The sequence below is a fragment of the Amblyomma americanum genome, chromosome 10, assembly GCF_052857255.1.
Source record: "Amblyomma americanum isolate KBUSLIRL-KWMA chromosome 10, ASM5285725v1, whole genome shotgun sequence".
Taxonomy (NCBI): domain Eukaryota; kingdom Metazoa; phylum Arthropoda; class Arachnida; order Ixodida; family Ixodidae; genus Amblyomma; species Amblyomma americanum.
Window position 1 is genome coordinate 33,572,716 of NC_135506.1, and position 143,847 is coordinate 33,716,562.

Genomic DNA, 143,847 nt, shown 5'->3' on the forward strand with positions numbered 1-143,847 from the left:
GGCCTAACTACGCAAATCGACCATCATTTTTTGTTTTAGTTTTCATGGCGCGCAATCTTTTCGCGCTCAAATGGTGCAACACCAACGGGCATTGCGCCCGCAACTCGGAGCTAGCAGACGACGCTCACGGCGCGTCCATCACACCGCGCATGCGCAGCGATGGCGCTCCTTTCTGCTTCGCACCGCGCATGCGCCGGCTCCATCTGAGAAAGAGTGAGAGAAGGAGGAGAGAAATCTTGAAAGAATACGCTGGTCGACGAGCGCTCCGCAAAAACTCGTTTGCCCTCGCTTTCGGCGCGCCAGTAGCGAAGCAGCGGCGCTTGGCCGTTGGCGATCCGCGCGCGCTTCTCCTGCTGCCAGTGATGTTGTGGTTTCGGTGACAGCGGAACGCGCGCTCGGCGCCACGCTTCGGCCATGGGATTTTTACGAACAACGGCGAATGTCTTCTTCTTCCTCCTATCCTTCGTCACTTTCGTGAGTACCGCACATGTGCAACGGCACCACTTCCACCCAGGAACTGTCATGTTTTTCCTTCTTGGAACTCGAAAGTGCCGCAACTCTTCTGTGCAATGCTGTGCCGCTCGAACATCGTAAACGACGTTGCGGATTCAGAAAGTTTCGGTCTAAGCAAGTTCCCGCGCCATTTAATCTGCAATCCGTGGTTGGTTTAGGAAAGACAGCCGTTTCACCGAGAATACTATTGGTCGGGCTATGCCGGCAATGATGCAAATAGCAGATTACCATCAAATATCAAAGGAAAAAAATTTTTTTTTACGACAAGAGTTCAGTGCAGTCAAGAAGCTACAGCTAAACGCGAAGTCACGCCGACAACGCACCGGTATGCTGGCATACCCATGCCAGTTTCATATAAAGGAAGATTGCCATACCTGTGCCCGGAGTAATCTTCGCATTGTCGGATAAGCATGAAGCCGTGTCAGTAATTTCCATGTATAAGCGAACTTCATAAACCATGGTTTGGATACTCAGCATTGGAGTACGCACAAGACGCTCTCTTTCATGATACGTCGTTTTGGTTGTAATTATTGTACGCCGTCTTCCTCCTGTTTTTCTTCTTGGCCACCATTTGCGCACTATACACATTGTTAATCTGGAGTTTTCAGGGCTGATTGGGGATGCGCTCTAGCCTTGCTTCAGCCTCGGGAACGCCTCGGGCACGAAAGTCAATGCGTGCCGCAAATTCGCCGTCTGCAGTTCGTAGAGTCCAATGTCAAAGAGGCCGGCTCTTATTCAAATTTCTCATTTACGCGGCCTTAATTTATGCCTTAATTAGTATTAACATTATTTCTCCTCAGTGTGCCGGGAAATCTGCGTGGGTTCTAACATTCATTTCAAGAGCGGAAGGAAAGTTATAGGAAACGCTGCTGTAAAATTGTAAGGATTCCGTATGAAAATCAGTCAGCTGCAATAGATTTACATTGAAAAAAGGAAAAAAAAAACCTGATTATTGCATGAAGGCTAATTGCAGTAAAAATTTATACTTCTTTTTTCCATACTTGTAAGCGTTCGTTGTCTCATAACTTACTGTGATAACGAGACTTCTGATCTTTCCTCAGATTTCATGGTATGCATTTTTTGTTTCTGTAGATGTACAATTCCTGGACAAATCCACGGTGGGCGATGTCTGTTTTCGAAGGTTAGGTCGGAAACGAACTTCGCGCTTTCTTCCTGTATCACGTTGCCCAAAGATGGTTAGCTTTGGTTAGCTTCGAAATTTTGGGAAAATGATTCGTGCTTTTTTTTTCTCCATTCACGCAGCCTGCGCAGCGTCTCTGAACTGAAAGCCGGTAGTTTAACCGTTTTGTTGTTTGCGTCTCGAGCAGAAGCATCCGCCCGAACAGATTATAGATTTCGAAATGGCGGGAAAACAACGTACCAGATTGCTTTGTTTGGTTTCGTCGGAAATATCTGTAGATTTTTTTTTTTCGCCGCAATAGCAGTCCGACATGTGATGCTGCCATGTTATTATATTCAGCGTTGAGCCTCCACATATAGCATACTTCGCGATATCTTTAACATAGTTTTATGCGGCCATCTTACTTTCCAACCAATATGCGGTGGATAGGTGAAGTATGTCGCCAGACAATTAGGCGTAACCTTGTTTTCCAACTCTACTAATGCCCCCCCCCCCCTTTTTTTTTTGCTGAGTTTTGCCGTCGAGCTGACGACATCCGCCAGCACGTCAGCAACGACAGCCACGCATTACCGCTGAATGCCAGTCACGAGACTACCGTGTAGCGGAACGGCGTCCAAATTTTGTAGATGAATGCGATGCCTTCCTTCAGGTTTTATATACAGGACTACTGTGAGAGTCAAAACGAGATTTTCATTTTTAAGTAAACCGTTGTCACACTCGCCCCGCCGCAGTGGCTCAGTCTTTCACTCCCTCCTTTACCCTTCCCTTACGGCGCGGTTCAGGTGTCCAACGATATATGAGACAGATACTGCGCCATTTCCTTTCCCCCAAAAACCAATTATTATTATTGTCACACTCGTTACATCGGGAACAAAAGGCGACCTAGGAATTCGAGCGACCTGCAGAACTCCAGCAGATCGACGTCTGCTGGAAGACACTTATCGCTTAGCATTTCCTAAGACTGACCGTAAGATAGCGCTTAATATGACTGTACATTCGCAGTGACAATCTGTCCCCCTGTGGCAGCGGATCGGCAAAGACAACGAAATACAGTACGCCCGTGCTTTTCTGCTGAAACTGTCCATCTTCGCATGCGCAAAAATTATGCCATTTATTCCAGGATCTTGTAGCAATGTTCCGTTCTTCGGAAGAAGGATTTCAAGGTGTGGGCTATAGTTCACTGGCGTGCACCTTGCAAACGTACAGAATGACAAAGCACCATACAAGTGTCTGCGCTGCTGGTCCCGAAGTTTCTGCCGCGTCGAAAGTTCCTTCTGCGTGTTTGGTATTCCATCGTGACCTACGCATCAGTTAGCATCATGATCAGAATCACTGACTTTTTCACTAGTCGCTACTGAGCGTTTTTGTCGTAGCCTGGATGTACTTAATGTTATTTTTTTTACAAAGCAGCGATTAGCTGGCGAAGTTCCCCAAGTAGTTGATCTCTGACCTCTTGCACGAAGTGAATAAAGAAGGTAAACAGCTGGTGATATAACAGGACAGCAAAGCACAACAAATAAGAATGAGGTGGAGCGCGTGTGGCAGGTTCTCTCGGATCATGAATGGCAGTTTACCAATATCCCTCAAGAGAAAAGTGTACAACAGCTTTATCTTACCGGTACTCACCTACGGGGCAGAAACGTGGAGGCTAACGAAAAGGGTTCAGCTTAACTTAAGGACAAGAAAAATGATTGGTGTAACGTTAAGGGACCGGAAGCGGAAAGCGTGGGTGAGGGAACAAACGCGGGCTAATGACATCCTAGTCGAAATCAAGAGAAAGAAATCGGCTTGGGCAGGGCATGTAATGCGAAGGCAAGATAACCGTTGGTCCTTAAGGGCAACGGAGTGGATTCCAAGAGAAGGCAAGCGTAGCAGGGGGCGGCATAAGGTTAGGTTGGCTGATGAGATTAAGAAATTCGCAGGCATAGGTTGGGCGCAGCTGGCAAAGGACAGGGTTTTAATTGGAGAGACATGGGAGAGGCATTTGCCCTGCAGTGAGTGTAGTCAGGCTGATGATGATGATGGGGATGAAAATTGCCAAGTATATCTAGACCACGATGAAATCACATTGTAAGTTCTGCGGTGAAAGAATTAGTCGCGTGCTTGAAATTGTATATGCAAAGCAACTGCCCCTGTTCCACACGATACCGCAGCAGTGATGGGCACGTTCCCACGCGCATGCCTTTCACCCTGTCGGCGGCCGTGTTCCCATCATCATCAGCCAGCCTACGTCCACAGCTGGACAAAAGCATCTCCTTTCCCTCGTGCCAGCAGTGAAATAAAAAGGACATAAGAAGGGGTCAATTACGGCTCCGGCGCCAGTCACACTGCAGCCTTTCCCATACGAATCGGCAGAGCGAGTCGCAGCTGCAGATGCTTCACGCCACGTGTCTTGCAGATCCTTATGAAAGAAAGCCCGCCAAGACTCGGCGTCCAGCGCTCGCATATAGGAGGACAGCCATTGTACTTCGAGCCGTGGCAGTGGTGACGGTGACTGTGCGCAACAATAGGTTTATAAATACCGCCCCGACGATTGCTATTGGCCTTTTCGCGTCGCCCGCCAGGACTGCGGTCGACGACAGCGCGTTTCGTAATGGCTGGAGTCACACACACACATAACCGTGAGTGCTTGCTGCCCCTTGGGGTGGTGGAGGTGATGACCCTCCGCTGACCTTTCGCCTCGCTCGACGCGAAAGCCGTGCTCTTGGAGTCGCATTTGAGAAGGCTGCTGTTGTTTGCCGCCACGTGCAACGTGGGGCCATCTTACGGGGAATGGAGAAAACGTTCGTTGTTGCGAGATCGAGTTGAGCGTTACGGCATCACTCGCAGACAACGCTGGCATTTTTTAGTCTGCAGCATGCGCGTTCGAAAGTGTAATGTATCTTTCAGGAGCAAGGCCAGTTCATTAAGGACAACAAAGAAAGAAAAGTCTGTGTATAGTTCCGTGTATATATAGCCTCTGGTGGAAGGGTAGTCTGGGTTGGTATCGACGCCCTAGTAAGAAAAATGCGCATTGTGTCTCTCGTGGCTTTGACCATACGATGTCTGCGTAGAATGGCCGTGGTACTTGAAGAAAACGTTGTTTCAATGTCGTCCCGCTGTTTCTCACGCGACCTGATTGCGAGACGCCATATTGGCCCGTTGCTTAAGCGACTGGTGTCCCACACCATGTGGCCAATGAGGAGGCTTGTTCGTCTCTGCGCTGTGACAAGTAGGTTTTCGGAATAAAAAAACAGTCTTTGTTCGCGAGCACAGACCGGCGGCATCTTTGAGAAAGCTCGATTCTGCATTGCGAGTATGTACAGAGTGTAGCAGAATGATTCTGTTCATATTTTGGCTGGCTAAATATTTCCTCCACGAGTCTCGGACGACAAGGGCGATTTGCTGTGCACTCCATCGGGCGTCTCTTTCGAGCAGCGCGTTTTCTCACTTAAGTACAACAGACAGTCCTTGTCAGAAGTCTTCGACCCCCAGGGTTTGGTTTTGAGTCGTACATAGAAATGCTTAAAGCGCCGTCTGCAGCTCGAAAAGTCCAAAAAGGTTAGGAAAAGAGTCTTCCTTCTCCTCAGAAGGTTTGCAACTCTTGACGTACCATAACTGCCCAATTACGCTGCTAGAACACAAACCCTGTGGCCCTATAGACTTTTTCTAAGGCTGTATATGCATATACACCTTTGCACAAACAACCCGAGGGCCGCCGCCATGTTTGACATTAGGCGGTGGGAGCCACACGTTAGCAGCACTGACAAAAACCTGACAAAAACTCTGCAGTTACAACTGTCGTTTTCAGATCGACGCATCTGCACTACGAATAATATGATGACGTATAGAATAGTTAAAATAATCAGTCCACTGTGTACTGCTCATTTAGAATAAAATGCTACCTTGTCTGATGTAGCTTCACTGCATACTTCATGATATTTTCTTCTGCGATGCACTTATTCTACAGATGACTCGCTCCTGGGCATTGGACCACTTAACAAAAAGAAACTATGCAATTGTACCGGAATGAGCTATTTATTAGATGCGTCACTACCGGGATGTACACGGGCATGGACGCTTTCTGCAAGCCGGTTTCCAGAATGCAGAGTACCAGAACCATTTCTTCAGTCGAAGCTGTTTTATTTTTGATGACGCTGCAGTTGAACAAGTAATCTCATCAACTAGAAGCAGTTTACGTATGTCGCTTGGATTCAGCATACAACGGCACTAGGCTGATTTATTTGTTCAGCAATCTGCAGGCCTTTCCAATAGAGCCGTATTGTTCTAATTCGCTGCGTAGCGTACTACTGCTTGTCCGGATATACTGCTTATCACCGGGTGAGATTTAGGCCAGTGAGCAATAAACAGACATTCGTTAATGTACTATTGTGCTCACTAAAAGTTCCTTGCTGCTGTGCTAAGTGAAAAACAATTTAAGAATAAACAAGTCAGTGATGTACAGAACCGTACAGTGCGTTCATCCAGACAACTACAAAGGTTTGGCTTGGTTTATGGGGGTTTAACGTCCCAAAGCGACTCAGGCTATGAGGGACGCCGTAGTGAAGGGCTCCGGAAATTTCGACCACCTGGGGTTCGTTAACGTGCACTGACAGCGCACAGTACACGGGCCTCTAGAATTTCGCCTCCATCGAAATTCGACCGCCGCGGCCGGGATCGAACCCGCGTCTTTCAGACGAGTCTTTCGGACCAGCAGCCGAGAGCCGTAACCACTCAGCCACCGCGGCGGCTCAACTACAAAGGATCTCCCTGGGTCATTTGCTGGTCAGTGTCTCCTTCCATTGCGTATTCCTTACAGAGACTGGCTCACTGCGAAAAGAATGCACGCAAGTACCAAGTTGTGTGCCAACACGTACACGCTCAGCCTATCTCTGGCTTCCCTCGAAGGTCGTGTCATCGAAGAAACACTATACGCATGCACTCGTGCGGCGTTTCACTACGCATGCGCTGGGCCTCCGGACAAAGACCGGAAGCGAAGCTTTAGGTTAATCACGCCCGGTTTCGTCACGTGGCCACGTCTCGTTCCTTTTATTCTCTTCGGCCACCTTCAAAGTAAGAAGCAAAGAAAAGTCCTTTAGTCTTTTTTTTTTTTCACGGAAGGCACACGGCGTTGTCGTCCGTGCACGCTTCCCCGCTTGCGCACAATGGCGGCTTGACCCGCCCGTCGCCTCCAGAAGTTCGGTGCAGCAGGGTGTAAGCTGCAACGCCGGTTCCTTCAGATCAAGGGAAATCGAAAACATACGTGGTTAGTGCATCACTGCATTGGATCTTGTTTAAAGCACTCACCTCGCGCCAAGGCGCCATACGCTGTAGTTATTTCTCAATTATGCAAATCCCAGTTCCAGAAGACTCAAACCGTCACTGATTAGTATGCGCCGCTCAGCTGTTGACGCCGGCTTAATTTGCTGAGCGCAGAGGTGAGCCCGTATCTGCGTACCGCTGCACAGAACTGGGGCAGTTAGTTTGAACCACTTGCAGTCAACCAGTTCCGTACAATGCGTATGTAGCAGCGGCCACAATTGTCGCGCCTGGTCTGATCAGGCGCCACAGATCCCACCCACGTGTCTATAGCATACCACCACCCTGTTTTTACGACTCGGTCTTGGCCCTCCGTACATTTCCTGCCCAAAGGCTTTTGGAAAAGACAAAAGTTTGCGAAAGATACGGGCCACGTCTTTCAACGACCGCTCCGAGTACTGCTCGCATGTCCACGTTCGAACAAACTAGAAACGTTTTAATGCTGGGCTTTAGAATTCGAAACTACATTTTGGCGTCACCAATGCTTCTGCCGTGAAGAGAAGTGCGTGCTCTTTTCATCATCCCGAGCGTTCATAGCGGGCTGCGTGTATTTTCTTTAAGTCGTTGAAAAAAGAAATGTCCCTGCAATTAAAATGAAATCTTATACTAGCACGGTCAGCCCTTACAAAAATTTAATTATGCAGCCTATAGACTGTCCACAGACTTCTATCTATAAAGTCTATAGACTCTCTATAGACAAACTCTAAATAACAGTCTATAGGCAATACAAATCTTATAGACAGTCTATAGACAATCTATAGATTTATAGCCGTGCACTTTTAGTATACTTCCGTCTATAGACACAGTATATAGACTATGAATAGACACAAAAAGAAAAATCTATAGGAAAGCAATAGAGTCTATAAGAGATCTGTAGACTGTCTATAGACTATTTATGTAGGGGAGAAGAGCGTCTGTGAAGGAGTCGGACGTGCGCGGGCTTCTTCCAGTGGCCGTACAGGAGGCAGGCGCGGTCCTTTTGAACGTTTCGTCGTCGTATAGTGCTGCACGGAACTACAGATACGTATCGGGTGCTGGTAGAATGGCTTCCCGGCCCTTTCTTTTCCCTCTCCGAGGTCCTTGTTGCCTTTTCCGCCGAAGAAACACGTAATGGTTCGGTACCATTGCAGCGGCGGCGCGGCTTGCAGTTCCGCTCGAAGCATGCGATCCAGATTCCTCCTATAGACTTTTTACGCATAATCTTTGTTGAAGTCGGCCGCCGGCGCCTCTAGGAAGAGGCGCCTTTATGCACGCAAGACAATGGCCGTCGGCTGTGTCCATCGGCAGACGGTCATCTTCCTTCGGTGGGGAATCAGCGGACTATTTGTGTTTGAAGGACGAAGGCTTGGAAGAAATCGTCTAATGGGATTTGTAGGCGTCCGCTTACAGCCTTAGAAGGGTTACGCTTACAGCCCGTATTACTTCCCGACAAATGAAGACCAAATCAGAGCGAAACGTACTTAAAAAAGTATGAGCAAGAAAGGAAGCGCCCTTACAAAAATTTCTTTAGGTAGTCCATAGACTTCTGTCTATAGAGTCTATAGACTCTCCATAGGCAAACCGAGAGAACAGTCTATAGGCAATACAAATCCTATAGACAATCTATATATTTATGGCCGTACACTTTTAGTAGACTTTTCTCTATATACAGTATATAGACTATGAATAGACAAAAATAAATATCTCTAGGAAGGCATTAGAGGCTGTAAGAAGTCTATAGACTGCCTATAGACCATTTTTGTAAGGGCGGACCTTAGAAAACGATCGCCGCTTTTGACTGAACGGGCGAAGGGGCTGGCCCGAAGACAAACTATTAGTTATACGTTTTGTTCCAACATCTGAGGTAACTACAACATCGCAGGGGCAGAGGATGTATGGTACAGTCCCAGTCTGAGTGTGTTGTGAGCTTATGCTGAAATGACTCTTTCCTCGATGCCGCACCTCCTGAGCAGTATGCAAAAGGGGAAGTTGGACTCTTTGAGTCGTCACATTTTGTGTCAGTTTGGTACCCGACAAACATTGTATTGTCCTCAAAAACCTTTACCGTCGTTGATTTGAACTTTCTGTAAACACATAATACTTAAATTCAGCCTACTTTATCTATTCACACCTTGCCTAGGGTTGCGAACTTCCAGGTGAATTTTTTAGTTAATTTTGTGGCGTATCTCTGGGACTGCGGGCTTATCCTTAATTTCTTTAGCTACTGTGTACCCACAGCTTGCAAGGTGCGATCCTGTACTTTAGAATGTATACCGCTCCCGAGACTGCACGCATTCCTGACCAAAACTCTCTCCCTTTCTCTCTCTCCCCCTAACTTATGGCCCGTCTTTTGATGAAGTTGCGACTTTAGTATCTACCGCTGGCCAGCCTTAACCAGACATATCAAAACTACATTGCAAGTCCATAAAAACGTGGGATAAAGAACCTGGACGCAGGGTTTTCTCATAATTCTAAAACTGTCAAGCAGCGTTTTCTTCCAATTGTTGAACAAAAGCTGAGCTTGCTGTACCATAACGAACTTCACAGCTGTTGCGGGCATCGACGTAGGCCGGTTGCGAAGACATTGTTCACCTGCACAACCGCCACAAAAACAGGACGACGGCAGGCACAACATAACCGGATTTCCGGTGCGCTCGCGCTCCATGTATAAAAACTGCGGCGATGTTCTGTAGTCGCCCAGCTATCAGTAGCGCATTGCTGTGCCTCGTTCTGTCTTCCTGTGCTGTTGCTGTTCTTCGGGTCAATAAGAACTTCAGAAGCTCTTGATTTCTGTCGTACCCGCTTTTTTTTTTCTTTCACTGAAGGCGCTTTTCTTGAAAATTCGACAAGGTTTTGGACAACTTCAGCTCTCGAAAAACTCTACCAACTACAGATCAGCAGATCGCAGTACTGATTTAATAATAATTGGTTTTTCGGGAAAGGAAATGGCGCAGTATCTGTCTGACATATAGTTGGACACCTGAACCGCGCCGTAAGGGAAGGGATAAAGGAGGGAGTGAGAGATGAAAGGAAGGAAGAGGTGCCGTAGTGGAGGGCTCCGGAATACTTTCGCCCACCTGGGGATCTTTAACGTGCACTGACATCGCACAGCACAAGGGCGCCTTAGCGTTTCGCCTCCATCGAACCGCAGCCGCCGCGGTCGGGTTCGAACCCGGGAAATCCGGATCAGTAGCCGAGCGCCCTAACCACTGAGCCACCGCGGCGGGTATCGCAGTACTGCTGATGCCAGATTCATTAAAGTGAGCTCTTCGACAGGAATTCAGTGCGCGGTTGCCGGACTTAATACTTCACAACTGGATATTACTGTACAACCAGTTTATGAAGATAAACGTCGTTAGACCGGTTACCCTTAAACATGAATCATGCTAGTTTTGCGCAGCAGCTGAAATTATGCTGCTACGATATTTTATTTCGTTGACAGGCGCCGTTCGCGTTTCATTCCGGCCTGACGGTACAGAGCCATAGCTTTATTATCAGGGAGTTTTAGAACGGCGGCATACGCTATCCCCTATTCTAAAACACCCTATTTCCTTCCCTAAAGAAGATGCGCACGTTCTTCCGTGGTCGTGGCGTCGTGTGGCAGATATCAAGCGGAACCGTGTTTAGCAGGCTGACGGAGCTGTGTGTACGCTGTAGCACTACATGGGGAAGGGGTAGATAGATCCTCGTTGTACAAATGGGCGCCGCTTGAGCGAGCGGGCGCCCCGGGACCTTGGCGGCCGCTCTATATAATCAGTGGCGGGCCACTCGGCAGAGGAGGGCCCTCACGACAATCAACTCGTTCGCATGCTGTACGCGCCGCGCCGGGCCCGGCTGACCCCGACGCTGCTGCGCACGCTGATGGGAAGCGGCTGCGCTTTCGCACACGTACCGGCATGTCGGACGCGTACCGGAGTCGTGTCTGACGGCGGCTTCCCTGTGATGCGCGTAGCCCGGGCGGCGGCGGCCGGCTTTGTATACGGGAAACGCGCGTTTGATGGTGTCCATGTTCATTTGCTGTGGGCTGAGAAACTGCTAGAAAAGTCGCTACACGTCTCGTGTCCCGATGAACGGGTGAAGTCGAGTTTATTAAACGTTATGCATAATATTCCACGAGGTCCGGTTGGCCGCCGCGGTGGCTGAGTGGCTATGACGCTCGGCTGATGAACCGAAAGACGCGGGTTGGATCCCGGCCGAAGCAGCAGAATTTCGATGGAGGCGAAATTCTAGAGGCCTGTGTGCTGTGCGATGTCAGTGCACGTTAAAGGACCCCAGGTGGTCGAAATTTCCGGAGCCCTCCACTACGGCGTCTCTCATAGCCTGAGTCGCTTTGGGACGTTAAACCACCATAAACCATAAACGAGGTCCGGTGGTTAAAAAAACTGTCATGGGGGCCGCCTAATGCAAAATAGCATAGTTTCAACAAATACTGAGGTGCTGGCTGCTATAGTTGCTGTTACATGAATTGCATAACCACGTTAATTATAATGATACCACAGCCGCTGCTGTGGCTCAGTGGCTATGACGCTCGGCTGCTGAACCGAAATACGCGGCTTGGATCCCGGCCGAAGCAGCCGACTCTCGATGGAGGTGAAATTCAAGAGACCCGTGTACTGTGTGCGATGTCAGTGCACGTTAAGGAACCCCAGGTGGCTTAAATTCCCGGAGCCCTTCACTACGGTGTCTCTCATAGCCTGAGTCACTTTCGAACGTTAAACCCCCATAAACCAAACCGTAATGAAACCATGAAGTAATAAATAAGCACAGTTCCACATGCACAAAGCATAGAGAAGGGCTATAACAGCAAAGCGTAGCAAAAATAACAGAAAATGACAACAAATAACATTATGATGCATCTAAGTTAAACCATAAAGTAGGATGTTAAGTAATTTTTAACATGATTACGAGAAAGACACCTGCTGCGTAATTATTTCATTTTGTGATGTGCACTTGCAGACCTATGTACCAGTGACTATTGCGGAAAACTTTCTATAATTTGTTCGTATTTTAGGTAGGAGTCAGAAATTCAGTTTCATAGGTGCGTGCTAATACTAATGCCCCTGTTTTGTTATTTTTCTTTATTAAACACGGGTATGCGGCTGTCGGATTAAAACCAGAAAGTATGAGCATATATGCGAGCATGTTCTGAGTACTAAATAAGAAAGCGCGGAAAAATAAATGCAAGCATTCATACGCGCACGTACACGTACCCGTCGTTCCAATATAAAGTCGATGAACTCCGAAAAAAAAGAAACGAAGAAAAAGCAAGCTTTTCCCAATGACACAAAATTGGGCACATGCCACTACGGCTCTCATTTCCATGCGAGTTATCTGTTCCGTCCGTTATGCAGCGTACTGACAATAACGGCTAAGAGTTCTCAGGGCTGCGACCCTGTAATACGTTCCGTTTCAATGACAATCGATGTCTCCTGTTCCAGAGTCGGGCGGGGTCGCATACAGGCATTCCTGTAGGCATTATAGTATATAAGCTCCGCGCGCCGGATTGTGAACTCTGTGTACAGAAAAGGAACTCTTCTCAACTTCTCGTACGCACCACCCTGTCAGGCACTGTCGCACGTGTTTGAGAGTCCGCGCGTATGCTTTCGCGGGGCGTTCTAGCGTGGACGATGTGGTGCGTTCCCTGCGTGCGCGTCCTTGGCAGCGGTCCCTCTCACGGTCGCGCCTCTGGAGACGCCCGGCCGGCTGCACCTCGTCCAGATAAAACCGTGCTGCACCGTCGAAGGTATATATGTGGCTGGTGTCACTCCGTCAGGATTCGAATTCACGAGGCTCAGCTGGCGCGTATGAGGAGGGCTGGTGATCGCCCTTGCAAAAACGGTCTATAGACAGTGTATAGACTTCTTATAGAACCTATTGCCTTCCTATAGATATTTCATTTTGTCAAGTCAGAGTCTATAGACTATCCATATACAGAAGTCTACTAATAATGTATGGCCATAAATCTGTAGACTGTCTATGGACTATCTATAGGATTTGTATTGTCGGTAGACAATCTATAGACTTCTTATAGAATCTATTACCTTCCTATAGATATTTCATTTTGTCAAGTCAGAGTCTATAGACTATCTATATACAGAAGTCTACTAAAATTGTATAGGCATAAACCTGTAGTTTGTCTATAGACTGTCTATAGGATTTGTATTGTCTATAGACAATCTATAGACTTCTTATAGAATCTATTACCTTCCTATAGATATTTCCTTTTGTCTAGTCAGAGTCTATGAACTATCTATAGACAAATATCTACTAAAAGTGTATGGCCATAAATCTGTAGATTGTCTATAGACTGTCTATAGGATTTGTATTGTCTACATACTGTTCTCTAGGGTATATAGACAGGAGTCTATGGACAGTCTATAGACTGTCTAGAGCAATTTTTGTAAGGGCGGCCATAAGTTTAAATCATTCGTACCGCTCCTCAGCTATTTGAATCGTCCTGAGAAGTCCGGAATATAGCCATTCACGAGGCGTTGCTCATGCGAGAACGGGTTTGATGGATGTAAAAGAAAAAAAAAATTCTGGAAAGCACCGTGAGGGACGAGAGATCCAACGACGTTGAAAATAAAACCACTAACCGGTTTTATTTGACAAGTGCTGCAAGCTTATACGCCTTACTTATCAAGCAACACTCTTTGACGTTCTTGGGTGTATAAGCTTGCTTGGCATCTCAAATCAAATCAATTATTGCTCAGCGCCGGTTCGTGTCCGGCGTTCTTCTGGGTCTCTTTCCCTGCCAGCTCAAACCCAAGATTATTTCTTCGTGAATTTTGTCAGCCCAATGATTAAGTGGCCCCAGCTTCACGCATGTGTGTCTCACCAAAACCGTTAAGGGTTGTGTACGCTACAGCTATACTGTCGACCAATATGCTGAAATAGCTAGTGCATTAACGTATGAGTTTTAACTCTCTTTTTCTCGCGTGCATAAACCCTCAGAAACGTCTTCTAATGTGCAAATGAGAAGTGAACGATTCGCCGTACACCACACCACGTGAGACTGCGCGGACTGTGTACTATACAAACCGTACTAATGAAAGATTGCCTCAGCAAGCCCAGCATGTAGCCTGAACAGCAGTGCACGCTTTTAATGCTACAGAATACAGCTGCACCCAGCACCGCCTGTATGGAGTGTATACCGCAGTAGCCTGCAGCAGCTGCTTTACGTTTCCGCTGCCAGGCGTCAGCGAAGGCGACGCTCGAGCGTGGAAAAAGTAACAACGCGCAAAGCGCCTTCAAATCTGCGAGGCCGCTTTGTGTGCCTAGACACCAAAATAGCGCCGCCGCTGCTAAGAGCACGGTCACGCCCTTGTGCGTCTAGAGGTGCGTTCTTTCTGTTTTCTTTTTTTTTCTTCCAGCGCAACGTTTGAACGAAGTATTGCTAGAGCGCATGCTATCCCGGGGAACCATCTTCCGACGGCCTGTTTACTTTAAGACCCGGCTGGAAGGGTCGGCATGTGCTCTCGCAACGGCCCCTTGTCAAAAGCGTTGACAGGTCCGGTCTTGCATGGTTGTGTAGGGAGATGAGATAACGAGGGCGGTTGTGTAATGTTACGGCTTTTCCCGTTGAGGCAATGCAACAGTGCAGTCGCCGTGCGCATTGCGTGGCCTGATTTTTCGATAAATCTCCGTTCATCCTGGAGGGTGACCAAGACGATCTTTCGATCATTACCATAATAGCTTCCCGCGCAGGGGCCGAAATTAAGCTGGTAAGATCGGCCAGAAGAGGCAAGGCGCCGAGGGCTGTTTTTTGTAACTTGTATATTGATTCAACTCCATTTTATTGGAATCATTCAGCGCTCCGATGGGACGGTGCTCGAGATAAGATGGCAAAGCGATGCTCGAAGCAGTTCAGATGGCTGAAAAAAAACACAATGAAAACAAAGCAAGAAACGCTATTTTACGGTTTAATTCAGTAGAGATAACGGAATTAGGTGGCTTTATGGGCCGATGTGTTGCCCCGCTGTTCTTGAGTCTATTAACAAAATGCAACTCAAGAACGCAACGGCTTTTCCCCGTCAAAGGACCCCTCCTTCCAGCCAATGGCGTCGGCCGATTATCACGAACCTGCTAGCCTGACAAGGCAGGAAGTGGACCGTCCCCTTTCATCTGCCACTCCCTGCATTGTTACGCTAAGCAGGCTCATGAGAATCGGCCGACGCCATTGGCTGGAAGGAGGTCGCCGTTTTTGGACTCCCTGTTTTTATTGATGCTTGCAAGAGAGTTCGAATTCTAACATGACCTAACTAACCTAACTGACCTAACTTGCGAAGACTGTGAGTACAACTCCGTGGCGTTGAAAAACTAGCTTATCTTTGTATTTTTTCCCCTTAAACAACATGAAATTGCTTTGTTCAAATGCTGAGTGTCTCGATGACCTATCCTTGTTCCCTAGGCACGGCCGATTTGCAATTCTGCGCTCAGGCATTAAAGGTCTCGCGTGAAGAACCCGTTTTGCGGACAATCGGGTCGTGCACCGGGCCGTAAAGATCGCGTCAATGTGCGGCAATGCAGGTCACTCGGGGCGCCCGTCCTCAAGCGACGGGCGAGGTGTCAGAGCGCACAAAGTCCATTGTTGCCGCAATCGCTAGCTGCTTGTCCGATACGCGGCCTTGACTACGGTGACCGCTGGACAACCACCCACCCTCTACAGAAACGTACAACACCGTTGGCCTGCCGTATGATTCCTTGCTGTCCACTGCGGTTTGGAAAGCGGTGGTGTGGCTGAATGACAGGTTGCCCACCTGAGCCCTTTATATGTATCTGCGCTATGCCCTTTCTCGAAGCGTGGGACGAAGGTCCGCAGGTGTCTTTGATGTGGGCTTCCGGGCTGATTCTGGTGCTACCTCATGGAGGGAAAACACTTATGAACAGCAGATACCAAGATGCGATTGAGTCGTCCGGAGAATGCGCTGAAAAAGGAGTTATTGTCGCAATACCCGGGAGGTGCTTTCCTGCACACGACCGCACTGCTGTTTCCCGCGTATGCCTGAAATTTGGTGAGGTGCAGTGCTCGGCCTTTGGTTGTCAGGTGGAGCGTGTACGTACAGTCGTGAGCAATAATAAAGGGAACTAAGTCTGAGCATTCATTTATTGATTACTCTATAATTACGTGTTACAAGCACGCAGCCGCGGTGGCTCACTGGTTACGGCGCTCGGCTGCTGACCCCAAAGAAGCGGGTTCGATCCCTGCCGCAGCGGTCGAATTTCGATGGAGGCGAAATTCTAGAGGCCCGTGTGCTGTGCGATGTCAGTGCACGTTAAAGAACCCCAGGTGGTAGAAATTATCCGGAGCAGGCCTTCACTACGGCGACCCTCATAGCCTGAGTCGCTTTGGGATGTTAAACCTCCATAAAACGCGTGACAAGCACAGTTTTTTTTCTGTTCTTTATCTAGTTTACGTCTTTGCGCGTACTGTCTAAAAGTCATTCTGAAATTAGTGAAAAAATAACCAGAGCATTCGCAACCTTGCGGGAAAAGTTTCTTCCCTTTTATATTGCTCACGACAGTGCTCCTTATTCTTGGGTTTTGAGACAGGGCGAAAAACTTCAACTCCTCTTGAGAAGCACAAATTGAGGAGGGTCTGCGCAGCTCAACGCCACAGCATGGTATACTCAGCACTAACTGATGGATGCCACACACGTAGATAATTCGGTCAGCTGATTCGCGTGCAGGCCAAGAAGAAACGAGGGCCACAGCTCTGTTTCGCGCCTCTTTCTTTTTGTGGCACAGTTCTTTTGCACTGCCTTGAGTCTGTGCCTAGAGACCCTCATCTTTCGCCGCTTTTTTCTTTATTTCGAGTTGCCCTTGCTGCACAGTAATAACAAGGACCGTACCGCGCCTTTTCGTGTCATGAACTTCGTGTCATATCTCACCCGGAGCTTCAAGACCACGTGACGACCGGCAAGCCGAATATACTCGAGTAGAAAGCGAGAAATCATGTTCGTTGCTGGCGGAGGGAGGGGGGGGGGGGGGTTGTTCTAGCCTAAACGAGGACGAGACGTTAACACAAGCGGGCCTGTGCGGTCCGCGTAACTAATTCCCGACGGATGCATCTCTCAGAGTGCACGCAACATACACGCAGAACCAGGGCTGCTCCGCGACCTACTTTATTCCTTTGCTTTTATACGAAACGGCCCATTCGCGCAATTCTTTGCGCTTGTTACACGCAACACAGTGGTGGCGAGCTTCAGTCATGAAGGTCGCCCTGGGCGCGATGAAGACGTCAGGTAAACGCTGACCCAAGGGTTTTTTTTTCTTTTATTTTCCTGTTTAGCGGAGCGGGGGAGGTGGTTGAGAAGGTTACCTAAGCGACTGCACATATACAGCTGGGTCGCGTCGAAACGTGCCGAATCCATTGTTTCGGATTGCGAGGTGTTTCGTAGAATACTGCGCTAGTCTCTGGCCTTGAATATGCCGTGACAAGAGGAGAAGAAACCCCAAGAAGAAACAGAGACGATGCTTTGAAAAGGCCGCGCCGGAATTTTCAAGTCCCATGTAGCAGCCTTGCATGGTTGACCGTGACGTGTCTCTATTACCGCTTCCTTCGCCTCGTGGTGCCTTTGAAGAAGTGGGGCACCGTATAACGACTTCGTGATGGAAGCAGTCCGCGGTAGCGCACGTTTCGTGCTATAACCTACTGCGCAAGTGGTCTAAGGCGGCCTCTCCCTGAAGGAAAAAAAAATGAATAAACTGTTTCAGATTCTCTCCGCTTCGAACCAAGGCTTCCGCATTCAATCACGCAGTGCTGTATGTGAGGCGCGTTTTATTTTTTTTTCTAATTTGACTTTGAAATTATACGGGTGAGAGGTGTGAGTGAGGCTGAGGGAAGGCGCGAATATACGTTCTGTGCCGTGCTGCGGTCGTGACAAGAACTGTCCGCACCGTGCGGCGTTGATTGAGCTCGCTTGTTTGGCACAAAGATGAATGACGCTCTCGAACAACGGGTCGGTATAATTCTCTCAGCGACGGCTCTTGGTTCGGATTTCTCAGCCTCGAAAGTGGGGTGATTTATGGCTGAAATCAGCCGGACTCTTAGACTGCATGCTCGCAGAGTACAAGTGAAAATAGCTTGTGCAATTTAATTTTGAAGGACGAAGAAAACAACCTTGAGCTTTGGAACTTAAGCGCGCCCGTGTGCTGTGCGATGTCAGTGCACGTTAAAGATCCCCAGGTGGTCGAAATTATTCCGGAGCCCTCCACTACGGCACCTCTTTCTTCCTTTCTTCTTTCGCTCCCTTCTTTATCCCTTCCTTTACGGCGCGGTTCGGGTGTCCAACGATATATGAGAGACAGATACTGCGCCATTTCCTTTCCCCCAAAACCTGTTGTTGTTATTATTATTATTATTATTATTATTATTATTATTATTATTATTATTATTATTATTATTATTACATAGCTCCAGCAAATTGCATTCAGCGTTCAAGTGCCATTGGCTGCCAATAGAAATGTACACGCGCTTTGCGTAACTCAGAATAAGAACCAAGGAAAAAAATGTGCAGTTTAACTTGCCGAGATTTAAACAGAGGTAGCGTTCTTGTGGATGCTTGAAGCGCGTGCGCATTTTTCATTTTTAATCACCCAGCCGTTTAGTTAAAATTGGTTAATATGAACTTTGGCGATGCAGACATGGGTGAAGTTACAATTCGGAATATGTAAACCGTGAATTGAAGCGCAGAACAGCGAAATTTTAGAAGTTGGCGCCGCTGCGCCAACTGTCATCAATGGGTCTAACGCGTTGTAAACAAACCTGCTGTTGCAGATTATATTGAGAGCCTTCTGTGAAAATCTACGACTTCAAAATGCAAGCTTCCCGCCTATCTCCAGCGCCTAAACATGTACTAACAACCTGGACTAAATACATAATTAATTAAATGTAAACATGTTCTTCAGTACGCTTGCCGACCGCCAACAATAATGCTACCTTTTTCATTATCATCATCATCATCATCATTAGCCTGACTACGCCCACTGTGGGGCGTAGTCAGCGTGTAGCTCGGTAGGTTCTTGGAGATGGGGACTTACAAATGTTTACTTGGCAGGCACGTAGCCGGAAATGGAACTTGGAGGGCAGGGCCAGTGTCTCAGCTCTTGCTCTAAAACCGTCTATGCATAAAGGAACCTACCTGTTGGATCATCGGTGCTTGCTGAGAAGCGGGGGAATGAAGAGAATAAACTAAGAATAAACTGCAGCTCTCAGGGTTACACTCTGTTGGCTGCCCGTAGATGCCCATCAGTGTGTTTGTTGCGTGTGAGAGCCTGAAGATGTCTTAAAGTTGCAAATTCGTTTGCAAAAAAAAAAGAGAGCAAAATCAAGACAGCCGCTCAGGAGACGTGATGATTGCCTGTGCAACTTCAAGGGGATACAGACAAAAAATTTTGGGGGTTTGTTTTTTTTTGCCTTGAAAGAAGCCGTAGTAATCATGTATAAGAGAGCAAACGCCAGTGCGCAGAGTTAATTATAAATTACAATCAATTTTGTACCGGAAGTTTCGGTCTCGGTCAGCGCTTGCTCTGAAGTGCACCTTGACGTCATTGGCCAACCTGCAGTACCACAATACTGATGACGTCAGTGTCGCTGGCAAGCACTGGAACAGCCACTGGGTTCGGTGACGTCACAATAATTTTGGCAAGTGCACCTTGACATTACTTGATGCAGGTGGAAATTCCAAGAGGCTCGTCGGACAACATTCACATCGAACTGTGTCCCACTTAACGCCCGCAACTGCAACTAAGGCACCTCTTCACGCCCATGAAAAAAAAAAAGAAATTATATCGACCACCTGGGGATCTTTAAAGTGTCAGTGCACGTTAAAGATCCCCAGGTGGTCGAAATTATTCCGGAGCCCTCCACTACGGCACCTCTTTCTTCCTTTCTTCTTTCACTCCCTCCTTTATCCCTTCCCTTACGGCGCGGTTCAGGTGTCTAACGATATATGAGACAGATTCTGCGGCATTTCTTTTCCCCCAAAACCAATTATTATTATTATTATTATTATTATTATTATTATTATTATTATTATTATTATTATTATTATTATTATTATTATTATTATTATATCGTTTGTTAGCGTTCGAAATTTTGTGTCTGTACCCATTAAAGAGTGTTGAGACCCACAAGCAGCCGCTGCAATGCGCCCGACGAAGAACCAAAAATTAAAAGTGAGATAGCTATACGCTAGAGAAAACAAGCATCGCAGGAATGTCGCATCCGAAAGGGCAAAACGATTCTTCCTTCCTGTCCCGGCGCATCTGTGCCGACTCCCCGTCGCATCCAACGACGTCAGGTTGAACGGCACACGCCGCAAAAGAGAGGTGGCGCCGCTCTCAAAGGTCCTTTTCAGAGGATGCTGCCCCGCTCCCCTTTCCACCGCCGTTAAACTCCCCCATCGCCCTCTTCCTCTTGTCTCCGTCACCACGCACACTCTCTCTCACTCACTCCCAGATAGTCGCTGAGATAGGGGGAGATAAGGAGAGGGGGAAAGCGGCGCTGGTCGCGAGCCGTTGGATCCAATTAGACTGCTCACACGGAGGCGAGGCGCCGCCGTCGGCTGGCCTATATCGAGCGGGACGGACGTCCTTTTTGCGACGCTGCCCCCTCCCGCGGCCTTTCACTGTTCCTTTCACTCGTGCCCGGTTCCCTTTCCCTCGTTCCCTTTGTGCGACGCCTATTAAGGGTGCGCGAGGTGGGGAAGAGGCGCTGCGCAGGAGCCAAATTCGTCCCGCCAAGCCCCGTGCATCTGTGTATACGTTTCCGTTGATGGAGCGCGGTTGTTATACATCCGTATAAACTAGAGAGCGAAAGTTGTGCGCGGCTTTGTGAGTGCCGGTTCTCATTCCTATCCACCCGCCGCGGTGGCTCAGTGGTTAGGGCGCTCGACTACTGATCCGGAGTTCCCGGGTTCGAACCCGACCGTGGCGGCTGCGTTTTTATGGAGGAAAAACGCTAAGGCGCCCGTGTGCTGTGCGATGTCAGTGCACGTCAAAGATCCCCAGGTGGTCGAAATTATTCCGGAGCCCTCCACTACGGGCACCTCTATCTTTCTTCTTTCACTCCCTCCTTTATCCCTTCCCATACGGTGCGGTTCAGGTGTCCAACGATATATGAGACAGATACCGCGCCATTTCCTTTCCCAAAAAACCAATTATTATTATTATTATTATTATTATTATTATTATTATTATTATTATTATTATTATTATTATTATTCCTATCCGATTCTTTGACTTTCGAATTTGTCTTGGCATAGAGCACAGAATTTCGGTGCACTATCGTCCGTACCTTTCCGGCTCGGTTTTATCTTTTTGAAATATTTGAATGGACCAGTGAACGGACCAGTGAATGAATTTCCATAAAATACAGTTTTAAGGTGGATTTTCTTTTAAAAAGTAGCTAGAGGCAAAATGAAAACAAATAGTTACTAGTGACACAACCGTAACCAATGCAGTAGAAGAAAGACTAAAAAAAATACTAACAAACAGACTTCTGGTTCAGAAGAAAAATATCCCACTGTTAGTATAAAATGAAAACGAAACATCCTTAACACGCATGCGCAAACAAGAGTTTGCAACGCTACGGGTGTGCGAATATTCCAAATGTTCGAATAGCGAATCGAATATCATTGCATTTGATTCGCTGAACGAATTTAATAGTGCATGTTCAAAATTACTTTAAAAAATAGAATCCGTTCTGGCGTTTTCGAATAGCTTTTAAGCAATAGGCGTGAAGTACGCCGTAGGGTACGCCGCAGATTTTTTTGACGACTGCTTCAGAAATACGACCCACTCCGGTGCCGTACAGTGCGCTGCCACGATTGGTCTGCGTGGGAGCGAGGGTTCAGCGTCGTGAAGTGGTCCATTCATGTGGCAACGTTCGTAATGATCTTGTATATAGCTTTCAAGATTGGTTTAGCAAACCCTGCCGAATGCCCGATCTCGGAGTCCATGTCTACACTCGCTCCTTTGTAGGCTGTCGTCATCAGCGGGAAAAGGTAGTTTTCCTATGCTTCCCCGCCGCGGTGGCTCAGTGGTTAGGGCGCTCGACTACTGATCCGGAGCTCCCGGGTTCGAACCCGACCGCGGCGGCTGCGTTTTTATGGAGGAAAAACGCTAAGGCTCCCGTGTGCTGTGCGATGTCAGTGCACGTTAAAGATCCCCCGGTGGTCGAAATTATTCCGGAGCCCTCCACTACGGACTTATTCGTTCCTATCTTCCTTCACTCCTTCCTTTATCCCTTCCCTTACGGCGCGGTTCAGGTGTCCAACGATATATGAGACAGATACTGCGCCATTTCCATTCCACCAAAAACCAATTATTATTATTATTATGCTTATGCTTATGTACCCGCCGCGGTGGCTCAGTGGTTCCCGAGTTCGAACCCGACCGCGGCGGCTGCGTTTTCATGGAGGCAAAACGCTAAGGCGCCCGTGTGCTGTGCGATGTCAGTGCAGGTTAAAGATCCACAGGTGGTAGAAATTTTTCCGGAGCCCTCCACTACGGCACCTCTTCCTTTCTTCTTTCACTCCCTCCTTTATCCCTTCCCTTACGGCGTGGTTCAGGCGTCCAACGATATATGAGACAGATACTGCGCCATTTCCTTTTCCCCAAAACCAATTATTATTATTATTATTGTTATGCTTATGACATGGCGATCACAGAGTTAATATGCGCACTTATGGTGTCTCGATGCCAGCGCGCGCTACATCGAGGCACCTATACACTCTAAACAGAAAGGATTAAATAGGGAGTAAGCTGCCCTCTAGCACACTGTGCTGACTTGTTCGCCGATTTTTGGGCCGACTTGAATATTAGGTTGCTTTAGTTCTAAAATTTCTCTCTCTGTCTGTCTGTGGGTGTGCTTACTAAGGAAAGCGCTGTAGACGAGGCAGTCGTCGAAAAAATGAGATAAAAAGTTGCTGAGAGTGCGTCGGGCTGCGATACGCGCAAACGCTTAAACTTTTTGAAATCCTTATCCGACGAGGGCTCGTCGACGGTGCATTCAGGCGACCCCCGCTCGCTGCACAAACTGCACGCTTAGTGACAGAACCGGAACGCCGTTCATACCGCAATGAGCGACCTGATAAGGTGTTAACCCCCCTCTCCCCTCCGCCTTCTGATGACCTTTGTTTAGGCATGAAGGCAAGACAGCGAAGAGAAAAAAAAAAGGTTAATTTCTTTGCACTCGTTACATACAGAGTTGGCTGAATGCGCTCGTTCACCCATCCTCGGCACGCGTCACGAGCGACCCAGAATTTCCGACCCCCGCCGCTCTTGCCCCGAGGCGCTTCAGGCGCTTAGTCCCGTTGGTTTCATCGCGCCTCGAGCATTTGCTGCCTTTATACGATTCGTAGTGCTTACGAGGAGGGGAGCACGCAGGGTCGGCTGGTTGGTCCAATTCGGATTCAGCGGTCGTTAGCGCGGTTTATCTTTATTCATGGCACGGCTGTGGTTAACGCTGACGCGATGCGTTGTGGCGCGCCTTAGTGCACAAAGGTCGGCACTGCTGCAGTTTGAGACGGCGCGTTTCATGGAGGCGCCTATTTGTACGAAGAGGGCTCAGGAAAATTTCCATGTGTGCCGGGGCATTCTATATAACAGCCACGTGCTCTCATAGCAGCTTGCACCGTTTCAGCGTAATGGTCATTGCAAATAGAATGCGGCTTTCTTCCAATTCTGTTGCGAGGAGTTGTTACTTCAGTTGAGAGGTTAACTACAGCGGTAGTTAATCAACGTACCGCAGGTGCTTCCCGAAGGCCCCAAAAGTAGGTCCCATTTGTTCTCGCCGTATAGATCTGACAATTTCATGTGAGGCACTAATGTCTTAGTCCTTAGTCCTTCCTTAGTCGGATTTGCCGTCATTACCCCCTATTCAGAAGCATCTGCAGGCAGGGGTGGATATAGGGCCCCTCTCAAAGGAGGTGGGGATGGTGCTATTAGACTTTTTAAAAAAAATGGGGTTCAGTTGCTTTCATGCCTAAATTTCTCGCTTGATAGGGCAGGGGAAAGAAAACACCATCCCTGTAAGTCTGCCCCTGCATGTCTGCAGGGTGTCCTGACATGAAGGTATACCCTGAGTGCGTGTCAGTTCAAAAATGGTGTCCTATCAGCAGCCTCCGATTCAGCTGCCATAATCTGGGAATTCATGAGAGGCCTCACTAAGGTCAGCGGCAACCCGATAGACAGTTTACGCACTCGAAGATGAGGTTGCGCTTTCGAAATGGAGGCAGCCTTCAGAAGCTGAAATACCTTCGTGTGCGCTGAACACAGCGCAAAAAGAAGCCTCCCCTGCCTGCAAGGGGTCAACCGCCATTGGAGCCAAACACTGCCGAAGTCTACAACGCTCAGTGAAACGTAACATTTTTTTTTTCACAGCTTCATGAATGCTTGAGCACAGTTTCCTTGAAATATTTCTGCATCTCACGTTCTACATCAATCTCCAAGTTATTGCCTCTGTATCACGAGACCTTTATCATAAATGTAGCCGAGTATTGTACTCGTAATGGACAGAATTTGATGCCTGCCTTGTAGTCAACAGAGCGGCGACGCTTTCGTAATATTGTAGAAGTTTCGGCATCGGTAGAAAACAATCATATCTTCATTCGTTCTTGAACTGAAAGCCAGCGTAAGCCTACACATCAAAATGCGCTTATCAAGCGGGTCCCATTTTTTTAGAAGAAATTATGCAAAACATTTCTGATATTTCTGTGCATTCCTCGAACACACGGGCTTGACGTCCCGTCTGTTCTCCGTCAGGTAGTTACACGCAGTGACCGAACGCTCCGCGAGTTCTACCTTGAACGATTAATAACTGGACGCCCCACTCCAGTTGTAACCTACACAGTGCTGTGCGCGTGTGTGATTTAATTCCTCTAAAATGAACTAATCACGCGCACAACCTGGACACATTTCTTATTGTGTAAATACCTTGTGCATATTACTTCTCCCCCTATCCTCTCTTCCTGTCCCCTCACCTCTTTCATTTCATTTCTCCATTCTGCCTGCTATGCTTTATTTCCGCTGCCCCAGCTCAGGTGCTTTAGTATCGATGGCAGATGCCGGGGCTAGCAAAAATCTTTTCCTTCCTTTTTACTATTATTTTTAATAAAACCACTACCACCACCACCATCCACGCCCCTCACCCAGGAAAAAAAATTAAAATCGCTTTTTGAGGAAAAGAAATGGCGCAGTAATTGTCTCACATCTCGGTAGACACCTGAACCACGCCGTAAGAGAAGGCAAGTAATGCAGAAAGTTGGGCGTGTTGGTGATTCGTTATTAAACTTGGCACCAGCGTAAGTGGAAGACAAGACGCTGAAGAGGCACACGGGACAACCGCTCCGGACATCAGCAGTAAAGCGACAAGCTTAATAAAGAGAAGGCAGGAAGGTGGGAGTGAAAGAAGAAAGAGAGAAAGAGGTGCCGTAGTGGAGGGCTCCGGAATAATTTCGACCACCTGGGGATCTTTAACGTGCACTGAAATCGCACACCACAAGGGTGCCTTTCACGTTTCGCCTCCACCGAAACGTGGCCGCCGCGGTCGGGTTCAAACCCGGATGCTCCGGATCAGTAGCCGAGCGCCGTAACCACTTTTTCAATTTTCATCTTTTTTTCCTAGTGACGTCCCTGGAGAGAGGACGCGTCATTCTCGCGCCGAATGTACTTCCGGCATGCAGTCCTCAATCACACCCACCGATAATGGATGCTTTTCCGCAAGGCCTTTGAAAGATGCGTGCGTGCGCATGCTGGAGAATCGGTGCGAGAACACACGGAGCAAGACATCGAAGCGGTGTCGACTGAGGTCCCAAATGCCCCTATCGTAAATATGCAGTGCCCGGTTCAGTTGTGTGTGTACGGCCGTCGAGTCCGGTCTCAGGACCCGCGGTGATCGCAGCCCGTTTCTCATGAACGGTGCCTCACTTAACGGTGCCTCGCTTCGGACCTGACTCTCTTCTACAGTGGTGTATCCACAAGGAACTTTCTCCGGGCCGTCGTATAATACGGGCTACCCGAAAACTGCCTACGTTCACTCTCTGTGCAAAGCGAGGGTTATAATAACCTGCTGAGACTAAGCCACAAGGGACGGGCGGTCCACGGAAGTGTGATGCCTTTAGATTGCGCCAGCTGTGGTCACATGGTCCAGGTGGGCCTAGGGGAGGAAGTACCCACGAGAGAGGGGGGGCGGCGTTGTACACCTATCACTATATCTTCTTGGGCCCGGGAGAGAGCGAATAATAATAATAATAATAATAATAATAATAATAATAATAATAATAATAATAATAATAATAATAATAATAATAATAATAATAGGTTTTTGGGGAAAGGAAATGGCGCTGTATCTGTCTCGCATATCTCGGTGGACACCCGAACCGCGCCGTAAAGGAAAGGATAAAGGAGGGAGTGAAAGAAGAATGGAAGAAAGAAGGGACGTAGTGGAGGGCTCCGGAATAATTTCGACCACCTGGGGATCTTTAACGTGCACTGGCATCGCACAGCACACGGTCGCCTCTGCGTTTCGCATAAGTCGAAACGCGACCGCCGCGGTCGGGTTCGGACCCGGGAACTCCGATTGCGAAAGATCTCGGTTCTTTTTGTGTGTTGCATAAATGTCTTCGGTGTTACCTTGGAGGTATGCCCTCTCGAATTTTTTTGGTGATGCGCGTTATGCATCGCTATATAACGTAATCAAGAGTCGGCGTATCACCGCTCCAAGAACAGGTGTCCCTGTATATATGCTGACGGGCGCATTTAGTTGTAAATAAACAGGCAAGGGTGCGAATGCGTCTGCAGCTGCCGCCAAGATACTGACTGCTCCCTGTCTAGTTTGTTATGTGGTGGTGGGTACTTTCGCCCGCCTTCTCTGCATTATTCCAATATATCTCCGTACTTCCGAAGCGCGACTGACTTGTCCTCAACGCCTTGTCCTGGTCGGTCGGTGTGTCTTCGAGCTATGCGGTCGGCCAGAAGATTGCCTTTCACGTCTTCGTGTCCGGGTGTGTTCATATTATGCGATGTTTTGTTTGCTATGGGTGCCCCGTTATGAGGATATCGGCGGTCCTTTTGCCCTATAGTCTTCCGTTCAAAATAGCACTCCATAACCATACAGCTATGAATTCGCTCTCATATTCTCTACCTCGACACATCGTTAAATATGGATATATTGAAAGCTGAATCTTGCGTTACGCAGCGGTGACCATCCTGTCACTTTATTTTTACTGTTGTTTTGCTGGGATAGTAACTCGTTTGAAGGAACTTAAGCGCTGGTTCGCTCGCAGGAACTATTTTATCGTGGCCTAGTATATAATCTTAAAGAGATACTAAAGTGCATTTCGATCATGGCTGTGGTTTCATTGTCGCACCGACTGTGTTAACGCATTTTATTGATCATTGCGACTTTGGCAGCGTTCGCATCTTCCTTTCATTGACGCACTGAACGACATTCAGTTCCACGTGGGATGGGAAGTTTCGAAAGGAACCTGCCAACGCTTATTTAAGTCCCCGTTGAGTAGACGCGGCTGGCGGGAGGAACTTAATTAGTTCCTCGCGTTCAAATAGACAAGCACGAGGTGTGAAAAAGGCGAGTGCGTGCAGCCATCTGGCGGAGTGCCACAAACAACAAACGCTGTAGAAAGTTCATCACCAGCGAGGCAACGCAATAAATTCCTGAGGGACTCAAGCCGAGTTGCCTTCATGGGACTTGCAACAATGTATTGGTGCGCGATAGATTTATTTTGGTCCCGCCAGATGGCAAACTGCGCATAGGGTGCACTTGGGATGGTTGTGGTAATATTCTCACTTCGTTTCATTTTCAACATCATCACCACCACCACAATCATCATCATTGTTAAGACCACCATCATCCTCATACAAGTCGAGTCCGCTAGCAGAACAAGCAAACACCTCTCTCCCGATGAGCTTCGACTATTCCAGTTTGCCTCTGCCTCACCAGACAGGAATACAAAACACTGGAACTGACTTTTTGTGGTTGTAGACGGTTGGTACAGCAGATTGATTGATTGATTGATTGATCAACTTTTATTTCCATCAGAAAAGACGTTTCTTCCGCCCCCGGCACGCAGGCCTGGGAGGGCCAACTGGAGGTCACTGGGACAAGCGTCCGCTCTGCAGTGAACGCAATCCGGATGATTATTAATATTATGAACATGATGACTCAGACGCCGCTCTACCATCGCATAAGAAAGGGTATATAGGCACGGTATCGATAAGGGGATCGGTGCTTCTTCTATTATCGCTTCATCATCATCATCATCATCAGCAGCAGCAGGTTTATTAAACCCACTGCAGGGCAAAGGCCTCTCCCATGTCTCTCCAATTAGCACTGTCTTTTGCCAGCGTCATCCACCCTTTGCCTGCAAACTTCTTAATCTCATCCACCCACATAACCTTCTGCCGCCCCCTGCTACGCTTACTTTCCCTTGGAATACACTCCGTTACCCTGAAGGAACAGCGGTTATCTTGCCTTCAGATTACATGCCCTGCCCAAGCCCGTTTCTTCTTCTTGATTTCGACTAGGACGTCATTAACACGCATTTGTTCCCTCACCCACTCTGCCCGCTTCCGATCTCTTAACGTTACACCTATCATTTTTCTTCCCATGGCTCGCTGCGTTGTCCTTAACTTAAGCTGAACTCGCTTAAACCTGCGGTTCTTAATGTGGCACCATTAGAAGCCCCATGGGGCCAAATTCCTCGTCGGCCATAAAATTTGCCTATTGGCCGTAGGAAAGTGACGCCACCAGACCGGAGCATCCCCACTGGCTGGATGAAAGCTACGCCACCAGACCGGAAGTGATAAACAGCTGCTAATGCTGCCGCACTGCCAACACATGATGGAATTAGGTGTTCCTGTAAATTTTCTGGATTGCATAATGCACGCTCTCAATCAGCTTCCGTGCCGACTTTCGTCATCTTGCACTCTCCGAATCGCCGCTTTTGGCTCTCCTAAGCATCGGCGAAAAAGCAAGGAGTGTGACGATACATTGCACTTTTTACTCTTCGTAGAAGAGCACGCACGAATAGCGTATACGACGAGCCCACGTAATCTAGAACGGGGTCATCGAGTGTAGGCGCTGACATAAGAAAATCGCAGACGTAACAGAAGCCACTCGTGTATACCGTGGGACACAACAACGGCGGGGATCGTTTAAAGAACGTTTCCTCAAGACGCGCAGAACCTTCCACGGCCCGCTCCGTGGGCGTAGAGCTGCCGCGGCTAAGATCTCACGACGTACGTGGAGGTATACGGATTCCGGGCGTCCCGTCGCCGGCCTTTTGTTTATTGTTTATTTTTGACGCCGGGTAGGTCCTGTGCAGAAAAAGACGCACGCGCCATTCACGACACGCGAGCTCCACTGGAGCTATTTCTTTTTCTTTTTTTTTTCATACGCGACGCTGTGAGAGGGAATGCCGGTGCTCTCGAGTAGAGGTTTTTTTTTTTGTTTCTAACCTTCTTTGAACGAGAGACGCACGGTCGGGGAAAGGAGGACACTCTTCCGTCTCGCCTGGCGAGGTTTGGCTTGGGTGACGGACGAAGATGCAGCCTCATCGTGGAATCGGGGGTCACGACACCCATTTTTTGCAGAAAAAAAAATAGTCACGAGGGACCGCTCCAGAAACTCGGCGGACATCTTTGAAACGCTTATTCCTTTTCAGCGCTGTTTTCCATCCCTTCATATTGCTGGGGTCTTTCCTTTGCATTGTGATATGGAAGAAGAAAAAAAAATGGAGTAAAAGGCATCCTGACGTCTTTATTTTCGTTTCTCGAGTTCCTTTGTATCGTGAGTGAAACGCTCGAAAGCGGCGGCCGCACAGCGTATAGAAAAATGGAGGCGAAAGCGAAGTTCGCTGGTCGGCCTCCGCCGACAGGCATCGACGTGATGGAAGTCGATGCGTGAAGCCGTCACGGCGGCGTTGGGTTTTGTAGGCTCTCACTGTCGTAGACCGTATCTTGTGTTTTACTTCGTGGGTTTTGGATTCCCATTTGTTTCTTATATCTTTAACGCTTTCTGAACGGCTTTCCCGAACGCTCGTGCTCGTACAGCTGTAGTTTTGTCTCTTCTCAAACGCCCTTTGCTGTCCCCTGCATCGGCGCTTTCCTTTTCTCTGCGTTGAGTGCAGGGTGATGGGCTCAGACTGATGCGCCCTTGCTTGCATATACGGTTTGAAGAGCATGCAGTGATTAGCGTAACTCATGAGAGTTGATTACTTTTGGTGGGCCCAAATTAAACGCTGTGAACATTTTTTTTAAGGAAAACACTCACTCACTCACTGACCACTCACTCACACTCACTGAACACTCACTCACACATCACTCATTTACGTTCACTATCCACTCACTCACACTCACTCACACACCACTCATTGACGTTCACTCTCACACCACTCATTCGCGTTCACTGACCACTCACACACCACTCATTCACGTTCACTGACCACTCACACACCACTCATTCATGTTCACTGACCACTCACACACCACTCATTTGCGTTCACTCACACACTACTCATCGACGTTCACTGACCTTTCACTCAACACTCACTCTAACTCCACTCATTTACATTGACTCACACACCACTCATTCACGTTCGCTGACCACTACTCATACACCATTCATTCGCACTCACACACTAGCACTCACTTACCACTCACTCACTAATTCAGTCTGACTCACTCACGAATTCAGTCTGACCCACTCGGCCACCTCACTTCCTGCATCTCAGCTCATTCATTTGCTCTATTTGTCGCACAGGCATTCAGTAATTTCGTTTATAAACTCGCACTACTCTTGACACGTATTTGTTTCACAGCACTTGCAATCAGAGACGTCGGGCCTTTGCCACGACGCAGCATAGCGGGAGAAAACTGTGCCAGCAAAGCTGTTACCTCTCTGCTTGTTCCACGTAGGATCCGCGAAGAGGAAGTCGTCACATTTTTCTCAGAACAACGCTTACGGTGACGCGTCTCAGCGCATTGTCTGTTATCATATCTTCAAATCACTCTGCGTACGTGGTGCGTCTCACTCGTTGTCATTTTTTCTCTTGCCATTCATTCAGAAGCGCCATCCTTCTTCGCTGTTGGACCGTGGACGTCAGTTCTTGGGGCGTTTTACTGCGTGAAATGAGGCGTGAAACGTTTACTGCGCCGACTGCCGCCACCGCCTAATGGGATGGCACGGCGATGACTGAAGCTATTCGACTGGTGGTGGTGGTTGTTGCTATGAAGGGGGGAGGGGGATACTGGTCCCGACGTATGTTGGCCCTTTGGGCATCACTGTTGGGGAAATAGGACTGCGCGCTGCGCTGCGCACATTGTCTTCGTATTAACGAGTCGTTCGTAAAAAAGAAAGAAGGTCGCACAGAAAGAAGGAAACGGGCCGCCGCGGTGGCTGAGTGGTTATGGCTCTCGGCTACTGGCCCGAAAGACGCGGGTTCGATCCCGACCGCGGCGGTCGAATTTCGATGGAGGCGAAATTCTAGAGGCCCGTGTACTGTGCGATGTCAGTGAACGTTAAAGAACCCCAGGTGGTCGAAATCTCCGGAGCCCTTCACTACGGGTGTCTCTCATAGCCTGAGTCGCTTTGGGACGTTAAACCCCCATAAACCATAGAAAGAAGGAAACACTAAAGTTAATGAAAAAGACTTCGGCTGAGGAGTGTTTGTATTAGGTCGAATGGTGGCAAGGACAGCGGTTGCGTCATGTTGCTCATGACGGTGAGGTATGCGGAAGTTTTATTTGTTATTGCGAAAAATGAAGTGGGCTGAACGGGGAGAACCCTTTGTACAGCTTTAGCCAAAAGTAACCAGGCTGCATGGTTTGCTTCTCATTCGAATAGCAGAGCCCTTACGGCTTCCCCAAAGATCAAAAAGTTCTCGGAAGGCGAGGACAGTGGTTCCCCTTACCATACAGAGATTTAGAGCTTGAGGGCTGGCATAATAGCTTCAATATATGACTGGGAAGCAAACCACGCAGGCTGGTTACTTTTGACAAAGACTGCGCATCCCGAGGCGTTGTCTCCGCTGCCCTATATGTAACTCAAGAAGTCATGTTTTTAATTTCACGCTGTAGCAAAAGCAAATGCTTTCCGCATGTTGCCGGTGATCCGTCTGCACGAATAACCTCTGTCCTAATTAACCCCTTTATCAATTAAGTATCCATCCTGTATACTCAGAATGCGCTGCTTGTGTACAGGCAAAGAGCTTGACGAGCACCAGACAACTTCGTGCGCAAACTGAGGAAATGTGTTTGTACGTGATGGAACAACTTGGAAAATTCCGGTGTGTGGTGAATCCTCTGAAGTTAGTCACGTGATGCGGGAAATGGCACGAAATAAACGAGACTTTCAATGAAAGTAACCTTGGCCACCTTGTAGAAATAAAATAAATATTGCCGCGACTGGGTTTCCAACCCGGGGCGGCGCGAACAGACCAGCTGCGCTGGCCACTGGCGGGAGAGCACTGTGATATCGCCGCAGCCTATCACACCTCGTGTTAAACTTCAACACACTATCGCACTGTGCTTGGCACATGGCCATCTTCATCAACCTCCATCTGTGCGCAAGTCACGAAGGGAAAGGAAACGCGCTTTCAGTCGCACTTTCAGGCGCGTGACGTTGGTGTCCGCCTCCAGAAACCTGCTATGCAATCCAGCGCAATCCAGCCCTGTTGCATCCCTTCACGGTTATGATTATTTTTTGGTTTACGTAGCCCTTAGTGCATGCCTGATCCAAACATTAAAATAGCTGAGAAGAACCACCAGAGGAACTTTTGGCGCGCGTGACTATTTTTTCGTGATACACGCCGCTAAGCTCTATACGAAAGCTTGGGAAAACGTGGGTTTGCATTGCAGCCAGAACCCCTTTTAGCCCGTCTAGAACAATGTAAGAGAGAGAGAGAGATAATGCAAGCGCGTCAAAACCGATGCGAGGGACATCAAAATTCTGGGTGATCAGAAGTGCATATGCACCGTTACGCACTTTGCCACACTTGATTGTCATCCTCTAGGGTGAAAAAAATAGTCAGGTGCGTCTTAGTAGCTTAGGAAGAAAAACAAACAAACAAACAAGGATGCATATGGTATGTGAGTGCTACGAACCACATATTGAAGTTCCCGATACCCACACTAGAGGGGGGCCAGAAACCGTCGTGTGAACACCCTGCTTCTGCAAGAATGCGGAGCGCATGCATTACGGGCAGCCGCCAATTGTTCGCCGTTTGGTACACGCCCCTCCACCGCCATAACACCCCCCCCCCTTCCAACCTTTCGAACCGTTAACCTCCTGCGGAGAGAAAAAGACCACTGAGACGGCCGCGGCATGCGAACGCAAAAAAAAAAAAAAATCTGGAGCAGCGCTCGAGAACACAGGGGGTGGTGGCGCTGCTGTGCGCCTGAGTGGGCTTCTCAGTGATCAGTGTCCACGGAGGGACGACCACAACAGGTTTCGCCAACGGCTGCGGGTGGGCTATATTTTTCGCGCAGCGACATCTCGCGGGGATAAGTGGGGTGGGATTAACTGGGCTCCGTGAGGACGGAGCTTGGCGGAGAGATGCTATTTACTTACCTCTTCGTCGACGGGCGCTGTTTTCCTACGGGAAATAGCCGCTGGCCCAGATTCTGTTCCCACTGCGATTCCAAGTGAGAGGATATCCCTAGAGGTGCTCTGAAGTAGTTCATTTGCTTTATGGGACAGCTCGAGAACAACACGTCGTAATAAATATGGAAGCCAGAGGGGCTTTTGAGAGCGATGACTGTTCAGACAATCGTGAATGTCGATAATTTATCTTTTTCTGCTTGCCCGTGGCAGCCTGCTGCGTACCGAGCTATGGCCACTTCGTGGTTTGAATGCCGCACTGTACCGTATTTACTCGCCGTAATAGACGCACCCTCCACTGCTGTCAAAAAGTAAACTTCTTTTTTTTTTAGCGTAACGAAGACACGCCATTCTTTTTGCGCGCAGTCCGCTGATGATGACAGTTTAAACTAGCAAGCGCTTTTTTGTGAACGCCGGAAAAACTATGGTATACTGTGAAGATTCATCTGTTGAATGTCAAAACTGCGATGTATAATATCCCTACAGTATGAACGCCCAGTAAAAATGTTGCGCGAATAACCCGTTTTAACGCAGGTATGAGGGTGCACCCGAATGAAGATTAGTCTGGACTCAAGTTCAGACACAATACAGCCCCTGTCGGTAATTGCAACTTCACCGAAAATTTTCTAATTGGGCTGATTTCTAATTGTGAGGACACCTGATCTGGACGCGTGGTCAAATCGTCCGTTCGAATAAACCGAATGTTCGAATTGAGCGGGTTCCAATAAACGAGAATTCACCGTTCAAGCCAGCCCTTCTGGAACATCCTTAACAATAGAGCACGCGATCGCTTCTCCAGTTACAGCGCAGGGAGATAGGCAGTGCAAGCGAACTTTCATCCTCGAGTGCACCTCCTCATCCGCATGCCGTGGGTGGGCCGGCAACATCACCGCGTGCGTGCGTGTACGCACGCTGTCATTTTCTTCTGCGGGCACACCGGCGTATATGCGCGCACGCTGCATGCCCCCAGCCCTGGCTGCTGGGCGGCCTGCGATCATCGCACGGCCGGCCCCGAAAGTGGGCCATCGCCCAGCGCACACCCGTCCCTTTGTTTCCACCAGCCTGTAGTACGCCGCAGACGCCGGTCGGCGACAGGTTCGCGGAGTCTGGAAGACGGCGATCGGTCGACTGTGCAGGATGCGCTGCGCGCGAGACGGATGCGTGCCGTCCGCAATACGCATACAGCACAATACGTGGGTGTGATACGTGCCACTGTGCGTACAATGATACCGGAATGCAGCTTTGGAACAAAGACGCCGAGAGTGAATCTTCCTGCGCTCGGGAAGCGGGGAAAGTGTGAAGATCAGCGAGGGGAGAGGACAGAGGGAGAGAGAGAGAGAGAGATGGAAAAGGCAGTAGTTTTTATTGCTACACCAATGAAGCGGAGGAGGAGGTCCCGAACTCTAAAAGCACAGGAAAAAAAGGGTATTCCCTGTAGCGTACTCCGTTCAATAAAAGGAAGTGCGTTAGAGGACAGTTTACTCCCTTCTTACTCCTATATAGACGTATCTGTGTCTGGAGTGCGGGGTATCCCATAGTTTCTTACTATTAACTAGAAGCTGGCGGCGCTGCACCTCGGCCACCATGGGCGCTCAAAGCATCATGGGGCGATGAGCTACTTGGTGCGGGACAGTAGGTTTTTTTCAGGAACTTAAGAGTGCCGTTACTGAGGTGTCCCATTCCGTCCTCGGCGCAGACGACTTTGGCGCGAACGTAGTGCGCGCAAAAGCTATAGTATCGAAAGCGCAACAGCACACGACGCCAATGAAAGTTTTTTGGTTTCCGAAGTGTCATTAAAAAAACCGCCTATAGTGTTGAAGCGACAAAATTTTTTTCATAAACATATTTCTTTTTAAAGAAGCGCCTGTTAAGCACGAAACGTTGGCTCTTGTTGTCTGCAATGCTTGGCCAATAGGAGAGCAAGCCATCGCTTATTTTGGGCAAACTTTACATTTACATGCTTTTCTGCTCGTTTGTTGCAGTTTATAGACAGGATATTGAATGATAGGACACTCTTGATTATCGAACAACGTTTGTTTTTTTCGTTATTTCTTGGCCAAAAGTTGTGGTTCTGCAGCCGGTAGCTCTCTGCCCCATGATGCTTAGAGCGCCCATGGTGACTCAGGTGGTCTGGAGGAGGCTCCATGCAAACTCCCATAGGCGGGGTGCCAGCTTTCTCTCTAGTTGATAGTAAGAAACTCTAAGGGGTATCCCAAACCTCCAGAAGGATCGCTCTACACTTCGCGGATGTTTTCATCATGGAGCTGCTAACAGCTGGCAAATCTGGACCTGGGAGATGACAACGATGAAACGTTGAGGCTGCACAGCTGAGCACTGCGCGGATATGGTGGCGAACTCGAAAACTATGTTGAAGTATGTCAACCTGCTTCCAGATTTCTTTTTTTCCTGGCGACCTTTATTTTCTTCAAATAATCGGATGTCGCGCGCTTGCGTGCATATTTCCTGTGGGACTCGGGGCTCGAAGCATTCGTCAGTCGCGGCGCCCACCTCACAACAATCCTAGGATATATTCATATCCATTTGGGCCACTCGCTGCCTGCGCTCAACATACAACAAACATATTGTACTACTGCTGACCTCTTATACTTGCCTTCTTTTTAGTTTCTTTACGCTTAGTCCTGCTTCTCGCAATGTCAACAGCGTCCTTTGTGGAAAAAACATGAAGTAGTGGTGCAGAGTCACAAAGAGCAAAAGAATAAAAATAAACACGGACATCCAGCAAGGTAGACATGACAGAAAGCGATGTTTCCACTTTACTTCACTTGGTCATTTTGATACAAATTTGCAACATAGATGCTGACACAGAAATCAAAATGAAGCTTCTCTAGAATGGGCGCATCCGTCTGAATTTTTGTCTTAATATATGGTGAGTAACTGTGTCCATGAAAAGAAAAACAGCGATACAGGTTACACGCTTTTATTGTTTTTCGAAAGCCTTCCGTCTCTCTATATTTTTTACTCTTTCCACATACAGTAGCCGAGCTTCCTGAAAACTCAGGCCAGGTCTTCTTGCATCCTGTTTCTTCATTGAGAACGCTTATAGACGCTACATGTCCAGCTTTCTTGGACAAAAATTTTGAATACTTTGATTATTGTAAGGTGTTATGGAAATATTAAAGGTAATAGTTCATTCTTCCTATGCGCCGGAAAATCTCAATCTTTCTTTTAAAGTTTTTCTATTGCTTGCATCGAGTACTTAAGACTGCCACAAAAAAGCAGCGGGGAACGGTATTGACGATATCCAATACGTTATTCGCAAAAAAAAAATGCAAGCCTGCCGAGGGATTATCAGCGGACATATTGATTGTTATAGTGAATTCTTAAATATATATACACAAGTTGCGTTCATAACCTCTTTCTCGTTGAAAAATGCTTCTGTCCAGAATTGTTAGGTATGCTTTACTAAAAAAATTAAAAAATTTGGTAGATCGGCTCATAAGCTTAGATAAAACGCGAGATTGAACTCGCCTTTCCGACACTATGGAGCTGACCCCGGGGCTCATATAGAACATTCCAAGTGCCAACGTGGGACCACCCAGACGGGATGAAAGGTGACGGATACTTATTCTGGAGAGGAGAAAGATGCTGCACTGTGTAACGCAGAGTTATAAACTGTGTCCCCCCCCCCCTTACCCCAGGGTGATCTTTCTTGTTTTTGTTAGATTTCCCCCGCTTTTTTGCAAAAAAAAAAACAGCCGAGAGCGATGACACATGGAGGAGCTAAGCATCACGGAAGGGCGGTCCATTCTCGGGGCGAGGAAATAAAGGCGGCGTTTTTATGCATAAACAAACGAAGAAAAAAACTAGAACAGGAACGATGCCTCTATCTTCCTCGGTGCACGGAAGGGGTCGTCTATTGTCATCACCGTCTACGGGGGGCCATCTTGTGACGCTTCTCAGCTTTATTATGATTACTACCTTTTTCTTTCACTTGGCTGTCGTGTACGTCCCTTCGGCGACGTCAACGTCGTTATGTGCCAGCAGGTCAGGTCGTGACCGTCCCGCGGAGATGCATCCCCGCAGCCGCGAGTTCCTCCTGCGAGCTCTTTGCGCGTTTGGCGTCCATATAGAATGTTTCATCTTTTTGGATTGTCGTTGTTGTTGCCTTGGTTTGGATTGTTTCAGCTCTTTTGCCTCTTCTTCCTTTTTCCTCTTTGTCTTGGCTCTCAGCGATTTCGTCAACAGTTCTTCCAGCTTTTGAACGAAGCCGCATGGCGCCGCTCACCTTGCGAAACTTCTCTGGAATGCCGGGAATGTATACGGGGTGCGGACTGTCCGCGACTGTTTACAAAAGCGGTCGCGGTCTTTGAACGGAGAGAAGCTGGCTTCCGCTGCGCATTGTTTTTTCTTTTGTTTTGTTTTTTTGGGACTCACACCCAACAATTGTGGACGAAACCATTTTTTCAATGGGAAAGCATTTATGAACACAATTTTTTCGTATATTGTAAGATTTCTCTATAGCGATCAATATATCGGAATGTCTTCCGTCGGCGCGCTTGAATTTTTTGGCATTACCGGTTGTCCTATCGTCGCAAACGTTCTTCATTGGTTTTCTTCTGCAGTTTTAACTGCTTGATTAGGGCGACGGGAAAGCAAAAAAAAGTTCAGCTGCGAATTGTAAGAATTGATTGTTACCTTCAATATTTCCATAACAGTACCTTGTAAAATTCCTTTATTGTAAGGTAAGGTAAGCAAACTTTATTGGATGTTTTAAGGAATTCGCGGCTGCAGGACCCGCGTCGTCCTCGTCTCAGGCGGTCCCGGGTCCTGTCCTCGCAAGGTCGGGCCCCTATTCCAGGGCTCCGCTGAGCCGCGCTGCCTCACAAGCGTGCTGCACCAGGGTCCTTTGGACTGTGAGCTCGCTGCTGACGAGCCTACATTGAAAAATTTTTGTCCGAAAACGTTGGACATGACGTCGGAAACCGACTCGGGCCATGAGGGACGCCGTAGTGAAGTGCTCCGGAAATTTCGACCACCTGGGGTCCTTTTAACGTGCACTGACATCGCACAGTACACGGGCCTCTAGCATTTGGCCTCCGTTAAAATTGGACCGCCGCGGCCAGGATCGAATCCGCGTCCTTAAGGTCAGCAGCCAAGAACCATAACCACTGGGCCACCGCGGCGGCTACTTTCCGGAAGAGGCGTAACATGTGTTCGATGCATTGTTGCAGGTATATATAATATAACCGACAACTTGAGTTTTTTATTTTTTTTTCTTTAGGGCACGTTCACAACATCGAATAGCCAGCAGCGCTAAAGAGCATCGCTTAGCAGCGTCAGCATGTCTTGATAGCCAGAGGCAAAACCGTGTAAGGAGTTCCTGTTGCCGAACGTCCCCGTCCGTCTGCCAACAGTCCCTTTCGTAATACACGTTTTATTTCGAGGCGCACAGTGTTTCCAGACAGCGCCACAGTCATTTGCCAGAACACGTTAAGCGTAGAATGCGGGTGGAATAGTTATTCGTCCATCGCGCCCACCCAACTCTCGTGAGAACCCAAGACAGACACTCGAGAATAGGCGCGTGCCGCGATTCGCATTTCGACAACAGCCGTATACCGCTTCAGCTCCGCTTCAGCTCCGCGTCGACCCAAATGCCTTCGGGATATTTAGAGACCCCCGGCGGCTGCAGTCAGAACGCGAGCGCCATCGAATTCCCATTACGGAGAATTCCGAAACGCGTTCCTGCCTCTCCGCTGCTCGTGCCGTAATGCAGCGTCGTCGAATTGTTTCCAACGTTGGTGGGAGCGCCAACAGCCCGCTTCCTGTTTTCCACCCGGCACTGACCGTCTAAGTGAAGACATGGAAAAGGGACAATGCGTCGAGAATGAAGGTACTACTACTTTCCGGCCCGTGCCCATGCACATCGGGACCCAGCACGGCGGGTCATAACCGTAGTTGTTTCCGCGTAGTATAACAACTTGTACTACGTCAGGGCGCGCGCCTCGTCTCGTCGCTAGCGGCGCTAGTTTCGAGAGCGATGTTTGTCCGTTCACGGTTTCCCCTACCTGCACTTCCGGCGTGACCCCGAGCGGTGTAACAGGAACCGGAGCGCTGCTCGCAGTACACCAAGGTGCACCGACTTCCCCTTCCTTCTTTCGATGGGAAGTAGCACGCCGTGACGACCTCGAGGAGTCAGTTTAGAAGGACAGCTTTCCGTGTCTGGCATCCTTATGCGTAACTTGTGGCGTCTTTATAAGTTTCGTGCGAAGCCGAGCAGTCCCTGTGTTTATTTATTTTATTTATTTATTTATTTAGGACATACTGCAGGCCCAGTGAAGGGCCCTGGCAGGAGGGGCACAATAAACACAATACAAAAAAGCACAAAACAAAAATCAATGAACGGCCTGTTCAATGGCATCAACGTCAACTGTTGATGATGGTGGTAACTGATTCCACTCGGTAATGGTGCGGGGAAAAAAAGAGAATTTGAATATGTTAGTTCTGGCAAAGTAAGGTTTTAACGATTCAGTGTGCCTGTTTCTTGTTGACCTGGACGTTATCGGTTGGAGATACAAATCGGGGGCCATTGACAGTTTGTTAGTTTTCAATAGAAAGATAAATCTTAACCTTAGTATTCTACGCCGAGTTTCAAGGGACTGTATATTATGTATATCATGAACTAATCACGCGCGCGCAACCTGTACATATTTATTATTGTGTAAATAGTCTTTGTGTATATTACCTCTCCCACCTATCCTCTCTTCCTGTCCCCTCACCTCTTTCGTTTCATTTCTCCATTCTGCCTGCTATCCTTTACTTCCGCTGCCCCAGCTCAGGTGCTTCAGTATCGATGAGCAGACGCCGGGGCTAGCACAAATATTTTCCTTCCCTTTTATTATTATTTTTTAATAAAACCACCTACTACTACTACTACTACTACTACTACTACTACTACTACTACTACTACTACTACTACTACTACTACTACTACTACTACTACTACTACTACTACTACTACTACTACTACTACTATTACAGTTCCTGTGGTTCAAAAAAGAAGAGCACTATAGACACCCCTTTTTTTAACCACAGGAACTGTGGTTAAAAAAGAAGAGCTCTATAGACCCTACCCGCCACGGTGGCTCAGTTATTAGGGCGCTCGGCTACTGATCCGGAGTTCCTGGGTTCGAACCAGACCGCGGTGGCTGCGTTTTTATGGAGGCCAAACGCTAAGGCGCCCGTGTGCTGTACGATGTCAGTGCACGTTAAAGATCCCCAAGTGGTCGAAATTATTCGGGAGCCCTCCATACGGCACCTCTTTATTCCTTTCTGCTATCACTTCCTCGTTTATCCCTTCCCTTACGGCGCAGTTCAGGTGTCCAACGATATATGAGACAGATACTGCGCCATTTCCTTTCCCCAAAACCCAATTATTAATTAATGATATAGACCCTCCGGGAGGAGGAATTAAGTCGCTTGTGCGCAGCCGCATTTATCCAGCTGAGTTGCGAACTGATCCTCGTAGTCAGCGCTTATGTAGCAGCGCGTGGAAAAAGACGAGGGCGACATGTGTTGGCGCTGAGTTTTATTTCTGGAAATTGCGGAACCGCTGCATAAATTCCGGCGAAAGCGTCTGCCAGGATCGTGTCACCGAACCAATGTTTGCAAGACTGGGGCCTACTTATAAATACCCGTCGCCAGTCGTGGTCGGAAGAGTAAAATTTAACCGCTCACCAACATTTAAGTACTGAAGTACTGTAACCTTATAAAAATGGTCTGTAGATTGTCTGTAGACTTCCTATATACTACATTGATTTCCTGTAGACACTTCCTTTTGTCTATTCACAGGCTGTAGACTATCTATAAAGAAACTCTACTGAAAGTGCATGGCCATGAATCTATAGGTTGTCTATAGACTGTCTATGGGATTTGTATTGGCATAGCTTAGATTATAGGATTTGTCTATAGAATGCCTCTAGAGTTTATAGACAAAGGTCTATGGACAGTCTATAGACTGTCTAAAGAAGTCTTTGTTAAGGTATACAGCACCTCCTATCTTGTTATTGCACGTCTTCTCATTGCAGCGTTCCGTTTGTGCATTGCTTTCCATTTTTGATTTCTCGCCATAGCATTACTTATTTTGCTGTTTGGACGAGAAAGCGACAAATCATAAAACTATTTTTCAATTACTTCGACAAGCATAGTGAAATGGCGTTTTTCTTTAGCTGCAGCTAAGTATACTAACGAAACACGGTGTTGCGAGCAAAAAAAAAAGATATGGTCGTGTTTAGGTTTCTGCTTGGGAACTCCAAGGCCTGAGCTTTTTTCTACAGAGCTCCCATAACTGACCTTCGACGGTCATCAGAATGACAGGAAACATTTTCTCGCTTTCTGCTGTTTTTTTCTCTTGAAATGAACGAAAAATCACGCATAGAGCGTGCTCTCAACAGGCAGCGATGGCCGAAAAGGAGAGGAAAATGACGTTTCTGTCCTTAATAGTGTCGGGAATACAATGCTGACAAGCATACAATACGATGCTGATTCTGGCAACGAGACAGTAAAAAGTGTCAAATTACTCAGCTAGAATTCCGACAATAAACCAACAATTAGCTGATTTATGAGAGTAAAAAGAGAGTAAGCTGTCCTCTAGCGCATGCTCTTTTAGAGGCTGGTTTGGCAGCCCAAGTCGCAGAGTAGATTTTGATCACTAAATATACGGGATGGCTACTCTTGATAACGAAGACATATTCCCACTGCAAAACATCGTTACTTGATGCCGTTAACAATGGGTGAGGGGGGGATTTTAAACGCCGCACCGAAGGTATTGAGATTAGCGAATAGAAGAGGTTGAAACCCCGGAGATAGTCTTCGTATTTGCTTGAATTTCGCGTGTTTTGACGAGGGCATTTGATACCTTTGCCAAACGTAAGTATTCCATATTTTTAAGGATGAAAATCTACCCAAAGACTTGGGCAGCGTATACCCTGCTTGTTAAAGGGAGTGCTCTAAAGGACGCCTTATTCCGTTTTTACTCCTATATAGGCTCAATCGTGTTTAGAGTGTAAACTTAAGAACTTAAGAGTTAAACTTTGAAGACAAGATACCTTACTAAAGCGAGAACAACTCCGTCGGAACTGCCCTTTCGAACATCCTGATCCCACCTCACCCTGAAAGAACTTCAAAAGATGGGTCCGTCAGAGTGTCATTTTTCCTTGTTGTTGTTGTTATTGTCGCACATTCGGTCGTAATCATCGTTTGCTCTCTTGCATGACTCACCGACCCAAGGCGCTAATCAGCCACTGCCCTAACTAACCATCTTCCTGGGCAAATGCCGGTTATTAGGCTTTGACGACGGCGGCACTTGATCCATATTGCCTCCAGGGAGCATAACGGCTGGAGGATCTTGGGCGTAGTCACGCCCCCCCCCCCCCCCCCCCCCCCCTTCTTGTGTAGCAAATGCCACTCATCACGTCTTTCGACCCGCTGGTAACTGCCCTAAGTGGCACCTGTTACGCACGATGGCTGGGCCTGATGATAAGCAACGTCAGTGCCTGAACATACCATAAAAAGAACGCGATAAAAACAGCACACACGAAAGGGAGCAACACGAAATCAGCAGAGGAATAAACAGCACCGCATTCAACAGCACTGTCAAAAAAGAGCGCGGAGGCAGAACGGCCCATTCGGAAGCTGCAAGATGACAGGGCAGAGCAGTGACAACGCAGAACTACGGCAAAACAGGTCAGCACAGAGCAACAGTGAAAAAAAAAAACACCGTTACGTGACAAGTCTACGGGTGTGTATTAAGGCGGTGAGGCGCCAAAATAACGGGTAGCTCTAGTGCAAATGGGCCACAAGACGACGAGGCTGGCTTTTGAAATCTGCAAACATCCTTAGCAGTTTGCTGAGCGCATGCAAGTTTATTTCAATGACTCCGTTTATTGCGTCACTATCAGACACCGCAAGATGTCTGCGCAGACAGCAGAGAGTATACTCATGAGCTTTTCGGTTATTGCAAAGTTGTCTGATCACTTCATGTTATTACTGCTCCCGATGATAATAATAATAATTGGTTTTTTGGGGAAAGGAAATGGCGCAGTATCTGTCTCATATATCGTTGGACACCTGAACCGCGACGTAAAGGAAGGGATAAAGGAGGGAGTGAAAGAATAAAGGAAGGAAGAGGTGCCGTAGTGGAGGGCTCCGGAATAATTTCGACCACCTGGGGATATTTAACGTGCACTGACATCGCACAGCACACGGGCGCCTTAGCGTTTTTCCTCCATATAAACGCAGCCGCCGCGGTCGCGTTCGAACCCGGGAACTCCGGATCAGTAGCCGAGCGCCCTAACCACTGAGCCACCGCGGCGGGGCATTGCTCCCGATGGAAGCCGACAACGAGCAACAGCTGCTCTTTTTTTTTCCTTCCATGGCAGAGGTTGAGTGCGGTCGTCTATTTCCACCTATTCTAGAACAGTTTGTACAATGTTCAAGCGTATTCTGTGATTCGTCTCTTTGGATCTTCCGATTAGCCGCGAGTTCAACGCGTTTTCTTTATTTGTATGTCTGTAGTGGGTTGACTTCTGCGTAGAGGTTCCTATAACTGGAGCGATGGTGGCGCGCGCGCTCTTCCCTTCCATACAAGTTATAACTGACGGAAATATATTTTTTAATTGGTTTTTGGGGAAAGGAAATGGCGTAGCATCTGACTCATATACCGTTGGACACCTGAACCGCGCCGTAAGAGAAGGGATAAAGGAGGGAGTGAAAGAAGAAAGGAAGAAAGAGGTGGCGTAGGTGAGGGTTCCGGAATAATTTCGACCACCTGGTCTTCACTAGTGTACTTCACTGGCGAAAGACAAGACCACTGGTTAAGGTCGCGCATATTTGGCAACGACAGTACATGTGAATATGTGAATTTATCAATGTACTTTTAATTTCGGCGATTATTTGGACGAAGTGTGCCCTATAGACCGCTGTATATCGCCAGTAAAAAAGGTTAAATCATCTGCCGGGTGATCTTTTTCATTACGCCTGATTAATACAGGCTAGCATACACTCAGCAACGAAAAAGAGTTGCGCAAAATTAACAAAAACAAAGAACATTGTGCATTGTGCAAAAAAGAATTGTGCGATTTAATATTTTACACGTTTTTCGCCTTCCTTTTACGTTCTGCTAACCTCTCCCAAGGGCACCGCTCTCCCTGGTCCGCCTCTCTAGTATAGGAACTATAGCATGTGGGTGGCTTTATTCCCACCGCTTAAATTTCATATAATTCACTAGAGAGCTTTCTCTCGTTTCTGTCTCCAACCAGCCAAGCGAGGAATTGTAGAAGGGGCATGCATCCTACAAGCCTCATCATTTCCTCCTCGTACAGAGAACAGTAGGTTGACCTTGTTAAGTATTTCCTAACACGCACTTGCAAATTAACAGGCACCCGTTTATTTATAGTTCATATTGCCGTCTTCATTCAGTCAATAGACTTGCACTTCAGAGCTGTGCTGGTTGCAGCGGTGATGTTTAGGCGATATATCCTCGCCTTACAGCAATATATGCCGGCAGTTTCTCCACGTGTGCTGTCAAAAATAATTTGACGTCCTATCACTGTCTGAGAAGGGCAATTTCCTCTGAAAAGAGATAGCACCAACAGCTTGGCTACATAGCGCGCCGCTAAGTTCTTGGCCTCTCTTTGAATACCATCCGAACGATGCTGTCCAAAGGCACACCCCACCTTCTCAGGCTGCGCACCAATGTTTGGCTCTCGTCACGAGAGCATAGACACACTAAGAGGTGAATGCGACACAGCTCCCACGAAGGCAGAAATCGTGCACAGATGTGAACGGGCACGGCGGGCCTTGTTCAACTTCGCTGGCGGGTAGGCAGGCAGAGTTGGCCCACAGGCGATACAGATAAGTTGCTGCCTTGTCTCTCCGGCAGACGTTGGGTGACCCAAGGAACGCGAGTTGCGGCCGAAGAGAAGTGTTCGCATCTTCTGGAATGTCTCGCGCATTCTTACTTTTCTCAACGATTGATTGATTGATTGATTGATTCTTGTGTATCAAAATCAACATTGCGAGATATAAACCGTGTCACATTGGAGGTGTCGGGATTAATTTCCAGTTACTCGGATGGATACAATTCAAGACGAAGCGGCACATGTCCCTCAACGGAGCCCCTCCAGCCAATGGCGTCGACCGATTCTCCACTTCTCTCCCTTAGCAGATTCCCCTGCACATGCTAGTTTGAAATCTCAGGGTGTGGCAGATGACTGGAGATACCCACGGTCTAATAGGATTAACCCCGGCGTCATGAAGATAGGCCGATGCCATTGGCTGGAGGGCCTCCTTTGAGGGACATGTGCCGCTTCGTTCTTGAGTTGCACCCGACTACAGCAACGGCGGACAGAACTGTCCGTAAAGCACACAGCTCAGCTGCTTGACGGGGCAATGTAGGAGGTAATAGAAGGGTATCCAGAACTCCGGCATTATTTCGGTCGACTCACATTGGGCATAGCAGCCCCTCTGCGCTTTGCATCGCAATCAAAATTCGCAGCTAGGCGCGTGACGGCTCCGTATGTAGCTTGATAAACAAAACAAAAATTCCTCAGACACTTAAGACTGCTTACGTGCGGGAATACGAATGCATTACTGTCCCTGGGTGCATTGACAGCCACCCAAACACACACACCAACCACACGCACAATGGTGTCATACGCATGTATGACACCACCCGGAACGCTGTACGACGAACGGTCGCATCAAAATTTTGCTACGAATGTTGTCTGGAAAACTGGGGTCAAATGGAGGTCGGCCAGTGGCGAGTGTGTGTGTATATATATATATATATATATATATATATATATATATATATATATATATATATATATATATATATATATATATATATATATCAAAAGTGATTTCTGGCAGCTGATTTGGTCAATATAATATAAAATCACCAAAAATTGAAGAAACATAACAAGATTTGATTCACGACGTTTCGGCTGGAGGACCAGCCTTTTTCGAAAAAGGCTGGTCCTCCAGCCGAAACGTCGTGAATTAAATCCTGTTATGTTTTGTTCAATTTTTGGTGATTATATATATATATATATATATATATATATATATATATATATATATATATATATATATATATATATATATATATATATATATATATATATATATATATATATCCACGAATGACACGTATATGATTGTATGAAGTGGCGCTGCTCGGCTTGCTGTGTGCATTATACGGCCGCTTGATGACTCCTCCCTATTTTTTTTTTGCCATCACTGTGATTTTCCCTACCATCTGCGAATACACACACGCGCTGCCGGCTTTTCTCGTAACGACACCAATAATGGTTTCGTATTAATAGCTTGCTACGTTACAGCATTGACGTCAGGAAAGCGCAGAGGTGTCTGTGCCAGAGACAGCGCACACATTAAAAACCCATTCAGTCCCGTTGTACGACAGGCAGCATCCGTCACCTGAACCCCCTAACTCATGTAAGTTTGTCCGCCGCGGTGGCTGAGTGGTTATGGCGCTGGGCTGCCGGCCCGAAAGAAGCGGGTTCGATCCCGGCCGCGGCGGTCGAATTTCGATGGAGGCGAAGTTCTAGAGGCCCTTGTACTGTGCGATGTCAGTGCACGTTAAAGAACCCCAGGTGGTCGAAATTTCCGGAGCCCTTCACCACGGCGTCCCTCATAGCCCGAGTCGCTTTGGGACGTTAAACCCCCATAAACCCATAAACCATCAAGTGAGTTTGACAGGCCTGTAAAGACCGAACATGGTAGGTGAATATGCAGAGACCGCGTACAAGACAAATAGCGAGTCATTTGGCCTCTTTTGTACTCTTTTTTTCCCGTTCCTGGCGAGAGCCGCCATCCAGCCACACCCGCCTCATTATGCCGCGCAGGAGAGCCCATCGCCACCCTCGGCAACGTTCGGTGAGCGTAACGGCGCTTCTAACTGAAGGCGTCACGCGGTATTGTAATGGAGGGAAATGCGCGACCTTGGAGCCTCCCTTTCTGCCGCCGGACAGGAGAACAACGGAAGGGCCCAACGCACGGATGCCGATGTTGCTGTTTCAGCGCCACTCTTCGATCATGGTCCTGGAGCTGGCGGTAGCCGCGCGGTCCCAAGCCTGTCAGGAAAGCAACGCGCGTTGCGACATAGTAACGAGTTTCAGGCGGGTTATTACGGCCGCACAAACGCTTTCCGGTCGGCTTCTTGGAATTTTAAAAGGAGGTTCCTGTAGCTGGCTGGTAATGCTCATGTGCTTGAAAAACAAGTACGCGACAGATGCAACGTCTCGAGTGCTACGAGTGAGGTCGCCTGCTACCAGAGGAATTATTACCGTTAAAATTCCCCTGACGGTAACGTTAGAGCTAAGTAAGAAAGCTATACATGTTTGTAAATATTGTTGTTGGAGGAGAAATTCACTCTGGTTCGGTATTCGAACCCAGGAAGACTGTCCATCCGTGACTTTCGTTCCCTATAAACAAAACAAACACGGACGACTAGCAGTTAGCACGGCCAGGTCAAGCTGATCGACAACTCGAAGCGGAGAACCCTGTTTGTATATAATTGGTTTTTGGGTAAAGGAAATGGCGCAGTATCTGTCTCATATATCGTTGGACACCTGAACCGCGCCGTAAGGGAAGGGATAAAGGAGGGAGTGAAAGAAGAAAGGAAGAATAGGTGCCGTAGTGGAGGGCTCCGGAATAATTTCGACCACCTGGGGATCTTTAACGTGCAGTGACATCGCACAGCACACGGGCGCCTTAGCGTTTTTCCTCCATAAAAACGCAGCCGCCGCGGTCTGGTTCGAACCCGGGAACTCCGGTTCAGTAGTCGAGCGCCCTAACCACTGAGCCACCGCGGCGGGTTAGAACCCTGTTTGTCAAATACATTTTGAGGGAAACCTCCTGTTGAGAGTGGAGCTCAGGTAAAGGAGAAATTATCGTTGACACCCACCTCAGCGCAAGGTCACGGTCGCAAACGAGATCACTGCAGCTTTCCAACTCTTTGTAGGTGTTCAACGAAAATACCCGAACCAGGATTAGTTTGTCTTCAACGGCAAAGTTAAGACACAGGACAGAAGCAAAGTGCGTTGAAGAAGAAACGCGAGTTAATGTCGTTCCTTAGCTGAAATCAAGATGAAGAAGTGGGCATGGGCAGGCCATGAAATACGAAGTCAAGATAACCGATGATCTCTGAAGGCATTGGGGTGGATTCCCACTGAATACAAGCTCAGCAGGAAGCGGCATAGAGTCGCGTAGGCAGATGAAATCGGGAAGTTGGTCTATGGGTGTTTAACATCCCAAATCGACTCAGGCTATGAGGGACGCCGTAGTGAAGGGCTCCGAAAATTTCGATCACCTGGGGTTCTTTAGCGTGCACTGACATCGCACATGGGCCTGCAGAATTTCGCCTCCATCGAAATTCGACCGCAGTCGCCGGGATAGAACCCGCGTCTTTCGGGCCAGTAGCCGAGTGCCATAGCCACTGAGCCACCGCGGCGGCTAAATCAGGAAGTATGCGGTTATAGGGTGGCAGCAGCTGGCACAGGGCAGGGTGATTTGGAGGGATATGGGATAAGCTTTTGTGTAAATCCAGTATTAAGTTGGGATAAGGGACAGCTATATACTAAGTTTCAAAGTCTTCGTTTCGTGTTGTAATCATTAGTGTTCTTAACTAGTAATTTTTATTGTTCACGTGTCGTCTTGTAACAGAATTTGTTCTTAGACCTTCGTTTTCGCGTAACTAGGATGCCTGCTCACAACTGGTTCACAACTTTGTGTACTGCCACTGTACAACTGATCCGCCTTCTTTTGAAAAAAAACTTTATGCAACTTGTTTGTGCCCGCTACTTTGCACGCAAGAGGATCTTGGGCGCGAGTTTGATTATTGCAAGCGGCAAAGAAATGAGCGCGACACGCTGCCCCTTGTCCTTGTCAAATTCGCGCAGTTTGATTTTTTTCTGTCGAAATAAACCAACTAATTCGCAAGGATGTTCTACTGAAGCATTGTCTTAAGACTATTTAGCCTTGCAACCATTTCATGACGTTTTCCTTTAAATTTAATCGAATCGGATTTATTTTAACAACGTCGCCTATGAGACAACCTTAAAGTAGAGGGCTTCGGAACTGTCAGAAAGAAAGCCGGCACCCAATATTTTTTTGCAGTACTTCGTACCGTTCTACGTGTTGCGCAAGCTTCATTCTCGTCAAGAATAGCATCGAATGACACTAGTCTTTATAAAAGAATCTACTTTCTTACGAATTACAGAACCCTTAAAGTTTCATGCCAAAGTTGTTTTTCTTTTTCTTTTGTTCGGAGGGAAGATCCGGTTAAAGCACTCGGAATGGGCACATACCCAAGGACAAGGGGGGGGGGGGGGGGGTGTCGAGAACCTTCCCCCCTTTCCGAAAAAAAAATTCTGGCTACGTGCCTGACTCAGGATGCATAGGAACTTCAATAACCTGCGTCCCCATCTCAGTGGCAAGAGCTGAAAACCGCACTCTCAGGTATATTAAAAAATGTACAGCTTCCATGACCGTTGTGGAAAGGAAAGGGAAATGCAGCGAAATAGGCAGCGCGCGTACGACGTCCGCACGATAGGAGCTGAGCGATTCCAAGGGGATGCTTGCTTTATTTTTTTTTTCACTTCACTTAAATTTGGAGGCTTTACTCTCTCGCACTGAGTCAGGCGCTTGGATGTCCGAGTGGAGTAAATTAATACACCACGCCAGCTACGAATCGGAATTAATTTGCTCATGCCCAAGTGCTCTCTTAAGACGTATCGCAACACGGTTGTCCTACATTATAAGTGGAGTGCGGCGGGGATATGAAGACTGGAAATAAATAGTGGGTTACTGAATGGATTAAGACTGGGATAAACACTCGGGTAAAGAGTGGAAATGAGGATTCTATTACTCACTGCATCAAAGCTGTAATCAGGATTAGAATATCTTTTTTTCTTGTTTTTGTGAAAACCGCAGGTTCTTTCAAGGGATTCTTTTTATCTATGTTTAGCCTGTTGTCTCTTCTGGGCAGGTACGCAATGAGAAAGAAGTGGTGTCAGTCGGTTAATAAATAAATACATAAAACCCTTAGGTGGTCCTCAGCGGGTCATTTTGATTGCGTTAGCAGTGTAACGTTCGTTATATCCAAGGTGGCACACTTTAGTTCGTTATATACGAGGTGTTATACGTACGGCTGATAGGCATTTCTGCTTGCACAGACTATTCTAATGCTAACGCATTAATAATAATAATAATAATAATAATAATAATAATAATAATAATAATAATAATAATAATAATAATAATAATAATAATAATAATAATAATAATAATAATAATAATAGTAATAATAATAATAACTAGTTTTTGGGGAAAGGAAACAGCGCAGTATCTGTTCCATATATCGTTGGACACCTCAACCGCGCCGTAAGGGAAGGGATAAAGGAGGGAGTGAAATAAGAAAGGAAGAAAGAGGTGCGTAGTGGAGGGCTCCGGAATAATTTCGACCACCTGAGGATTTTTAACGTGCACTTACATCGCACAGTACACGGGATCCTTAGCGTTTTTCCTCCATAAAAACGCAGCCACCACGATCGGGTTCAAACCCGGCAACTCCGGATCAGTAGTCGAGCGCCCTAATCACTGAGCCACAGCGGCGGGTTGAGAAAGCTGGATTATGAGCTTATATCGTGCCGTGTGCTAGCATTTCAATCTCACATCTGCGCGCAAACATACAGCGGCTCCTACCCCTGGCACCACTGCAGTTGCACCACGGAAGCGCGTTCCGTTAATTTTCTTTCCACCTTGCTCTTGGCGCATGGCGTTTATGTTTACGGAGACGCGAAGGCTCGTCCACTATTTCCATTGCTAATCAGGCTTCGCGCAATTAGGGCAAGCGTGCCATACGCTTTCCGTGGCTTGACGGGGCGCCCCCTCTTGCGCATTGATGCCATAGGCGAGTTCCATGAGCGGCCAGCACGATCGCTACGCGCCGGGAGAGCAAAAAAAAAAAATTGCACGATGTCCGCTAGCGCCGTTTATGCCCGGTGTAGAACGCAACACCACCATCACCACTGGCGTCCTTGGTCGGTGCTCGTCGCTCGCTGAGCGCCGTCGATGAGGATGTGGCGAGGAGGAGGAGGAGGAGGAGGAGGAGGGAAAGGGAAAGTGTCATGGCGTCGCGGAACGCCAGTTGCGCGCGCTTGCACTGAGCAGACGACGCGAAAACGACGTGCTGCGCGCTCACGGAAAGAGAAGCCTCCCGGGAAGAAGCGGTGGGGGTGTGCGGCGCGCTTTTGAAGAATCGTTCGCTCTGTTTGGCGTACGCGTTTGTGGCTTTCCTCAGTTTTCTGTGTTTTTTTTTTATTCCGCTCTATACTTCTTCACCCATGCGCACCCTTCGCCGCGGCTCGGGTGAGCTGCTCTTCGAGACTCTCTCAACTATATCGCGCTGTCTCTTCCTCCTGCGACTTTCTCTTCTATTCGGCTGCTTCCCGAGTCTCCTCGCAATTTTTGCAATTTTTTTTTAAATAGAGGCACCTAGGTAGAGAACGTGAAGGAGCAGATGTGTATAACGTGTGCTCAAAGATAGGCACACGTATAAAAATAAAAGATAAACGTTTTTTTTTTTTATAAGCGAAGCGGCAGGAGACGGTCCAGGACGAAAGTTGTGCGTGGCCCCTTCTGCCTCCGGTAAGAGGATGTTTCGGCTCTCTAAAGACTGCGGCACAATGAGGTCTCTTTATGACGGCTGGGGACTGCGCCCCGCCCGGTTTGGATCGTCATGCATGTGTGCCCCGTTGTGAGATGCAGCCAGATAGCAGAGCTCTGCTCCGTCCAACCGTTCGCGCTCTGTGCTGCGCAAGTCCAGGCCGCTGCTCAACCCATCAAATAAGATCACAGTTTGCGCGCTTAACGCCGCCACCTCTGCGCGTGGCCCTTACTTATTCGAGAAGCTCGCACTGTTTCTTCGTTTATGTACGCGAACTCTGGCGACTAAAAGCAGCATCCGGTATTGGCTGCACTAGAACTCAGAAAAGGTTAATGAATACCAGTAACAAGCGGAATTCAAGTGTAGTGCGTGAGTTCGCATAGGTATACTGTCTATCATTGTACTGTGTATAGCCTAACCCTACAAAAGCACGCATGGGTTCACACGATTTCGATGTGCACTCGGGTTCACGCGTTGGAGTACAGATGCTGGCGTGGTTTCTCCCTTTGCGGCCCTAATAGCGATTGTGGTCACCTGAGGTACAGTCTTGGTGAAAAGTCTGAAGGCCAATGGCTGATCGCTTCAGCCGCACAACAGAGCCATTGCGGCCCCCCGCTGCGGTGGCTGAATGGTTAGAGCGCTCGGCTACTGATGCGGAGTTCCCGGGTTCGAACCCGACCGCGGCGGCTGCGTTTTTATGGAGGAAAAACGCTAAGGCGCCCGTGTGCTGTGCGATGTCAGTGCACGTTAGAGATCCCCAGGTGGTCGAAATTATTCCGGAGCCCTCCACTACGGCACCTCTTTCTTCCTTTCTTCTTTCACTCCCTCCTTTATCCCTTCCCTTACGGCGCGGTTAAGGTGTCCAACGATATATGAGACAGATACTGCGCCATTTCGTTTCCCCAAAAACCAATTTTATTATTATTATTATTATTATTATTATTATTATTATTATTATTATTATTATTATTATTATTATTATTATTATTATTGCACTATTACAGACCGAATGACCTTGAACTGCTAGAATAAGGTTTCTTCTTGCGGTCGAGAAGCTTCCTGCATGACTTGTGTTTTGAATGATCCGCTGCACGGATAATTCATAGCTATCAAGGCGGAAAGCTGGGCTAGTTGGTGTTTCATCATGAATTAAAAGACTAGCGCATATAACAGAGACACAGACAAAGAAGTAGACAGGACGAGCGCTAAACATCAACTGAGTTGTTTACTGAACATAAAGGAACATATAAGCAATTCGGTGGTGCATGCGCACACTGGGTTAACAATACATAGACAATCTAATCAAGGTGTGGCAAACTGTTCTTTAGGTACATTTTTTCTTTTTTGGTCAAGGTAAGTGAACTAGTGCTTACACAGTTATCACCTTCTCTGTCAATGTGATAGGCCTCACAAATCTCGCGACCTAACTTTGTGCCTCCCCTACCAAGCACACACGTGGCACCAAACGCCGGCACGCACCCGCACCGCTTACAATGATTGGCCAAATGACCGCCCCCCGCCAATGAATCTACCAGCGTGCTGTGCTCTCGTAGCCGCTCGTTCAGGCACCGTCCAGACTGCCCCACGTAGCATCTACCGCAGGAGAGGGGTATGCGGTAGACGATGCCAGTAGTGCAAGGCACAAACTTGCATACGTGTTTTGTGGTGCAGACCGGTTTCCTTTCTTCATTGACCGCTTTGCACATGCGCACCAGCTTTTCGGGGGCAGTGAACATCACGTCCACACCGCACCTCTCTCCAACTTTCTTCAGCCGGTGCGATAACTGGTGCACGTACGGAATAGCGGTACGCCTCAGCCTCCTGCAGCTAGTTTCCGCTGCCACGCCAGGGCGGCCACCTGCCCTGATTTCTTTCAGGAGGCACTGCGCTACAGCCGTCACGGTATCCATAGGAAAACCGGCGTTCTGCAACCGGTGCACTTGCGTCTGCAAACTGATTTCAATTTTATGCTGGCAAGACTTCTCGAGAGCACCACGCAGGCAATTTTTTGCAATGCCCCGTTTTACCAATTTCGAATGAGCCGAATTGTACGCTAAAATTTCCTTTTTTGTGCGTGGCTGGTACGACCAGCAGATGTGCCCCGTGCCAAAGAACAAACAAATCTCGAGGAATTGGAGACACCCGTTGATCGGAACTTCATGCGTGAATCTCAGCTTGACAGAACATTCACCGAAAATATCTAAAACACTTTTTACAACCTGTGGTTTGTCACTCTCGTTCTCAACATTCACAAACACAATAAAATCATCCACATATCTAAAACACCTCACTACACCTTTTTCCTTTTTCATGCACGCTGCAACGCGTTTGTCAAATTGACCTAAAAATATTTCGCTAAGTATTGGAGCTATGCATGAGCCTATGCAAATACCGTCTTTTTGCACGAACAACTTGTCGTTAAAACAAATGAAGGTGGATGAGAGGTAACACTTAACTAACGCTACAAAGTCATTTACAGAAACCCCGCTGCTATTTTGGAACTTAACAGCCCCCCAGCTTTCAATTCGCTCTTTTACTGCGTCTAGTAACTCTATTTGGGGAATGGAATAAAAGAGCTCCTCAATATCTACTGAAAAGGCGAAATTAGCTCCTGAAGCACCACCTTGCTCACCCAAAAATTCAATTACATCCTTTGAGTTACTCACACGAAAAGGGTCTTCTACATCTAGCTGGCTAAGGTGCTTTTGAAGGTATTTTGATACCAGGCCTTGCCATGCTTCATTCTCGGATACAATCGCTCTGAGTGGCATGCCTTCTTTGTGGGTTTTGGCGGAAAAAAATACGTTCAGACCCAGCGTCTTCGCTGTTTTTACAGACTGATATAGTCCTGTCAAATTGAGCCGTTCACAACATTTTTAATGCCTCTGCTTTTACTTTTCTGCCAGATATTTTCAGGGGAATAAAATTCTTGTCAATAGCTTGCTTAGCCTTTTCAAGATACATCGTTTTGGGCAACACGACGAATCCACCCTCTTTATCAGCGGTCAGCAAAGAAAGGTTATTATTCTTGAGGTAATGGATTGTATTGCTCACCGCTAGCGTTGCCCCACGCGAACACGGCTTTCTACTCGACAAGCAGTCAACACCTTCGGAAATACATCTAGCCTTGTCTTCCACGTCTGCACATTGCCCTACTTTTCTAACCATAGTAATGAGTCCGAGAGGTGTTTCGTTAACCTCATTACAAAATTTAGGCCCGCAGCTCAAAACCTTTTGAACTTTATCTGGGAGACCACATTCTGCTAAACACAACACTTTTTTCTTAGGGACATCTTGGGAATCCTCTTTTGCTTTTTTCCAAGCACACAATGATGGCAGGCCACAAGACCAAAGAAACTCGGTAACATTCGCTGCCTCTCTGGCCCAAGTCCTGATAAAGGCATCACAGGTTACCTGGCAGCTTGTCCTGGTCGCAGCATGCACACGTAAGCACAACTGCAAATACCGAATGCTTCTCCAGAGTTCGGCACGGAAGATCTTGGTGATTCTTCTGGTATGTCGTACAGATGCTTGGTAGGGATGGAACAAAGCTTGCACGTCAGGCGGTACCAGTCCATTCTTCAGGGCGAAGGATAGCACTCTTGCACGATAGGTAGTGACTGCTATTAGGTTCACATAAGTAACTGAAGGATCACGACACATAAAAGAAGGAAGCACAGGGCCCGATGTACGAGAAATCAATGCAATCAAGGCGGAAAGCTGGGCTAGTTGGTGTTTCATCATGAATTAAAAGACTAGCGCATATAACAGAGACACAGACAAAGAAGTAGACAGGACGAGCGCTAAACATCAACTGAGTTGTTTACTGAACATAAAGGAACATATAAGCAATTCGGTGGTGCATGCGCACACTGGGTTAACAATACATAGACAATCTAATCAAGGTGTGGCAAACTGTTCTTTAGGTACATTTTTTCTCTGTGAACATCGCTCTGTGAACATTCTCTGTGAACATTCGCTGTGAACATCCATTTCACTGCAGCTGAGTGCTGTGGCCTTAAGACTTTTGACCAAGTCTGTACGTTGATAGTTACGAGCGGTTGCTTCTTCATAAGCACTTGTTGCACATAGGCATTATTTCAAGACGAGTGATTGGCAGTAAGGCCCTTTAGGTCGCAGCTCAGGTCGCAGTCTTCTGTTCTCCTTTCTGTAGACACCGTACACTGTGATGCGACGAACATTTTTACTCATAGTTACAGCGAGGACTATCAGCGCAGCCAGTTCTTTAGGAAGTGTTTTCGCGTGTGACTCCAATGTGCTCAGCCAGGACAGTGCTTCAAACATCGTACTTCGCATCGGGAGACCAGGATGAAAATTTCTGGGCACCCTTGCGTCCCCTCTTTAATTCCTATGCCTTTCTCACAAAGGGCGAAATGTTCATAGTTAAACGTCCATGTAAGAAATATGAGAATAATTAGGACGCTTGCAGAAAGGCACGGGCGTTTTTAAAGGAGCAGCTGCTCGGACACGGTATGGGCATTTGATTCTCACGTGCTTTGCTCTGTCGTTAGCGAGCAATTTGCACTGCATCGGCTTGCTTGCTATACTGAACACAAATCGGGCGTTCGATAAGACCGTCGTCTTTCCGTCGCTCAACTCTAATAATAATAATAATAATAATAATAATAATAATAATAATAATAATAATAATAATAATAATAATAATAATAAAGCCGCGGTGGTTATGGCGCTCGGCTACCGGCCCGAAAGACACGGGTTCGATCCCGGCCGCGGCGGTCGAATTTCAATGGAGGCGAAATTCTTGAGGCCCGTGTGCTGTGCGATGTCAGTGCACGTTAAAGAACCCCAGGTGGTCGAAATTTCCGGAGCCCTTCACTACGGCGTCTCTCATAGCCTGAGTCGCTTTGGGACGTTAAACCCCCCCAAACCAAACCAATAATAATAATAATAATAATAACAATAATTGGTTTTGGGGAAAGGAAATGGCGCAGTATCTGTCTCATATATCGTTGGACACCTGAACCGCGCCGTAAGGGAATGGATAAGGGAGGGAGTGAAAGAAGAAAGGAAGAAGAGGTGCCGTAGTGGAGGGCTCCGGAATAATTTCGACCACCTGGGGATTTTTAACGTGCAGTGACATCGCACAGCACACGGGCGCCTTAGCGTTTTGCCTCCATAAAAACGCAGCCGCCGCGGTCGGGTTCGAACCCGGGAACTCCGGATCATTAGCCGAGCGCCCTAACCACTGAGCCGCCGCGGCGGGTAACTAAACTCTACATGGACATACTAATAATGGGATTATCTATGGAAATGGCTCAGTAGTGGAACAGAGAGCATTTTACCGCTCAAGAGAAGACCGAATCAGATATTTCTGCCGTTGTTGCTGAAGAAAGGCACGCCGGAGTGAAATTTATTCTGCTATTAGTAGCGTTCTCTTTGTTTATACTTTAGAACGGCGTTCATGGTGGTATCAACATACTTTTACCGGTCGCGGGCACGTGAGATCCACAGGTTGGCGCAGAGAGACGCACGCAGCTTCCGCTCGAAAACTTTCTCGCCGTACAAACTGCGCAGAAATAAGGCTTACAGCACTATGCTGATCAATGCAGCAAAACAAAATGCAACAATAGCGATATGTTGCTGCCTTTACTCTCTTTCTTTTTGTTAGTATTCGTGTCTTTCTGCGCAGTTCTTTTTCATTGAACATGGACCCCCCCAACTATGCCGAGACTTATTTCTCGCTGTCCAACGAAGTTACTGCCCTAAGAAGCAACTTGGAGGCGCCCGAGAGATATCCGAAACTGGCTTCGCGATGCCTGCGGAGGCACCTTTTTCAGTTCTCGTTAAAATCGCATAAAAGCAGCATTTGTGCTCCTTGCCACTGCGCATAGTGGGGAAGCGGGCCGTGTGCAGTACGGGACGTGCTCGGCACATCATCTTTATTCCTCCTCCGCCCCCGTTTATTGTGTTGGGCCACAGGGTTGGTAAGTGCGCCACATGAAAGTGCTCTGCTCGCGTTTCTTGCCTATTTCAGCTCTATTTTTCGTTTGGAGTGCACGCAATTAAGTTTTTCCTACTTCTCTGCGGAAACTTCCGCGAGTGTTTTGGAGCGTCCGTGCGGGTTTTTATTTAGCGCAGTTTTTTTTCCTTTTTGCCTGGCTACTCCTAACGAACTCTATATTTGGATTGAGTCTGTGTGCTGCATCTCCCTTAAAAAATTTCTTTAGAGTCTATAGACTGTTCATAGATCTCTGTCTGTAAAGTCTGTAGACTCTCTATAGACAAATCCTATAAAGCATTTTATAGGCAATACAAATCCCAGAGACAGTCTATAGACAATCGATAGAGTTATGGCCACACACTTTTTGTGGAATTTTGTCTATAGACAGTCTACAGACTATGAATAGACAAGAAGAAATATCTATAGGAATGCAATAGTCTCTACAAGAAATCTATAGACTCGCTATGGACCATTTTTGTAAGGGTCTTGATTACTCTCTTTATGTTTTCTTTCGTAAGAAAACACGCAAACGGGGTAGCTTCATTGTCGTTGTTTGTGTAGTCAAACGCGTATGCTATCTCGTCACATGTTCTCAACATTTTTCCGCAAAGGCAATTGCCGTGCTCACGTGACTATTGTTCTTGTTCTTGTCTTTTGTGTAGTTCATGGGCGTCGTCGTGCTGGGATACATGCTTTGGGTCCTGGCCACAACGGAGAACAAGAGGTTCCTGGACGGCGTCCTGGTGAGTTGATGTGTGATCGCTTTGCGATTTAATTATTGAATTCTCCTCTTTTTTTTTCTTTCAGATATTCACCTATGTTCATTTGGGAGTTGGAGGAGCGTGGTTCCTGACAGGTGCGTAAGCTCTGCGCTAATGACTAAATCATCAACCGTTAAACAAAATGTGCCGCGTAGTGTGTGTTAAACGCAACATAGGCATCAGGTGCGCAACGAGATGTAATGAAACCAATGGATTGTTGTCGCTAGCCTAGCGATAACTGCTTTTGTCTGAAATGATTAACACGAAGCTTTAACAGCAGCACATCAGCGAACTTCCATCGCAGAGGAACGGATATTAGAATTTTACACCTTATCGGGAAGAAATATTACAGTAACATTTTTCTTTCATTAAAATTTTCTTCGATCTTGAACACGGACAGAACTAGGGTTCAATAACCTTTTGTGCTGTGTAGAATGTGTCAAAGAAACGAAATACCTGCACAAGGCTTCTAAGCAGCAGAAATAAGGCCTTGAGAATTAACTCGAATACTTACATTTTTGCTTGCTTTTGTAAGAGGACTGCGCTAGTTTGTTTAATCTGCATGAGTGGAATGTGTATGGACAAGTACGCTTGAATGTTCGGAATGCTTTTTCCTGCAGACGTCGTTCCTACTTGTTCTATACGAAAAGCTGCCGACATTACCAAAAAAAAAAAACAAGCATTTTATTCTACTTTTGCTATTGACTAAGATAAGTCCTGTTTATTCTGGGATATTTCTTTCGGCATTCACAATGTTTGAAAGTATTTATCATAGCCTCGCTCTAAAGCATCTGCTCAGTGTAATAAGCATAGCCTCCGCTTTTACATGCAGGAATGTGTGGATGGATAGGCTCTTACAAGAAGGGAGGTCTCGGCATGAAACTGGTGAGTACATACGCGCTGATGCTGTGCAGCGCGAATTCACTAGTATAATAATGGAGGCGAAAGAAAATTGTGATCTTTTTTTGCTTCCTTCCTTGCGATCGCTTTCCAGTTCCTCTTCCTGGCCGTCTTCATGGTGGCGGCAGAAATAGGCGGCATCGTGGCGCTCAGCATACTCAAGATAAAGGTGACGCAATGCGCAATTCTTCATTTCTGTTTTTACCCGCCGCGGTGGCTCAGTGGTTAGGGCGCTCGGCTACTGATCCGGATTTCCCGGGTTCGAACCCGACCGCGGCGGCTGCGTTTTTATGGAGGAAAAACGCTAAGGCGCCCGTGTGCTGTGCGATGTCGGTGCACGTTAAAGATCCCCAGGTGGTCGAAATTATTCCGGAGCCATCCACTACGGCATCTCTTTCTTCCTCTCTTCTTTCACTCCCTCCTTTATCCCTTCCCTTACGGCGCGGTTCAGGTGTCCAACGATATGTGAGACAGATACTGCGCCATTTCTTTCCCCCCCCCCCAAAAAAAAAAACAATTATTGTTATTATCATTTCTGTTGCCTCAATGAGTTTCATCGACTCACAAAACGCGGTTACCCTCTAAAAATATATGCATAGTGCGCATTGTGTTGTTTTGTTGCATGACTGCGAAAACAGCTGGATTCAATTAGCTTGCTAATTCAGTGAATAGATATCCATGTCAAAGAGCTTCTCCGGTCTGTCGTTTATTGGACAGATTAACAGTTTCTTGCCATATTCACGTACAGTCTCTACCGCATATATTCTTGCCGCTCCCTGAGGTAAACAGAGTTCTTGCCAACGGTTGCATCATCGGACCGCGATGGAATTCATCAAGCTCATAAGAATTCAATCATACTAAATGGGAAGCTATCCGTGAAAACCTGTGCATAATACTGATAAACCTGTTGAACGAGAAATTATATTTTGCTGCCTCCCATCACTTCTAGGAACTATCGTAAGTTTTTAGAAGCAGCTAAGAAGGTATCTTGTGTCGACAGCAGTTTCTAGAACCAATAAGGAGCACATGTATTGTATATGCTAGCTTCCAAAGGTAGCCACATGTGGCAGCATAATGTCGAAGTAGCTACTTGCAGATGATTTGATCAAACAGTTGTGACCCTAAAAGTCTTTTAGAGTGATGAAAGCTTTGCTCCTTACTCTACCGTCTGACACGTCAGAAATGCAACGGCCATTCCACGATTATCTTTCGTGAGAGCTCCGGCTTTCGACGAAGACCGGCCAGTGCATCAAGCGTAGAAATGTTCGTCGAATCACTATGGTTGTTTTGCTTTCACCCGACAGATGGTGGACATCTTAAAATCGGGCTGGATAGAAGTGAACGAGCCAACAAAAAACTTCATCCAGGATAGGGTAAGAGGGACCTCCTTTATTGTAATTTTAGATACTTGGCTGCGTTTTCTGCTTCTTAGACTATTTTAAGGTTAGAGAAAGAGACAGAAACAACTCTATTATGACACAGCACTAAGCCTCGAGAATATCCTGTTCCAGGGTCACCAAAGCCAACTGGGTACCGCAGCGGTGACCGAGTGGTTGAGCATCCGCCTCGTATGCGGGAGGTGCGGGGTTCGATCCCCAGTGCCGCCGGGTAACCACCGGTGGTACAATGGGTACAAGCTTTCCCCAGCCTGGTGCTCGGCTTCTTTAGGGTGAAATGCTTGGGAAATGGGTCTTTGACCCCACCTTGGGTAATCGAAAATACCTTTTACCACGGCGCTCTTTGGCCACAGTTGCCCTTGCGCCATAAAAATCCATCACCATCAAAGCCAGCTGGTTCTTTAGCTAGTCCATGGTTAGCCAGGTCCGCCACATTGAGGTTTGCTGATGTCGGGACCAATAGTATCATTGGTAAGGGCTCCTGCAAGCTTCGGCTTATTTTATTGCCTGCGCTGTCGAAGACATGCAGAATCGACTGTGTAGTAACACTTACAAGCGCGTTTCAGTTTTAAGAGAATGTTGTGAGAGAATAGAAATGATTTTTCTTTTGTGTTTCCAGCTGGACTGCTGTGGCTTTAGCGGCCCAAAGGAGTTCGCTTCCACAAACAGCCACATAGACGAAACCTGCTACCGGTTAGTAGGAGAGACGGAGGATGTCTCCATCAAGGAAATTCGCCGGATCAAAAGGGTAAGCGTTTGAACGTTCTATTTATTTTTCTTCGTCGTCATAACCTGCCGCTTGTTTAAAACCTTTTTGTTGAAGAAGCATCGCTCTGTTTAAGTAGAGAAATCTCAGCGTAACAGGCACGGGACAGAGCGCAACAAGTGAAGACGTTCACGTGCGCTCCTACCAACCGTTTATTGAGGAGTACGAGAAGAAAAAGTCTGCGCATGCGCTGTGCAAGCACTTGGCAGCAGTGAGCCAAATGCGTGTCACGCAAGCCCGCTATCGACTCAGCGCATTTAAAAAAATTAATTTTGCCGAAGGCAAGTTTACAAGTGGGCAGCTTATGAAGTGAGATGGTTGTTTTTTTTTTTACGTAGTAAACTTCTTCTATAAAGACCTGGACCTTATAGTTAGCGTTCCTGCCAAGTAAGTTAATTATCTAAAGCCAAACAAAAGTGCCTGCTTGTACTAACAACGAAGTTACCATCGATTTAAATAACCTAGAGGTTCTGCTGATTCAAACTCAACGAACACTTGTCATAGCAACGACAATTCATTCGAACAACCGCTCAATGCGAAGCCTCCATTCGTAACTCGCACATGGCTTCACCGCTTGCATAGAGCACGTATTATGCATCACATATAACCATCAATTCAATTCATTTTTATTTTACCAGAAGTTTGGAAGGATATCGGGGCTAAAAGCTGTGAATTACAGCTTGACATAGCCCAGAAAACCTCTACAAGACAGTGCCGACATAGTTATTAACAATTGGTAAGAGAAACAATGGATAGATCTAGAATAGCAGATCTATACAATAATAAATTTGAGTAGTATTCAAAACACAAACAAGCTTAATTTCCAAATATCAGAAATAACCCAATAATATATCATACATACATATTTGAGTAAAACTGTAGATTTGTGCAATCATAACTGAAATCAAGATAGCATACAAGTACGAGAAATAATAGGTCAGCGAAGCAAACATGTATCAAAAACGCGACTACTTATAGTTTGGAAAAGGATTCTTGAAGCTGTTTAAATGAAATTATCTTGGAATATTGAGGCTGATTTAGTATTTGTGGGAGGTTGTGCTGCAATGACTGAAATTTGTAGATTGTGCGGAATATGCCATAATTCAGTACTACGAGTAGGTATAACTGTCTTTTTTGTTATCCTTTGTTATCGCTTAATCGAATGCTTTGTTTGATATCCTTTCCAACATTTACGACAGATGCCAACTGTACACGTGGGTCTACACCCAGACGAAGCGTTTTGAACTAGCTGCTGAACAAAAACTTAGAAAACAGTTGAAATGCCCCACACAGATTATCTTCGTCTCTGGCTAAGCTTTTCATGGCCCATCTTGAATTGAGACTTTCGAAGACCATACGAAAATGCCAGGCATTTCCCACGGCGACCAGACTTCTACAGGGACGAAACGGCCTTCTCAAAACGGTGCCCACGATAGAATCTGCTTGAGACGCGTCCTCCTTTCGTTCAATTTGCTTTTTTTTTTTCAAACCCACAGGCAACCGGTCAGAGCCAGCGAAAAGACCGTCGGGTCTCTGGGAGACACGGCGATGCAGAAAAAAACAACAACAAAACTAGTGACACCAGTGGGCAGTCAAGCAGACAGGAGCGTGCGCGTGGAAAAAGAAAAACTAGAACAATGAAACGCCGCCACCCTTTGCAATGGAGCGCTCGGGCGAAGCCTCCCACACAGAGCCATTAGAGGCTTGTCTTGTGTGCCCTTCTACAGACTAGCCAGCTCCCAGGATGGTATGCTCCAGATGTCCACCGCTTTGGAAAGGACAAATGCTCTACTACGATGACCGCCTCGGGATCACTACCAGTTCTGCTTCGCTGGCCAAGGTTTCGATTTGCAGTTCGAAAGGGCTATTTTTTGCATAGCGGAGCTTCTCGGTGAACGACAGGCGGTGTCAACGGTCAGTGCTGTCTGTGCTTCTTCAGCAAGGTTCATTCAGCAACCAGTGCCGCTTGACTGCTCAGATTGAAAGCGAGCAAGTTTAAAATAAATGTGACAGCTATGAGAGTTTATATTGCGCCACGGACGGTGACACTGGAATTACACAATGAACATTATTATGACGCCGGTGCGATATATTAAACACGACGCATAAAACAACTCACTCTGCAACAAACTCAGAAAGTAAAGAATAAGGGGGAAAAACGCACCTCTTTAAGGTTAAAATATTCGTTAAAACATTTTGGACTATGTTGGTGTTCGCTTGCTAAAATCATTTTCTTAGCGGTTTAAAAACATATATACAGGAACGTCTACGACAGACACCGACAAACAAGGTTAATAATATTAATAATTGGCTTTTGGGGAAAGGAATTGGCGCAGTATCTGTCTCATATATCGTTGGACACCTGAACCGCGCCGTATGGGAAGGGATAAGGGAGGGAGTGAAAGAAGAAAGGAAGAAATAGGTGCCGTAGTGGAGAGCTCCGGAATAATTTCGACCACCTGGGGATCTTTAACGTGCACTGACATCGCACAGCACACGGGCGCCTTAGCGTTTTTCCTCCATAAAAACGCGGCCGCCGCGGTCGGGTTCGAACCCGGGAACTCCGGCTCAGTAGTCGAGCGCCCTAACCACTGAGCCACCGCGGCGAGTAACAAGGTTACCGCTGCAGTGCGTTTCACCAGTGTCTAATGCATCGTCTTTTTCAGCTTTGGAAACCGTGATGCCAGACACGGCACACAGTTGGCGGCCATTGTTTTCGTAACTTCTATCGTATAAGTGGCCTGCGTTAACCGTTCGTCAACGATGTACGCAAGTTAGGTTGTACACAAAGGTACCTACGCAGAGGTAGTTCACATAGATAGGTAGAAATCACGCCTGCCCCGTGAGAGAACTAAAAGTTTATGGGAGTCACTTCGTTTTACCTCACAACTTTGGCATCTTTAGACAATGACGCAGCATATATCCTTTATATCACGCTGAAACTCTGTTGCAGAAAGAACGGCAGAGGATTTTTAGTGCGAAAGCTCTACCTCACGAGGTCAAGCCTAACCAAGAGTTTTGTGGCGTCCCTGACCTTGAAGGTGCAGAAATAAAAATTTGAGGGGACACTTAAAGCTCCGCCTTAAGGATATGAAGCGATAACGTTAATGAGTTAACGCACATTCACGCGGAAATGATCATTCTCTACTTTACATTTATACGTCCCTGGGAGTCCTCACACCGTACTCCTTGCGCAATGGCGCAGCGGTTAAGAGATGCGCCACTGCTCTGCGATGGCAGCTGCTGCCATCGCTTTCGAAGAGCAGTTTGAGGTCGCCGAATGTTGGCCGTGTGAATTTGTTTACTGCATGCAGGGGCTGCATATGCTGTGGTTTTCGGCTCATAGTGGAATTTCAGATGCCGGCGCGCTGACCCTAAAAGAAATGCACAGTATTTGTAGATACTCAAGGCCACGTTCAGGTGGACTCTTTTTGGTGCCTTGTGAAATGCATGTTTTCTTCATCTGGTCGTCCGTATTGCTAAATGGCTAGTCTCACATTGTACCTAATTCAGCACTAAGAACAACAGGCCAGATAAACAACCAAGATATATTTTCAGGGGTCATTGAAATATCTACTCCGTTTCGCGATTTCTTCTTGTTGTCCGTTAATTATCGCTTCAACGTTTTGCGTTACCCTGATTGATATACTAGTGTGTTCTGTAAAGATGGCAGAGTACGACTTACTTTCGCTTGTCATTGCACTTGATGGCTTTCCTTTTCTTTCAATTATCACAGGCCGGCTGCAAGGAGAAGCTGGTCGACTTCTTCTACAAGCACAAAATCATTTGGATATCGTCACTCGGGGTCGTCTTATTGCTGCAGGTAACTAGTATGCGCAGTTTGATGCCTGCAGGGGGGCTACATGGCATTGAAGTATTTGACTAGCCCACGATTCTTGGACATTAGTTTTAATCGTGAGGCAACTGTGCAAGCATTGCAAGGTACTCTTGTGGAAATATTGAAGGTAATGGTCCATTGTTCCGATGCGCAGCAAAATCTTTCTTTTAAATTTGTTTTTCCATCGTTTGTATCGATTAGTTAAGACTGCGATAGAAAGCCAATGGGGAACGTTTTTGATGGTAGACGTTAACAGCACGAAACTACAAGCCTGGCGAGGGGAGATCTGCGCATATATTGATTATTATAGTGGGTTCTTACGATGCATGAAAAAAAATTGCCTTCATAAACAACTTCTCGTCGAAAAATGTGGTTGTCGTGAATTTCTGGGTATGGAGATTCGTTGTTCCTTCTCAGATCTACCATAGTTCCTTGCGAATCTTAACGACAACAGCTGACAGCCAGGTCGCCCATGACAGCTTCTTTGGTGTCATTTTTGTGGTCTGCGCCTTCCAGATGCAACGCCTACAACAGAGACTTATACATGGGTCACTCCTGGAGGGGGCGGTTGGAGGGCGTGATCTCGTTTGAACGATGTATTTCTTAAGCTTTTTTTTTTCTTCGAAAATAATGGCGTTCAGCGTGTTTTCGCTATCTCAAGCAAATTCGCCTAGATGGGGGACACGGTTTAGTCAGCCCTCCACCCGTGGTTCCTTGTTGGTAGCCCTACTCTGCTACCGTAGCAGTGTTTGTTTCGATCCCTCGGGTGTACCATAACCGCATCGCTCGCTCTGCGTCTTCTCCTTCTGCCCACAGGTGACAGCCATCCTCCTGTCGGTGTACCTAATCAACGCCAAGAAGCGGGAGCTGCGCGAGAACTCCTTCAGTTCGCTCACCCACCGGTCCTACACCACGGGCTACTGACAGAGGCCCTCGGCGCCGGCGCAGGAGCAAGAGCTGCTCGTCTGGCTCTGAGCAGGCACGTCCTCCGAGGGCTCATCTGGACGCCGGTCGGGCCCCAGTCAAGTCGCGTCAAAAGTCGGGACTCCAACCCACACGCCGTCTCCAAATGGACTTTGGTAAAAAGGTGGAGGAGACGGGACAGTTCTTCGAAATGGTCCGACTTGCAGGCCCTGACACCGGGAAGGTGTAGACTTTTTCCGCAACAACTAAAGGGTGTGCGTTATGTACACTCTAATTTTTTTTACACCCTTAAAGTTGCACGCTCTTTTCCCAGTGCTGACGACCTTTTAGGGTATTCACAATAGAGCTGTGCACGGGCCGCAATTCTGAGCCCGCGCCCGGCCCGGGCCCTACACTACCACGGGCGGCCCGGCCCGGCCCGACGCTATAGAAGCCTGAGTTCATCCGGCCCGGCAGGGCTCGGCCTTAGGCCGGGTCAAGGCCCGGCCCGGGCCCGGCCCGACCTGCAATAAAGCGACGCCGACACATAAACACAGAAACAATATCAGGAAAATCAGTTTATTTAAATGACCTTATAATGTTGAACTCTTGCATTCAGTATGACAAAATCGGGAATATATACAGATGCAGCGCAATATATATACAGCATACTTTCGCATAAGGTACGCAGTCGAGATCGGGGAGCCCAACCGGCCCGTCCGAGATATAGAAAGCCTGGCCCGGGCCCGGCACAAGCCCGAGTGAGAGGATCTCCAAATGGCCCGAGCCCGGCCCGCGGGCCGGGCCGGGTCCGGGCTTTTGGGCCGGCCTGAGCACAGCTGATTCACAGTCACGTGAAAGGGTGCAATAAGAGAGTAATACTCATCGGCATCTACCCAATCGCAGCCACACGGCTACAAAGGAAAGCTACACAGATTTCCCAGAAACTTCGTAGTTAAAAAAATCGTCCTGGTTCGAGGTTCGAACCCGAGGCCACCGCTGCACCGGAGCAGTCGCTCTACCAACTGAGCTAACCGTGACGGCAAGCTTATGGAAGGACGAGAGCGAATTGATCACTAACCCGAAGTGGGAACAGCGTTGGTCAAATGTTTAGGGGAATCTCCCAACATCCGTTCGTAAGCATCCTTATAGTGTTAGTGTGTTCACGGGGCGCCTTAAAGGTGTTTATGAACACTTAAAAGGTGTTAGCCGTGGGACATTCTTTTACGCCATTTTATACTCTTTAAGAGCGTAAAAAATTTCGCAGTGTACATGAACTCGTGCTCGACGGTTAAAAGTGCCGGCGTTTTCCCAACGGTCTCGGAGAAGCCGTCGTCAATGCCACAGTTTTCAGTGCAATATTAGCGTAGGTAGCGCCCCTCATGCTACGAGTGTCAGCATGTGTTTACATATCTTGAACTGGGATGTTTAGCATGGTTTAGAATCGACGTGTAGCGAGGCCTCCAAGGCGAAATCTATTCAACACTTTGATACCCAGCACATTGCTCACCCAGCCGACCAGGGATCATGAACTAAAGTTTTAGTAGTGAGATCACAAAGATCTCGGGTTCTCTCACAATAATTTTTAACCACTTCTTACATAAAGTATAAGCTGGTTCATAGTCGTATTTCAAAGTATTACTCTCGTGGATGTGTTCTATCTTTTTGTATTAAGCTGTTTCGTTATTAATGGCAATCTCTCCTTTGCACACAGCAGTTACGTCGTGCAAACTACTCAGTATCGAATTTAGCGCCAGTGAACAAAGCAGTATTTCTGTAACTCTCCCAAACAAAGACAGAACACGAGCCTTTCTTTTTGTTTTGCGCACCCCGGCAACTACAGCCAGCAGTAGGGACGCAAACAACACGAGAAACTACAACTTACGTGCCCTGCAGAAACGCTTGCTTCATATGAGTTAGTAGTTCTAGAGTTTTTGTTCACACGTGTTGTCTTTCACGTCGCTAACATGACATTTACCTCATGCATGCATACCTTATAAACAACGAGGTGCATCAGTGTCGTGTTTCATCACGTACATTCGGCTCATCAATTCTGCGGGATTCAGCTACTCCTTTCTTCAGCGCGTGGAAGCGCACCAAAATATTTTAGTGACTTGTGGTTGGTGTAATTTGTGTTAGCGCTAAGAATGAAAAACATCTTGTGAGGAGGCTTGTAAACTCAGCTGTTCAACAGGCAGCAAAAGTTAAGCGTCCGTTCTTGTGAAAGACGTCCCATCGCTGTCTTGCCCATTAACGAAGACCACATCGTGTGCAGTTTGGTGATGGCGGCGAAGGCAGAGTTCCTTTTGTTGCTGCTAGTCAAACTACAGATGGACGCTGAAAGTGAAGGTGCACGCAGGATGTAGTTTTTCTTTTGTCATTGCCTCCTCAATTTTTTGTAGCTTTCATACCTCGGAATGCAGACACGCTGCTACTTCTGGCATGCGTCTTAGCAATATTACATAACAGTGTGCATGCATCCTTTCATCCATCATGTTACTCATTAAACTACTCTGTCGCATTTTTGTTTCATCGGTAAAGATTTAACAACAATACCTCAGACACTTAACTCAGGACAGCCTGACTCTCTAGTGCTGGAGCACAGACGCGTATGCACTTGACGATGGCTGTCATCATTTCGCCATTGTTTCTTCCAGCTTACTATTAATACTAGCTTATATATAGCGCATTAATGTCCCACTAGATGCGCGTACATGCAGTGCTTGTAATAATCTGAGTATTAAGTTACGCGCCTCAGTGTCACGAGTTTTCGATTGCCACACCCTATGTTTGGAAGTTCTCATCATGTGCTCACGGCATAGTCGACCAGAGTGCGCCGACAAGCTCGGCATCTCACTTCATCATTGTGCTGCTCACCAAAGATGCAACCCTGCTCGGCTGACAACTATATGACTCTATAAAGTCTATGGCGTTGTTGTGTATGTGTAGAGTAACATAAAGAGCGCGGGGTCACATGTTGAATGGTTATTCTCCAGAAATATTTCCGCATAGCCTTATGCAGAATCCTTATTGTTAACCTCTGAGCCTCGCGGCAAGGCTGTTTTCAGTGTTGTTCGGTGACAAATCTTTACTGACGCCCGTTGGACCATAGGCAAATGTTAACTATCGTGGTTTGGTTTTGTAATGTAAACAAATTTGACTATACTTAAGCGCGCAATCATCGTCGTATAGTTTTCTTCGTTATCACCTCGATCACAACACCAAGTAACAGGTAGTAGTTTTTATAGGCAGCTTAGCAGTACTTCTTGCCGGGCTAGTTGGTCCATGCCTTTGAATAGGATCAAACTGTGCGAATATATGAGACAAACACAGGACACGAGGCTGACCGGACATGCAGCTTTCATAGGCACGCTGTTCCATTGCCCTGAAATGACGAATTCATACTGCCCAATATATTTACTACGTTTAGGTAATAGCTTCTGAAATCATCATCATTCTCATCTTTTATATCATGCTTGAAAGCAAGGCAGCACAGGATTAGTAGCTGCATGAAGTCAGTGTCTAGCGGCGTGTCATGACAGCTACACCTGGAATGGTTTCGTGCTCTATTCATTAAAGTTTACTTGGTCGGACGTGTATACGTAAATAAAGTTCGTCCGACGTCTGTTTTACCCGTGTTCTTGTCTGCTATGCTGCTAGCGTAACCAAGCTCAGTAAACTGCGAAAATAAACACCAAATAAGTTTTCTAAGATGTTCGCGGCTACAACCGCGTCGCAGTGTCAACTTGCGTAAAGCACGTTTCGTTTGGTCTTGGCTGTTCCACGCTCTTCTGTGCTTATCTGAGGACAAATGGGCTCAGTCCATAGCTACATGGCGCCGTACGCTTTGAGTATTACCATCCTGTTGTCTCCAGGCTGTTGTCGTCGTCCTCGTCGTTGTCCTTGCGCACTGAGTGCAACGCGTCATCCACAACGTCTTTCCAAAACTGTCGTTCCCTGTCGTCCGCGCACTGGTTGTGTGAAGAAAGACAGAACGTTTTAGTGCACAGCGAAACTGCTCTGTTAGTACACTCTAAACAGAACGGAGTAAAAAGGGAATATGCTGACCTCTAGCACACTCCATTTCATAAAAGAGTGTGCGCTAGAAGACAGCTTACTCTCCTTTTACTCCCATATGGGCGTATTAGTGTTTAGAGTGTAGTCAGCCTATTGTCCCTCGTGCCTCAAAATTTCCGTGCCCTTGTGTGTATCGTTTCTGTTCCGTGCATTACCGTTCTCATCAGTTGGTGTCTTAACCGCATCGTGAAGGATTAACGCTGAAATTGGTTATCGCGCCTTTTTTTTTTTTGTCTATTCATGAAGCAGCTGAGGTTGCGTGCGAGTTGCGATGTCCTCTGAATGAGCCATCGCAAAAGCAACGAAGCGCTCAATAGGAGCTTACTTTCAGCGCTTGTGTGTGCTAAAGGCTAGCACCTAAGGAATCGGAAAACTGTCATATTTGACAGGCCCACCGTTGCACCAGGCTGCCTTGTGTTGCAAACTGAACTGACTGCCATGATATAGAGCGACGCGAGACATGGCAGTGATTGTTATGGCTCATTTAGAGCTGACTACCAGCTGGTACCGGTTGATGTCTTCTTGTCTTTTTCGATGTTGGTTCACGCTTTTTTAAGATGAAGAGGCCAACCGTTGGAGACGGTTCTCGGAAGAAAGTATTAAGAGTAGATTCTGGAGAATTAGGAGCGGAATGTAGTCAGTTGTGCCTTCATTACTGAGGGGGAAAGCCTTGGCGCTGCTGTTAAGGCGAAAGCAAAACCAAAGACAATCCTGACAACGCAGTTTGAACCTGTTATTAGAAAGTCGGAGCCTGTGCTGGAACCTTTCAACCAATGCATAGTTGCCTCATTTGTATACGTATATTGCGCCGAAAATAGTATTCTATATTTCGCTACCACTTGTCATTAGCAAAAGAATTTTAGTTGGTATTTTAAGGAATTCATATATCTTTCAATAGCCTGTCCCTGGACATGTACCTGGTATCAGTGCAGAGTGCGTTAAGGTGTTTCGCTGAGTAAAAAAAGTTTTAATCTTAGAGTATTCCGTAGATAGTCTTCTTGTTGTGTACCTCACTATGTACCCTTATACCTCACTGTATGTCATGTGCACCATGTTGTCATGTGGTCTATGTCTCATGACGCTCTGAACAAATGACTGACTCAGCGTTTCCTTATTCACATCCTGAAAACTAAATAGAGCGTGAATTAGCGCGTTTCGTTTTATTGTACAGCTTCACATTGCATTCAACAATAAACTTGTGATACAGAAATAAAGGCAAAATGTGTGATATTTTTTTCGTAAAACTGCACGAAGCATTCCAGATTCGCTGAGGAAAGCATAAAAAATATGTCAGTGCTTGCTGATGCACTAAGGTCTGTAGCTTTTCTACGTCTTATTCCTGCATCTGCAGCAATAATTACATCCGGCTTTAAATCCGCATTCAGCGCTCACTGCATAGCAAAGATTCTGAAGCTAATGTTGGTAATGGGCTGTCGGCATTCATCGAAGCTGAAAAATGCAGACCTCAGGCTGGTCTAAAAGGACAAATAAAAAATAATGATAGAGAAAAACCTCAAGGTTTGACAAACCTGTGCGAATTGTTTCCACTTAAGTTTGATAAGGCAATATTTTCAGATCTGTTAAGGTATAAATTGAGATAATGATAGCTCACGCCCTGTTGTATCCAGCGTAAGCTCAGTGCTCTGAACGAGATGTAAGCAATTGCTGCAGCATTTTGTTCCGTGCAGTCTAGACTGCAGTTGCTTGCGGCGTCAAATGTCATTTTGGGCTAAAAAGTCCAGACGAAAAGTTTCTACTTAAATATAAAGTCTGATCTAAGCTTTGGTTTGAAAAAAAAAAATAACTCTGGTGTTCCCTTCATAAAGTATTTAATTGTAGTCCTAAAGCTACGCCATGGCTGTGAGGCGCGCCGACGCGCCTAAGGCTCCGCGTTTGATTCAACTGACTAATTCTTCACCAGTTCTTTCATCTTGTCTCTATTTGGAGACGTAAGTTCGTTTCTTTTTTGCTATGACCATCAATGTGCAAGTTGCAAAAAAGTCATTCTAATAATCTAAGCAGTTGCAAGTATCTAATAATGTATTTTCCTTTCACGATGCGGAGGTATCCTCAAAACATTGTTTTCTTCAGGAAAATTTTCGTCGCATATATGCACTGCAATTCCCGAGCGAAGCCTGAGTACACGCAAGTGTTTAGATTCTGCTTTCTTCGATTGCTTCCTCCGCTACCAAAAAATGAACTAGTGAAATGCGAACAAAATGCTACTGCCGCTAATGCACCTGCGAGTGGTATTTATGTACAGAAATAAAGTGCCTTGGAAAGTAAATCAATTGCAACACGAAGCCAATAAGAATTGAGAAAAAATTTTGGAGGGGACACTCAAGCTCTGCATTACGAGTATGACACATACCTAATGGGTTAACGCCCATATATGTAGAATTGGGAATTCGCTACTTAACATTCATAGATTCCTGAGAATCCTCATACCACTCCTGGCGCAGTGGTGCAGCAGTTAGGCGATGCGCCAGTGCCCTGCGATGGTAGATGCTGCCACCGATTGTACTTGTGCGATCCAGGTTGCTCCTCCCAGCAACTTTTCGCGACCAATCATTAACTGCAACCTGCCACGGCGCGCAGTTTGCTCATAATCCGGTGGGCAGGTTGTGATGACGCCACTAGATTACGTGGCCTAACTGGCCCAAGTTGCTTTCCAGGGCATTTTTCGGGCATTTTTCGCTCCTGCAGGATCAGCGACGCCAACGTCGGATTTTCAGCTGCACGAGCTCCTTAACGCTATCGCGTTAAAACGTTAATCGAAACCGAAACTGTACCGCGTAATGTATTCTCTCAACAAGCGCTACACCTCGCGCCACAGGCGGGAAACGCGTTCTCGTGCCAGCGAAGCTCACGCGTCGCGCCGAGCCGCGGATGAAGAAGGCGCGGCGGCTCCGCTTCGTCGGGAGTTCCCCTCCTCCCCGCACCCCGCTCCTCTTCTTCCCGCGCTCCCCCAACTTTTCCCCTCTGGAGCCGCCTCCTCCGGCAAAACTCCGCGCAGCCCTTGGGCCCGACTCCGCGAACCGCGCGCCGCAAACTTCGCCGGAACGGAGCATGCGCAGTTGGCTCGCGCGCCACCGGGTCGCTCCGCGAGACAGCGTCTCCTTTGCTCGGAGAGCGCGCGCGGGAAAGAACTCGCCTCGCTGACTCCACCGGAGGGAGCGAAGGGAAGAAAAAAGGTGGGAAAAGGGAACCGAGGCGGCGGACGAAAGGGGCAGGCAAGGAACGGGTGTGGAAAGGGGCGGCCGGCCACTTCACTCGAGGACCCAAAGCATCGTCGACACATTTTTTTGCGGAGGTTAGTGCAAATGAGATAGCCAGAGGGCTATTGAGCAAACATCTTTCACGTCCTGGCGCTAGCCACGGATGCTGGCTGGTAGGGTGTGTGGGGAAAGAGGATCTCCCTCTTCGCTTCTTGCGTGATACGGGCCCAAGTGTTGCGGCTGCTGCGACGTGAGGGTCTGTGTTGGTAGGCCGGGCCTTTCCAGCGCAATCATCGTCCTCCCCTCGAACTGTGCGAGCGAGAGCCGACCACCGCTGGGATCGTCGTCGATGGATCTTCGGTGTGCCGTGCGGAGTCTCTGGGGCCCTACTGGGGCCCAAAAATGAACGTAAGTCTGGTACCGTGCCGTACTTCAGCATGCTTCGCCTCGTCATGGACACCGCCTACAATACGAGGCGGATGTACTGATTCAGCCGAAGCGCAGAGAAAAAAATTGTTCACCGCAGTAAGAGAGACGATGCATTTAGCTCCCAACCTGCTGCACTTTCTTTTTTACCGTTCAGTGCCCTACTGCTTTCTGACGAGCCTTAAATTTCTTCCGGCGTTTCGCTTCCCACAGTGAGTACTCGCACGCCGACATGTTTTGGGTCGCGTGAAGGAATAGGCGCCGGACAGACTGCAGCGGCAGTATTCGTACGCTTCAATATTGGCATTGTTGTTTCTTTTATTTCATAAAATCTGAAATATACCTGGTGTATCTTGCACAAGGCTGCAGGGAAAGGAAGGCTCAGAAAATAAAGATGCGCTTGGAATTACGCAAGGCCTGGGGCTCCCGGCTTGAAGCGGCAAGCACTGCGCCACTATAGAAAGCGCGGCATGGCAGCTATGTCTCGTCCTCGCTTGGCAGCACATCAAGGGCTTGTAGACGAAATAATATTATACAAAAATTATGTTGTTTATGACAAGCCTTTCCTGCGCTTTGTCTTATTAAACCGAGTAGGCTGCTGAACGACGCGTCTCGATTGAAAAATAATGCAAAAATCACGGGAGAGTTCAAGCTTCCTTGGCCATCGCGTTTAATTGTGATGCATCTATGGAATGTTGTAAGATGCCGTTATCAACATATTGATGGGAATGGTCTAACCGATACGTAGCAAACTCTTGCTTATAAGCATTGTTCTGCGCTCGGACCGAGTTCTTAATGCTGGCATAAAAAGCCAGTGGGGTGCTATTTTGAAGATAAATATGAGAGAACTGCAAGAGTCTTCAGGAGGGACCGGCGGGTATATTAATTGTTATGGCGCAATATTACAATATGCGAAAACAGTGGATCCATAAACAACTTCCAGTTGAAAAAATGTGCTCATCCAGAATCTCTGGGTATGCATAGGCAAGCAGAAAAAGCACATGCACAGGGGTTTAAATTCATGACTCTTGCAGAAAGAAAAATTATATTAATTTTTCAACAATTTCTTCGGTCTTTGTATGCTCAATTGATATAACTGTCTGTGCGCTCTACATCTCCCTGTTCGTGTACCGTATGTTTTGCGTCGCTCATGTCCAACATTCTCGGAGAAAAACTTTGAATGTTAAAAAATTGTAAGATACTATTATGTAAATATTGAAGGTAATGGTCCATTCTACTGATGGGCAACAAAATGTTCCTTTTAACGTGTTTGCATTATTCGTATAAACTTCCATAGAAAACCAATGGGGAACGATTTTGATCATAGCAAAAACGTTATTAGCGAAAAAAAAAGCAAGACTTCCGTCCGGTGGTCTGCGCATATATTGATTTTTTTACTGAAATGTTACATTATATAAAAAACAGCGTTCATAAACTGTTTCTCACTCAAAAATGCTTTTGTACAGAATTGCTGGGTACGTTACAGTCGGTATGCACAACTTGACACGAACCAAATAGTTCAGCTCCATTTCTTGTTATACGGAACGGAGGTCGCACATTAATTGGCGACATAGTGTTCTTGAAGAGACCAATGCGCACGTGTCGAATCAATCGCTCTGCTTGCAGCTGTTCCCGACGTCGACACCCTTCGAAACGTGAAGTCTTCCAGAATCTGCCTTAAGGACCTCAGCGTTTGCGTCCCGGTTTTTGTCCTCACAACCTCGACCGCCAAGCTTGCTCTTCGCGTCTTGCGTAGAAGCATCGAAACAGACGGCAAGTTGCATCCGGGAACGCTCCGCCGGGTCCCGTACAAACGTCTTCCACAAAAAGTCTTTGGACTGAAAGCCAGAGGCATCCGTCGCTGTCGACGAGGGGGCGCGAGAGTGTTGATCCGTGTGTGGACTAAAACAAGCCGTGGACATGGCCGACCAGATAGTATACAAACTGACCGGCTTCATCCAGAAAGCCCGGTCGTACATGCCTGGCAGCTGCGGCGAAGACAACTCAGGAGAGGAATTGCACTTTGCCAAGCAGGGGAACGACACCGAACTGTCAAATTTTCAGGTGAGACGTCGCATTTATGTGAAACGACCTGTGCACAGTTTGTTACGATTGGGGACGCAAAAGCCACTTGAATTTATATATAAATCAGACCCGCCGCGGTGGCTCAGTGGTTAGGCGTTCGGCTACTGATCCGGAGTTCCCGGGTTCGAACCCGACCGCGGCGGCTGCGTTTTTATGGAGGAAAAACGCTAAGGCGCCCGTGTGCTGTGCGATGTCAGTGCACGTTAAAGATCCCCAGGTGGTCGAAATTATTCCGGAGCCCTCCACTACGGCACCTCGGTCTTCCTTTCTTCTTTCACTCCCTCCTTTATCCCTTCCCTTACGGCGCGGTTCAGGTGTCCAACGATATATGAGACAGATACTGCGCCATTTCCTTTCCACAAAAACCAATTATAATGTGTAAATTTATAAATAAATGGTGGACAGATATACAGACGCCACTATTTTCGATTTGTGACGCTAATACTGCGTAAGCAGTAATAAAAAATAAACTCTTCATTGCTTCCCCGTTTGACTTCACCTGCTGGTGAAGTGGATAAGAAGCGTTTCGTTAGCTGGATTGTTGTTTAGTTTTAGCGTTGTAACTGCATCGTTAACATGCACCCAGTTATTTGATTGAAAAAAGATAATACGCGCCTACAACTCCTTCAAAGCATGACAAGCTGCTAAGCAATTGCCTCTTAGTTCAGGCGTCAGCAAGCGAGGAATGCATTTTGCCGTAACGTCTTTCATGTCCGAGTTTTCTCATACAATTCACTGACACCTCGAAACACCGACGTTGACTCCAGGAAGTTATGGTCCAATAACTCCTTTCACAATCACCTGACAAAATTTTCTCACATTTTCTTTCACTTCAACTGCTGGAAAGATGTCCAGAAATAAGTGATCAGTTGGCACTACACCTCTCGTTTTAAATTGTTAAACCATTAATGAGATTGTATCTTACTCACGCGAGCTTAACTACCACGTGCCCGTAGCACAGGGACTATTTTCTCCACATTCGTATCGACATTCGTATCGACGAGTACGTATCCACATTCGTAAGCTAAATTTAACTTCTGCTTGTTCTTCTTTCTTCCTTTCTTCTTTCACTCCCTCCTTTATCCCTTCCCTTACGGCGCGGTTCGGGTGTCCAACGATATATGAGACAGATACTGCGCCATTTCCTTTCGCCAAAACCAATTTTTATTATTATTATTATTCCAAAAAACACTATAACTAAACAGTGCCAACACGGGCGAACATCGGTTACAAGCAGTACTCAGCGCGAGAAGCCGATGCTGCTAATGCTCAGCAACCCCCCCCCCCCCCCCTTCCCATTTTGGAAAGATTGTGATTAGTTTTGGGACCACCCCAAGTATATTCTCGTGCGGTACAACCGTCGGTTCACTTGTATTTCTCCACTTAGTGGAGAGAGTGAACATTCTCTCTTAGCGATCCTGGTTAGTCCGCATGGGACAATTCCACATGGAGGCCAGGGTAATTATACTGAGCTAGGACAAGTTCGAGGAGCAATTATCGCAAGCTAGGCAGCGCAGTATCCCGTGTCTATTCACTTCAACCTAACTACACTGATCTACAAAAGCCGTAACAGAAAGAAAACGTGTTCCGATGATGAGAACTGCTTGCGGAAAACGTTGATGAACAGTGAACCTGTGTCGAAGTCCGACGCTCTGGTGTTCCCGGGGTTAAGGCTTCCCTAGAAAAAAAAAAACAGAAGAGTAAAAGTGAAGGGAGCCTAGGGGGGGGGGGGGGGGGACCTGAAGCTATTATTCGCCAAACGGTTATTGCGTCTCCTCCCTCCGTAATGCTATTGGCTCTTAATCTGCCGGTGTCTCAATTTTCTCCTCACTGGGTATCGTATTCAGCCGGCTGACCAGAAGCAGCTACGATCCTTCAAGCGCGAAGACGTACAAATAGTGTTTAAGGCTCATGCCGCCATTTGTCCGCAGTAATGTTTTTCACCTGCACATTTTGTTGAGCTGTAAGGCATGGTTGAAACTGTTTGCACCTTGGCGAAAACGCATAGAAGTAGTATTCCTGCCACGAAGGTTAAACTGTTATAGGTGCAAAGGCTTTAGAAATTATGTGCGGAACTCCAACCATACGTTTGTTCGCATCAGCAACACATGCGCCAGCGTAACATGCGTTGTTAATACTACAACGCGCACTCGTGTTCGTATTTCTATTTATGGAATGAACGGTTCCGCGCGGATGCTTAATCTGAAGCTTCTGCAATGTAGAGGCTCACAGGTGACGTCACAAGTAAGCAAAGCTTGCAGAACGCTTGCAAGCTTTTCAGGAAACGCTTGAGAGAGCAGGTAAAGGAATGGCAGAATTGTTAGCCGGAATCATGCGCCCTGTGATAGCCATCTCGGAAAATTAAATAAAAAAAAGAAACAAAAATGAGAGAAAGCTTGGTTCAGCATTTCTTTGGCAGGCTTGAAGTAAATTAGAAATAAACGAAAATGAGGAAATGAAATTTCAGAAAATAGAACATTTAGAAAAAAAAAAGATAGAGTCCGGAGCCAAACTATTCAAGGCACGTTTGTGAAAGCAAATAGCCCGAGTAAGGAGGTCAGAGTTGAAAGTGAGGTGTAAACAAGGTCAATTACAGGATGAGGAAGAAATGGCCTGTAAAATAGACACAATGAAAACACAAGCAGCGGTCAGGAACGAGACAACGCGAAGCAAAAATACTGAAGATGATGCGATACGCAATGAGAATCATGTCCGGTAGGCTATACCTTTAAGAGGATCATAAAAATAAAGGGACGAAAATACGAAAAAGCCGTAGAAAGAGCAGATAATGGATGCAGAGCACGCACGAAGGGGTGCTCCTGAAGGCCTGAGGCAGTGCAAACATGCCGGTAGGACAGGAAAGAAACGGATGGGGCTCAACACTTTTCCTGTCCGATTCTCTCCTGTCGTCTTATCTTATTTGCGCTGCTTCAGCCGGTGTGAGTGTGCACCAACCTGCTCCCTTCTCCCTATTGGCGCATATAAAGACTACAAGTATGAGTCTCTGCGTTGGCTAGGTAGCACGTGACGCTGTACGTGGGAATCTTAAGATGGAGTTACTCTCACAGCTTCTCTGCGGAGTTCAGTGCGAGCATCGACTGCACTTAGCATGTCTTTGGCAAGTCCTGAAAATTCCTGCCAAGGAATTACACGGTTGCTCTGACGGATCAGCGATAAGTTCCGCCGTCAACAACGTTAAATCCGCCTCGTGCGGTAGAAGCCCATTTGTGGCCCTTTCTCTCAAGGTGGGGTCAAATACCCATTTCCCAAGCATTTCACCCTAAATAAGCCGAGCACCAGACCAGGGGAAAGCTTGTACCCATTGTGTCACCTGTGGGTACCCGGCAGCACTGGCGACCGTGAAGAATGTGTTCGAGAGCACACTATCAAAGAAACAAGCTGAAGGGAGCGTCCAGGTAATGTGACACTAGAGCTTCAGAGACATCTGTATGAGTAAGCTGGCAGTGGAACGAAGAATCTAACGCGGCAGTGCGTTCGAGACTTAATTTTTATTTGCGAACCTTTAAACAGTTGAATGAGTCGCGTGGCCTGCTGGCAATCAACGGTTGAGTGACATTGCCACCTCATGACGTCATTTCGTAAGAGCTACACCCACGAGATTTTGGAGGGAAGGCGAGAAGTGTCAGGTTGTAACAGTACACTCCACCATGGTTCACGCTGTAAAAAGAATTAGGCTGACTCATCACCAAAGAAAGGACTGTAGTGTACTTATCACAGAGTTTACTCGGTCTGTTGAAAGACTGCGTATCCTTCTGCGCATGCGTGGCCCCCAGGCCCTGGGCGCTGACGGTGGCGAGGGTGGCTACGCCGAGACAACGCTCACGGAGGGCGTGAACGGCCTGCCTCCACAGCGCAGCGTCGAACACGTGGACGAGTTCGGAGGCCGGGAAGGAGAGAAGATCTCGGAGTGGCAAGCGGGATGGAACGTCACCAACGCGATCCAGGTGCGACCCTCCTCTCTCTCTCTCTCTCTTATTCTGCGGAGTACTCTTCTGAATCTCCATGGTTGCTTTGTGGCCTCTGACGTAGTTGAGTCGCAAGAGGACAGCGCAGAAAACGACACGGAACACAAAATTAACACTGAAACAGGATCGGCGCTGTCCTGTCTTCAGTGTTATTTTTTTTATTCCGTGGCGTTGAGTTGAGGTGTTGAATCCTACAGGTGGGGTTAGTCTTGCTTATTCTGCAGGCAATTGCTCCCCCGTAGCGTCCCTTCTATATTAACAATGTCCTAAAACCTGTCGCATCTACCCCGCTATGCGCACAGTCTCTTATAGTAGCACACATTCCTCTCCCGCAGTCACCATCTATGCACACAATCAATTCACACAGTTCACATCACAGTCCACTCCAGAAGTCACCATCTATGCCCACATTCAGTCACAGTAGAACATAGGCCATTGTAGTGCCACAATCTATACACACATTCACTCACAGTATAACGTAGTCCACTCCGGAAGACACCATCTACGCACACATTCAATCACAGTAGGCCATATGTTCCGTGTCTTTCTCTGCGTTGCCCTCTTGTGACTCCAGTACGAACCAACTAGTTCGAACACTAGTTTTAATCAGCGACGTAGCACTGAGGTGCCATGAGATAACTTTCTCGTCGTGTGCATTTACCGTCTATGCGAGCAACTTCTCCGGTGCCTGTACTCAAGTTTCACGGCATCGATTTCTGCTGTCGTCTGTTGAAATCGCACAAACGTACACTGGCGACTGGCCGGGGTTCGGTGTAGATTTCTAGAGGAAAGGACGGGGCACCTACTTACAGACGTATGGAACGATCTTAAGAAAAATGGCAGTAAGAATTATTGGAAGAAAGTTAAGTTACGTGAATACATTACTTTGAAAGAAGGTGAAAAGAGGCTAGAATTATTTTTCAAAGAATTAAAACCGGAAACTGAAGGGAGTCTGAACTAAATTAGCGAAGGAATCGCCCGGTGGCAATTATACAGCTGTGAAGATCGACGCTCACACACTGGCTTCAGATAGTAACCCGGATGTGCCATCGAACCTGAAAAGAGAAGGAGGCTGTTGTAGTTGAAGGTTGGATCCAATAACATGGACCCAGAGGGAAGATTAGCTATGTATTTAGTTCAGTACCTCAAAAGGCAAATTGTAAACACGCGTACATTTCATATGACACTATTGGACAACATTGGATTGGAGTAGAAGAGTGCAAGCTCAGAGAAATAGAAAAATAAATGACAGAAATACCTTGAGAAAAATAGCAGATCATTTTTCTTCTTCCATTACAATTCCTCTCCTTCCGACAGATTTGCACCCACAACCTTTGAAGGTTCCCACAGCGCTGGCTGATTTCTCAATGATTAGTGCTGACGTTTGCAGATGTAGTGTAGCATCTAATTTTGCAGCGCGATTAAGAAAGACACCCCTGAGAGGAGTAGCTGCTTATTGCTAGGTTTGTGGAGAGACGCAGGTGGCTCTTTTCACTTGTACAGACAGTTCTGAGCCTCTGGCAGAAGTGATAAGCTAACAAAAAGAAGAATACAAACAAGGATCTTGCATTGCACGAGGCTGTTAATGTTAACTTTCGATGCCAGATGCATTAACAACGTACACTAAACAGAAAGGAGTAAAAAGAGAGTAAGCTGTCCTCCAGGATACTCCCTTTTATAAAAGGTAGTGCTACAGAGGACAGCTTACTGCCTTTTTACTCCCATATAGGCGTGTTTATGTTTAGAGTGTACCTACTTCTCGTTCCACATACAAATGCATAGAGCTGTGGAGGCTGCATTCGGGACGCCTTGTGGCAGACGTCTGCACGAAGTTTATTGCGGAAGAATTCCATCATTTCCCTACATCTGCGAACACTAAAACGTAATCTTTGTTTCCCTTCAACTCAGTGTACGCACGTGTGCAATGTGCAGTAAAAATGTGCCAGTTTTCTTCTCCAGCAATGTTAATTTTAAGCAGCAGTTCTACAAAAAAAGCCGTAGGAAGGATTTTCTGCGCTGTAAAAGGCGCCAGCTTCACACGATTTCGTAGCTGGATATTGGCCGTTCGCTTGCTACGTATAAAAAATGCTTCCCTTGGCGGCCTCTACCATAAGGCTTGCCTCATATTGGGTGGACGTTGTCGACATAGTGGTGCTGTGTGTGACCATGTGGCCTAGCTACCCCTGAGAGTCGATGCGGTACAATCTTAGCGGTCAGTGCTTCGCATCGTCCTTATAAAGATTTCTTTAGGCACTCTATAGACTCTGCGTGGACTTCTGTCTATAAATTCTATTGACTTCCTATAGCCATTTCATAGGCAGTCTATAGACAATCTATAGATTCATGGCCACACACTTTTAGTAGACCTTTTCTATAGACGGTGTATAGACTGTGAATATACAAGAAGGAAATATCTGTAGGAAGGCAGTAGAGTCTATAAGAAATCTACAGACTATTATTATAAGGGCAAGTGAGTGCGGAGTCACGCATTTGCTTTCTTTCCTCTTCGTGGTTCAGTTAAGGTGAAGCCTGAGCCAATCAAGTAGTAAGTGTTCAATGTAAAAAAAAACAAAAAAGGATGAAAAAGATTTTGCTCAGCCCGGCATCTGCCATCACTACGGCGGCGCCACCTGAGCTGGGGCAGCGGAAATAAAGGATAGCAGGCAGAATGGAGAAATGAAATGAAAGAGGTGAGGGGACAGGAAGAGAGGATGGGGGGAGAAGTGATAAATACACTATTTAAATAACAGCACATTTGTACAAGTTGCGCGCGTGCAGAGTTAATAGAAGAAAGGAAAAACACTCGCGCACAACACTTTGCACACAACAGCTGGGGTGGGGCGTCCAGCTGTTAATCAACCGAGGTAGCGCACGCGGAGCGTTCGGTCACTGCACCACACTACGTGGCGCAAAACACGTCAAGCCCGTCTGTTAGAGAAATGCACAGAGGGTCACTAAAGTTCGCTCACGGGTGCGCGCACTGCCCGGCGGCCACAATAGCGTCTTGAGCGAGTCTGGAAGTATGCCTAGCGCCCTATAGGCCACGAGCATATCACGCCGAGCGTCGGCGAACGCGGCACAGTGAAGGAGCAGGTGTGCTAGTGTTTCCACTGCACCGCATCCGTCACACACATCACTCGTCGCGATTCCGTGACGCTCCCGTCGTTCCCCAAGCCACACGCAGCCAATGCGCGCGCGGAGGATCATTGCGCGTTGCGACCGCGTAAGTGCGCGACAACCGGTGATGCTGGCGATGCGCTCACCTCCTGCGATGCGTGGGCCGGGGTGCTGCTTTCGGAGATGGTCGTGAATGGCCGCACGCACGTCCTCCAGCGCAAGGGGCAGATCGCTTGGAGGTAGTCGGTGTGCAGCGGTCGCGAATTCGTCGACCTCCTAGTTGCCAGCGATGCCGCAGTGACCGGGCACCCACTGTGCACGCACAGCGCATCCTCTCTGCGCGAGGCGCTCGATGCGTGAGCGAATGTCGCGCACTAGTGAGGTACCGCGGCCGTTAGATTGCAGGCGGCTGAGGGCGGCTCGGGAGTCGCACAGCAGAGCACTCCTGGGTGGCGAAGGGACGATGGAGAGCAGCAGGTCCAATCCCAGCCGGATACCCATCAATGGAAACTTATTTCCAACGATGCTATCTTCGAACATAAAGGTGAAAAGCTGCCAGGTACAGCTTGAGTATGTAGCACTGGTGCTCCTGTGGGTCGTGTGAAAAAGCAAGCCGGGCAAGACCACCTGGCGGAAAGGCGTTAGCGCCAGGAGGCGCTGTCTGCTTAAATCAGTGACGTGGCACACTGGCTCAAAAATGTGGCTCTGAAGCATTATTCCGCACGCATTGTGTGCCTACCAGTTTTCACAAAGCAGTAATTTAGTGCGCTTCGGCGGCAGAAAAATAGCACCTTCTGTTTAGTTGCGACGGTATTTGTACATGAAGCCGCACAGTTTCGTGCTTACAACCGTCTTATCCGGGGCCGAGGGAAGTAGCAGATTGTAATTGTTTTCTGCAATAAGGCCGGCCCAGAACGTTACGTATGCATAGAATAAAGTGAATAATGTGAAACTCTCTGAGGACTCGGCAGGAGTTCTTTGTCCTGCAGTGAGCTCAATTTAGCAGATAATGAATGTGATGACGGTGGTGCTACCTTTATTGCCAAGGACCAGAACCTCTTCGCAAAGTCAGTGACTTCACCGAGATTATTGTGGCGGTAACAACTGAGTCCAATACACTAGCAACAACGAAAGATCCTGCCATCGTGTTGCGTTTGTTTGCTTTGCTATCTTGTTTGATTGCGCTGTTTATATTCCTTGTTTCCTGTGAGTAGAGCTTCAGTTGTGAGTTAGCGCTGGTCCTGTTTTCTTCACTTGTCCCCGTCTTTTGCGCTATTTTTCCTTAAGGGACCTGTACGTCTCGAACCCTGGGTGAATACTCAGCGTGGCGCAAGTAGTCTTTCGCTAGCAGATTGTTTGTAGGTGGATCCGGTTAGTGTAGACACTCGATTTTGACGCAGAGGCTTTCTGATAACTTTCAGGATAACTTTGTGAAAGCCTTTGACGGTGGACGTCCTAATTCTCCATAATTATGTCACTCGGCTTTGCTACCTGCAGACTCCACGGTTCAAAGGTCTTCTCGATAATGGACCCTTCGTGTGCTCATTCGACGATGGTTGTTGGCTGCTTTCGTAACGAGAGATTTTTGGCTTGTAAAAGAATGGCAAGTTTGTAGCGGTTTTCTCGGCTATCTGCTCCGAGATTTTCCATGCAATATTGAATGAATCCTTTTTCACGATTAATCACTTCCCCCATAAGATGGGCTAACCTAAAGCATTTCAAGTAGTAAAAAAGTGAAATATAGCATAGTAGGCGCAGCTTCAGGTGCAGACGTTCAGGCTTTTGTTTATATTTCAAAACTCTCGTGTATTTACTTTTGTCTGTCTATGTCACGCCAGCAAAAAAAAAAAGAATAAAACTAGAAGTTCAGGTGTCCTTTCATATCAAGGTGAAGAGGGCATCTTTGACCAAAGACGGGAGCATTTTTTTTTTATATTGAGACGAGAAGGGGCGTAGGGGAGGGGCTAGTTCGTATTGGCATCGACCTTATTAGGCACCAAAAGACGCGGACAAAGAAACAAAGACCAGCCATTATTGTCACTAAATTTCTTTCACTGCCCGCGATGTTTAGAGCCGGAAATAAGTTCTTCAGAAATCGCGGGCTCGAGATCATCGCGATACGAAACGGACAAATGTGTGAAAAGGATGCCCCAGCACCTCTATTTCTCCGGGATTGCTCTTTTCAGAGCTTACGGATTTGCCGGCAGGACTTGCCACGAACTTGTTTCCACATCATGAAGATGAAAGCATTTTATTCAACCAGCAATCAACAAAGTCGATTATTTACTTTTGGAGCAAGTAACGGGGCAATGTAATAATTTTTCACAATGAATACCCTAACAAAAATTAAGTTTTATTTATTTGTAAGCTTCCACTCGTATTATACAGTGTACGTATCTTCCATTTCCCGTGTTATTTTTGAGAATAGCTTTGAGTTTAAATAATTTTATGAAACGAATTCGAAACACATGAGCGTGTTTCAAAAAAGCATCATGTGTGGGAGTTGTCAACTGAAGCATTCGACTTTTTTTTTTCAAAGTACTTTGAAGTTTGCTTTTTCTGTCATTTATAATGCAAGTGAATTTCTAGCGCTTTAAAAAAAAATAAAGCAGGTGTGAATGCGCTGCACTTGAAAGGTGACGTAGAAGACTATTTCGTACAAATATCGGCCCTTTTTTTAAGAAGCAATTCCTCACAGCGCTCATGACCCTAGGCCGCAGTGCACCGTGCCTATGACGAAGAAGAAAATGAAAGAACTCCGCCTTAAAATTGTGACGCGATAGCCTTAATGGGTAAATGTCCATATATGCGGTATTGGACATTCCATACTTTGCATTCATCGATCGATGGGAGTGTTCGTTCCCCTACTGGTGCAGTGGTGCAGCGGTTAAGCGATGCGCCAGTGCCCCGGCAGGTGGCTGTTAGTGCTCACAACCACAGAGGCTTGTGAGAGCCAGGTTGCTCTTCTCAAGCAACATCTTGAGACCAATCATCAAATGAGCTGCCTTTTGCCACCATAAATTCGCTTACAATCCTGTGGGCAGGTTCTGATGACGTAACAAAAGGTCGCATGTCCTAGGTGGGCCAGCTGCAACCTAGGTTGATTTTATGGGGACTTACCGCGCATTTTTCGCTCGCGGCCAACGACTCAGACCAACCCTTAAGGCTCTCCCGTTAAAACCGTCTTACCTAGAACTAGCTCGTGCTGTACATGTTCTGTGGTGACCTATGTATCGACAACGCTGAACATTCATTCGCCTTCTTCTCGCAGGGCATGTTCATCGTGAGCCTGCCTTACTCGGTGCTTCATGGCGGCTACTGGGGTATCTTCGCACTCGTATTCGTTGCCTACATGTGCTGCCACACGGGGAAAATACTGGTCGACTGTCTGTACGAACCGAACGAGCGCGGCGAGTTGGTCCGAGTCCGGGACAGCTATGTGGCCGTGGCCCAGACAGTGCTGGGGCCGCGATGGGGCGGCAAGGCCGTCAACATCGCGCAGATCATCGAACTGCTCATGACCTGCATCTTGTACGTGGTCCTCTGCGGGGACCTCATGATTGGTTCGTTCCCGGAAGGCGCCGTCGACCAGCGGTCTTGGATCATGCTTACCACCATGATCCTCCTACCCTGCGCCTTCCTCAAGAACCTGCGATCGGTATCCATGCTGAGCTTCTGGTGCACTGTCACTCATCTCTGCATAAACGTCATCATCCTGGGCTACTGCCTGACCAGGGCGTCCGAGTGGGCCTGGGCCAAGGTCCAGTTTCGCATCAACATCAACAAGTTCCCGGTCACTATGGGCATCGTCGTCTTCAGTTACACGTCGCAGATCTTTCTGCCCACGCTCGAAGGGAACCTCAAGGACAAGTCGAGGTTTCACTGCATGCTCAACTGGAGCCACATCGCGGCGGCCGTCTTCAAGGCGATGTTCGCCTACGTCTGCTTCCTGACCTTCGCCGAGGAGACCCAGGAGGTCATCACCAACAACCTGCCGACCAAGGGTTTCAAGATAGTCGTCAACCTGATCCTGGTCGCCAAGGCCCTCTTCTCCTACCCACTGCCCTACTTCGCCGCCTCAGCCCTGATCGAACACGCATACTTCCGGGAGCGGCCCAAGACCCTCTTCCCGTCCTGCTACGCCATCGACGGCGAGCTCCGAGTCTGGGGCCTGGCGCTGCGGGTAGGCCTAGTCATATTCACCATGCTTATGGCCATCTCAATCCCCTACTTCGCCCTGCTCATGGGCCTGATCGGCAGCTTCACAGGAACCATGCTGTCCTTCATCTGGCCCTGCTACTTCCACATGAAGCTCAAGTGGGACACCATGGAGTGGTACTCCATCAGCTGGGAGGTGTTCATCATGTGCTTCGGCGGCTTCTCCGGCCTCGTCGGTATCTACACCTCGTTCGCCGGCCTCGTCGAAGCATACCACCTTCCACTGCCTCACGTGCCGGTCATAGAATCTTAGAACGTGCCTCGTTACTAATCTTTCATGCGCGGCGATAAGGGCTATCTCGATTTTTATTTCTTCTCTCGTCGTCTGTATGTGTGTTCCGTGAGACTGAGTTGGCGTGTCCGTACGTATATGTGCCCATAGGGAGGCTTTTATTTGGTAATATCCAAAAAGGGCAACGGGGCAAGGATAAAATAGAGACAACAGCTGTTCTCCACGCCATTTCAGAATAGCTTCTAGCCTTTCTGAATAGCTACAAATCACTTAGGCGGCACAATCACTTCACCTATGTCACCGATTGTTTAAAGGTTACAAAACGACTGATGTAACGTATCCGCAGTTTTCGCGCGGAAGGCATCACGATTTTTCGATAAGTGTTTCCTTTACATGAAGATAATAGAGGCAAGTGCGATTTCTGCATCGTCACTTTATTACGCTGCATCTTGTTCTGCAAGGAAAGATGTGAAAAAATGCCACAAAAGTAGACACTAACACTTCTCGTAACGACCGGAAGCACTAAACGTCGTCTACATAGAGGTAATACTAAGTGAACTCATACTTACAAACGCTCACAAAACAAAGACTAAAGTCTTCCAACTCCGTTATTCAGCGGTCTCTACAGAGCACGACTACACTCATACATCTACTGACCCAAGCGGTTTTCAGCGTGACATCAGTTAAGAAGCTGATGATCACTCAATTGCTAACTTTCCTGCTCAGGCATGCAGTCTAACCCAGCATGCAAGTGAGCACTAACTAGGGGCGACGTAAACTCTGGCAGGACGCTATGCGACGCGAAGCGATGAGTTTCGAACGAAATGGCGCACTAAGGTATCCATATCCGAAATGCAGACGAGCATGTCTTCCATTATAGTCTTCTAAATAGCTGTCACTGCGTTAGACTTCAAGGCACATTTTAAGGAATCCACACACAAAATCTACAGCCTGCCTTGCTTTTTACGAACTGAGTAATTAGGAAATGAAAGCAAGAAAAGCACCGCACTGGCAGAGTTACAATTGTTATCTGAAAGTATCTTCTGCGAACACGCTTCTCTTAGCACGTACTTACCTCCAAGTAACGGAATGATCCATTTCTCTAAAATTACAGGGACATGACAAACATAAATTACCTAGAACGTTGCGCGCGTCTGTCGACGCGTTATTACGGCTAACGAACCATAGATCCAAACATGAGCCTTCCGTAGAAAGCCTGAAATGCGCGCCAATTGTCGAAGGTTTTGAAATCACTGTAACGCTTCACAATCAGTGAACAGTCGCACCAGCCTAGAGCAGGCCACGCGCGAAGAAAAAAGTTAAGAAAAGCGCAGCAGTCAAATCCCTTTGTCTTCCAAGAAACGAAAGCGTGCAACTGCATTTCCCAGTCTATTTCAAGTTGTGACGAGCTTCCATCTGAGCTTTCTATTCTGCTGAGAAGCTCGACTAACGTTTGAGATAACTTTCTGGCCACACCAACTGCGCATGTTGCTAGAAAAACTGCGAACTCAACGTTCAAAGTCTTCCACTTTACCTTGCGAACGCCAAACGAATGCATGTCTACATATTAAACGGCTATTCGAGCTTTTACATTGCTCGGTTGCTCGATCGTTAAACACGTAGCACTCGAAGCTGATGCGCGATCTCTATGAGCATGAAAGCATCATAGTATTTTCAATCAGCTTTATGATGAATGAAATTGAACAGCCATATTTCATAGTATATTTACTTTGACGGGCTTCCAAGTTACAGCACTCGGTCTTCCACTACCTAAGCAGGCCATATATCGATGACTTGTATAGGTTGCATAATTACAGAAAGCTTGTGTCTAGCGTCCTGCTGCGTTGCGCTTCTTAAAAAAGCTATTAAGAACTTACTGATTTTCCGCAAAAGGTTTTCAAGTAAAAAATGAACGAAGTGTAAATCCTGCGGTAGAAAAGTAAAATGCTAGCAATGTATTCAAAATACGTTGCAGCTACGCCTGACTGTCTTCCAACGAATGAGTGTGTAAAGTTTTACTTTTTCGTATACGGAATAGTATCACAGCAATTTCAAAGCAGGATGATGCCGTGGGCAGACGCAAGTAGCGTTGACAACTTGCAAGACACTGTCAGCTAAGAAAACCTTTCGTAACAATTAAAAATAAAAACTAAAGAGGCAACTACAGCTTGCAAGAACTGTTGAGTTTCTGTTGACCGCGGAGGAAAGCACATTGAATGTTTATTCACCTTCAGCAGAACATTGTGTACAGGAAATGCGAAAAGTTTACATAACTGGAATGTTAGAGACTCTTTCGGGAGATATACAAAGATGTAAGGTGAACGTTTAAAGTTCCGCTGATTGAAAACACGTTCATAGCGTTGACATTGATGTTCCACGACTGAGTATTTAGTGTCTAGACTTGAAATTCTTTGCCGAGTGTCGCAACTGTTTACTGCCGTGTTGTTAGCATATCTATGGTTACATATCAAATGGCTTTATGTTAGCGTTTCCAGCATAGCATAAATGTGGCATGATGTGGTATGCGCACTGCGTAGGTTGTTATTGAGTATGCCTATGCACTGTTTTCATCTGTTAATGACATACATTATAAAGTGCATGTCGTAAAGTTAACGAGGGGAAACGCTCACACTGGATTAACCACCAAGACAACACACGAGCTTGAGTATCGTTCTTCAGTGGCTGTAGACAAAACTGTCGCTGACGGCATTTTTTTTTTTGCAGCCTTTAAAAACAGAGTTGTGTGTGGTTTTCTGTACTCAGCAGTTCTGGAAATGTTACTTAACACGCGCCGAATGTAAAAAAAAGATAAAAGATGTACAACATACGTGTAGCACGTCTAGGCAAACGGGCTTCCATGTTCACACTTACGAAAAATGTGCTTCCCTGCGTAATGAAGACGCGTCTTGCTTCCCAAAAGACCAGTACCCGCGGCGTGTCAACCTAAATGTCTTCCATTTACAGAGCATATATCATGGTCCGTCGCTGTGACTTGCTGGCTTGGTGTTTGAAGAGCCAGATTTGCGGGGTCAGACAGGGAAGGACTCGGTCCGAAAAGTGGCAACGCGAGAACGTGACACGCGATTTATTCGCGTTGTCAACACATGTATACATATACCTGTTATGCTCTCTAAATCGTACACGCATCATATTCAAGACGAAAACAAAATCCTTAATGGTGCTGCCGTAGTTATTGCCATTAGATCGTTTTCTAATGCTGACGGCTAAAAAAAGATATTTTTTAAAGCTTCGCTGTGCTGAAACCTCTACCAGTCACTGATTAGTTCATGACGGATGACTAGCAGTAATGGCACGGCAGTTACAATACTTTCGTCGCATTGATATGTTTACAGCAACCCCCTTTGTAATAGCAATGGTTTTCTTTAAGGAATAGTAAAATCTAGTATTGTTAAGAGAATGTAGAAATGAGTGTGGTGTACAAACGTCCCAGCGCTCCAGTATTGTCTGCTATCAATGATACATATCGTTTTATTTCGCTTCTAGCGAGATCAAAACGAGTTCTCATTGTTCGGTCTAGTTTGGAACGTTCTATCGTTCTTCTTCTCACCATGGGACGAAACGTGTCTATCAAAAACGGTTTTCTTTCTTAACGTTTGTTGAAAACAATGCCAATGTTGGCGTCCTTCACAATCAATTGCAGTTCCGCTATACTTACACACTACTTAGAATGTTGAGTAAATCTCCAAGAACCTGTGCCAAATCCCCGACCTTTCGAGTGAGGTGTTTAGATAGATGCTGTCGATATTCCGCTTGAATCCAAATGAATGTCACATATCGCGCGAGGAATTGTCTAGAGCGTGGCATTGTGCTGGTGTTTTTGTTTCTTTAACATAGGAGTGGCGATATACATGTATATCCAAATCTCAATCGAAAGGACATTACCAACTCGTTTCTATGTGATACTACAACCTATGTGTGTGTAAAAAATGTATTAAAACGGATGTAGTCTATACTCGTGTGAAAGCCTGTTCGCTTATAAAGTGACGCGGAATTCATTGCAGTCATTACAGTCAGTTGCATCCTGCCTGATCACTTTTATTTTCGTTTCGGCCTCTGGTTTTACCTGCTGTGTTTTTTTTTGTGCCAGAGTCTTTGAAAACACCATCGTTTAATATCCAGAAATTCTGCCGTTGGTGGAGTTTTTTTTTTTTTTGCTGTTGTTAAAGGCACACAATAATTATCTTTCCTTGTTTCTTTGACCAAACTCTCATATTCTGGCGTGTCCATTGTTCTTTACAACTCCCAAAAGCCTCCTTGCTTTTTAAGCCTATGTCTACAGGGGTGAGAAGTGCATTTGACGTTAGACTTTCCCAGGCTATAGCAGAGCCGGCGGATATGCTTTTACAACGACCTAAACCAAACGGGTCGTGAACTATCTTCGCGCCTCCTAACCATTGTCAAATTGAAATACATTAGGACACAGTCCCTATTTCATAGATGGCTAAGCTCTAGTTTTTCAGTGTCACTACGCACTCTTAACATAACGTAACATAACACAAGTACTTCAGTGTCACTACACACTTTTAAGCGGCCTTCAAATAACATGGCTAATGCAACGTAACGATGTTTCGAACGATCTGTGGTGCTTATATGATAGCTTGGTGTTTAAAAACCACGCAGCGAGGCTGTTCTAGTTATCCAATGAGGGCACGCAGATTGAGGCAGAACAAACTATTAGTATGATCTCTCAAGATAAGCAGTCACGAGAGCCAAGCTATCTGGCTCGCTGCCATCTTGATATTGTTACGTACAGCATCTGCGATTAAGAACTATACAAGCAACTTTAAATGCAAACAGAAAAACAAATCCCCATTGCGTTTTGCCTGCAATATCTGGTGATATCTGAAAAAGCAACAAAGTTTCGATTAGTCTCTGCAGACGGTTGGAGTGATGTAATCAAGTCTATCACTTTTTCGCTCTCTAAAGTTATATTCTTTCTTACATCGCTCTCAGTGAAGAACCATTCGTTAAAGGCACCCTTAAATAACGGCAGGACAGGAGTAGTGGCGATCACCAGGCTGTGTAAAGCGAGAGCCATGCTCGCAATGTAGGCATATTCGCGGTATGCTGTGATTGCGTGCTACTTCGCTTTATGAGGTAAACAAAGCTGCTCTGTTGTTGCCTCTGTGAGCGAAAAACTAAAGAAAACTAAAGAGCAAGCACTGTTTGACGATACTCGACAGTTTCACTCGGTGAAAGGCACTTTTTTCCTGCAGTCGTATAAAAAGAACAAACATGCCTAGATAGCTGAGCACGGTTCAAACAAGATGGCGCCACCGGTCTACAAACGCCTACGGGGCACTCAAAACTGCAAGAGAGGGCTGGTGCCTCTTTTCAAACAAACACCAGTTGCCGCTTCAACTTTGAGCAAGCAAAACAGGGTTCCCCGGGGCAGCGCTCTCGGGTGTGTGCCGTAGTTACTCGCACACAATCCGATCACTTTTTCCGGCTACAGGCATTCAAAAGTGTTTGGTCAGTCTGCAACTACGGACAGTTTGATAATAACAAAAAGATAATTTTATCTCATCTTACAATCGCAGCTCCTTCGTTAGTCGCGTTGTGGGTCAGACAAAGGTCGTGCCCCGAAATGATTCTATTTCTCTTTTACATTTTATAAGTAGCTGACTCGTACATAAGTTATCTTTCACGTTCGATCAGGAAAAGGGTACGAAACGTGCACCCGTATCTTAAGTCGAGATGTGTGATAGGTAAGGTACTTATTTTTTTCTGACAAAAGGAAACACGTTAATTTTTTTCTTTGGTATATAGAGATTGAGAGTTACATTTATGTACGTTTATACGTTTTAAATGTTTTTACGTTTATAAGATTTATACGTTTTTGTTTATGTGAAGAAGCTGACAAGACCGGAGCGAAATCATATGGTTCTGAACAAGCATTTTCGTCCTTTAAAAATAAAAAAAAGTGTTGAAATAGAGTTACTTTTATGTATTTACTGCAACGTCAAAGCACTGCCCTCTCTTTTTGACCCCATCATTTCTTTTTGTAATGTAATTAACTATGCATTCAGAGAAAGCTTAAATTAAATGAAACGACAACTCACTTCTGACATCTTTCGTTGCCGACTGCTTTAAAAAAAATGAACAGTGAATGATAACGTAAACAGACAATGTTTAAACAGCCGTTAGTCATGTGTTGGGCGGAAGAATGCTATAGCAAAGATCTAGTAATATTAGCGCTATCATGCGCTCAAAGGGCATGCGCTTGGTGACATAGTAATAAATTATGAGGCAAGCATGTTCTGAAGAACACATCAGGAAACGCCAGTATATAGAACTCTATCGTTCTACACTTTGAAAGAACTTTGGAAGAACACCAAGGGCGTACCATTTGCTAGTGAGTAATTGTCCTTCTGTGACTGCATGCTTGTTAATATTTAATTGGTATTGAATAGATTTTTTGGTTAATGTTATTTGATGGATATTTATAATGCGTACTAAGCCCTAGAATTTCCGTTAATACGCATTGCTTTGGCACAGCATCATTCATTTGGTGTAATTTACAGGCTGGCATTCCCAGTACCAAAATGTATCCCGTGTTTTGCTTATCAGCAAAGGCTTCATCCCGGCCAACAAAAATTACGGTATCACTGGATAAAGTGCAATGGGCTTCAATGGACCTCTACGATTTAAATTGTACTCACCATGAAAAAGTGTAAGCTCTAAAAAATATTGCGTCAATTTTTTTAGCTTTTTCTCAATGTTCACATAGAGTAGCAGGTTTTAAACGGCGCGAAACAATTTACAAATCGTACGTGTCTGTTACGTAGTAAACGCCATCCTTAACTGAAAACGTTGGAGCGGTGTTCAGAGATGTCTTCAAGCGACAGTAAAGTGCGAAAGTTTACACACAGTACATGTAAGTATGACTGCCCTTTCACCATGACAGGTTTAAAACAATGCGACAACGGTGTCATCTCACATATAAGCTGTTCAAAGCACGCATACCACTTTTTTTTCTTTTTCGTTGGTTGACTTTTAATCACTTTTATGATTGTGACATTATGTACACATTATGCGTACGTGTATACATGTAATTCAAAAAATGGCATAGCTCCGTTGCAGTTGGGCTAGCGACACATGACTCTGCAAACGACAGTGTGAATGAAACGGACGCTAAGAACCCCTTCTTCTTTGGCCATTTTTTTCTTAGTTTCGTGATCATGATTTACGTGTTACTGCACTAAAATGGGAATGTTAATGCAAGAAACGAAACGCTCTGGGCCTCGGAAACGCGAAGCAAGCGATGAATTTCTGAGTTAGTTTGTTTAGTTGGTCGTGTTCATTGTCTGAGTGCAGTTGAACTGTCCAGTATAAACCTTAACACAGCAACCATGTTAAACTTGTATTTTGACATATGCCGTCGGTGAAACAAGTTTCGAACTAAAATAAATTATAAAGTTAATGCCTTCCGCAAAAGTAACTTGGTTAACAGGACATAACAGCTATATCTGCAACAACGTAATTTGTCTGTGTGTTTCTGCGTGAAAAAATGTATATGCAGTGCGTGTGTATGTGTTTGTGTGGCAGTATATATAGTGTTGCTTGTACATAACCCGCCGCGAAATAACTGTAAATGTATATAAAAACGTACTTACTATAGCTCACGCTTAATGTGTTTTCTTGCTTGTATGTACACGCCTCTGAGTTGTGCCCGCGGGCGGCGCTCAAGGCCATTCAATCATGTCTGCAGGCAATAAAGGTTCACGGATGTGGCTTGTGTGCGTGTGTATGAATTCCTGTTGTGTAGTCTGTGTTTGGCAGTAATCGTATCCAAGGCTCCGGTTAACACTGAGCGTGAGAAATGCTATCGGTTACGCTTGAGTACTGCATTCGATTCGTTTAGATTTTGTTAAACAATACACAAATACAAATATTTGAAGTCATTGCATGAGTCCATAGAAAACTGCTAAACAGACTTTATATTAGGCGTCTAACAGGTTCTGGGCCAAGGTTAGGAGGGCGCGTTGCAGGTTCAGGTTCCGATGAGTGAGCCAGATGGGCCACGGTGGGCGGGGGAGGGGGGAGGAGGATAGGCGGGAGACTGGAAGGCTGAGTGGCACTGTGTAATTAAGGCAGTGTTCTATATCTCCATATGTGTGTGGATAGTTTCAGCACTGAAGTGTGGAAGTGTACCCACACACACACACAAAAAAAAAAAACGTTGGCTGGTGTATGAAGGAGATTCGAAGAACGCGAGCTTCACGGATCGATAAATTTCGGGGGGGGGGGGGGAGTAAATGGTGATCACCGGTGCCGTTTACAAAGGTGCATACCGCGGCATCTTAAAAATAATAAGTGTCCGTCAAACCACTCGAAAAGGCGAATTCGGAATCCTTTAGTGAAAAAAAATTGTATTTAAAATATCTTGCATATCGACTCAACTGAAAGCTCCGCTTTAGTGCGACACCGCGAACCGAAGGAGTTAAGGTACCCGCGAATTTACCACCAAGACTCACAATGAAACTTCGTAAACTCGTCAGGCGAATATTTCTACGTGCCTATGTTTTTGGTGTCCACTGTGGTCCCCTTCCAAGTAGGGGGCTTAGGAAGCTTATACAGCCATGCCTGTTTTGACAGTGTCAGCGTTTTCCAGTGTCTCGTTCGCGCCCGTCTTCTGGAATTCACTTCTAGTGGAACTACCCTTAAACACCCGACACAGTGTGCTTATTGTTAATGTTCTCAGTGTCACCAAGGTAAGCTGCTTTAGACGTTTCTTGGATACTCCAATGCCAGAATACAGACATGGAGCCGTATTAGGTGAACGGTCGCATAGCAGCATTCTTTTTCTTTGCATTATTTGAACTCGGCTGGACCAATTATACAGTCAAGTGGGCGCTTCACTACGGCTCAAAATGCACTGATAATTCACGAACTGCTCTAGTACCCGACGGTTTTCAATCGAACTTTTCCAACATTCCTTGTTGGTGTTGTGGCTAGGCGCTGACATGGTTATCTTCAGTGCGCACATGTTTCTTGTCTATAAAAGCGCGCGCTCCAGTTCATTCCCCAGCACTTGGCGATAGTGTCATTCCATATCAGCTGGCTATGAGCATGAGATGCAAACTGATAGCATGTTCAGCACGGAAGGGTACAACGCAGCTCGGCGAAGCAGCGGGACCATTTCGACACCTACACGGAACGTGGGGAAGAGGAGTTCATTTCGTACGTTGAAGCTTTTGACCGCTATGGGGAACCTGCGCTGCCAAGGTGGCACTGCAGTTGTTCCATTCGGTGACTCAAAACTGCTATTGTCAGCCGCATGTGCCGCTGCAAACGCGAGAGCACATTCTGCGCGATTAGATACCCGCGTTTGGCTGACAGCATTCATTGCCTAGCTTCTTTCGGCGTAGCCCAGATAGCTGACGCACGCAACGTGCGCCTTCGACAGAGCGCGGAGGCTCACGCCAATAAGCGCCTGAAGGTGGCGCGGAAAAGTACTAAGAGTACTACCCAAAACTGCTTGCTCTTCTCGCTAGGCAGTGTGTTATGGCGCTGCAATCGGCACCGCAAACTTCAGCGCAAGTTCCCAATTGGAAGATGACACAAACTGAAGACAAATCGTTCCACGACCTACAATGGAGGTGCTTAAAGAACACTACGCACCTGAGAGCCAAGTAATTGCAGAGAGTTTCAAGTTCAACCGCCGGTATATCAGCTGGAAACGAAGTCAGCTTCTACGCTTGCCGTGCAACTATACGACACGCTGCTGCCAAGTGCGCGTCGGGGAATTTCCTGGACGACGCATTGCGCTACAGGTTCGTCGTGGGGTTACGCGTAATCCCGCAATTCAAGCAGCTCTACTGAAGAAGAAAGAGCTGAACTTGGAGACAACTTGTGAGTTGGCAAGAAGCACAGAGCTCGTGGAGGAAGAATCAAAAAGCTTCAGACCATCGGAGAACAGCGAATCTGCATAAAGCGACGTAAACGCCGTCACCAAGAAAAACCGAGGACAACACGAACCCTAGGTGAGCGCACCTTCAAATCTTTTCACGAATGGTATTTGCTATAGATACGTCGACACTCACGACGCTGATGCATGCAAGTATCGTAATGCAAGATATGTCACTGGTGCGGGAACGTGGGACACCTAGCATGAAAAAAATATATAGATGCGAAGCCCTTAACGTGCTGAACGCGGAGCATGGTCATGACCAATTGAATCTTTTTCACTTGCAAGGAAGCAAGCACTCGCTGCGTCCTTGTAAAGCGGACGTAAAAGTCTGCGGAGTGCCAGTGACTATGCATATAGATACTGTGGCAGCGGTATCTATCGTGAACGACCAAGTGTACGCGAAGCTGTCTAGACAAGCTCAGGCGGAGCTGGAAAACTGCACGATAAAACTAAAGACTTACGGCGGCGCGTAGCTCCGAACGAAAGGTAAAGCAAACTTCTTTGTGGAATAGGAGTGGAAAACGAGAACACTGCCTGTTGCCGTGGTGCCTGTATGGCTGCCATGACTCTCGGGCCGAGGTTGGCCTGGGCAACTGAAGCTAAACAGGTCTAACGTTTTCAGCGTAGAAGTGGACCAGGAAATTCTGTGCTTGCTCCAGAAGCACCAAGATCTGTTCTCAACAGATGCAGGTTTGATAAAGCCTATCAAGCTCGGGTAGTGTTCAAAGAGAGAGTTCAACCAGTATTTTGCAAAGCCAGAGCAGTTCCTTACGCGTTGAGAGCCCCTTTTGGGCAGGAGCTTCGGACATTGCAAGAACGAGGAGTTCTGGAGCCAGTCCTGCAGAGTGACTGGGGCCACGTCACTGGTAGACCGTAGCGGAGGCAGATAAAACGGTGAGACTCTTCGGAGACAAGAAAGTTACTCCCACCCCGGTTATAAAGACTGACTTCTATCCCCTAGCTCTAGTAGAAGGCATCTTCGCGGTGCTAGCAGGAGGGAAAGTGTTCACGGTGCTCGACCACGGTACGCAGCAGCAAATTCAGGTGCGTGGTAATTACGAACGCTTAAAAGATAAATTACCGCTGTTCCTTCCGACTACTTAATCGGCAGAGCTTGTACAAGAAGCCGTTCTCATATCGTAAGCCCAGACTCGAATTCGTTTCATATGCCGGTGCACCCATGGCTTCTGTTATACATCATCATCATCGCTGGTGTCATTATCATCTGCAGCATTCTGGCCAAGACCACTGCACAAGAAAGGACTCGGCCACAGCAACGACGATTCTCCCATTGATCCCGCATTAGAGCTGTTGAGTTGAGGTGTTGAATGCTACAGGTGGGGTCAGCTTTGCTTTATCTGCCGGCAATTGCTCCACCGTAGCGTCCCTTCGATATTAACAATGTCCTGAAGCCTCTCGCATCTACCCCGCTATGCGCACAGTCTCTTGTAATAGCACACATTCTCTCCCACAGTCGCCATCTACGCACACAATCAATCCACACAGTCTACATCACAGTCCACTCCAGAAGTCACCATCTATGCACATATTCAGTCACAGTAGAACATAGGCCTCTGTAGCGTCACAACCCATACACACATTCACTCACAGTATAACGTAGTCCACTCCGGAAGACACCATCTAAGCACACATTCAATCACAGAAGGCCATAGTCCGTTCCTGCTGTTACCATTTAGAAACAAGATTCGTGTCCTGCAGAAATGTTAAAAGAAGGCGTGCAGCCTCCCTTCTGCATATCTGGTTTCCACTTTAGACACATCTTGCGCCATAACCGGTTACGATGTTCTAGCGAATTCATTATTACCTGCCCTGCAACTGCGCAGTGGCGCCTGTATACGTTCGTCTGACAAACCACATGATTGGCTGTTTTGCCTACTCGTACTGATGCCCAGCCCAGGTGCATTTATTTGTCTTTCGACTACGTATTTGTTTCCTGTGATTACTCCCAAAATATTTACCTTTCCTGAGTAAGTCAACAAGATTTTTTTCACACAGAATCTTCTGCTAGAAAAATGAAGATTTCCCTGGAGTCCCCACGTTAATGTTCGCGTCCGCTGCAATACTACAGCGGGGTGAACCGCTGACGTTCCCTATGAATGAGTTGAGAAAAAGATCCGCAATATTTGTGATCATTTGTGCCCACTGAAGGTCGACGTAGCAGGCATTCAACAACAACATAATCTTCCTTCCCTGGGACTAACGTATTTTTCTACAATGCTCTTCACGAACACTCTCCTAACGTTAATTTTGTTTCACTCAACTTAGCTTACACGACTTGTCGTTGCGCTGCTCTAGATCGCCTCCGATTTTTATGACACCTCGCAGAACCCCCCCCCCCCCTTTCCCAAGAACACATTTTCATATCAGAACCAAAATACGAGTGCGTTAACTGGACGTTATCAACACATCTCGAGTTTCTGCCATGAACCTATAGCGGTTGAGTTTGCGAGCCTTGTCAAACTTCCAGTACAGCGAAGAATAAAAGCTCACCATTCGAGCGTGATTAAAGAATTAAGTTGGGCTAGTTAGTGCTTTTGATCCACAGACTGCGACATATTACTAGCGTTAAAATACAAAGGACAAAGAGCAGAAACACACAGGACAAACGCTCCACAGACTGCGACATATTACTAGCGGTAAAATACAAAGCACAAAGAGCAGAAAAACACAGTACAGACGCTAGACTTCAACTTGAAGTCTGCTCTTGTGTCTGCTCTTTGTCCTTTGTATTTTAACTTGAAGTCCATCGTCTGTCCTGTGTGTCTCTGCTCTTTGTCCTTTGTATTTTAACACTAGTAATATGTCGCAGTCTGTGTACCATTCGAGAGGCCAAGAAAAGCACACTGGAGAGTGTTGCGGTATCTTTATTTCATAAAAGCGAATTACATTTTCCGCAGTTGGAGATAGATCTAAACCGGAAAAAAAAAAGCCAACAACAGTTGCGGGGAACAGGCTCGCGACTTGGGGCTGTTCCTCAAATTACACTCAGCAAAGGCTTTTCTCGAATTTCGCAACAAGTTAATAAGCACGCAGTTAGAGGTCGGGAGTTTCTATTCCACTACCGAACCGCTGACCGACGCAAAAAAGCACGCACACACCCATTCACAACCCATGCGAATAATCACAACCTTCTTATTTCTCTCTCTTTACCCCGAATAAGAAACAAATTTTTAAAGAATCGAATAATACGTTGAACGTTCCGCCGGAAACGTCCCCCCAGCACAGATCAGCCTGAGCGCACCATACGTCTAAGCACGAGCGATCGTCGCTATCCGTACATAACACGCAAGTGCACGTCGAAGTCCCGGCTCAACTAACGTTGCCCTCTTATTACTCGTTGCTCTGCATGCAGCGAGTATAGGCCGGGTCTTCGCACAGGCGGCGGGCTCTGCTCATATAGCTTCGCCGAGATCGAAGCGCGTGGTCTTGCGATTCGCTTGGTCGCCCGGGCGGCTGTCGTCGCTGAAGCTGTAGAAGGCCGGCAACAGGCAGCTTTGCTTGTCCTCCCAGTGCTGAGGCATGGGCTGCTTCGGCGGCGAGGTTGACGCCTGCGATAGGCACGCCACAGATGTACAGTCGCCCACGGAACTGTCTATAGCGCTCGAACTCCGCGCCGCCTGACGTCTAGCGGCAGAGCGCCTGGTTCGAGATAGCGCTCGGGTAGTGCTCACGACTGCGCAGATGCGGACATAAGTAAACGCAGCAGGCTGTCCCCTTCTAAATGCGATCAAGTCTTCTTTATCGGACATGAAACATTATTTGTACATGAGAAAGCGAACACTCACGTCCGCTAACCAGCCTGCAGATACCACAGCTCACAGATTTAATTAGGAAACGTGAGAAAGATGTTAAAAGGAAATCGCGTGCTTCGTTGACTTTTGTCCGCACCTCTAGAGACTTTCAACGCTACACGCCCACCGTAAAATGTTTCTCTCGGTTAAACCGCTCGCTTGTTCGCGCTGGAATTTGACACAGAGATGGCATACGACCGTCTTGCTTTTTCAACACTAAGTTTGGATGATGTACTTGACTGATTTGATCATAATTAATTATAAATCTGCGCCGTCTGTAGTATTGCCAACGCCGCCATAACAAGCAGCTTTCGCATACTGCGCGTTTAGCATTGCAACAGTCTGTACCGTACCGTACATACATAAAAGTTGTCGACCGTGTGCAGTTGGCTGTTTAGTGTCGCTGATGTTGGCAATGCCGTTGACCTATTTTCATGACATCGCGGTCAACCACCTTGTGCCTGCTACGCCAAACTTCAAGAACTTCTTCGTACGAGAAAATGGCGGAGAAATAACATGATAAATATAATACACATTGTGCTAAGCGCCTCTTTTTGCATCCTGTGTCACCGCGCTGTTCATTCACCATGTTACCGCGCATGGAGCTTTCATGAAGATAATAACGAGCTCACCAGCATTTACTTAGTGGCTTAGTGGCTATAGCAATAGGCCACTTTTCGACAAAGCGAAATGCAGTAACGGCCGCCTTCTGCGCGATTTCAGTGCACGCTGAAGAAACCCATATGGTCTAAAATATAATCCGGAGGCCTCCACTACGGCGTCACTTATAGTCCGCGTGTCGCTTAGGGACGTTAAACTCTACACTGCCATACCATTTACATGCTCACTCATCCAACATGCGTGCGATAGTGGAGTCTATGCCAGGGGGCCTCAGTTCCACCGTTCGGCGCCATCCCTTATTAACCCGCGTCATGCCTGATTGGGTGGACCAGCCGCTTATTTTCATACACATGCGTTATTTTCATACACATTCGTTAACTCAGTTGCAAGTCCAGCGGTGTTGTGTGCGTGCCTACTTCCTCTTGTCCTGCGTCCATTTCGCTGGTTCCACCATTGCGCATTATGAAACAACTAGCCCAGCAGTTTACTGTATTGCACTTACAGCTCCGCACCTGTAGCGTCGGTCGCAGCATAACTATTTTTTATGATATATTCCTTTTTTTCAGAACTTTGGCACCATAAGTTTGCCACATTGTTGCTGAGCCTAATACATGCCGGCACACCTGCCGAATCCCTCCCCCCTCCCACGCCCGTCCCAATTTCTTTCCCTTCTAAAGTTCAGGTCCAAGTTTCACTTCGATAATTTGATAGCTGCAACGCAAATTATGGAAACAAACTGCGAAGAATCACCACATTGGCACCATGCGTTTGCCACATTGTTGCTTAGCATAATACATGCTAACACACCTGCCCAACCCCCCCCCCCCCCTCCTCCCACGCTCGTCACAATCTCTTCCCCTTCTAAAGTTCAGCTCCAAGTTTCACTTGTATAATTTGTGAGTTGCAACGCAAATTTTGTAAACAAATTGCGAAGAATCACCGCAAGCAAACCACACGGTTCACTTTCTCAGCGGCAGCAATTTCCTTAGAATTACGCAAAAGGACGTTGGCTCGACACGTGGCTACGGCGGCCATATTTCGATTGCGACTAAATGCTAAAACGCCCGCGTGTGTTCATGTTTCCGTGCTCGTTAGAAAACTGCGGGCAATCGAAATCACTGGCCTGAAATCTGGCGTACACAACACGACCTGCTTTCTATAGCCGCGTAGCAATTTTCTGGCTATATGAAACGGTTCTCAAATATACCACGCCACGCGCTCTTGCGTGCCTCATACCTTGTGTAGGCAGTGGCCCTTGTACATATCAGCGTTAGATTTTTCATCCCCGTGCCGACCAGGATCGAAAGGCATGGCCTGTGGTACCCTTGAAGAATGGAAAGTGGAAGAAGTCAAGGCAGAAAAGCCGTCTCAAATTAATGACAACAAAAGTTTTGGTCACACCTTCTCGGTAGAGAACATTTCAGCGTCAACCCTCTGTACGCCAATACCGCACACTCGATGACAAGAACATTACAGCGCTAACAAATACAACGTATTTATCTGCGTTTAGTTAAACCTAAATGTCAGTTCACCGTGACGCTCCGCAAACAAGCATACAGGATGTCACGACCACTCAAAGTGCCGCTAACAGCACTTCGCTTCGGCCGAGGAGAATCGCTCCGTCTCCGCCCATGTTTAGGGTCGGTCAAATGTTCCCAGGCCACACGGCCTGCTTTTGAGCAGTATAATAGCCAGGCTGTTACGACACCCCCAAAACTCAAAATGTCTGTACAGGGTAGCAGAAGTATCGTTCTGACCTCTGAGAACCTTGATAGTTTTATCAGCATATACCGATGAAAAGCAGACCCTGTGGCCTGAGAACTTTTGACCAACCCTGTACGTCTGGTCAGAGGAGTTGTAACTCGCATTGTCCGGTATAACAAAAATGCATTGTTCAGACTTAAGGAAAATTCACGGAGAGATACGCTTGGTCACTCGTACAGCGTATGGTGTTAGTTCAAATGGCACAGAATGCGTTGGATTCACTCTGGCATTCGGCCGGGATCATGACATCGAAGTAAAATTATTGTTAAAGACGCTAGAAGTTAAAGACGCTTCGACGCCAATAGGCGCTGTCCTCGGTAAAGCCGTCTCAGCCGCCATGTTGCGCTTAATGCTATGCCCGTTGCTGAGATTGAGATAACGATTGAGATAACGGCATTGAGATAACGACCAGTCTAACATGGGCAGATCACATAACGAAATTATGTGCTAGTGCTTCCGGGACACTTGGATTCATCAGGAGATCACTTGCCCTGTCTCCTCCAGCCATCAGGGAACTAGCATATGTAACGTATATTCGCAGCAAACTTGAATACGGCTCAACAATATGGAACCCTCACCAGGCCTACCTGATTGACTCACTAGAAGCCATCCAAAACCGGGCAGCACGTTTCATCACCTCGCAGTACAAACCTCGGCTCAGTGTTACTGTCATGAAATCATCTCTCGGTCTGAAATATTTAGCGCTTCGCCGAAAAATTTCAATTCTGTGCCTCTTCCACAAACTGTACTTTAACTTTCCAGCACTTCGGGAAAACCTCGTGCGCACTCCGGTACGATCATCTCGCCGCTTATTTAATTCCTCTAGCATACAACGCTTGCACGGCTCCACCAGTGCATTCAACAAATCGTTTCTTCCTTGTGCAATTGAATTCTGGAATAACCTACCCGAAAACATTGTTGTTGAGACTAATCCTTCCAACTTTAGGCAGCTACTCATCGAACATTTTCAAGAATAATAAAACTTTCCTATACCCGGTGTCAGCTACGATCCACTGTAAAACGACCAAAAACTTTGTTTGGACACGTTCTATTACTGTAGTGTGCATTTCTGTGTGGTTCTTCACATTTTCTTTATTGACTATAATAATTTGTTTCTCTTTTACTTTGCCTAGTTTTCACAATTTTGTTTGCCTTTTCATATGTATGACCGTCGGACACTATGTATCCCCCCTTATGTAATGAACCTACGGGACCCTTAAGGGTTAATAAATGATGATAATAATGACGAAAGCATGCTCGACCAACTCACATGTCAGGCCTGACGGACGGGTCCACGTCTATGAAAGAAGGCAGGAGAGACCTCATTATCTTCGGCGGGAATGGAGCATATAACTCGGCCCTCTGGACGATGAAGGTGCTCTTCTTCTTGGGATCCCTGGATTTGCCACACTGTGCCAGAGGCGGCATCTGTGCCCGGCCCGTCTTGTCCTGCGTGGCAAACCCTTTCAGCCCTGACCCGCGGAGTCCACTGCTCTGTTGAGCTTCGCTTCTCCTATTGGTCTTCCCCGGGGCACGGTCGTCAACACGCGTGTATCCTGCGGAGGACAGGTTCTCGAAGATGCTTCTCTTGCAGTGCACCAAGCCCTGCTCGCCAGAGAGGTCAGCAAGAAAGCGACGTGGAGTCGTGGGCGTAGCAGCCTCAGACTCCGAAGGCGACATCTCGCAAGAAGACAAGCCGCCTTGAGGCGTGGACAGAAACGAGGTCGGGGTTGTGGCGCGCGAGGCTCCTCTGCTTATGGTCTTCGGCACTGGGGAGCTTGCAGCGGTCGAAGTAGCCCTGCTTGTCGCCCTGACCGTAGTTCTAGTGCTTGCGCCTCCCTTCCGTCCAAAGGCGGTGGTCACCCGCGAGGCGTCGGTGTCAGTTACCGTGCCGGAAAGGACAGTGATCGGCGACAGAGGGCGTGTCGAAGACACTGGCCTCGTGGCAGTTGTAGCCCGCGAGGTGGTCCCAGTAGACGTGCCCGAATACGTGGACGGCGTCCTGGTTCCCGCGACGGAAGACCGCCTGCGCCAGCGTCTAGACGTGCACCCACTGTCCTCGCTGCTCGAGCTTGAAGACGAAGACCGCGCGCTGTTGGCGTGACGTGGCGAGTTCCTCTTCTTGCGGTAGCTCTTCTTCCTGCCGATGGTCGCTGTCCTCTCTATCGCCGCCGCGGTCATGGCGTCCGACTTGAAGGTCGAGCGTCCCGATGCCTGGTTCATTCCGCGGTTAAAGCCGCTCGTCCTGTTCTGAAGCGCCGTCTTGGCGACGTTCTTCTCGCTGCCGTGGAACTCGGTCGACGACTCGTACCCGTCCGCGGCGCAGTCCGTGTCCGCTTCGGAGTCGCTGCTCAGCGAGTCCCTATCCGACGCTGACACCGCATTCAGAGGCGCAGTTAAAGAAGGGGCAGGGGGCGTTGTCACCGTCGACAGTTCTGGTTCTGGAGCCGCGGCCGGCCTCGCAATGCCCATATCCCAAGGTCTCGGCGTGCCTGCAGCAGTAACGGGAGTCCGCGTGGCACCTCGTCTAGTGGCGGTGGGCGTTGCGCCGCCAGGGATCTCAGTGTGGCAACACAGCGCTGCATTCATCACGACGGCCTTCTGCAGAGGAGGTCTGAGAGCGCTGCAGGACACCCGCCTCCGTTTTTCGAATTCCTTGCGACCCGGATCCCTGAGGGCGCGGACGTCGTCATGGTTCGGAGGCAGGAAGCGACGGCTTGTCATTCCTTCTTCGCCCGTACTTCTACGCTGTACCATGTCTACGAGAGTCTGGCTGTCGTAGTTGACGGCAGGTGGAGCCCGTCGTGGTGCCTCCGCATCGTGATTATCGTCCGGTCTGACACTGTTCGTGCCTGGCTCCAGGCTGGCAGCGACGTTCGAAATGGCTTGTCTTAGCTTCAGGAGCAACGAACTCTCGGAGGACCTGTCAGAGGCTGGCGAGCTTTCGACCGACACCTTGGGCTGTAAAACAGCATCCAAGCCATCGTCACGACGACTCTCATCGGCTGCGTCGAGACAGTTTTCCGCCGCTGCGCCTTCCTGCGCAACAGAATTCTCGTCGGCGACGGCTGGTTGTTCCTGGGGAGCTTCATCCCTCATCACACAAGGCGCGTCTCTAGCGGTATTTTCTTGAGCTGCGCCTTCAGAAGGTCTGGTCTCTGGCTCTTTCAATCCTGCGCCGTTTTCTTCAGCTATCTCAGTCACGCTCTGTGGCTGCGCGGGCACCGAAGATCGCCTTGGAGGCTCCAAAATAACCGACTGAGCCGATCTGTCAGTGTTGTACGACGAAAAGCTAATGGTCGATTTTTCCTTTGCAGCACGCTTGCTAACAGTGGCGGAAACTGATGATCTCACGCCATCCGGCTCGGTACGCATAGCAGCGTCGGAGTTCTCCTTGGCAGGTAGCTCGTGCTGAGAATGCTCCACAGGCTCGTTCATTTCCTTGTTAAGCTCTGCAGCAGTCCTCTCAGCATCTACTTCGGGAGCCTTCTCCGCTTCGTTTTCTTTAAGTTCGCTCTGAGCGTCACAGCGACTTGCATTTTCGGCGTCATTATGGACGCTAGTCTTAGCGCTGTGTTCCGCGTCGTCTGTGGCACTGCCCTTGGCGTCATCTTTGACGGAAACCTTCATTCCGGACTTCTGGAACTTGTCCAGTGACTTCCTCAGCTGTTCGGGAGTCGGGACCGTGAATAGGTTGTAGATAAAAGCGTAGTTCTTTCTCGGCACAGCTCTGAAATCTCCCAGGACAGAGGTGCAAGGATCGGTCTGACAGGCCGAGGTCTGAACCTGAGTCTCGTTCTTGCGCTGCTGAGCCCTGGTCCGCGAAGCCTTCTCAAGCTCATTCAGGTGCTCCTGCTTCAGCTCCGACAGTATCAGCTTCGCGTAAGTGTACTCCGATTGTAGCTTCGCCTAAAACAAGAGAAATATATGTGCGGTTTGTCTCAAAGGGGCTCTGAAACACTTTCCGAGGAGAGCACATCAACTCGCTCAATCATTGCACTGGGTTGTCATGAACACCTGAGCCGTATAATACATTTCTACACGCAGCAGAGAACCCACAATCACGCGCGAAAGTTGGCGAACCCTTTACGGCGACTTTTTCATGCTCGCAACCTCCTTCGCCGCTCGTACCTGCGTATACAAGTTGAGAAATGGCTATTGGCTGGATTCTTTCGGACGTCAGGCAGCTACCATGACCACGGCCAATAAGCCGCGTAGCTCCGGCGGGTCAGGAAGCTCTGCCCCAGATATAGTGCCTAGAATATCCTACTAGTGTGTCGAGCGGAACGCTCCCTCAATGGGAGAGGGTGGCAGCGCGCGCGACGCCTTTCAGCTTTGACCGCGAGGGGCGCTGCTCGTCGTAAAGGTGCGTCGCTGCCGGACATGCCGCAGTCGCTGCAGTTGCATTGGACGTGGGCGGTGTGGATTATAGCATTTTGGTCGCATCTAAGCTTTTTTCTGTTGTTTTGTCCGTGTTGTTCCACGTGAGGAAAAACCACAGCGACTAATGATGGTAAAGTCGAAGCATCCAGGCCGGGAAAAAACGTTTCGTTCCGCTCATCCATGTTCCGTGTGTCCTCGGACCCAACACGGCTTGCGGAGTGGGAGCGGCTGATCAAAAGACAGGACCGCAACTTGGCTCCAGCGTGTGTGTTGTCTGCGAGAAACATTTTGAAGACTGCCACATCGCGAGACGGTGAACGGTGTCGTCAACGAGCTCGCCAGAGATAGACCACGTCGCATGCCCGATGTCATGCCAGCAGTATTCGACAACTATCCGAAGTACCTTCTGCCTAAGAAGACATCGAAAAGTGAGGAAGCTCTGTGACCAACCTGCCGCTAAAGGGCAAACGCGCAGTGCCGGTGCAGGCGTCAGCCATGGACCGTCAATCACGCTCGACGATGTTTCCGACGAGCGCGAACACAGACAGGGACCAAAGTAAGAGTAAGAGACAGGACACACGCTAGCGTGTGTCCTATCTCTTACTCTTACTTTAGTCCCTGTCTGTGTTTGCGCTTGTCAATATGTTTCACTGCTACAACCAACTAGCCCAAATGAAAGCCTTAGCAGTTTCCGACAAGCCGGCAGCAACCGAGCAGCCGAGTGAGAACTCATGCCCGCAGCAGCAGATGGGTTGTATTGCTATTGGAGATCAGCATCCGTTGGACTCAATTTGTATCCCTGCAACCTGGACCAAAATATCTGAAGCACCTGCTGGCTCTGTAGCCTACGCACGTTATGGAGCGGAGAAAAACAACTTTGCCACTTTGTATATAGAAAGAATGGTAACATTTGGAAGCTTGATGACAGAACGCAGCCTTGTGGTCGCTACAGTGTATTTTCTCGGAAAAGAGCAAACCAAGCACGTGGTTACAACAAGCTCTGTTCTTGATCTGTTTTTACTGTATTCCAGATTTGTAAATAAGAATCAATGGTACAATCACCATTTTCTTTTGTTCCGTTACAAAGGGAAGCGCAAGCTCATACACACCTGCACAAGTTGTATGAAGCAAGCTGTGATTTGCAAATAAAACACATCAATACTGAGACCTATTCCAACTGATTGTGTTGATCGTCGCATGCGATCTTTGAAGACGGAACCCGTGGCGGGAAAGAGCGAGAGTGCCCTGCTTTTCTTCTACCTATATGCGACGCCATTCCGGGTTAGATGTTCTGCTCGCCATTGAGAATTAATGGGGGCCACAACTGGGTCTTTCCATCTGGACAGAGCTAGCCGAGCGCTCACTCAGCATGAAGGTGTATGCGATATGCTTCACCCGCGATCGCGATGCGTGGATCGCAATCAACTGGCCCCTAGTCGAATAAAATCTCGATCGGAAGTTTCCATGTAGCAACAATGAGTCCAGACCATACTCGATCGTTCAATCACAGCAACGTAATGCGGCCAACGTATCAACTTTCGTTGCTTATTTCAAGTTGGCTACCTCGCTGAACATTAGGCAGACAATATGACTTCTGCTTAAGTCCTTCCGCGGTTCACCACAAAGAATAAACGAATAAAAATTAACAAACTGCACCTGCTGGTACGTGTCAAACGCTTCGGCGAGCGCTGTTTCAGTCCAGGATTTTTTCCTGGTAATGCCAGGCCGGTAAGATTGTCTGCAACCAATAGTGTTGTTTATGCAAAAAGTGCTCTCAAAGCGTTGAGGCAGGTTTCCATAGTGAAAAGCGCAGCGCACCTACGCAGCCTCGGCAGCGAACGCGGCGTGGTGGCACCTTAGCGACTGGCAGCGCCACCACGCGGTGGCCGCAGGAAGGCATCACCGCAGCGGCCACGCGAGCGCGCGCCCTCGGCACACTAGCAAGTATATTCTAGGCACTATACCCCAGAGGTGGGGCCGGCGAAGGGCGCCTTAGCGTTTTTCCTCCATAAAAACGCAGCCGCCGCGGTCGGGTTCTGATCCGGAGTTCCCGGGTTCGAACCCGACCGCGGCGGCTGCGTTTTTATGGAGGAAAAACGCTAAGGCGCCCGTGTGATGTGCGATGTCAGTGCACCTTAAAGATCCCCAGGTGGCCGAAATTATTCCGGAGCCCTCCACTACGGCACCCCTTTCTTCCTTTCGTCTTTCACTCCCTCCCTTATCCCTTCCCTTACGGCGCGGTTCAGGTGTCCAACGATATGAGACAAATACTGCGCCATTTCCTTTCCCCCCAAACCAATTATTATTATTATTATTAAGGAGCGCCCAACTTCCAGCGTTCAAAAAGTGACGAGAGGAGAGGGAAAGGCGCGAAGATGCTGAAATTCAGATTTTAACTACAGATAACTCAGCTTCTACAAAGCGCATTTAAAAAATCCTTGCTGTACACTATTCGTGAAGCAGCGTGCTGTAACATCCCAGGCATAGCACACTTTATTAGATCCCCTTTCAGGGCCCCTTTAAGCACGGGCACCTTCGTTGGTATAGCGTCACGAAGCTGGTGTATCGAAACCCGGAGTGCACAAAAATTTAGGAGCACAGGGACTAGCACGTGAACGACTGCTGCAGCTGGCTAAAGCAATCGTGAGCGGCTAACAGTCCAGGCGCCCAGGACCAGCGCTGCACATGTTTTCAACGTTGGACCTGCGCGCATCATTCCTTCACGCGTGGTACTTCGTGCTAGTAGACGTGTACAAACCTCTCATGTACAGACCTCTCACGCACATGTTGAAACACCTTCTCTCAGGACTGTTGCAAACTGGCCCATGGAACTCGTGCTACCAATTCCACCGTGCTCGCAGCAGGTGCACAAAACAACCGAGCGAACAATACGCCGCCAGGGAGACGGGGAGAGAGAGACATGAACGGAAATGCGGGGAGGTTAACTACGCGACGCCCAGTATGCAACCCTACACCTGGGAAGGAGAACGGAGGAAGAGATAGAAAGGGAAAGAGGAAAGGGAGATCACTGTTTCGCTTGTCCGTAGGCCATTGCTTGCAGGGTACACAGGGCACACACTGAAAGTTTAGAACCTTGAACTCAGCCCTGAGTCCTTCAGGAACTTCCAAAGCAACGCATCTACTTTGCTCGTCGTCTGATATCACCTGGACCCTCTGTCAGTAGTGGGCGCCACGCCGCTCGCCGAGGACTTGCACCAACAGTGGATAATTTAAAGATCCGCTACTTTGCCCGCCTTGTACCAATGCCACTATCTGCCTGTACGCAAAGCGATGAAAGACCATCCATCCGGACCTTTTGAGCTGGTGAGCGCGAAGGAAAAAGCCCGGGTCCGGAAGGCACTGCCCACATTTTGAAAACCGCAATTCAGACGCGAGGAAAAGTGAGGGGAGGGTGAGAATACTGCCCCATTCAATCTCGCGCAGCTTCCGGCTCCTTCGAAATTCATCCCTCCAAAGCGACCTGACACGTCCCTCCAAGTCTTCAAGCTGTCCTGAAACGCACCCTCTTTCCTGTGTAACTGCGTAGTTCATAACACGCAGCCGCCGCGGTGGCTGAGTGGTTATGGCGCTCGGCTGCTGGCCCGAAAGACGCGGGTTCGATCCCGGCCGCGGCGGTCGAATTAAGATGGAGGCGAAATTCTAGAGGCCCGTGTGCTGTGCGATGTCAGTGCACGTTAAAGAACCCCAGGTGGTCGAAATTTCCGGAGGCCTTCACTACGGCGTCTCTCATAACCGGAGTCGCTTTGGGACGTTAAACACCATAAACCAAACCAAACCAGTTCGTAACACGCAGCTTTTGTTACGTCATCTGGCCTCTAAATCGGAATCCCCGTGAAAAATCCATAGTGGGAAGCAACCGGCTCACTCACCGCTTGTGTCGCGGGATCCTTCGCGTCGTGACCGACTCCACCACAGCGCCTGCGTCAAATGAGTCGCCCCTGCCGGTGCCAGCGAGCAGACGGCGCCCGTCGCAAGATGAGCGCTGGCAGCATGCGATAGGGGCCTGTGCGGCGGACGCCGGCGCGAGCGTGGGAACAGGCCGGCAATCGGAGACGCGAGGCAGGACGACGCAGGTAGAGTCGAGGAGTGCGCGCCGGGCACACACCTCTTCGCGGCGGATGTGAGATAATCGAGTATTTCCCTTGACACTGGCACCGGAGCTATAACTTGGTGCGTACAGGTTTACGATTCGCCAACAGCGCATAACGTACTCTGCAGGGCGAAGGAACACTCGCCATAGAAAACAAAAACGAAAAAAGCTCATGGTGTATTCCTCTTGTGGACATAGGTGCCCGCGTCGTCTTGGTGCCGTACTTCTTTCCTTTCTGGCACCTGTGTCCTATAGTTTGGTTTTGGTTTATGTGGTTTTAACGTCCCAAAGCGATTCAGGCTATGAGGGACGCCGTAGTGAAGGGCTCCGGAAATTTCGACCACCTGGGCTTCTTTAACGTGCACTGACATCGCACAGTACACGGGCCTCTAGGATTTCGCCTCCATCGAAATTCGACCCCCGCGGCCGGGATCGAACACGCGTCTTTTGGGTCGGCAGCCGAGCGCCATAACCACTGAGCCACCGCGGCGGCTTGTCCTATAGTTGTTTGAGCATTCGCCTCCTATGCAGGAGGTGCGGGGTTCGATCCCCGGTGACACCGGGTATACCAAACGGTTCTCCAATGGGTACCTCCTTAGCCAAAAGTAAAAGCGAGAAACGGGGTTTGCTTTTCAGCGGTTGTGTAGAACCCTTACGACACTCTTACAGACCAGGTGCCAAGGCCCCTACAAAGGGACAAGGCCTCGTCAGGCAAAAAATATAAGAAAAAAAGGTACTGAAAGGTGTTGACAGGAGTCCTCATCATCTTGCACCTATTTAGAGGTTACGGGCTGCCATAAGTGTCTTGCTAGACGGCTAAGAAGCGAAACCTTTTGATGGGTTACTTTCGCCAGCAAGGTAAATAAAGATTTCCGCTACCCGGGTGCTCGGCTTTTCTGGCATGAAATGCTTGGGAAATGGGTCTGTGACCCCACCTGGAGTAGTCCGAAACACATCTTGTACCGTGGCGCTCTTTGACCAAGTTGCCGTTGCGCCATTAAAAATGGGTCATCTTTCTTTTCTGCTGCGGCTGAATAATTCCACAGTGGTGAAAGAATAGCCGGCTGTGAAGCAGCCAGATGTAGTAGCACCTTACCACGCGTCCAAATAAAAACAAGAAAAAAGCACTCAGTCTCATGCTCTGATGCGACGAATATGTCTCATCCGCCCACCCAACTTTCTGTATCATGGGGCGGCAGAAAGTTAGGTGGACGGATGAGATTAAGAAGTTTGTGGGCATACGGTGGGTGCAACTGGCAAAGGACAGGGTTAATTGGAGAGATATATGGGAGAGGCCTTTACCGTGCGGAGTGCGCACTCAGGCTCCTGATGGTGATGATGATGAACTATGGAGTTGCGATAGAGCAGGGATGGCCCAACTGCGGCTCCTCGAAGGTCCAAGTGCGGCTCGCAGCTCTATGGCCTCTGCACCCCCTTCTCCCATTTCTGCCTTAAAGACGGCTTCCCTTATGTTCTAGAGAGGTGCTTGCTTCACGAACGGGGAATCGCAGTGCAGAGGCACAGTGAGCAATCGCTCAATGAGTGGGATTCACTGTTGCCACCTGCCTTAATTGTTCCAAGAAATAATAAAAAAAATGCTACGCCCCTATTTATATTGCGGCTCTTCACCAGAAAGATTAATTTTTATGGCTCTCTGCATGTGTCTGTCTGCCAACCCCGGCGATATAGGCTTAACCGATTGGTTTCTCATGAGGTCAGTCATATCGGTTGATTAGTCGGCTAGCGCGGACATTAATAATAATAATAATAATAATAATAATAATAATAATAATAATAATAATAATAATAATAATAATAATAATAATAATAATAATAATAATAATTGGTTTTGGGGGAAAGGAAATGGCGCAGTATCTGTCTCATATATCGTCGGACACCTGAATCGCGCTGTAAGGGAAGGGATAAAGGAGGGAGTGAAAGATGAAAGGAAGAAAGAGGTGCCGTAGTGGAGGGCTCCGGGAATAATTTCGACCACCTGGGGATATTTAACGTGCACTGACATCGCACAGCACACGGGCGGTTTAGCGTTTTTCCTCCATAAAAACGCAGCCGCCGCGGTCGGGTTCGAACCGCGGCGGCTGCAGATTCGCGCAGACAACTCAAGATTCGCGCAGGCAACTCAAGATGCCAGCGACACGCACGTTTTCTCTCTGCAAGTCGTCCAGCTCCCGGAGCAGCTCCTTCTTGCGGCGCTTCTTGTGGCGGTGCTCCCTGAAGAAGGAGCGCAGTGTTCCCTTCTTGACGGGGGACCTGGCCTCGTCGGCTCTCGGGGCCTCCGGGGACGGCTCCGTGGGAACCACCCGGTTCGTCGGCAGCAGCGGGTCGGCCAGCACCCGCGGGTGGTGAGCCGGCGGAGAGCCGATCCGCAGGGTGTCTATGTTCAGCATCTGGGGAGGAAAGGAGGGAAGAAGCGTGTCGGGAGTGTGGTCACAGCATATTGAAGAGTGAGCACCACTGTCGGTGGCGGACCTTGTGCAGTCATCCTACGCACACCCGGCGAGAAAAAACGCATGGCGTAGTGAGCTAAGTCACTCTGGGTCTGACATTTATTTATTTATTTATTTATTTATTTACTTAATTACTTATTTATAGGCGTGACATGATATGGCATGATGTGGTATGGTGTGGTATGCTATGGTATGGTATGGTACGGCATGGTGTGGTATTCTATGGGTACGGTATGGTGTGGTTGGCGTGGTACTGCATGGCATATTGTACTGCGGTACTGTGTGGTGTGGTGTGCTATGGTATGGTCCCAAAGAGGCATCACATCTAGCTACAATAAGCGCCGTATACTGGAAGACTCCGGATTAATTTCGACCATCTCGCGTTCTTAACGCGCATTGACATCGCACAGCACACTGACTGACTGGCTGACTGACTGTCTGATTTATTGACTGACTGACTGACTGACTGACTGACTGACTGACTGACTGACTGACTGACTGACTGACTGACTGACTGACTGACTGACTGACTGACTGACTGACTGACTGACTGACTGACTGACTGACTGACTGACTGGCTGGCTGGCTGGCTGGCTGACTGACTGACTGACTGACTGACTGACTGACTGACTGACTGACTGACTGACTGACTGACTGACTGACTGACTGACTGACTGACTGACTGACTTATTTATTGATTTTTTTAAAGCTGCACTGCGGGCTACTGGACGCCATGGCACGAGGCTCTGGATACATCCTGACCATGTCAGGTTCTTTCAAATCCGCGAAATTTCACTACGCGAGAGCTCTTTTGAATTTGGCCTCATTCGAAATGCGGCCTCCTCGACGGGGAATCGAACCCGCATCCCTGTGCTCACTAGTAGAAACCAATGCACAGCTACTGAGCCACCACGGCGGGTATATAGGCTTCGACATTGGTCACTAAAGGATGCGAGTAACAGAGCCACTGCAGGAGCGAAGCAAAAAAAGTGACCGAAACGAGATGGCTCATTTCCGGATCCCCTTTGCTAACCAGGATTAACATTAATTTTGCAGCACACAATGGCTCCAAGGGTGAAGGGGCAAGAAAAAGAGGAGACCCGGCACGAGATTACGTTTCTTTCACAAAGTGCAGCAAATGACATTTGCGATACAGGATGTACGCAGAAGTACAGTTCCAGGAACTATTGTCTGTCTTCATCGAATGCCAACAGAACGATCACCACGTCACGTTACACGACGATTTCATTTCACCACCAGAATGCATTTCCCGTGGCAGGCATTAATTATAGCGAAATGTCATACCAATCTTCTTTTTTTTTTTAGTCTTGTGTTCCCGGGAAATCAGTCTAGTGGTATCCCCCCCCCCCCCCCCCCAATGTTGCGATCATTAATGATAACTTACTATTCGCAATGCTCTTAATGTTGTTTACTCGGGAGGAAGTTGAATTTGCCTTGAAAGAACATTGACTGTTCTCGATTTATTGTTTCTATCCTGTGTAACTCCCTCCCCGCTGTAATACATTTGGCCCCGACGTCTACAATAAATAAGTAATAAATAAAACTGCCCGTCTCCTATAACTTGAAGGCGAATATGTGCTGATCGAGTGTAACTTCCATACAGCAACTAAAGCAATCTACCGATGTTATGCGCACCTATGAGTGCCTTCCCTGTGCGCTGCACAGAATAAGTTGTAACACGATAAACCACGGATTTATAAGCAGGAGTAAGCCCTTCAAAAAGTTGTTTTGTAAATAACATCGCACAGCACACGGGCGCTTAGCGTTTTTCCTCCATAAAAACCCAGCCGCCGCGGTCGAGTTCCCGGGTTCGAACCCGACCGCGGCGGCTGCGTTTTTATGGAGGAAAAACGCTAAGCGCCCGTGTGCTGTGCGATGTCAGTGCACGTTAAAGATCCCCAGGTGGTCAAAATTATTCCATAGCCCTCCACTACGGCACCCCTTCTTCCTATCTTCTTTCACTCCCTCCTTTATCCCTTGCCTTACGGCGCGGTTCAGGTGTCCAACGATATATGAGACAGATACTGCGCAATTTCCTTTCCCCAAAAACCAATTATTATTATTATTATTATTATTATTATTATTATTATTATTATTATTATTATTATTATTATTATTATTATTATTATTATTATTATTATTATTATTATTATTAACCTGAGCGAACGTACCTCCTTTCAAAGTTAAGCAGGAGCTCCCACGAAGGAAAATCTACTCATTCAGCGGCCTGAAGAGTATATGTCCGGGGTTACTGCGTATTTCAGGTAATAAAAAAAATACAGCCTATGATATCTCAATCGCTACCATTTCTCTGTAGTCTTAACATTAGCCCGCAACTTCTCGCCGTATTTCGGCGTCAAAAGGTGCAGCTTTCCTTCTCACAAACGCAGAAGCCTTTCCTACTTACACGCGTGCCATGCTACCGCAGATTTCTCCTGTCACCATTTTAAGCTTTTGTACCTTAGTTCCTTTAGTTTATTTACAGCGAAATTCACGCGATCATCTTTGATTGTATACCCGCTAAATGCACAGTGAAATCTTCATCTTCGATGAGCCGACAGCCTGTCAAGCTCATGCTTGGCTTATTGTCTGCGTGCATCAGCACTATGTACTGAGTCGGTCACTTATAGCGGGGACACTTATGTGCGTAGTTGTGTAAGGAGCCATGTTGCACCGCCGCCTGCCGTAGCGTGGCGTAAGCCTTTTACGCACCACTTGCCGTCGCCAGCTAAAGGCCAGTGTTTTCTGCGCAGCGTTGTCATTGTTACCGCGCCATTTTGTTCCGCCAGACAACAGACGCACTTGGCACAGTCAGCCGTTTTTGTGTCTCATCCCCACGTCCTCCTGTGCAGCAGCTTCTACCGTTTAATGGAATACCGTGCGGCTGGTCAGAGTGAAGCACTCTAAAAAATGGGAAACTTGGGACAATGAAGGAAATAACAAACTGCATTTGGCAAAACCCGTACTTGGTGAATGTAAAACCTGTAGTCAACCAGAACATTTCATAGAAGTAATTTTATATCGTCTCCATATTGGACATACACACGTTACCCACAACTTCCTACTAAAAAAAGACAAACCTATTTGTGAAAAATGCGGAGATGAAATTACAGTACACCACATCTTATTCTCATGCATAGAACTTGAATCACTGAGGAAAAAATATTTTACTCAATTTTACAATGAATGCGTTCCTTTACACCCAGTGCTACTCCTAAGTGATAATGCAATTGTTGACATGTCTTATGTTTTTAACTTTTTAACAGAAGCCGGTTTTCTTGATAAACTGTGCACGTCTCACTTGTCTACGATACACCTCAGCTACTTTCTCATTCGTGAGAAGGCTGAGGTGTCTATCTCGTAATCTTTGCCCCGCCAAGGATGGGCGCTGAGGTTACCTGGCCTCCATAAAGCTTTTACCATTAGCCATTTCAAGAACTTTTGCCGCTTACCTTCATTAAGTAGTACGAAATAACCTTTTAGGCCCTTTACAGCACCATTATTTTGCATTTTATAAAACCCTACACAACACAATTTTCTATACCTTGTGTTTGGCGCATGTTAGCCTTAGATGCTTATGCGCCAAAAAAACAGCTCTAATAAATGACAATAACGGTCATCTCTTTTCAATTAGGCCTGTGACCGTCACTGTCATTAGTAATACATTTTCTCCAACTTTATGCGGCGTAGTTCGCGTTCGACTGCGTCTCTGCAAGCTTTGAGTCAGCTGCCAGTAATAGTTTAGCTTTTAATTGCTGCCTAACGGATATTACGTAATGGCTCCATTGCGCCCTTGACACGCACACAAATAGGCGTAAGCTTGCCTCGGAGCATTGTACAGCCTTAGTCAGAAGTACATAACCTACCGCGTTTGCTTAGTTATGAACCACGGGGACAAACTCCCTTGCTCTCTTCCACGGGAGCTATAAGAGCCCAATTGCATGGCGGAGAAGTTTGGTTTGGTTTTATGGGAGTTTAACACACCAAAGCGACTCAGGCTATGAGGGACGCCGTAGTGGAGGGTTCCGGCACTTTCGACCACCTGGGCTTCTTTAACGCGCCCTGACATCGCCTCCGTCGAAATGCGACAGTGGTTAGGGCGCTCGACTACTGATCCGGAGTTCCCGGGTTCGAACCCGACCGCGGCGGCTGCGTTTTTATGGAGGAAAAACGCTAAGGTGCCCGTGTGCTGTGCGATGTCAGTGCACGTTAAAGATCCCCCAGGTGGTCGAAATTATTCCGGAGCCCTCCACTACGGCATCTCTGCTTCCTTTCTTCTTTCACTCCCTCCTTTATCCCTTCCCTTACGGCGTGGTTCAGGTGTCCAACGATATATGAGGCAGATACTGCGCCATTTCCTTACCTCCAAAACCAATTATTATTATTATTATTAAAATGCGACCAGGATCCGTGCATAGAAGTCAACTCCTTGGAGTTAGCGTTTGACAAACGCTTTACGTCTACATGAATCGGTCGTTTTGTGCGGCTCGTTTTATGCATCGCCAGCACTCCAACTCTCTTGAACTCTCTTACCACCCTTCCTACCGAAAGTTGATTGCCACGGATGCTGCAAGAGCGCCCCACTGCACGGTTTAGAAGCGAGACCCCTTGGGCTTCCTACTTTCGAAAAAGGATGTACGTATATATCGAAACAGCATGCGATGAAGGTTTACTGCGACTACGGAGCAGGCGCGGAAACAATGCCAACCTTTGGTGGACTTCAGCACGTTCATCGACGCAGACTTTCGACGCCTGTCGGGGGACGACCGACGCCGTGACCGTCTCACGTCACTGCAGTGCGAGGCGTCACCATGGTCCGTCGAAGGAAGGAAGGAAGGAAGGCCTTAGACGTTGAGTTGGCACCACAACGGCTTCCTTCTCTTCTTCCACTCCCGGAGTTTTCGCTGTGCGTTTACGAAACTGCGCAGAGGCTGCCGTTTACCACAGCTGTGCAAAACCCATGGGAAATGTCGGAGGCCTCGCTTACTGACGATACTTAGGATAACCAGCGTAACATCCTCCCAAGCTATAATCACCATCTCGCTTCATTTGCCGTGGCACTGGGGCGCTGTCAGCATACACCTTCCCTTCCCCAATGCAAGAAGAAGCAGACGACGGAGCCCCGCTGCCTCATCATCATGATCACTCTCAGCTGTATGTATTAAGCCTGAGGTCATCGTCATCATCACCATCAAAATCCCTGTCCAATCCTTGGGTATGAGAACATCATCATCATTATTAATAGGAAGAAATGGATTTGGGAGACCCGCCACGGTGGCTCAGTGGTCAGGCGATCGGCTACTGAGCCGAAGTTCCCGGGTTGGAACCCGGCCGCGGCGGCCGCATTTTGATGGAGGCGAAACGCAAAAGGCGCCCGTGTGCTGTGCGATGTCAGTGCACGTTAAAGATCTCCAGGTGGTCGAAATTATTCCGGAGCCCTCCACTATCGCACCTCTTTCTCCCCCCCCTCCCTTCTTTCACTCCAATCTTCATCCCTTCCCTCACGGCGCGGTTCGGCTGTCCACCGAAATTCACTACACGTGCACTGTTACTGCTCCATTTCCTTTCCGCAAAACCAGTTTTCAGGCCATTACTTGACATTTTTTGGACCCGGACGTGAGGTCTCCCCACCTCCAGTTAGCTGCCGTCTCTGCGCGTTTGCGCATGCGCAGCGTATGATGCGTTACGCCGGGCCGCCTGCAGCTATCAGACCCGCGGCGATGATGCAGACGCCGCCACTGCGCTATGGGCCAAAGGCTACCAGTAGTCCTCGCGAAAACACATGACCTCCGGCACACTTTTTGTCACGCAGCTTGGATATCGAGGGCTTCTCCTAAGCTTTCCTTCCTCCATGGCGAGCAAACATGCCCTTAGCTTAGTTTTAGAGTGAACTAGTACACTGTAGCTAAATCAATACTCCTTTGTTTAATAATAAAGTTCTTGATGATGATGATAACCACACTTACTTCAGCCCCTCTTCTTTGCATCCGGCCCCTGAGCGATGTAGCAGACTTGTCTTCAGGTCCGCCGTCCCAGGCTTTCACTTTGCTCTCTCTATTTCTCTCCCTCTCTCTTTCAAAACGAAGACGTAGGCTACTCTAAGGGAGCCCGCGGCGGTGGCTCAGTGGTTAGCGCGCTCGGCTGTCGATCCCGAGGGCCCAGCTTCGATTTCTGCCGCGGCAGTCTCGTTTTGAGGAATGTGAAACGCAAAAAGCGCCCGTGCGCTGTGCAATGTCAGTGCAGTTAAAGATCCTCAGGTGGTCGAAATTACTCCGGAGCCTCCAGTGGGGAGGAGCTGCTGTCCAGCTCGGACCTTGCCTACCAGACGAACTTGGTCATCAGGGCCCGAACGGGGGCCTGGAGCACCTTACCACAGGGGAGGCTTGGGAGACCCTACTGCGCTCCGAGGACCCGGCCAAGCAAGCCATCGCCTCAGGCCGGTCTGCCAGCGTCATGAGCCCCCGGGTCATGAACGTTTGAGAGCAGTGGGGTCGTGCGGGGGCCCAAGGACCCGCGTGTCCTAAACTCTCTTGTTTTAAATAAAGTTTTCACCACCACCACCAGCCTCCAATGGAACGGAGGGCACCACTCACATTCGTACAAATAAAGTTATTACCACCACCACCACCACTACTACCCTCCGCTACGACACTTCTTATTCCTTCTAGCACTACCTCCTTCCTTCCTTCTCTCACAGCGCGGTTGAGGTTTCCGTTGAGAGGTGTGACAGTTACTACTTTTTTCCTTTCCTCCAAATCGTTTTTAGTCCACTAGCGCTATTTGGTGCAATTTGCGATTTCGGGCATAGTACCTACGTGCGGCCCTGAAGCCTGCTTTGTGGCAGGCAGCCCACCCACTCACCGGATTGCCACCAGGTGTGCACACCTGGCAAGCCTTCACCTGGGTGAAGGCCTGGGTGAAGGGTACACCAGGGTGAAGGCCTTCAAGGTTAAATGCATTCAGGGTGAAGGCTTTTAGGTCAAATGCCTTTAACACTTAAGGGCCTTAAGTGCCCACCTTAACACGATATTCCGCGCTTAGACATGCTGAACCGTCAATTTTTTTCCCCGCCTCTTTTAAGTTAGAGTAGGCTGAGAAGGCCGAGCTACCCCGTTAAATGCCTCTTGAAAAATGCTGTTGAAGTCATTAAAGTAAAACCAGTAACATCAGCGGAGGGCTCCTGGAGTAAAGCCCCCTCTATTTTCGCTGACGCTAACCTGGTCGACAGAAAAGCCTGGCGGGACCCGGCTCCGCTAAGAAAGCGCCTCAGCGCGCAGTCGGGAATCGGAGCCGCCGAGTGTCACGGTTTCTGAGAGAACAATGGAACGTTTGTGGAGTCAAACTCTCGGGGAAGGCTACTGGCGCACCGCATGCTGAGAGCTACGTTCGCGCTGAACTCACAGGCTGTTAATGAACTGTTCACTTTGCGTATGGCTAGCGGAGCTCAGATGCCGCACTTGTGCTGTGCGGCCTCTGTATTCTGGGCCATAACTGGTGGAAGTGGTGCATCCGTGTATTGTGGCCGTTTTGTCGCGGTGTCTTGTTCTTGCAATGCTCGAGCTTAGTGGAAAAAAATCGGAAGGACTAGTGATTGGTTAGAATGGAGAAGCTGGATCGAAATGAACGGATAGGATATAGGATAGGATAGGATATAGGATAGGATATAGGATAGGATATAGGATAGGATATAGGATAGGATATAGGATAGGATATAGGATAGGATATAGGATAGGATATAGGATAGGATATAGGATAGGATATAGGATAGGATGCGAAAACTTTTATTTTACAAGAAAAAGAGGACAGCTATAGAGGGCTACCCGCCAAGACGACGGCCGAAAGGTCTCGACTCTCGGCGACGGTTTCGGCCAGTCGGACGAGTTGTAGCTGAGTCACCGGGTCAGAGCACAGTAGTAAGACCTAGCTCCCATTGGTATTTCGTCTTTACGCCTCGTCCCTTCCGGGGGGCATGAGGACATTCCCATAGTATTTGGTCCAAGGTGGCCTTAAGTTCGCAAGGTGGCCCAAAGTTCACCCGCGGCGGTGGCTCAGTGGTTACGGCGCTTGGCTACTGATCCGGAGTTCCCGGGTTCGAACCCGACCGCGGCGGCTGCGTTTTGATGGAGGCGAAACGCTAAGTAGCTAGTGTGCTGTGCGATGTCAGTGCACGTTAAAGATCCCCAGGTGGTCGAAATTATTGTGGAGCCTTCCACTACGGCACCTCTTTCTTCCTTTCTTCTTTCACTCCCTCCTTTATCCCTTCCCTTACGGCGCGGTTCAGGTGTCCGCCTAAATATGAGACAGATACTGCGCCATTTCCTTTCCCCCAAAACCATTTATTATTATTATTATTCGCAGTTCGCATGGGCCCAATGACCTGCGTGTCCTAAACTTCCCTTTGTCTAATAAAGTTTCCACCACCACCTGGCTCAGTGTCAAGGATACGATTCCTGGACGTTGAGCCGGGTCTTTATAAATACGATGTAATTTTCCTTCGTGACCTGCACAGCATTTGGCGAAGCAGGATGGCTGCACGGCACTGCGATGGAGATGCGCGGTCTGTCCTAGATTCTTCAAAGAAAACATTTTTAAGCTGCGTGCAGTGTACAAGGAGCTATGTTTTGGAGATAAAGAACCTGAGCTAGGGCAGCGGAAATAAATGATAGCAGCCAGAATGGAGAAATGAAATGAAAGAGGTGAGGGTGCTGGTGGTTAAAGTTTATTTGAATATTGCAGAGAGGTTGCGTGGGGAGCACTCCCTAGTGGGCCGCTCCCCTTACAGTACTAGGTGGAGTCCCTTATTCAGGGACCCTATTGGTCTGGGCCGCCACTCGAGCTCGCTGAACTAGGGCTTGTTGGGCCGGTAGGTCCAGGCAGCTGAGCAGGGCCGCCTCCCAGTCCTCTCGGGAAGGGGAAGGGGTTAGGGGCGGAAGAGAAGGATTGTGTTGGCATGCCCAGACCATGTGGAACGTGTCAGCCACCTCCCCACAGAAAGAGCAGAGGCCAGAGAATGAAGTGTCGAAATGTTTGAGCACTGCCGGGCACAGTAGAGTGTTAGCAAAAAGTCTAAGCAGTATTCTCTCGTCCGCTTTCCCGAGTTGAGGGGACAGGACGAGAGGATAAGGGGGAGGTAATATACACAAACTATTTACATAATAAGAAATGTGTACAGGTTTCGCGCATGATTAGTTTATGATGAAGCGGGCCGTAGAGGCGGTAGAAGAACAGCAGATTGGGCGAGTTGGAAATGCTCCATAATAGCAACAAGGACCAAGAACGAAGGGAACACACACAACGGCGGGCTCCGTAACAATTTGGACCACCTGGGGATCTTTGAACGCGGCTTCCGTCTTGCGGAAAGGAAAGTAGAAGTGTGGTAAGTGTCCCAGTCTCAGTGGACACCTCAACTGCGCTGCTGACGATGGGATGGAGGAGGAAGTGAAAGAAGGTAGAGATAAACATACAGGCGCCGTAGTGGAAGGCTTCGGATTAATTTCAGCCGCCTACGGACATTTGTCTTTCGCATTTCGCTCCCATCGGAACGTGACCGCCGCTGCCGGCATTTCTCATTTTCAGAAGTCAAAAGCAGTAACCAGCCACCACGGCGGGTACAATTTAAAAATAAAACACGCACATTCAGTATTTTCGTAACGCGCCAAATAGCTTCAGTTTTATTCACAGAAACGATCACTCGTATGCACGGAAAGAATTTGCTCGCCGCAGAAACGCACTACTTATTTTCAGACACTCGGAAATGTTTTAGCTGCAAGCAAGGCTCACTACGAATGCTTCTTAAAGCCGCACGATCCTTTTTATTCTTTTTCTCTGGGGAACTCCCGTTCCATTACCCAGTGTCAAGTGACACGCTCTGGCGGTCGCATTACGGTCGCAAACGGCGCTAGGCATTCATCATCGCGAAGAAACCCCCCACGCCGCGAACGCTGAAGCCGGAAACAGTCGACAGCAGTCTACGCTGTGGCACGCGGCGTTTTCTCTCGTTTTGCCATCTCGCGAGATTGTCGCCGTGGCAACGTGAAAGCGATCGCAGCGCCCCCTCTTCATCCCAGCGCGCGCGTGTCGAAGAAAAAAAATCGACGCGCGGTGGCGCTGGCGCCGACTCGTCTGCTGTTTTCCAAATGGCCGTGCTTTGACATCGCAACAACATGGGCTCTCAGTGCCTTTGAAGAGGAGAGAGATGTTGCTTTCCCGACGTTCCTGACAGCGCCTGTCGACCTCGAATTCCGAGCGTGTTACTAAGCGGCTGCCTCGCGCCAGTCAGAACAGAACATGTCGCTTAAGGTGCGTACGCGTGCGGGTCGATCTGATGACGCTGCGCATTTCAGTTCTCTAACGTGTTCTCGTCAATGCACTACGTTTTCCTGAAGGTGAAATTAATTAGTTTATGATTACGTTACTATGTGGTTCACTTGTGGGTCACACTCTGTTTAGCGTTACAGCTAGAGCAAGAGTAACTTTGACACAATGAGCAACAACTGATACCAGTTAGAACGCAAAATACGTAGCTCTAAAATTCGTTATTTGAGGCTAGTGGTTCCTCGTTTGCCCCATTTATTTCTGTTATTCAGAACGGTTACTGGTGAAGCTGACTGCAATATTAATCTTGGATGCAGTGCATTCAAAACCTATTACTTTATTTGGCCGGTCCAATTTAGACGCAGATGTTCGTGGCTGTCAAATTCTGACGTGGGTTGTGGCGTTAGAGCTTAAAAACATTACACGAAGGCCACTAACTTTATAAGCAGTTATTTGGTGAATTCTATGAGCGGTCGCTCTTGCGTTTGGACATATATATACTTTAATTAGAGCGTCAACAAAAAATTCCAAGCGAGCAGTAGCCTCACAGCTTCGCATCGACTGATGGAAGTGTTTTTGGCGTGGTATGTGAATCAGGCGTTTTCTTTTTCTGAAAGCAGACTCGCAAGAAATAACAAAAGGTGAATAGGTGCTTAGAAAAATCGTTTGAAACCAACTGGAAAGCCATTAGAACAATTGTGCTTCCGACTGGTTCCATCTTTAAAACTTCCTATAACGCTGTTCTTTTTTTTAAACTAAAATGTATACCGGAATATGCTTCCTCTTTGCATACGTCGTCAGTAGAGCTTACACCATTGCCAAATGCCTTAGGGCTTGCTAGACAGCTGCCACGAATCAACAGTTGTTATATTTGTGTGTACTATCAACCTGTGGAGTGGGCATTCTTCCCTAGATTATACTCACGCTTAATTAGGGTGCGAATAAGTGCACAGTGGGCAGATTTTAACCTATACGTTAAATATAATATTCCATGCGTGATTAAAACATGTACATTTCTAATACAAGTTTACAACTAAGGCACCATTTCCATCCAAGGGCATGTCGTCCTCTCAATGTCAACTTTCTTTTCCTTACTTTCATTTTATTCTCCTCGTATATATCTTGCAGGAATAATTTTAATGTTCGTGCTTTCATGCTAACGTAATTTGCGAAAAAATTCAGCATTGCGGTTCACATCGTCGTTTGCATAGCGCCACAAGAACGCTGCAAGTGAGCGAGCATGCTCTGCAGTGTCGTTTACATCAGAGAACGCGTTGCGCATTCGTTGCGGCTTTTGGTTTTCTTGGGCTCCTTACAAGGATACTTTACCACAAACCAGGATGTAATGCTGCAAAGCATAACCTAAGTTACGTGCGTGTTCTCTTGTGCTTGTTTTATTGCGATGCCAGTTATTAGAAGCTAGCACGCTTGAATGAGAAACAGTGGCGCTCATGTGTGAAAACGCTAAGCTAATTTGCCGTGCTGCCAAAACACTGTTCTCGAAAAACTTTAATTGCCAGAAATACGATGGACTTCGTCACTAAATTGCACTCCGTATATAAGTCATGCATGCAGCTGCGAACGCTTTTTTTTTTTACTTTGCGCAGAAAATTATCGACGGCTACTTTTGCAAGCGAAAACAAACAGTAAAGAACGTCAAAAAGTCGCATGTGACGGCTCCGTGTCTCCCACGTCGCCCTCCCCTCCGCGCTGAAAATGGCGGCGCCCTCTCGCTGAGGTCACTTCCAGTGCGTCACATGACGTATAACTACTTCCGATGTTTGCTTTCGCGCTAGATTTTTCTTTTTAGCGGCTGTCGCGAGCGCTGACGTTCGTTCGGCAATACCCATATGTGCTCCGAAAAGGAGGCACAAAGAAGTAGGGTCCTTCATTAGAGCCGCCATCGCGTGTCCTCCCAGCGAACGTTGGTACCGAAATAACCGGCTCCATTCGCCATGAGCTACTGCCGGGTTCGCCCGGAAATTGACCCGCCGTCGTCAGCCTCGGCCGTCATCGCGTCGCGTCAAGTTACCACCAGCCACTAGTGCGACATTCACTAAACAGCTTCTCCAATGAAGATGCCTTTCCAGGGTTTCGCCGGCACGAACTTTACCTACTTCTCTTCACAGAAGGAAACGCCATCGGCGCAACTCCTGCACTTGGCAGCGCTCCAAGGCAACCTGCCTCTTCTGGTGAGCGTGCTTGACAGTGGCAAGGTTTACGTCGACTGTAAGGATCAGGTGAGCATTCGTCGGTGCTGAAATCCGAATATGCGAGACCGTGCGGCAGAACAACCACGAGAGGCGCGACATTGCGACTCTCTCTCTCTCTCGATGTCGCGTTCTCAAGCCGTCGCTGGCAATGAGTATAATGTACATACATACAAGATTATATGCTATCAGGATCCTTGCCTGGATAGCCATCACTCTCCGAAGAAGCAGTAGTCTTTTAATATGTGTTTGGGATTTCTATCAAGCGTCATGCAGTTAACGATGAAAGCAAACCAGTTGCTTCTTCCTGGAATCCATATGCAAACAGGATTCTGTGACTGGTCTCCTTTCAGAACCCGAAATGAAACGGCCTGGTTATCGCGTGAGCGCTTTTTATGAAGCAGTGAATTATTCCAGAGAGGTACTGCGCGCTGCGGCATGCGAACGAATGCAGTGTTTATTCACGTGTGTATATATCTTGTTCCGTTCCGAAGTCTTGCTGATGCGCGACTTTCCGCCGACTCTCTAAAACCGACACAATGCACGCTTAGCACCCTCAGCACAGCATGTATATGCTATACTTGCATATGTGTTGTTGTGTTTGATGTTATGGGTGGTCGTCGGCACACGACAAAAACATTTTCCACCTGTTGTATTTGCTTTTCTTTAGGAAGGAACTACTGCCTTGATTCTTGCCTGCGCAAACAGCAACTTCGAATGTGCCAAAGAGTTGCTCGAACAGGGAGCCAACCCAGCAGCAAGGAGAGTTGTAAGCGTTTTTGCGACACCGTAATCACTCCTTTTTCACTCTATAATCTGTGAAAAACAGGTCAACCTAACATGTTGCTGCTACTTTCTGCAGACTGGGACCACAGCCCTGTTCTTTGCTGCTCAAGGTGGCTACCTAGACATTGTCAAGTTGCTTTTAGAGCATTATGCCCCTGTCGATGCTGCAAGCGTGGTGAGTTTTGTGAGGGTTCAAACACCATCGGACCTCCTGTCTAAAACAGATGGCTGATTGTTGCGTTATTCATTAAGCATTTGGGAGACCTTGTCATTTGCCCAAGTTGTAGCCTTAGTGTTTACTGTGTTGCAAGTTTTATTTTTAAACCTGTACACGCCAGTTGCAGCAGAAACATAGTTCAGATTCGTGTTGTGGCACCTTGTCAGTTCTTAACATTTACTAACAACTGAATGGAAGGTTTGGTGCTTGATTGTTTTTATGTCTTTTAGGATGGCGGCACACCACTGCTGGTTGCCTGTCAGTGCAATCATATTGACGTCGTCGAAGAGCTAGTCAAAGCTGGTGCAAGTATTCATACACAAATGTCGGTGAGTTTTTTTTCCTTCTTTCTATTTCATTCCCAGTGGCATAGATTTTTGGTACCAAATTATACACCAAAAATAACGTTACGGCCCCATTTTAAAGCTACATCAGGATTTTAAGTGCCCGGAAATGTACAATAAGGTAACTAATGTAATGAAACTCCCAATCTAACAAAATACTTTAGTGCTCCTATCAGAGATGTTCAGGATAGGGCGATGCTATTGGTTAGGGGCATAGGGGAATAGCGGGGGCCCAGTGTGCAGGCGTAGGACAGTAAACGGAGGGAGGGTTGTTATTGTCCTATGTCTGCACACTGGCCCCCCGCTATTCCCCTATGCCCCTTACTGATAGCATCTCCCTGTTCTAAATGTCTCTATTGGCTTTATAAAATTGCATTTCCACTGTAATATGTTACCACCCCTCTCCAGTCTGCCTTGATGAAACATTATTGGTGGCTTTCCTTGCAGGATCGTGCCACACCTCTTTTTGTTGCCGCTCAAAATGGACATTTGAAGCTCGTCACCCATCTCATCTCACTTGGTGCTGACGTCAACGTGAAACGCACGGTACTTATTCCTCATATTTCTTTACACAACACTCATCATACTACGCTCAGAATGAATGAACGAATCTTTAATGCCGTGGGAAAAAGGGGAGGCCTAACGCAGGTGCTACACGTATGTTACAGTCACTAATAGTGACCCCACAGGCCAGCATTCACTACAAAATTCTACAAGGAAAGTATAGTGTTAGGGGTGTCGCCTGCAGGGTCGCCTGCAGGGTAAATACAGTCTTCAAAGGTGCACACTTGCTGTGGCTTGTGCTGGTGCTGGGCTCACAAGTTCCAGAAAATCCCACAAGCGTTGAAGGTATGGGCAGATGTTAGTGACACAGAACGCACACTTGGGCTGCACAATGTTTGCAGAACCGCTGTCGTTGAAGTCGTGGGGGAACGCAGAACTGCCCGTGCGAGCGTTTTTTTTTTGCCTATGTGCTGCAATCGCGTCTGCCGTTTATGAGTCATCAGCCCTGGCTTAGTGAATTAGAATTTGCGCTTCACACTGCAAACATAATGTATAGAGTCAGTGACTTCTGGGACAGGCCTCTGCACACCCTGTAGCCCACTCCAACGCATAAGCTGAGATGTTCCCTGCTCCAAGACCTTCATTAATTTGCACTCATGCCCGTAATTTGAATTGAAGGTGTCCGGCATAGTAAACAGCGGTTCTGTGCAGCATCCACCCTCAGCCATGCTTTGCATGGTACAACGCGCTACTTCTGAGCTTAACGTAACACCACATCATAAGCCGTGGACACTATGCATCCCTGTGAATTTAAGTGAGCGTGGCAAGCTTGCACTGCAGCCGTATGCCAGCCACCGCTCTTAACGTGCTCATACAGGTCTCATTGTAAAGTACTGTTGCAAAGGAGCATAAGGCATTCATTGTGTTTAATAAAAATATAGCCCTCATGCACCTTTCAAAGGGGCCCTTAACAATAATTTTTAAAGCTGCTGTTGCTTTATCTATGAAGCATTCCCTTTCGTCGTAATGTTGCTAGCATGCTGGATGCTGTGGGTCTTAACGTAGGCCATTCAATACTAATGCTTGGACAGTAGTGCACAATTGCACGGCACCTACTTGACTGTTTTATCCTAGGGTGAGCTCAGAAATGCTCTTCTTTATCATTTCGTACAACAAAACTGGCAAGGAGGGGAATTCCATTTTCGCTGGCATGACAAAGGCTGTCTTAATGAAAGTAATGGCGCGGAGGACTGCAAGGGATTGAAGTGAACACGGTAATGGCAGCTGAAAAGTAGGTTCTAGGGCCATTTCTCACAGGCCCTGCAATTTATTATTTGACTCATGAGTCAGCTAGTACAGAAGTCCAAGTTGCAACGCTTGATAAAAATTTCTGAAACCTTGTATCTACTCGCTTGAAAGTCCTTTTCTAAGTGTTCAAAGTAGGATCACTTTCTTATCGTTGCACTGGAGCACCTGCACAGTGATAGCGTAACAATGCTTGAAGTTTAACATGCATCGCATAGAAGCCGTGCTTGTCATCATAATCACACATGCACATGTTGAACATAATAATTCGCATTCACTGCTTGATCCTCGCATGAATGGGGAACCTGTTAGGATTAAGCTGGGACTTTGCAATGGAGATGAACTGACTGTGCTTAGGGCAAGGGTCAGTCATGTGTCATACATCTTTGGTTACAGGCGCGAAAAACAGACACAACGCAAGGCAGAAAGACGGGACGGAGCGCCTGTAACCAAAGATGTACAGTTACCAACTTGCCCAGCAAGACGTTCTTTTAAAATGTGTCATACACATTACTTATATGGGGATTATTCACTGACGTCACTGCGGCCGCCATTTAGTTGTCTATGGAGCACTGTGACAGGCTGCCGACAGGTTTATAGGGATTATAGCCTTCTACTCCGGCCTGCGCTGCTGAAGCTACGGGCTGGATAACAAAATGGGGCCCATTATGTCGCGCGAGTACCTCCTATAATACTTGAAGACTAATCCAGTGTTGGGTTGCCCAGTAGAGCAGCTGCTGAAACAGGTATGTTTCCAGAGTTAAAAGAGATTGTAAACACCTGGCATGTATGGAGACATGTTCTCAGGAAAAACAAAGAATGTATGTCATCCATTCCTTCTTCAGTCTTATTGCTGTGCTGACAGCCATTGTGCTTGCTGTCTGAAACTTGGAGAGTGTTTCTACTTCCAGTCCTTGCATAATCTTTAGCGCAAAATTTTCTGGTATCACAATTCAGACGTTTCAATTTGAAACAGCTGCAACCTGATACGAGTGTTCTGGTTATGATACTTGCACATCTGTCTTGCAATTTCTTAATACTAGAAGTTAAAACTGTCATACCTGGATTACCTGTCATTGGATGGAGCAATCCAGGATATGAATGCTTGTGTACACCTGTAGTCACATTTGCAGGAGTATTGGTGATGTTCACTACCTAGAGGGGGCACTCTGGTTTCTCCAATATGGCAGCACCACGGAGGACTCCTTCTTTGCGCAGCCTGCATAGAACCATGCTTGTTTTCAAATTTCACGATGGACTCTTGAGTTTGTCAATGGTGGTGACCTCATATGAGTCAGTCTTTCATTTCTTGACAGTGTAAAAGGACTGAACAAGAGACAGAGAAGACCTGGCATGTGAAAACGGCTGCCATGATTGCAGAGCAGTCAATGGTGGATGCGCACTTTGGAGAGAATTTAAAATCAATAACATCGCTGTTAGAGACTTGCACAATGGGTGAATGACAGAAGTAGAAGCTCAAATTTTTTCACATTTAGTACTGCAGGTAAACAGGACTCAGCGACTACCATATGGCTTGCACAGAAAATAAGCTAGAAACGTTTTCACTGTCCCATGAGTTTTAACTGAAAAGCTATCTCCGTTTTGCATTTTTCGTGCTCAAAATTTTTAGTGACCACATGCTTCTTTTGATACGAATATAGATTTTTAATCATGTGTAAAGGCAGAAACGACTCTGCCTTGCTCTTGCTGTTTGTTCTTAACCAGTGGATTGAAGACACTTAATGAATGTAAGGTCGCTATGATACAATCTTTTCGTCTGGTTCTATTCGGTTCTTACCATATGCCCATGTGAGTACATGTTTCTAGTCACAGCTAAGGCGTGGGGCTGTAACAGTGCAAGAATAAATATAACAAAAGAGAATTTGAGTAAATATATCAACCTGCCCTGCTTTCCCTGGGTAACAAATCACCATATACGTATGCCGTAATAAAGCCTGCCATTGCTGGGATATCATACGCACAAAACTCCTCACACTTATATTAGTCATATATGCTCAGCAAGGATCATATATGCCATGCTTTCTCTGCATGGCTGGCACCAGCCAATTCGCGCAATGACACTTACTGCTTCCATCTCGTCACCCTGCAAACATCCATGTAACAGGGCTCGTAAGATAGATGTTTGCAGCAGAGCTCTGACGACAGCATCCGAGATTGCTGGTAAACACACTCACGCGACAGAGACGGAACTTCTAGGACTAGTTTGGGGTGCCGCCGCAGCATGGCATCGATTTTGTGAAAATGACCTATAGGCACAAGTTTTTGCTGGGGTGTCTTTGTAATGATGCCTAAGGGGTTAGTATACTCTATATGATAACGTCGGGCCTAAGACACCAAGTCGATACTGCTTACGAAAAGAAACACTTAGAACGCCATGCATACATACAAAGTATGGCATGCAACACCTAAACTACCATGTCCCCCTATTTTTAAATAACCTAGGAAACGATTGATTTCAGGGCACGTATTTCAAAGAACTCACTAAGAAGGTTCCTGCTGGAGAGTGAAATAATAAATACGTAACTTTATGATTTCTCCTTATGTTGCTTTGTTAGAATACAATAATTTGACTTTCTGTTTGAGTGTGTGCTATGTTTATTTGATGTATTTTATATGCTTGTTAGTGTTTTTACAGTTTTATTTTCTGTTCATTTTCAACGTTTGCTGTCTGTACAAGATGTATGGTATATGCTTGCAAGTTTTGTGTGAAATTGCACCTTGTCTGCCATTACTGCTCGATAGGGCAGGAGCCCCTGTCAGGCTACATCTTTAGCTCCTGCTTTATTGTGCATTTGTTACCTCTATAACAAAGCAATGAGTAAATTTCAAACTTCTGGATCACCACATTTTATTCCTCTACGTCCAGCAAGAGGGTAAAATTCAATTAGAAATTATTTAATGCTCACTGGTGAATGCTTTGCAGTGATCTACGTTTACTAATGCCTTACATATCATTACAAAGAAGGAAACATGCAACCAAATATTTTGTGCCTATACTTCTTTCAAACAAGTTTGGAGTTGTGAACAGAGCTTCTTTATGCTGTATTGTTGTGTATTCAAGCTGTAGTAACATGTATGTTCATGCACGATTTTATTTTTATTTTGTTATATCTAACAGTTACCAAATTCCTACTTGGTGTTGTTCTCATTTGCAAGTTTTTGAAAGTTGCATGCTGTTCATTTTTGTTGAGGGCAATTGTTCACTTACTATATTTTTTATCCCTATAGCATTACCAGTGCTATTTCCCATTCACTTTTTAATTAATAACTTGCACTACACAGGTGATTAATGTCCTGTCTGCTGGGTGGCTGTTTTAACCTAGACAGATGTCTTTATGTTTTGTGTTCTCGTCTGTGCACTGTGTCACATGCCATCTGCTTTTGGGGGAGTGAGGTGCAGTCAAATCACTTCTTTTCCTTGCTTTCTTCCCGCTCTACACCATAGCTGTATGAAGGTGATCGAAGTAGACAAATATTGTACTCCAAGTTTATTCCTGATGTGATTGTTTTTGTGATTTACAGTATTTTGCTTGCAGTGCCTCCCAGAATTTTGCTCTTGCTTTCAAATAACTGAAAATATTGCCCAATTCTGTGTTTATCTCATTTCTTAGGATGGTGCCACCGCATTGTGGATTGCGTCCCAGATGGGTCACACTGCTGTAGTCGCTGAATTGCTTGCACATGGTGCCGAGGTTGATGCCACACGACATGTGAGTTGCCCATGTTCATTGTGAACTTATGCAGGCGAAAGCAATTGATAGCTTGTGTCTTTGTGCATGGGCACAAGGGCTACTGGCCCTGATGGTCCGTGGACACCAAAATAGTGATCCACATGCGTTGAACTCTGTTGGAAGAGATGGATAGCACTGCTCAACTTCAACTTATCGCCGCGAGTAGTGCAGGTTCAAGCCGTGTGGCATTGCACAAGAAGGCTTTGTTCCATGCAAAGAAACATATCCACATTTTATTTGCTCTCATCACTGTACCCCGGTTGGAGTTTCCATATGTGTTCCTTTGTCACACACTCATCCAGCATGTAATTGTGCCCTCTGTATTGCCTAAGCTCAGGTTAAGACAATTCATCAGGCAGCAAAGGAAAGCATTCACTGCTGCCTGGTGCACTTCCAGTGCGTACACGGGTCCATCAGTGCTACCTGATGCTAAGAAGAACCAAAGTAGCTGTGGTGCCATGCAGTGCTTGTCAGCAGCCATCCCAGGGAGAAAGCTGACAATATCTGTATGCTATTTCATGCTTAGTTCTCCTACCAGCTATGGGATAGACCATTTCTGTTTCTTTGTCACAACCATCAGCCAAGCTGAGTTGACAGAGGCTACTCGCCATGACCTCCACTTGTTCGTTTTTATTCCGGTGAATTTCTTGAGCTCATTGCTCAAGTTGTCTTTCGTTACATTTCTTATAGCAACACTAATGTGTTGTTGTCAGAACAGTAACATACATGCTTCGATTTGTTTCTTCACATGCACAACCCAGTGTATGAACAGGTGGGGACTTTGCCACGGCTTTCCTAAACGCTGAAATCAGCTCAGCTTTACGAAGTGCCTGGCTGCTTCATGTGTGAAAAAGTAAAAAAAAAAGAAAAACCTGACTTATGACTACCTTAATGCAAGGGAAACTAAGAAGAATGTGAAAGCTGTGTAGAAGACACTACCAAAAAAGAGTGACGATGTCACACAACAAAGGAAGATGTGAATTTTGCAAAGATGGGGGTATGCATGTTGAAAATGGCACTGGCGTTGATTATCTGTCTAAGATGTAATACTGATTGGAGTTTATGGCATAATTTCCATGCGTCCACCTGTGCCAACATCTCACTCCAGCAAGGGTTGTTGGCGCTCAGACATTAAGCCTCTAACAGACACATTTTTTTTTTTGTGGAAAATGGTAGCAAAATGGTCATTTAGTACCAGTGCTGCCATCTGTTGGCAGAACAAAAGAATGCTTTGGACGAGCCCTACTCGCCTTAAGCCAATCACAAAATGCCAGAAAACACACAAGCTATATTCGTCGTGAGCCAGAAATGACAATCTGCTTATGACAAGTCTGGCTCGTCCAAATCCGTTAGGGGGTTAATGGACAGTGAGGACAACTGAGGTCAGTTATTGTTCTCGGTAAAAATTTGGGGTTTATGGGGGTTTAACATGCCAGAGTGACTCGCGCTATGAAAGAAGCCGTGATGGAGGGATCCGGATAATTTCGGCTATCTGGCATGCACCGACATCGCACAGTACACAGGCATCTAGCATTTTGCCTCCATTGAAATGTGACTGCCATGGCTGGGATCAAACCTGCATCTTTCAGGTTAGCAGTTGACCTCCATAACCTCTGAGCCACCATGGCGGCGCTCAGTATTCTCTGGCTGTTGGTGCCTGTCCAGCAGGAAAACACGCACTTATCGACGAGAAAAACGGATTTAAAAACCTTCCCGCCAATAGATTTAAATTTGTCACATCCTCACCAAAAAGGATGGGTTGCTACCATTTTTAAATCACAGTGTAGCGTAGCCTCCGAGATCCATGCAAAAATTTGGTTTCAACGCTCGCAGCTTGGTTGCGAAATTGGCCAGGGATGACGACACCTGCATTTCGTCTTTTTATAACAGCTCCGTTTTCATAGAAAAAGGTCTCTTTGTGATTGAAACGCTGTGCCCTAGCGATACAGGCCAACTTCTATTTGTTGTCAGTGTCCATTTAAGACCTTCTTAGTATGAAAAGTGCAGTGTATGGCTTTACACTTGGTGCCCATTTTCTCGCAGAATTTCTCCGCATAATGGTTTCATGGTTCTACAATGCAAATACCATGTCTCACATAGCGTAAAAGGCTATGTGAAAGCATGCACAGTGATCCCCCCCCCCCCCCCCCCCCCCAATCCCACCCTTCCCCATCTCCCTCTTCCTGGGAGGACGCTGTGCAAGCCTCTAAACCGACCGGCTGACGGTGATAGACCGGGCCAAGCGTGAAGCTCCTGGACTGCTAGGGGCCCTTCCAGGGTACTACAAGAGCTTCAACCAACGTCCTTTTAATAAAGTTTGTTTCTCCCCATCCTCCTCCTCCGTTCTACTGCAACACAGTAAACTGTAGATTGTTGTGGAAAAGTTTTTCTCGTGCATGGCTCGATAGCTAACGCTTGCGGTTTCATTTCTTTCCTCCCAGGATGGTGCGACGCCACTTTTCAAAGCAGCGCACAAGGGTTATGCCGGCCTGGTTGAAATCCTCGTCAAGCGTGGTGCCTCTTTAGGCCTCCTAAATGTACGTTGTTGCTGAAGGTTAACTGATGCTCAAGCGCCCTTCGGCTTCTCCTGCAGTGCTCTTTTTCTTCTCTACTGCTCCGTTTTTCTTTAGAGGGGATCCAATAGTCACCACTAGAATAGGATCTCTACTTGCAGACCCCCCAAGCAGGAGGCCTCATCTTCAGAAGGCTTAATGTTTTCCCTAATTAGGAGGTCAGAATCAGGCTTCTTGTACCAGGCCAGCAGTTGTCGACAGAAATTGATTGTCTAAAAAGTAAAGAAATCCTAGGAAGGACAAAGAACTGGCAGTAATACTAGCTGCATTGCACCTGCCCATGAGAGCACTCTCTCCCAAACCCAAATCGAAGTACATGGCTTTAGATGGCCATGTATTTCAAGCACCCGGTTCCTTGCCCACATAGCTGTTACAGCACATAGAGTTTCTCAAAATTGCCTTGAGGGAAGAGGCATAACAGTCTCTTCTTTTTTTTAGAGTTTCTGGAAGAACGCTTCATTCACAGCAGAATGGCTGTGAGAAGTGAACACTTTATATTTGGCTTGGCTTGTATTGGGCCGGAAACTTGGATTCTGCTGTAGAGTCGAAGCTGCAGCACATTGCTCTGTATTGTGCACAGGTCAGATTTTAAAAAAATTAAATTGTAAATTATGGGGTTTAACGTCCTGAAGCTACACATGGGCTATGAGGGACGCCACCTGGGGTTTTATTTCAGTGATGCTTTTTTTATAATTTATTATATTTAACCTTAGTGAATGATGGTGTTAGGCTAGTATAGGAATTATCACAGCATTTCTCGGGGGAAAGGTATATTGTGATGACTTAAATCTTAATTTCCTGCCCAACAATATCTGAGCCAAATATACAAACTGCCCACTTCCCGGCATTTTTTCATCTCTCCAAAGTGGGTGAAATGTTTACAGGGCCTCTTTTCCCTCGAGGTGATGTTGAGAAATTCTGTCGTTATACCAATTTTTAGTTAGTACATACAATAGTTACGGCAACGCTGACACTGTTAACTCGGGCAAGGTTCCATATACACCTATTGCTGTAAAAAAATATCAATTTTAGGGTCTTCATTTTCTTTTTCTGCATAGTTTATTTCCCACAAAAATTATAGCAGATGAGACGATTTGTCTCTTGTGGTAAGTAGCATAGGTTATTTATAAGACAAATTGCAGAGCTAAGGTCCTGCTGGAAAAAAAAAAAAAAAAAGACCAGATCAAGTTTTTTTTTTTTTCATTTCTCACATTGTCACTTTGCTTTTTATTGTTTTGTGTGTGTGTGTGACCTGCATTTCCAGCATATCAGTGATCATAACGGACCAGCAAGCCTTAGCTAATGCCCTGGCTATTAGAACATTCTTTCATTTCCCCAGGTGCCACTTGAAATGCTCAAGTGCTTTTGAGTTTTGTATGCTGTGGTTAATGTGGCATGCAATAGAAGAACATGCCAGTGAGATATCTGTTCACATTTTGTTTGAACGGTAATCCTACAATCGAGCCACGTGTGTGGTTGCGAGATTTCAGGACGGACGCAGCAAATAAAATGGCCAATTTGGTTAAAACTGCTGATTTCTCAGTTGATTTCTTTTTGTAACCACTGGGTCTTCATCTGTCTTGTGACAAAAAATTATGGCTAAATATGCAGCAGAAATCCAGAAAATTACATTTTTTTCATGTGTGAGCGTCTCAAGTTGCGAGCAAATCATTTTTGTGGTGGTCCCGGCACATTGCCACTTCTGCGGGTTTTTGACAACGGAGCACCACCATGTTGGCATCACCATAAAGAGAGGTCAAAAGATCAGAGCTCCCGCTGGTTGCATTGCTGTGTTCCTCTGACCAAAAGCATGCAAGGGAATAACAAGGTTGAATTTCTCAGCTTTCATTTATTCTGCAGTTGGTGTCAGTGGATCCCTTCAGCATTTCTAAACAAGAAGCAATGGAATGATTGTTTTTTTTTTTCATACAAATATGAGACAATGAAGAGTGCAATAAAGTTCTAGATATTTCTATGCAATTGGTTTTTAAAGTTTTTTTTTTTTGTAAGAAAGCTTTTCATGTAAATGTGCATGTTGGAGTTAACTTTTATTCCCATGAGTACTGGGCATCTAAAAAAATAAATAATAGCTTTATTGTGCTTTCTTTGTATTTAATAGCCAGGGGATGCAAGTCGGCTTTCACGCATATGACGCGAAATGGGAACAAGATGGCCGACCATTCGCTTTGAACAGTCGCTACGCGAAACCGCGTGTTCTTGCTTGTTTGTTTGATCCTTCCATAACGTGTTTCGTACCTAAAACCCACATCCACGACACTCTTTCTCTCGCCTTCACTACTCTTCAAGAGTGAAGTCCGCCACCTCGTTTTAGTCAGCTATGATATGTGGGAAAGCCCACTTGTGAAGTTTTGCATGAGGCTCCCGAAGGGGCTAGTAGAGGTGTAATGTAAGAATACCGTCTATTGCATGGTACATTGTAACCAATGCACCTCATAAGTGCACGTAATGGCAGGCGTGACGGGGATCGGAGGTCAAAAAATTGCCTGCCCACGCAGTTGCGGTTTCTGAGCCTCACCGCTAACCCACAGCGACGGTAGCTGTCGGCCCACACTTTTGCTGGTTGCCCGAACCCAGCTGCATGCCACTTTCAGATGCCGACTGGTGTGTCACTGGTCACTTCTTTTTTCATTTTAAAAGCAATCTCACCGTGCCGCAATGCCAATGTGCGTTCCTCTCGCTTATGTCCGCTTTGTTCTTCCAGCATGTCGAAAATACTCGCTCGTCACGGGCTTTTTGCCGTTTGTGCAATGAAACTGTCTCATAAGGTGGTGCCACCACATTTTTGCATTTCCAGCATTTTTTATTCATAGGTGCGGGGCATTTTATAAACCTAACTTCAGATAATTCAGGCATTTCTTCTGGTCCCTTGAAATCCAAATTAATGAGGTTTTACTTGCCATCGTGTTATATTTAGTTTCCTGTCATGTGCCGTTCATGATTTCATGTTGTTACTCATTTTGCATGTCCGCATTACAGTTTGGATACTGCTGTGCTGTCTAATGGAACTGTACACATTTTTGTGCACATCATGTTCTTTTATGATGCTGAGTCGGTCTAGTTTTGTTTATTTCTGCTCAAAAAACCATATACTATTTTGAAAAAAAAAAAATAAAGGCAACAGCATTTGCCTGTGTACCTTTTTCTCGAATTTTTTTTCGTACTGAACAGATATTCGACATTAGATTCAGTATTTGAATCCATTTTCTTCTTTATATTCATATTTGTTATATATTCAAAAATCTCACTATTTGCACGCCCTACTAAATATTGTAACCCTGTGTAAACAAGTGTTTCAGCACCATTCTGGGTCTAAACTCTGTGCGTTTCTCAATGGGGCAGGGGGTCTTGTGAATGGGTTGTCGTTCTTTTGTAGAGCACTCAAGTTGTGCTGTGCAGAACACACAAAGTGAACCGGGCTGCATCCGCTGGGTCTGCCGTGAAGTGCTTATGTGGTCTGTTATTCTATTTGGCCGCATCCACTTACACGTTAGATATTTTGCTGCAGTTGAAAAGCTGTCGCAAGATGTCACTTTGTTTGCCGAGGTGCAAAGTTGTCAAGCACTCTAAACAAGACTGACATTGTGTGTGCAGCTACTTTGCAAAGAATGACTGTCTTGTCAGAGTGCCCCAGAGTGATGCCTGTGCTCTTCCCTGAACTCCCTTCTTTCTAGAATGGTGAGAGTGCCCTTCATGCGGCAGCCCTCTTTGATCATCTGAGCATCATCAAACTGCTGTTGGCAGCAGGAGCAGACCCGCAGTTGAAGAACCAGGCAAGTCTGCGTCCCGTGTGTTTTTCCAGGGACTTTGCTTATCTGTGTTGAGGCATGCTTCAGTGGAACATGAAGCGCAGAGGCGCCTTTCATCGTGATCTCCTTTATAGCACTGAAAATGCTTGCGGTGGTCACGCTCGTCTCGGTGATAGTCGCACCTCAGCTTATAGTTGTGCCAGTACAAGTAGAATTGCATCATGCTAGGGAGGACATGTGACCCCTCGTACAAAGAAAGTAATTACACGTGGTAATTCATTCAATAAGTTTTTTTTATGGCCAGCCAGCCAGTTGTTGGGACGTGTCATGAAGTGCGGTTTAGAGAGCTAAGCGTAGCAAGCACAAGTTGATTGGTTTGCCAAGCAGCATGACATACTACTATCCAGTGCCTTGTTCAGTAATTTGTGTGACCATGCGCCCTGTTGCTTTGTCTTGTGCCTGATTTCTAGGATGGAATGACTCCGCTCGACTTGGCCCATGAGGCTTCCAACATGCAGATCGTCGAATACCTGAGACAACACATTGCGACACGTCGCCTTCCAGATTCGACGCGTGCCTCCTGACAAGCTCTCATGCCCAGGCTCGAGTGAAACCCCAACGTGAATGGTGTTCTGCTGCAGAACCAGTTATTTTTTACCGCCTTAAAAGACATCTGCAGCCTGTGTAAAATAGTTGCCTTAGAATTGCTAAGGTCCGTGGTTCGTGCTTATTTTTTTCCTCGTAAAAGAATCGCAGTGCCCAGAAGTCAAAGGTGGCTTTGGAGATTGCACAACTCTGTGCAGAATGGTCGTGAAAAAAAAAAAAAAATGTGCACTTGATGATTGAAGAGTGTGATCAAACAAATCTAGTTTACAAGGTACACACACAAGGCAGTGCATTAAGCTAATTAATGCTTAATGCTAGCCTGAGCAAGGCACAGGATGGTCAAGGCAATGCAAAGCCATCAAAACATTTGGGGAGTTCCAACAAAATTTTAAAACCAAGGAGTCCTCATAATTCAGTTGCCATGCGTATCATGGTGCCTTCAAACTCTCTATCAAGCTAAGGCTATCACCTGAAATGTGTATTAATTTTATTCTAAAGCCTGCACAGCCGGTGCTCTAAGAGAGGCAGTGCAGCTATGTGACAGCATTTAGATGCATAAAAACATTGTTACCTACACTGCAAACTTACATGACCTATGTACTAGAAAGAGTGTGGATGGTTAGCTGACAAAAAAAATTCCATGCGTCACATTTCAAGCAGCAATGTTAAATGGTGCCCTGAAACACACCTCTTGTCCTTTCCTGCATTACCTTGTCTTTCCGAGCATCCATTTAGTGGGCATTCATTTCATAAGCATCGCTTCTGTTTAACTGCAAAATATAGAACGTTACCATTGGCCACTTTTCTTATCTAAGGATAAAAGAAGCCATTCACGAGTGCGCTATCACTGAGAAGACAAATTAAATGGTGCACTCGCATACAAGTGACCAAGCATTGAGAGCATGTTGCTAGCTGCTTTCATTGGGGCTGCTTTCCTAGCTGCGAAATCCAGACGTGGTCACTGCAAAGAGAAAAAGAATTAACTGTTTTAATTGTGTCTCTGCTTTCTATGTTAAACATCGTGAATAATAAAGCAAAGTATGCCCCCAAAATTAGGGGGACACTTAAATTTTGCCATAAGGGTGTGATGTGACAGCTTTAATAGTTATTTGCTACTTTCTTTCTAGTTGCACACACTGCATAAGTAGTCATACTAGACTACGAGATGAAGATGCACAAGGTCTCTCTTAAACCAAGTTGAACTAACGTGCCTCACTGGCCTGGGGGTAGCATGTCTGAATGTCTGTCTCGCAACCTAAAGGTCATTGGTTCAATTCTGCCCTGTTTATCCCGATTTTCTTTTCAGCGCAGTTAAGTTACTTATATCCTTCATGTCAGATTGAGTTGCGCTACAGCCCCGTAATCACAATGTAACTCAAGTTTCAATCATTTTCATTTCACAGCCCAACCCGTGATGCCATCTCTCGACCAATCCTGAATTAGTGTGAAAGCGCATACAACTTTTCCTTCGAACTTCCACTGTAATGCTGTCGCATTAAAAGGTTGAAGTCAAGGCTCTTTAGACTTGTGTTACCCGATTATGTGTTACGCACCCGGCATGCACAGTACTGTTCTGTCATTATGAAAGCACTTTGGTATGCGCCATGTTCTACGCAGATTTCTATATTTTGCTTAAATTAAATTCGTTTTGGGTGGCAAGGAATGACGTAATGGTGCAGTGGTCATCATGCAAACTTTTGTCCCCTGCCTAGATCGTGTTGAATCTTGCAGAGCTGTCAGATACTGCATTTTACTTTGTGCAAGTTAACTTTAAGTAAAGTTCACAGCAGATATACTTGCTTTGTTGCAACAAGGATTTTGATGCATCGAAACGTCGGTCGACTGTGTAGCCACATGCAGAAAGATTGTGACGTGTTTGTTTAGTAAGCAGTACCAAGTATAATTGGCTTGTTATTTATACTGAAGTTTGGTCTTAACACTGGAAACAACAGTTCTTATGTTAATGACCAGCATAAAAAAAAGCATGATCTCTGCAGCATAAGTCATCGAGGCATCACTTGGCGTCAGTGTCTCAGTTCATCGAGCAGGTATTTTGCATATTGCCATCTCATCTTAGCCTTTTTAAAATTATTTTTCTAATTGAGCCTGGTAAGTGCATATGCCTTGTTGGGCAGTTAAAGAGAGAACAGACTGAAACACATTGATGCTGCGTGAAATTTAAGCT

General features: G+C 47.1%; 4 protein-coding genes across 10 annotated transcripts in view; 3 read left to right on the top strand and 1 right to left on the bottom strand.

The window, feature by feature from the left end:
• Positions 1-277: 277 nt before the first annotated feature.
• On the top strand, positions 278-71,253 carry LOC144106283 (uncharacterized). The gene is made up of 9 exons (XM_077639049.1): positions 278-474; positions 58,909-58,989; positions 59,054-59,102; positions 59,840-59,892; positions 60,002-60,076; positions 61,212-61,280; positions 61,924-62,052; positions 65,807-65,893; positions 66,725-71,253. The coding sequence occupies exons 1-9, from the start codon at positions 415-417 to the stop codon at positions 66,830-66,832; spliced, it is 711 nt and encodes a 236-aa protein (XP_077495175.1). The 5' UTR covers positions 278-414; the 3' UTR covers positions 66,833-71,253.
• A 2,752-nt stretch (positions 71,254-74,005) lies between these two features.
• Positions 74,006-94,849, top strand: VGAT (vesicular GABA transporter). Its single transcript, XM_077639421.1, has 4 exons — positions 74,006-74,514; positions 76,159-76,596; positions 80,412-80,582; positions 86,992-94,849. The coding sequence occupies exons 2-4, from the start codon at positions 76,453-76,455 to the stop codon at positions 88,189-88,191; spliced, it is 1,515 nt and encodes a 504-aa protein (XP_077495547.1). The 5' UTR covers positions 74,006-74,514; positions 76,159-76,452; the 3' UTR covers positions 88,192-94,849.
• A 6,523-nt stretch (positions 94,850-101,372) lies between these two features.
• On the bottom strand, positions 101,373-120,183 carry LOC144106856 (uncharacterized). 2 transcript variants are annotated; one of them, XM_077639804.1, is made up of 5 exons: positions 119,993-120,183; positions 114,958-115,203; positions 105,572-108,210; positions 103,774-103,861; positions 101,373-101,673 (listed from the first exon to the last, which is right to left on the bottom strand). In XM_077639804.1, the coding sequence occupies exons 2-5, from the start codon at positions 115,201-115,203 to the stop codon at positions 101,518-101,520; spliced, it is 3,129 nt and encodes a 1,042-aa protein (XP_077495930.1). In that variant the 5' UTR covers positions 119,993-120,183; the 3' UTR covers positions 101,373-101,517. The 2 variants fall into 2 exon arrangements, with proteins under 2 accessions (XP_077495930.1, XP_077495931.1); XM_077639805.1 differs by lacking the exons at positions 114,958-115,203; positions 119,993-120,183 and adding an exon at positions 112,575-112,663.
• A 5,207-nt stretch (positions 120,184-125,390) lies between these two features.
• LOC144107745 (uncharacterized) overlaps positions 125,391-143,847 on the top strand; it is a 20,047-nt gene continuing 1,590 nt past the window's right edge. The window contains exons 1-11 of one of the 6 annotated variants that reach the window (XR_013309373.1): positions 125,394-125,583; positions 127,728-127,838; positions 128,479-128,577; positions 128,671-128,769; positions 129,042-129,140; positions 129,603-129,701; positions 134,597-134,695; positions 137,158-137,253; positions 140,982-141,080; positions 141,527-142,426; positions 142,575-143,173. Coding sequence is in view for 4 of the 6 variants with exons in the window: in XM_077640901.1 (XP_077497027.1) it covers positions 127,671-127,838; positions 128,479-128,577; positions 128,671-128,769; positions 129,042-129,140; positions 129,603-129,701; positions 134,597-134,695; positions 137,158-137,253; positions 140,982-141,080; positions 141,527-141,640 (972 nt within the window). In the remaining 2 variants the exon portion in view is untranslated. Of the gene's footprint in view, positions 125,584-125,633; positions 125,670-127,305; positions 127,839-128,478; positions 128,578-128,670; positions 128,770-129,041; positions 129,141-129,602; positions 129,702-134,596; positions 134,696-137,157; positions 137,254-140,981; positions 141,081-141,526 lie in introns of those variants that run through there. The other 5 variants (XM_077640903.1, XM_077640902.1, XR_013309372.1 and 2 more) reach the window with 5 other exon arrangements.

Excerpts from the sequence above, each read along its gene's own strand:
- LOC144106283 (XM_077639049.1), top strand. The coding sequence starts at position 415 with ATGGGATTTTTACGAACAACGGCGAATGTCTTCTTCTTCCTCCTATCC. Across the intron at positions 58,990-59,053 it reads GGTTCCTGGACGGCGTCCTG|ATATTCACCTATGTTCATTT; the intron begins GTGAGTTGATGT and ends TTTTTCTTTCAG. Across the intron at positions 65,894-66,724 it reads GGGTCGTCTTATTGCTGCAG|GTGACAGCCATCCTCCTGTC; the intron begins GTAACTAGTATG and ends TTCTGCCCACAG.
- VGAT (XM_077639421.1), top strand. The coding sequence starts at position 76,453 with ATGGCCGACCAGATAGTATACAAACTGACCGGCTTCATCCAGAAAGCC. Across the intron at positions 76,597-80,411 it reads CCGAACTGTCAAATTTTCAG|GCCCTGGGCGCTGACGGTGG; the intron begins GTGAGACGTCGC and ends CGTGGCCCCCAG. Across the intron at positions 80,583-86,991 it reads ACGTCACCAACGCGATCCAG|GGCATGTTCATCGTGAGCCT; the intron begins GTGCGACCCTCC and ends TTCTTCTCGCAG.
- LOC144106856 (XM_077639804.1), bottom strand. The coding sequence starts at position 115,203 with ATGCTGAACATAGACACCCTGCGGATCGGCTCTCCGCCGGCTCACCAC. Across the intron at positions 108,211-114,957 it reads ACGACTTGCAGAGAGAAAAC|GCGAAGCTACAATCGGAGTA; the intron begins GTGCGTGTCGCT and ends CTCTTGTTTTAG. Across the intron at positions 101,674-103,773 it reads AGGGCCACTGCCTACACAAG|GCGTCAACCTCGCCGCCGAA; the intron begins GTATGAGGCACG and ends TGCCTATCGCAG.